This window comes from Triturus cristatus, chromosome 12, assembly GCF_964204655.1.
Source record: "Triturus cristatus chromosome 12, aTriCri1.1, whole genome shotgun sequence".
Classification (NCBI taxonomy): Eukaryota; Metazoa; Chordata; class Amphibia; order Caudata; family Salamandridae; genus Triturus; species Triturus cristatus.
The window spans coordinates 173,798,448-173,942,626 of record NC_140595.1 but is presented as its reverse complement, the minus strand read 5'-3'; the positions used below and the strand labels follow the sequence as shown (position 1 = coordinate 173,942,626).

Genomic DNA, 144,179 nt, shown 5'->3' with positions numbered 1-144,179 from the left:
GAGTTTCATTATTTAAGGAAAAACGGGGTTTGCAGGTAAAGCTTAGAGGTGCTGGAAATGCTCGTTACCTGATCTGCAGCGTGGGAGAATACCGATTGCTTCTTCGTGAACGCTAGCTTGGCAGTAGGTCGGGCGGATAAGCGACGTTGGCGGGATCGAACGTTCGTTTAAATGTGTAGGTTAAGCTAGTCTGATTGGTTGTGGCTGATTGTGCATATTACGTGGGTGATGTGTGGGAGGAGTGATGGTTGGTTTCATGATGAGTCGTGACGTTTGAACTGGATCATGGTTTAGTTAAAGGTATATGGACGGAAATTTGATGAGGTTACTGCTGCAGGCTACGGTGTGATACCCGAGCTGCCTTGGGATTGAAATATGTATATGTGTGTATTCGTGATGAATGATGACGTTTGGAGTGAATCGTGGTATGGTTAAAAGTGCCTGTGCGGAAATTCGATAGGTCTATTGCTGCAGGTTGAGGTTTGATTCCCGAGCAGTGGTCATTATCTGTATTTGTAATTATATTTGTAAATGTATGTGAATGGATATTAATGATTGGGGTTTCTGGTTTATATGGACAGGCATAGAGATGTGGTCTCATGTGTATAATGTACATTTGTTGTATATATTTTAGGGTGAAAAGTTATATGCAAGGAATGTAATCTTGTATGTAATAATGTCTGATGTCCGTACAATGTGTAGATATGTAAATTGGAAACAGAAGAAAATATATGTAGCCGTCTGTGTCAGAGAATAGGAGCAGTTGTGTGATCTGTGACATTGCGGATAGTTGAGCAGTTAATATGAGGGGGAGCTTGCATTTAATGTTGAACATCTGTATGACTTATGTGTTAATTAAATGATTGCATTTTCCCACGGTAAGTCACTGTTTAGACCATTGCGGAAGGTGTTAAGGGAAAAAATCCAAAACACTTCTCGTTTTTTTCGTATTGCATTACCTCCCTGAGTGTCAGGTGTTTTAATTTTTTCCAAGATACACCAACGCAGGTCATCTGGGTGATGTTCTGCTTGGATGAAATGTTTCACTAAGGGGGCTTGAAGTTTCTTAGTTTTAATAGCAGAACGGTGTTCTGATATTCTGATATGTATAGCTCTTGCAGTTTCACCTACATATCCCAGTTGGCAAGGGCACAGGATCAAACAGATGACGTTTAAGGTCTTGCAGTTCCACAGATTGGTTGCTTGGATTTTAAATCCATTGTGGGTTAGAGTTTCTCCAGGTATAATGGAGTCACAGGATTTACAGTTTGTACATCTTATTGTTCCTTTGATAGGGGCTTTACCATTGATGGTTTTTGGATAAAGGGTGGTTGGGAGTTAGGACTAGTGAATTTTGAATTGACCAGGATGTCTTTAAGATTTTTGTTTTTGCGGTAGGCATAGATAGGTTTTTCTATTTTTTTCTGACTATTAGTGGCACAGTTTAGGATATGCCAATTGGTATTGATAATATGTTTTATTTTAGTGTTCAAGGTTGAGTGTTTGGTGACACATACAAGTTGGTGATTCGTGTTTTGGATCTTAGGTCTTAATAAGTGATCTCTATCATAATATCTAGCTCGTTTGTATGATTCTCGAACGAGTCTATGGGGATATCCTCTCTCTAGGAATTTCTTTTTCATTTCCACTGCTTGTCTGTCAAAGTCAGTGAGATTGGAACAATTACGGCGGACTCTGAGGAATTGGGAGAAAGGAATGCTGTCTTTTTGATTTCTAGGATGAAAACTTTTGAAATGCAAAAGTGTGTTTCTCGCTGTGGGCTTAACATGTAGGTCCACTTCCAGGTGGCCGCAGTTATTTCTAATTAGGATATCAAGAAATTCCACCATGGTGGTATTGCTGTGTGCAGTGAATCGTAAGTTGGGATCTGTGAGGTTAAGCCATTGTAGATATTCAGATAGTGTATCTTCTCCCCCGGTCCCGATAAAGAAGATGTCATCAATGTATCTGGACCAGTGGGAGACAGACTCAAAAAACGGGGCAATTTCATTATGGATAAACTTATCCTCCCAGTGTGCCATGTAGATATTGGCTATTGAGGGCGCCACAGAAGCGCCCATACTAACGCCTTTAGTTTGGTGAAAGATATGGTCCCCAAAACTGAAAAAGTTTTCAGTCAGGATGATATGTAGGCATTCTAAAATGAATGGTTTTGAGTATGGAATTTCAAACTTATCAATGAACCACGACGTGGCTTCAATGGCTTCATTTTGGGGAATGTTGCTGTATAAAGACTCAATGTCTAGAGTTACTAGGACCTCATAGGTAGAATTAAATGGTTTATTTTCTATTTTGTTAATCATGTCTCTAGTATCTTGTATGTATGACGTGATTTTTGAGATGTAGGGTCTTATGATATTGTCTATGAATTTGTATAATGGTTCCGTGATGGTCCCAATGGTGGAAACTATGGGTCTATATGGTGGCCTGTCTGTACTTTTGTGAATCTTTGGGACACCGTAAATGCATGCTGTTTTTTGGGGGGAATAGTTAAGATAATCATATTCTTTGTTGGTAATGAAACCTTCATTAAGGGCAAATTTGGTAAGGCTGAGAATCCTTTTTTCTATTCTAGAGATGGGGTTGTTTCTGGTGCTACGATAAAAATGTTGGTTTTCTAGCATTGGGAGCATGTTCTGTTCATAGTCAACGGTGTTTAAAACTACAATGCCACCCCCTTTGTCACAACATTTAATTGTCAGGGTTTTGTCGTTAGCGATGTTCTTCATAGCCAGGAATTCCTCTCTGTTTAAGTTATAAAGGGGTTTGGGTATAAATTTGAGGGTTTGCTCTAATTGTTTTAGAACTATATTTTCAAATGTGGATACTTCAGATCCCACTTGATCTAGTGTGGGGGTAAAGGTGGAAGGTAAGGAGAGTGTATTATGTGTGGAGGTTTCATGGTCTGAATCTGGGTGGTCTTGGAAGAATTTCTTGAGTCTAATTTTTCGAAAAAAGGCGTGTATGTCCTGATATAATTCAAATTTATTTACAAAGGAATGAGGAACATAAGATGAACCTTTTGCTAGAAGGTTTGTGCTGGGAGTGTCAAGTGGGTGTGATGATAAATTGAAAATGGGTATTATGTTCCCTGTTTCCAGTATTGCCGGTTCCTTGTCTCTAGAAGATATTGGGGGTCTGGTTGGTAATGGGGTCCCTGGTAATTTCCTCTGAATTGAGGTTGTGGTTGGAACCTGACTCTTTGTCTTCCTCTGCGGGCTCCTCGGTGACCTAAAAAAGGCTGGTGTGAGTTTTTGTTGGAGTTAAAGGAATTATATGAATCACTGGGTTCCTGTTGGTGTGTACCGTTTTCACTATCTGAGTCAGATGTGTCTGAAAAGGTCATGACTTTTTGATGTCTGGCTGTTTGGTCATTGATGTATTGATTGTGTTTATAGAAGTCTTCCTGAAGATATGGATATGTTCTTTCTGGTGTACAGTATCTTTTATCTTTAAGTAGTTTATCAGATTTTCTTTTATTTAAGTATTCTGCGAAGGAGGCTAGTTCTTTGTTTGATTCTTCCAATTTTTTATGGCGTCTTCTACACTATTGTTTTTCTTAATTTGATCTTCTAGTTCATTTAATTCTATGTTGAGTACTGCTGCTAGCTCTTTCGCAGTTTCAATGATTAATATCATCAAATCCCTGGAGCATCTGTTGGCAATCATACTCCATTTATGTAAGAATTCTTTGTATTGGACGAAAAGTCCTGGGATATTGCGTACTCTTAAGCCTTGAGGTATAATACCGGCTTTTAGGTATTCTAACATAAATTCGCCATGCGCTTCCATCCTTTTTAATTTCTTTTTAAGATCTACTAGTTTATTAATGTCATCATTGGTATGGAGACTAGTTTTGGAACTGTTACCAAACGAACTACTGGTTCCTATGAGGGTAGCAAACTCCTCATCTGAAAACCCAAAACATTTAAGTTGGGCCATGATGTGAGAAGATAAAAGAAAATAGGGATGGGAAAGGAATTGTGGGAAGAGTGTGATAAGGTGGTGGGTACTGGACAGAGAAGAAAAGAACGAAAAGAGGGGGGAAGTGGAAGAAAGCAAGGGAATGGGTCAAAGTGGTTGGGGGAAAGTGAGATACACTGAGAAAAGGGGGGGTACAGACAAGATTTGATGTATTTTCAATGTACACAATTGTAACTGAACAGTCAGAAAGTCAATGTGTGACGAAATACAAACAGTCCCGCACAGACAGGCTGTGGGTAATTTTATGTGAATAACAGGGACCCCCTGAAAATAAGGAAATGAAATATAATTCCTAGGACAGGGTATAACACAATGCAATAGTAGCTTCCTAGGCAATTGACGTAATTACTAGGTTGATATTTAAGACGTGTCCAAATAGTATAGCCAAAACAGATTTTTTTAAAAAGAATTCACATTAGTGTTTATTGTTAATATGATTCTCACAGAATCAAAGACCAAATCAATAAAAAGAGCGATTCAACAGTGCATTTATACATAATATAGACATTCAGTGTAATAATATTCATCAAACAACAGTTAAAATTAAAACAGATCAGTGGCCATATGGTTATCTTCTACGCGCGTTTCGGCGAAAAGTACGCCTTCGTCAGGAAAAGCCACAATTCCTGTAAATTAAAAAATCAAGTATTTACATAGTTGATATTACATGAATGATTTTTTTAAAAAAACATCTTTAACATTAGATTTGGCTATAAACTCAACAGGACACAGTACATATAGTGAGAATCATTTGTTCTCACGCGAGGATGGAGAGAAGGATGACATTTACATATAAAATAATTATACATGTGAATGATAAATATCTATCTAATAGGTAATTATGAAAATGGTGGGGTATCTGATAATGAGTGAGGATAAAAGGGTAGCAGGGGGAAACAAGGAAAAAAGGGGGGGGGGGTTGGGGGGTTTTTGGAGAAAAGGAAAAGGGAAAAGGGGGGAAAAAGGAAAAAACTAAAGAAAAGAAAGGGGAAAAAGGAAATACAGTGAAAAAGAAAAGAGAAGAAAAAGAAAAAGAGGGAAGGAAGGAAAAGGATGTAGAAATAATTAAGTAACTTGGAATAAGGTTTCAGGTATCGACGCAGTGAATTGTTTGTGAAAAACAATAATCAGGATAAATGATCGAGATGGTAAACATTGCAGGGATAACAAACCAGTGCTTACTTCAAAAGGCAGTCTAGCGTGTGAATAGCAAATGAAGGAGTTGTCAGGAGATAGCATAAACAGCCTGTAATGACCAAGAAATAAGGGATAAGACAAATGGTGATAGTATTAGAGAGAGACTACTGCACTTAGAAAAAACCTTTCTGTACCTGATAGATGGTGCAGTGCTATTGGCAATATAATTTCATAGTAGCTGAAAAACGTTGCAGGGTAATGCTAGTGATGATCGTAAAACCTGTGAGGATAATAACATGCATTTATGTGGGTATAGATCAAGCCATGTGGCATCTCTGGCAGGTATGTATGAGTTTTCTTAATGTAAAATATAATGAGAATACCTGTTCTATTTTTTGGATGGCTTTTCAGGTATAGAGATCAATTGATTTGGACGGACTGGGTATTCATTCATAAGTTCAGGATATTTTCTTTATGCAGCAAGATTCTGGAGTAAAAAACTGCACCGTGTATCACTGGAATAAGTAAGTGTCTGCAAGGGTCAAACATAATTAATATCATGGCTGTTTCTCTATTTACCTTTTGCTGTGTTAAACGGATGAGCAGTGCGCTGATAGATGTTTGAAATGATACCGTGTGGATAACGGGCGTCTCGTTTTGAGAACAGATGTCCTGGAACAAATGAAACAAGGGATGAAGGAGGGGGGGGGGAAAAGAATAAAACTCGCTTCGAAGTAATGTGTGTGTAGCGATTATTTAATGAGTTAAATGGGTAGGTGTGGCTGGACTCAAGTTGGTATTGTTAGTTCCGGTATATTTATTATAATCTTTTGAAGGCAAGAAATATTTAGGTGTCAGCCACGAATGAGGGAATGAGAATAATATGAAACTACGGGGCAAATGTGAAGAACAGATCTGTTACATAAGTGAATTAAAGTTATATGCGAATGATTACAGAGTTTCATTATTTAAGGAAAAACGGGGTTTGCAGGTAAAGCTTAGAGGTGCTGGAAATGCTCGTTACCTGATCTGCAGCGTGGGAGAATACCGATTGCTTCTTCGTGAACGCTAGCTTGGCAGTAGGTCGGGCGGATAAGCGACGTTGGCGGGATCGAACGTTCGTTTAAATGTGTAGGTTAAGCTAGTCTGATTGGTTGTGGCTGATTGTGCATATTACGTGGGTGATGTGTGGGAGGAGTGATGGTTGGTTTCATGATGAGTCGTGACGTTTGAACTGGATCATGGTTTAGTTAAAGGTATATGGACGGAAATTTGATGAGGTTACTGCTGCAGGCTACGGTGTGATACCCGAGCTGCCTTGGGATTGAAATATGTATATGTGTGTATTCGTGATGAATGATGACGTTTGGAGTGAATCGTGGTATGGTTAAAAGTGCCTGTGCGGAAATTCGATAGGGCTATTGCTGCAGGTTGAGGTTTGATTCCCGAGCAGTGGTCATTATCTGTATTTGTAATTATATTTGTAAATGTATGTGAATGGATATTAATGATTGGGGTTTCTGGTTTATATGGACAGGCATAGAGATGTGGTCTCATGTGTATAATGTACATTTGTTGTATATATTTTAGGGTGAAAAGTTATATGCAAGGAATGTAATCTTGTATGTAATAATGTCTGATGTCCGTACAATGTGTAGATATCTAAATTGGAAACAGAAGAAAATATATGTAGCCGTCTGTGTCAGAGAATAGGAGCAGTTGTGTGATCTGTGACATTGGGGATAGTTGAGCAGTTAATATGAGGGGGAGCTTGCATTTAATGTTGAACATCTGTATGACTTATGTGTTAATTAAATGATTGCATTTTCCCACGGTAAGTCACTGTTTAGACCATTGCGGAAGGTGTTAAGGGAAAAAATCCAAAACACTTCTCGTTTTTTTCGTATTGCATTACCTCCCTGAGTGTCAGGTGTTTTAATTTTTTCCAAGATACACCAACGCAGGTCATCTGGGTGATGTTCTGCTTGGATGAAATGTTTCACTAAGGGGGCTTGAAGTTTCTTAGTTTTAATAGCAGAACGGTGTTCTGATATTCTGATATGTATAGCTCTTGCAGTTTCACCTACATATCCCAGTTGGCAAGGGCACAGGATCAAACAGATGACGTTTAAGGTCTTGCAGTTCCACAGATTGGTTGCTTGGATTTTAAATCCATTGTGGGTTAGAGTTTCTCCAGGTATAATGGAGTCACAGGATTTACAGTTTGTACATCTTATTGTTCCTTTGATAGGGGCTTTACCATTGATGGTTTTTTGGATAAAGGGTGGTTGGGAGTTAGGACTAGTGAATTTTGAATTGACCAGGATGTCTTTAAGATTTTTGTTTTTGCGGTAGGCATAGATAGGTTTTTCTATTTTTTTCTGACTATTAGTGGCACAGTTTAGGATATGCCAATTGGTATTGATAATATGTTTTATTTTAGTGTTCAAGGTTGAGTGTTTGGTGACACATACAAGTTGGTGATTCGTGTTTTGGATCTTAGGTCTTAATAAGTGATCTCTATCATAATATCTAGCTCGTTTGTATGATTCTCGAACGAGTCTATGGGGATATCCTCTCTCTAGGATGACTTTTAAGGTCTTGCAGTTCCACAGTTTGGTCGCTTGGATTTTAAATCCATTGTGGGTTAGAGTTTCTCCAGGTATAATGGAGTCACAGGATTTACAGTTACTAGGGGCTCATAAGGTACCATAGTATCCAATCACTAGTGCATCTAGTATGCACTCAAAGTTGTTTAGAGAAAACAGAGAGACTGGGGCCCTGATTAGCAGGGACCCAGCCAGACTATAGCCAGAAAACAGTGTTATCATCAGAAAAAAAGTGGGGGCAACATAAGTGCAGATCCTACTCTCCTACAATGTATGTTGCAGAGTTTCGTCCAGGGTAATCTAAAGTCCTAGGGAATGGATTCCTATACTTATACTAAGTTTAGGGGATGGACTCACTCTAAGGTCCCACCTATGGGTGGGTCTGGAAAGAGGGGTGGTTACACCCATTTCCTTTGTCCAGTTTCATGCCAGAGCAGGGGCAGGTAGCCCCTGCAACCGGTTTGAACTGGACTATGCAGAGGGACAGCAAATGTGCCCCCAGTGCAGGACTTCAAAGCACTAGAGAGTGCTCCCGCCCAGCCCCAATACACATCTGCCAGGAAATCTATTTTCCAGGCCTCCCCTGCTGGAGTTTCGGTCAGTAGCAGGAGGCCAGACCCGTGTCTGTGGCAGAGGCATCCATTTTGTGATGCCAGAGCTCAGGAAAGTACTACCGGGTTTGACCAGTGTGAACATGTCTCTCCCTCTAGAAGGGTGGAGTGCTACCCCCGCTGCCAGACCTGGCGGGGGGGGGGGGATAGTATTCCAAAGCGTTTGACACCAAACATGACATGTTTTGATGCAGCCATTCCAAAGTTAGCATTTACCGCGAGGTTATAATGCACTTAAGAGTATATGGTTATGGCTGTATCACAGAACAGCCATAAGGAAGTATTTCCGAAAGCTGCAGAGGGGCTCAGCTCATGCTTGGGCACCCTCTCACACAAAACCAAGCACTCTGCCTTCAGGATTGTCAAGGCCTGCCATAGGAGTGACTTATAGGTTTATATGTGTCTGTATATATATGTGGATATAGGTAGCCTATACCACTGTAAGGGGTGCAAGCACACCCTTACTCAGGCTGCAGTAGCAGACATGTGGTGCCATTTTGGAGTGCTTCCCAGGGGTGGCATAATACATGCTTCAGCCCCTGGTAGGCCTCTGAGGTACCTATGCCCTAGGTACATAGTATACCATATACTAGGGGCTTATAAGGCACTCCAGAATCCAATTAGTTATGTACCTAATGTACATGGAAACCATTTTAGAGAGGAAGCAGCTAGGCTGTGGTCCTGATTAGCAGGGCCACAGCCAGACTAAGGTCGAAAAACAGTGAAACACCAGCAAAATGTGGGGGTACCCATGTGAAGCAGATCCTACTCTCCTACACAACCCCCCCCCACAAATGCAGGGACATTAAACTAACCTTGACCAGTTGAGTCTTCATGTTCTAAGTGGAAATACCTAGAGAGCCCATCTGCATTGGCATGGTTACTCCCAGGTCTATGTTCCACTGTAAAGTCCATCCCCTGTAGGGAAATGGACCACCTAAGCAGTTTGGGGTTTTCACCCTTCATTTGTTTTAGCCATAAGAGGGGCTTATGGTCTGTCTGAACAAGGAAGTGAGTACCAAACAAGTAAGGCCTCAACTTCTTCAGAGCCCAAACCACAGCAAACACCTCCATCTCAATGGCTGACCAACGTTTCTCTCTAGGGGTCAGCCTTCTGCTTATGAAAGCTACTGGCTGATCCTGACCTTCCTCATTCAATTGTGACAGTACAGCCCCTACCCCCAATTCAGATGCATCTGTTTGAACAATGAACTTCTTGGAGTAGTCAGGACTCTGCAGAATGGGAGCAGTGCACATGGCCTGCTTCAGGTCATCAAATGCCTTTTGACAGCTAGCTGTCCACTGAACCTTGTTGGGCAGCTTCTTAGAAGTTAAGTCATTCAAGGGTGTCACTATTGATCCATACCCTTCGACAAATCTCCTATAGTACCCAGTCAGGTCTAAGAAGGCTCTCACCTGAGTCTGGGTAGTTGGAGCAACCCAGTCCATTTTGGTCTGGATTTTGATCTGCAATGGTTGAACCTGGCCTCCACCTACAAGGTGGCCCAGGTACACAACCTGAATCTGCCCTATCTGGTACTTAGTAGCCTTGATAGTTAGGCCTGCTTTTTGTAGGGCCTCCAAAACATTCCTCAGATGGACCAGGTGATCCTCCCATGTGGAGCTAAAGACAGCAATATCATCTAGATATGCTGCACTAAAGTCTTCCAGGCCTGTAAGGACTTGATTCACCAACCTTTGGAAAGTGGCAGGTGCATTCTTCAAACCAAAGGGCATAACCACACATTGATAGTGCCCACTAGGGGTAGAAAATGTTGTCTTTGGCTTTGCATCATCAGCCAGTCTGATCTGCCAGTAGCCAGCTGTCAGGTCAAATGTGCTTAGAAACTTGGCTGAGGCCAAAGTATCTATCAGCTCATCTGCCCTGGGGATGGAATGGGTCCTAGTGACTGCACTGAGACCCCTGTAGTCTACACAAAACCTCATCTCTCTTTTCACACCACTGGTGTGAGGTTTTGGTACCAGGACTACTGGGCTAGCCCAAGGTCTAACTGAGGGTTCAATCACACCCAGATCCAACATCTTTTGGACTTCTGTCCTTATACAGTCCCTGCCATGGTCAGGTTGCCTGTAGATCTTATTCTTCACAGGTAGACTGTCCCCAGTGTCTACTTCATGAGTGCACCAGGTGGCCTGACTTGGAGTCAGAGAAAACATATGTCTAAACTGGCTAAGAAGGTTTCTGCAGTCAGTTTGCTGCTGGGCAGTGAGGCTGCCTGCCAAGGCTACACCATCTACTGACCCATCATCAGGGTTCTGAGAAAGCAGGTCAGGGAGTGGGGTCACTCTCTGCCTCCTGTCCTTCATCAGTAGCCACGAGCAAGCCCATGTCTGCCCTGTCAACATATGGTTTTAGTCTGTTGACATGAAGTACCTTTTGGGGACTCCTAGGGGTTCCAAGGTCTACCAAGTTGGTAACCTCCCCTTTTTGTTCAACAATTGTATGGGGGCCACTCCATTTGTCCTGGAGGGCTTCTGGGGCCACAGGCTCCAACACCTACACCTTCTGTCCTGGCTGGTAAACAGTCAGTACAACCTTTCGGTCATGCCAGGCTTTTTGCAGTCCCTGACTAGCCTCAAGGTTTTTGTTTGCCTTTTTCATGTACTCAGCCATCCTGGAGCGGAGACCAAGTACATAGTCCACTATGTCTTGCTTTGGGGGCTTGAGAGGTAACTCCCATCCTTCCTTCACCAAACACAAAGGACCCCTAACAGGGTAACCAAACAAAAGTTCAAATGGGCTGTAACCAACCCCCTTTTGAGGCACCTCCCTGTATGTAAATAAAAGGCAGGGCAAGAGCAGGTCCCATTTTCGCCTAAGCTTCTCTGGGAGTCCTTTGATCATGCCCTTTAAGGTTTTTGTGAATCTCTCAACTAAATCATTGCATTGTGGGTGATAGGGTGTGGTGAACTTGTAGTTCACTCCACACTCCTTCAACATAGCAGTCAAGTAACTAGACATGACGTTTTCACGCCTGTCAGATACTACCTCCTTAGGAATGCCTACTCTTGAGAATACACTCAAGAGAGATCTTGCCACTACAGGTGCTGTAGTGGTCCTTAGGGGAATTGCCTCTGGGTACCTGGTGGAATGATCCACCACCACCAGTATAAATCTGTGCCCAAATGCTGTTTGGGGATCCATGGGACCAACAATGTCAATCCCTACCCTTTCAAATGGCACCCCCACCACAGGTAGTGGTATCAGGGGGGTCTTTGTAGTGCCACCGGCTTTGCCACTGGGTTGGCAGGTTACACAGGAGCGACACAAATCCTTTGTGTCTTCAGACATGTGGGGCCAGTGAAAGTGAGGAACAATTCTGTCCTAAGTCTTGTTCTGGCCCAGGTGTCCTGCTAGGGAAACATCATGGGCTAGTGTCAATAGGAAACCCCTAAACTTCAGAGGTATAACCAACCTCCTGGATGCACCAGGTTTGGGGTCTCTACTCTCTGAGTATAGGAGTCCATCATCCCAATACACTTTATTTTTTATTTTATTTATTTTTTATTTTGATTTTTAGTTTGATTTGCCAGTACAATAAAAAAGGGAAAAAATTACAATAAGCGTTACCAAATGGCACCCATCCCCCACCCCACAAAAGAAAGAGAAAACTTGCGTATGATTGCGAGAAAAGAAAAAGCACAGAAAACAGTAAACAAAGAAAAAACACATACATTATCCTGACTGTACAAGCCAAAGACTCATTTTTTCCCAAAGCTCTATTCCCTTCCTCCGTCCCCTTCTTCCTTTCTTTGCATATATAGCAATTTCTAAGTAGTATATGGCAATAAAGCGGGCTAACCATTGTGAGAATGATGGGGGCTCCGGATCTAGCCAGGAGGAGGCCACACAAAGCCTCCAGACAGCCATAGCAATAAAAATTAAGCCATCTCTTTTCAGCTGGGAGGACTCGGTCTGTGTTCCTAGCAAGATAATAGTAGGATTCAGAGCTATGGGCTGAGTGGTAACTTCCCTTAGGAATTCCTGTATTCTGTTTAAGGTGATGGAAAGTTTTAAACATGTAGCAAAGATATGAATAGAATTGACCCCATATTCCGCACATCTTGGACAAAGGATACCTTAGCCGGAGCCCCACTTAGCAATCTTGCTAGGGGTGAAATATAGAAAAAAAATAGTTTTAAAATGTTGCGACTGCAATTTAGCTGAAATTAGAATATTCTGTGAAAGAGAGAGTGAGTTAAAAAAAAGTAGTATTAGAAGTGTCAATTTTGCTGGACCATTTATCAGCTATATTCTGTAGGTCGTCGGGGGTCTGTTTATTTATTATGTTATATAATAGGCCAATTCGTGGCGAGACTGGCTTGCGTATGATGTTAAGAATGTCAATTTCCCTGAAGCCAGAAGGCCCGCCTGCCTTCCTAGACAAAAAATCAGATACACAGTAGTATTTAAAAGTATCTTCATATTTGAGTTTAAACCTAATCAGTAACTCCGAAAAAGGGACCATCCCTTCATAGGTAACAAGGTCTCCTAATTTCAGTATGCCAGCCTTATGCCAGTCTGAGAAGTAATCCCTACCGAATATGGCAGGTAAGTTAAGGTTGTTTAGTGTAGGAGTGTAAAAGTTAAATCTACCGAGCCCAAAAATTTTACGGATACTACGAAAGGTTTTAAAAGAATTTAGTTGTGTCTTAAACCTCACCCTTTTGTAGTATCCGTAGGTGGTCTCCCGAAGTAGGCAGCCCCAGGTCTGTTCTCCCAGCAATAGCTGAAAGGGCGTGGGGAGGCCCGTAGTCTGGAGGGGTGGAACCTCTTTTAGCAGTTCTGTGCTGTATTGTAAGACCGAGGCCCAATAATAGAGTGTGATGTTAGGAAAGGACCAACCCCCTCGCTCCTTTGGTAGACAAAGCTGCCTTAGTGCCCTCCTGGGTTGGGAGTAAGCCCAAATAAACTGTGTGAAAATTTGTTGAAATTTTAACAAGTTGGATTTACTGAACTCCAGGGGTATTGTACGGAAGAAATATAAGAGTTTGGGAAAGTATGTCATTTTTATGACATTACATCTGCCTACAAGGGTTAAATGCAAGTTGTTAATTTGTTTCAGGGCCTTTTTTGTATGTAGTGCCAAAGGGGCTAAATTGTCTGAGACAATTTCGTCTAAATTTGATGAAATGGAGACTCCCAGGTATTTAGCTTTAGGGACAACTCGAAAGTCAGTCCATAGAACTTGACTGTTTATTATTATTTGGCTTTTGTTTTGGTTCAGAGCGTAGCCAGAAAGCCTCCCAAATTTTAACGCCTCACTTTCAAGAGCCACTATGGTGTTTGAAGGGTCAGGTGAAATGATGGCCAGGTCGTCGGCATAAGCCATGATCTTAATACAGCTTCCTTGGAGGTTGGCTGGAAGGATCTCGTTGTTCCTCTCTATTTGTTTGATAAAGGGGTCAAGGTAAAGGGCAAACAGCAGTGGGGAGCATGGACAGCCTTGCCTGGTGCCTCGGGAGATCTTGAACTGTCCGGTTAATTGTCCATTAACCGAAACACAGGCTGTTGGATTAACATAGAGAGCTTGTACTGCCTGCGTGAGCTTAGGTCCAAATCCCATTCTCTTTAATACTGCCCACAGAAATTGCCGGGAGACCCGATCAAAGGCCTTCTCAGCATCCAAGAGTGTGAGAGACATCGGGTCTCCGGAAGCCTGTGCGGCGTCAAAGATAGTAATAGCCCTTCTGACGTGTTCGGTTGTCCCTTTTTTCGGAATAAACCCGTGCTGCCACTCTGAAACCAACGATTCAACCACAGAGGAGATTCTATTAGCTACTATTTTGTGGAAGATTTTTGAGTCACAGTTAATGAGCGTTATCGGTCGATATGAGCTCATTTCTATTGGAGATTTGTCCTTCTTTGGAAAGATAGCTATTCTGGCCATGGACCAGGATGCAGGTGGTGAAGTTCCATTAAATGTAGAAGTTATTACTTCTGTAAAGATTGACTTAATCTGTGGAGCAAAGGACTTATAAAATTCTACTGGAATGCCATCTGGCCCAGTGGCTTTCCCGTCGGGCAAGCTGTTAAGGGACTCCAAAATCTCATCCCATGTGGGAGTTGTATCTAATCTATTCATGTCTTCTAAGGGAAGAGATCTGAGGTTGACCTCGCTAAGGTATTTGGTGGTCTCAAGGGCGATTAGGTCACTAGGGCCACGGATCTCTTCAGTATAAAGCTTAGAGTAGAAATCCTGAAAGCCATTTCGAATATGGTCTGAGTTGTTAGTCTCAACCCCTGATGTTAATTTGATCGTGCGAATCTCGTTATAGGAGACCTGTTGCCTAGTCCTGACAGGCAGATGGTGTCCAATGTTGTCACTACACTCATAGTTTCTCTACCGGGTACTTGCCCATTTTGAGGCAACCTTTTCTGCAAAAATTGCCCCAATTTCGGCTCTGGCCAGCACTACCTCCTTCTGAGCTGTCTCAATGTTTTGTCCGGTCTGGATGTGGTGAGTCAGCTGAGTTTCAGGCACCCTGAGCTTTCCTTGTAAATTGTTTATCGCCGCTTTCTCTTTTTTGTTTTTACGTATTGAGAAACCCAGGGTTTCGCCCCTGACCCCAGCTTTTAATGCTTCCCAAACTATCGTAAGAGGGGCCGAGCCAGCATTAAATTCTAGAAATTCCTCTATCCACCCTTGCATATGTGTTTTATACAGCTGATCCTGGAGTAGAGCTTTTTCAAAGGTCCAAGTAGAAACCGCTTTGGCTTTCCCTAGGCCTGTGATATTGATGATAAGGGGATTATGATCGGACATAAAACGTGGGGCCAATTCAATAGTACAATTATTAATGATCGAGGATGAAAGAAAAAAATAATCTAGTCTGACAAGGGTGTGGTGCGAAGTGGAATAAAAAGTATACCCTGGCAAGGAGGGGTTTAAGCTTGCCCAACAATCTCTGAGACCATGTACCTGGGCTAGGTCAATCAATGCTTGATATACCTGTGGTTTCCTACCCTTGTATTTCCAGTGACTAACACTGTCCCAGTTGGAGGGTAGATGTAGGTTCAAATCGCCACAAAGAACAATAGGGGTGGGCCAGTGTGCCAGTTCCCCGGAGACCGAGTTTATAACTCCTGGATCATCTAAATTGCTCCCATAAATTGAGCACAGGGTAAAAGGGGGGTTATTTGCAACATGGCACTCAGTGATCACCCATCTGCCTAAGGGGTCAGCCTTGGCCCTGGGTGAGAAGATAGAGAGTTTTCTTTCGGCCAAAATACCCACCCCCTTGTTTTTTGAGCCCTGCGTAGTGGCCCCTAAGACTTGAAAGCCCATTGAATCTAGTAAGTGTCTCTGAGAACCCTCGATGTGAGTTTCCTGGATACAGTTAATGTCCCCCCCCAAAGAGCGAAGCCCCAGCGCAACATTCTGTCTTTTTGATCGGTCATTTAGCCCACAAATGTTAACAGAAACAATTCTTAGAGAATTTAGCTTAGCCATTTCTTAAAAAAGGAAAACAAAAAAAAAAAAGGCCAGCACATGATAATAGCCCTATAGGTTCCTGATGTTCCTGATGTCCTATCTTATGCCATGGCAAGTACATCTTGGGTATGCGTGTATGAATACAAAAGAAATTACAAAAACACATGGTGAATTTATCTGTGTAGAACTTTTCTCTTGCTGTGCCTTTCCCACCCCGCCCCCCGCCCCCCCCTTCTTTGAGCGATCAGGCAGTGCCTGAATGATGGCAGTCAGCTTGAGCTCTGGCTGCTGGCCACGCCGGACTGATATGATCTATGACTCTAGTCTTATAAGATCAGCCGCAAGCCCTATTCTCTTAGCTCTTAGCTATCTTCAATAGTGACGTAATAAAGTGAAGCGATATAGTAAAGAAAGAACCATATAGTGAAGAGTAAGGCGAAATAGCAGATTAGGGTAGCGGAAAGAAAAAAAGAACAAGAAGGAAATAATGCCAAGAACAACAACAAAAAAAAATAAGGAAATTGTTTTTTAAATCTAACTTCTTTCTTGAACCCTATTGAGCGAGTGTCATTTGTTCTTGCCTTTCAGTTCCTCCAAATACTCCCCTGCCTTGATCGCCGAGAAAAAAACCTTAGTGCACCCGTTTAGTATTACTTTGAGCCTTGAGGGGACCATGAGAAACACTTCTGCCCCCAGCTGTTGAAAAGGGGAGATTAATTGCCTCATACGCCATCTTCGTTCAACAGTCTGGTGACAAAAGTCTGGTTTGGCAAAAAATGTTACACCATTTGCTCCCTTCTTGGAATTAATGCGGGCCTGGTCATAAATCATCTGCCTAAGACGAAAATTTCCAAAGTAAACGAGGAACACTCTAGGCTACCCTCCTGACGTGTTGGCGCCGCTATGTTGTCGCTTTTGGTAGATGGGGAATCGGTGTGCCCTTTGTACTTCATAGTCCCAATCCCAGCCTGGTTGATCTGGAAAGGAGTCTTTTAATAGTTGGACTATAAAGCGCCGGGGGTCATCCCCCTCCTTCCCCTCCGGAATACCAAGGAGGCGGAGGTTGTTCCGGCGCTGACGATTTTCCTGGTCCTCCACCTTTGTCATCAAGTCCATCAAACAGGCGGTATTAGACGCTCCCTGTTCTTTGGTGGTCGCCACATCGGTTTCCAGGTGATCAATTCGTGTTTCTGCCATAGAAACCCGCTCGCTAATGTCTACACAGGTTTTGTTCAGACGCCTCAGCCCTCCCTGCAGTTTTTTGGCAGCATTCTTGGCGATACGATTGTCCGCCCGAACTTCTTCGTGGAACTCCTTAATGGAAGTCAAGATAGAAGCTAAAGAAGGTTCGGCCGTTTCATCATGTAGGCTCTTGGAACTGCCCCACTGAGTAGAATTTAGATCGTCTTCATCTAAAGGATATGATACTTGAGAGTCAGAGTAATCCCATTTTAGATGACTACGAAGCCTGTTTTTGCTGGTGGGCTTTTTCTGGCGCTGTACTGTGCCTGTGGTTTGGAGTGAGGTCTCACTGTCCTCTTCACTGGCTTCTCCAGAGACGTCTTCGTTAGAGGAATTTGGTGTGCTGTCTGATACAGAGTAGAAGTCTTCCCCCCCTGCTTCAGGAGTCCAGGGGGTCTGGGATCCAGGGGGTACCGACAGGTTTTGAATTACCTTGTAGACCCCTACTCCGAGGTCGGGATCAGAAATAAGCCGGGAGGCCTCCGGGTTGTTCTTGCTAAGTATGTTTCCGGGTTCCTCTGTCTTTTGAAAGGGCTGCAGCAGAGAGATTTTATTGTCTATGAGCAGTAGTGGCGGCGCTGGGACAGGGGAAAACCCATCCTGAATCCCTATGGGCTCCCTTGTTACAGTCAAATCGTTTTCAGGCAGAGTGAGTAGGGCAGCGGGGTCAGCTCCATTCCCTGTTTGGAGTGTCCCAACCTCTGCGTTATCTACTGGTAGGCGGGTGGCGAGGGAGGATAGAGGTTTCATACTGGGGTTTAAGATGTTTTTTTTAAGTCCTAAAAAGATTTTTGCAGGGGGGGGAGAGAGGTCTCAGCATTTTTATCTCGAGGGACAGCACCCCCCCCTGGCTTGCCCCCATGTTTTCCCTGCGGTTTCTTATCCCCACTGACCTCGTTTTTTAGTTTTGTGGCTCCCTCGGTAGCGGCGACTGTGGCATCTTTTGAAGCTTTTACATCTTTAGGGTCCGGTGTAAAAGCGGAAGTCTTTTGTTTGGAGCCTCTCCGAGCCCCACGTGTATTCATGGTAACCCTACTGGGTTTCAACGACCTCGCCTCGCAGGGATCTCTGTGAAGAGCAATCCAGGGGTCTTGGATGTCAGCCCTGGCAGCAGCTGCAGAGAGCGCCAGGGGAGAAGAGCACAAGGTCGAGTCTCCAGCAGTATATAGCGCAACAAGTGCTTTCCTCGCCAGCCTCTTACATTGGGTGAGAACAAGCCGATTACCCCTCGACCAGGAAGAAATCCCCAATATGAGTCTCCTTTCCAAGAGGAGCGGTTTTAATATAAATATTGCAGAGCCGAAAACGCCGAAAACGCCGAAAACGCAGCATTTTGGCATCTCGAGCGGCAGCGCAGGGCAGCTAGCCGAGCGTTACGCGTCCGGCGTGAGCAGCCGAGCAGCGCGAGCTCAGCTCCGTTCCATCTCGCTCCCCGCCGGCAAAAAAAAATCCCAGTACACTTTATGGGTGCCACTAGCATTCCCAGCAGCCTCATTAGAAGCTTGCTGTCTGAGGGGTTCAAGAGAGGGGCAGGTTTTCTGCTCCTGGCTCAGATCAGACCTGGAAGGGCCCCCTGTCCCCAAGAACTCAACCTGGTCGGGTTCAAGCTCCTCTGGGACAGTTCCTTCTGCAGGCTCAAGATCATCTCCCTGAGGAGACTGATCAGCATTCTGAGTCAGGTGGGAAGGCTCTGCCTTAACCCTACTGCTCCTCCTCTTGTGAGGCACCTGGTCCATTATTCCAGAATCCAGGGCCTGTCCAGTTTTAGACATTTTAGCCTGTGACCTGGTCACAGCAAAGACATGTGCAGGGATCCCTAACATTTCTGCATGTGTCCTGAGCTTCACTTCAGCCCAAGCTGAAGTCTCTAGATCTGTCAAGAATTCCTGTCATGCGAGGGAAGGAAAACACGCCCTTATGTAAACAGGAGAGCTGTTACATAACTCAAGGAAAACACGCCCTTATGTAAACAGGAGAGCTGTTACATAACTCAAGGAAAACACGCCCTTATGTAAACAGGAGAGCTGTTACATAACTCAAGGAAAACACGCCCTTATGTAAACAGGAGAGCTGTTACATAACTCAAGGAAAACACGCCCTATAAAGGGAGGAACCGGGAGGTACAACGCTGTCGGATATTGTGTTTACACCGACGTACCTGCTTAGTGAAGAGCAGTGTTCCGGAGTGGTGCTCCAGTAAGGCAAGAACGGAGGTAGGTCGAGTCGTTACTCCCTGGGCCGTGTCTTGCCCCATCGTCACCTGTGAAGGACCCGGAAGCTCTACCGGATAACCATTGAGCTTCGCTTTTTGACTCGGCTGAGTCAAAGCGCAGTGCGCTTTTGCTGGTTGGAGTCGTAACTCCCAGCCCGACCAGAGATACAGGGACTGCCAGCTGTAACGCACACCAGGAGGTGTTTGCCGCGTTACAGACTCGGAAGTCCACAGGATCGATCGAGCAGCTGCTCTCGGTTCAGTCTTCTTTGCTTGTGATTGGGGTATCGGTGACGCATCACCAGGAGGTGACTCCGCGTCCCGGTGCAGTCTGAGGAAGAGGTTGAGCGGCTGCTCCCTTCAGGTAGAGACCTCGGCTGGGTGTTTCCCTGACTCCTCGATTCTCCCCAACACTCTTCGTGCCCCTCGCAGCCTACCGATTGGCATTGTCGGCCATTTCATTTCTGCCCTCTGTTGGCATATGCTGGGATCGGCGTATATGCAGAGGACGGTTAGGACCATCCGTGCTGTGGGCTGGTAACGTACTTAGCCTGGAGGATTCCAGTGACTATAACCTTTGTTTATTCCTTGTATTATTTTTGCCTTCATTAAAATAACTAAACCTTCACAAGTGGTTGCGTTCTCATTATCGTGTCTGTTAAACGATCCTGAGACGTTCAGGGCGTTACAAGATCATTGTCAAGCAAGCACTGTACTGGTAGGTCTGCACTTACCACAACCTTCTTAAGGCCAGTTACACCTCCCCAGGAGAAGTTAACAACTGCCAGAGAATGGTCTGTTTTGACATTGCTAGCATTGGTCACTTGGTACATTTCACCAAGTATAATCTGCCCAGGATCCACAAGATCTTTTGTCACCATGGTGACACTTGCTCCTGTGTCCCTGAATGCCCAAGCTTCTACTCCATCTTTTAAGGGCTGCTGTCGGTATTTGCCCAGGTTACTGGGGCTCACAAAGGGGGACATATCCAAGCCCCCATCACTGACAAGCACAGCCTGAGTTGGAACTCTGACTAGGCCAGAGTCCATCTCAGAACCCAGGGTCAACTCTACTACACCCTTATTCTGTTTATTCCCACCACTAATCGTAACTGCACTAGGGGGAGCAGGTGCCTTAGGGGCATTGGTGTCGGCTGGACTATTTTCTGTGGCCTTGGTGCAGTCACTGGTCCAGTGAGTTTTCTGCTTACAGATTTTTCACCAAGGTTTCTTTTGGCCTTTACCCTTACTTGACTGTGACTCCCCATTAGAAGAATATTTTTGGGGCCCTTGAGAAGACTTCTGGTCTTTACCCTTGTCCCCACCCTGGTCAGAGTATTTGAAATCTTGCTTCTTCGGGTCACCATCTTGGTTCTGTACCTTCTGCCTCACCCTGGTTCTGACCCATTTGTCTGCCTTCTTTCCCAATTCTTGGGGAGAGGTCAGATCAGAGTCTATCAGGTACTGGTGCAACAGCTGATTTTGACAGTTGTTAAGAATCTGCTCCCTCATTATCAGATTGTACAATCCTTTGAAGTCACACACTTTACTGCCCAATAACCAACCTTCCAGAGCCTTAGCAGCACAGTCAATAAAGTCAACCCAGTCTTGATTTTGTGCTTTTTGGGTGTCTCTGAACTCTAACCTGTATTGTTCAGTGGTTAGGCCAAACCCATCTATTAGTGCACTTTTCAAGACTTTGTAATCATCAGCATCCTCTTCTCTTACAGTGAGGAGCTTATCTCTACCTTTGTCTGCAAAGGAGAGCCATAAGATTGCTGCCCACTGACCTTGAGGGACCTTCTGTACTTTACAGGCCCTCTCCAAGGCAGTTATCCACTTGTGGATGTCATCCCGACTCTGGTAGGGAGGGACAATCTTACTTAGGTTTCTATGGTCATAAGACCTCTCCCTATCTCTAGGGAAATTGCTGCCACCAAGGGACTCCAGTCCCTCCTTTTTACTAGCTCTATAGAGCTCGAGGGCTTCCCTATCTAAGGCCATCTGCTTCTTTCTGAGGTTGAACTTGTCTTGCTCATACTTCAGCAGTCTCTCTCTCCTCTCCTGTGAGGTTTCCCTCCCTCTGTGAGGAGAGACAGAGGTCCCTATAGAGGAGTTAGACTGGATAGATCCCCTATGTTCAACTCTACCTGGAGGGACAAAGGCAGGAGCATTGTTGTCATCCTCCTCATCCTCATCCAGGAGAACTGGGTTCACCAGAGTCTGGTCATTGTCAATAGTCTGGTCAGCATTAGAGGTAGGGTCAGGGGAATTATGACCCCCAGGCCCACCCTCACCTGCTGTCCCACCCACACTGTCTACCTCATCAGGCCCACTAGGCCCTGTGATATAATCCAGCTTACGTATCTTTATGAGATGCTGGGTGGATGGACTTTTGCCTGTCTTCAGCTTCCTAATGGAACATAAGGCCCTTAGCTGAGCAAAGGAGAGATCCTCATACTGATAGGGAAGGAGCTCACTGGTTCCTGGTAGGGACCCACTGGTTCCTGGCTGGTTAGACATTACTAATGTGGTGTGGTGTATTGCACTACCTACACTAGTGTTGCCTACTAAACTCTCTTGAGTTGTAGAAAGGGTGTGCTATCCCTTGACACACAACTCTAAGTTCAGTAGAACTTACTGTAGCTAAACTTGATATTATATGTACCTCAGGTACCTTTAGTGGTTTTCAGTTGATCAATTCAATTGAGATTATCTGGTAAAACAATAGCAAGCTGGAATCCCACACGCTGCACACCAATGTGAGAAGGTGGCCTGATATATGCTGTCCACTAGTTCTAGTAGGCACCTTGTATCAGTCCAAACAACCCCTTATGGTGATAGGTTAAAGACAACCTTTATTGAAAGCTATCCTAGTGGTAGCTATGGAGGGCAGCCTTCAGGCTAAGTCTTGAAGGAATGTAAAGCAGCTTGTTTTACCAGATTATTATCTCTTGAATGATCAAATGAAAGGACAACCACACCAAGTATATATTTAAAAAATATGTTTTTAGGTTAAAACACACCCCTCTAGTCTCTTTATGAGACTGGAGTTCGAAGTACTTAAGTTACAAGTGAGCAATCATCAGTAATAGCACAAATACATGTTTGGGCCCTAGGGGCGTACCAAACCATATACCAATAAAGTGGTATAAGAACCACGACTGAACTAGACACAAGGCCTAGAGCCTGTAGAATTGCTGGGACCCCAAGGAACCACCCAAGGTAGTGACACAGGGGACCCACGGGGACTGTGTGCAGTGTGTAAACACAACCGCAGGTTCCCGTTAGCTTCTATGGGCAATGTCGCGGTTGGAAATTTAAAGATTAGGGACACTTCTAATCGCGTCAGGACCAAACCCTTTTGGACTTAAGAAGTTCTAGGGCTAGCACCCACGGGAGCTCCGGAGTACTCGAGTTACCTCACCTAGGGAACCCGGGTGCATAGGTGTTTTTTGGTGTCGGGTCACGTCGTCGATTGCAATGGAAGCCTGCAAAGAACTGCTGCTGCCGTGAAGAGGAGAAGTGTCCGAAGAGATCCAAGCCTGGATCTAGGAAGGAAGGAACCTGAAAGCAGAGGGGACAGAGTCAGGGTCACTTGCTAGTGACCGAGGGCCGGATGGACCAATGCCCACAGATGTCGGGTGCTTCAGGTGAGTTGATGGGTGTCTTGACTCGTCAGCCACGAGGTCCAGAAGGCGTTGACAAAGTCCATGAGCCGGATTCAAGCTGTCCCACAAAGTCTGTTGAGTGCTGCGGTGTCGGCGACCAGAATGGACCCAACAAGCCTTGGCAACGGCAAGACACAGGAATTCAGAGAAAGGACTGCGGTGCAGACCAGCAAGGTCTGAGGGACTCACCCAGCAAGGGTAAGTCAGGGCGCATCTGGAGCAACGAGGAAAGCCCAAGCAGAAGAGGAGTTGCCTTCGTGGGGACCTGCTAGCCAACGGGCTAGTGATCACGAAGGAACCTCAAGCGGTTGCACTTGAAACTAGCCCACGGATCACTCACGGATCACTCGTGGAGTGGAGGCCAGCAAACTTCGGTGCAGGAGGTGCTCAAGGCTGGGGCTACTCAGAGCCCAAAGCACAATTTCGAGGAAGCCCAGGAAGATGCTGTTGCTGCAAAAGATCACGGTGTCCAGGGGTCACGGTTCCACATCACCGATGATAGCCACGGGCCTCAGCTTTGCTGTGGACTCAGGGTAGCCTCGGCGAAGTCTGGAAATCCACCTCTGGTTGTGCAAAGACTTCGGCGTCCGGCGGGAGCTTCAGCGATGCAGACCGGTCAGTTGCTTCTTTGGTGCCTGCCAAGCAGGGGAGTCACTCCTTGACTCCAAGGGAGATTTCTTCAGTCTTCTAGTCAGGATAGAACGTCGAAGGTCCAGGATGTACATTGCAGAGTTTTGTCCAGGGTAATCTAAACTCCTAGGGACTGGATTCCTATACTTATGCTAAGTTTAGGGGATGGACTAACTCTCAGGCCCCACCCATGGGTGGGTCTGGAAAGAGGGGTGGTTACACCCATTTCCTTTGTCCAGTTTCACGCCAGAGCAGGGGCAGGTAGCCCCTGCAACCGGTTTGAACTGGACTATGCACAGGGCCAGCAAATGTGCCCCCAGTGCAGGACTTCAAAGCACCAGAGAGTGGTCCCGCCCAGCTCCAATACACATCTGCCTGTCTGGGGAGGTGGTTACACCCTCCTTCGACAGGAAACCTATTGTCCAAGCCTCCCCTGCCGGAGTTTCGGTCAGCAGCAGGAGGCCAGACCCGTGTCTGTGACAGAGGCATCCATTTTGTGATGCCAGGGCTCAGGAAAGTCCTACCGTGTTTGACCAGTGTGAACATGTCTCTCCCTCTAGAAGGGTGGAATGCTACCCCGCCGCCAGAACTGGCGGGGGGTAGTATTCCAAAGCCATTCCAAAGTTAGCATTTACTGCTAGGTTATAATGCACTTAAGAGTATATGGTATGGCTGTATCACAGAACAGCCATAAGGAAGTATTTCCGAAAGCTGCAGAGGGGCTCAGCTCATGCTTGGGCACCCTCTCAGACAAAACCAAGCACTCTGCCTTCAGGATTGTAAAGGCCTGCCATAGGAGTGACTTATAGCTTTATATGTGTCTATATATGTATGTGGATAGAGGTAGCCTATACCACTGTAAGGGGTGCAAGCACACCCTTACTCAGGCTGCAGTAGCAGACCTGTGGTGCCATTTTGGAGTACTTCCTAGGGGTGGTATAATACATGCTTCAGCCCCTGGTAGGCCCCTGAGGTACCTATGCCCTAGGTACATAGTATACCATATACTAGGGGCTTATAAGGCACTCCAGAATCCAATTAGATATGTACCTAATGTACATGGAAACCATTTTAGAGAGGAAGCAGCTAGGCTGTGGTCCTGATTAGCAGGGCCTCAGCCAGACTAAGGTCGAAAAACAGTGAAACACCAGCAAAAAGTGGGGGTACCCATGTGAAGCAGATCCTGCTCTCCTACACAGAAAGTGAAACCTTTTCTTCCACAAGGTGACTTCATATCTGCTGTTCAAGCCCTCCTGCTCTTGCATCTGGATGACTGCCACGCCCTGCTTCATGACCTTCCAGACTCCAAGCTGGGACCCCTTAATGGCAGCTCGTCTCATTCAGGTGCCTGAAGAAATATGATCACATCACCTCCATCCTAATTACACACCATTTGCTCTTTGTGGTGGCCAGCACCATCTTCAAAACAAGCTGCACCATTTATAAAGCCATCATGAGCAGCACCCTTACTTATCCTGCAGACAAGATCAATGTAATTCTCGGCACCCCTGCAGCTAGGACAACATCAGACTGCAGACCAGTAGCGGCCAGTGGTGGGAGTGGGGCGGTGCGGCGGGGCGGGTGTGGAGCAGGGTGGGGGGTAGTAAACTATGAAATACGGCCCAACGGAGGTAAGTAAACAAATAAATAAACAAAACGAATTTCATTACACGTGCAACAAAATTCGTTTTATTTATTTATTTGTTTACTTACCTCCGTTGGGCCGTATTCCATAGTTTACTACCCCCCCACCCTGCTCCACCCCCGCCCCGCCCCACCCTACCCCACCGCCCCGCAGCACTCTCACCACCGGCCGCTACTGCTGCAGACTGAGAAGTGGAATAAAGAAACAAGGACATAGACTTTTCCCACCTATGCACACAGAATCTGGAACAACATCAATGTATCCATCTGGACCGCACCAACAGTGCTCCAATTTACGTAAGAGTGGATGATGTATATCTTTAAAGAACACTACATCACAATGTATTAACTGTTTACAGGCCAGCTACCTTTCTTATCACTTATTGACTTTATACTTGTGTTTTAGCCTGTACAATGCACCGCTGCCATTGGCTTGGTTTGCGCTATAGAAATACCACATACATACAAACACACAAAACATGCTTTGGGCTAATTTGACTTATGTTGCTTATTTCAAGGGATGTCATATTCGTCTTCTCTTGACATGTTTCAACGTTTTTAGTTCTCGCCTGGCGTAGGCTGCGCGCATGCGCAGTCTCGCTGGTGAGATTTAATGAGATGTGGTATTTTCTGTAAGGGGCATTAAGCCCCGCCCCTCTTGTCCATTGGCTGGCATCACCGTTTAAGCTAAACAATGGCCAGCCATTGGAAAAGAGGTGTCGGTGACGTATGTGCTTGGCTTTCTGAGCCGTCCCATTTGGACGGCTTCGCCTGCTTTATGTTCGTCGCAAAAGGTTTCTTATCTTTATGGGGCCAAACACATGGCCCCATAAAGACAAGAAACCTTTTGGCAGAAGCCGAGCAAATACGTCATGGGGAGCGCTTGTGCGATGTGAGCATGCACAGGGCCTTTCGGTCCTAGCGTCGCCTCTTGTTTTAACAATGTCCATAGCAGCCTCTCTGCGCGCTGATTCACTGCTCATATTTTGAGTGAACTTCTGTGTTGTACTCGCTGCTTGGCAACTGCCCCCTCGTCCTATCGCTGGTCAGTTACACTTGTTCTGCACACGCGCGCATACGGCTAACGGTCTGCGAGCCTCACCGCTCTGCGATCACCGGTCTCAGAGGGCTCGGCCAGCGATGGTGCTTCCACATTCAATAATCACCGGTCTCAGAGGGTTCGGCCAGCGATGGTGCTTCCACATTCAATAACCGCTCCACTGCACCCTACAGCGGATCACTCGCGGATGGGTGCTTCATGCGTGGTGGTGCCCCAACGATAAAAGACTGCTCCAAACTCCTTCATCAATTGTAAGGAAGAGAAAAGCACTGGCAGGGGCAGTTTGCCGGTGTTTATTCACAGCGCAACAAACACGTTTCAGATAACTTCTTCGTCAGCCTTGACACGGCACACAGCGAGACGTCATTTTAAATCCCATTTCATTATTGACAACAACATTGAGAAAGGACCAATTACATTTTACCACATTGCAGGCGCCATGTTGATGGTGTGTATGTGTTGCATTACCTCTGATGTTATTAGTTTACACATCATGTCTTAAACACATCTGCCTCTCATAGCATGACATATTTATACATTTCATGTTTAATTAAATTTGTCATGACTTATTTAGCCGTCTATCGGCAAGCGCGACTGTTATTACCCACGCTAAAATTATATTACAAGATCATGGCTTCATAATGATGTATGCCATATAGGCATGTATAGAGCAGAATGATTGCAAGGAACAACACACAATTTTCAAATAATGGCAGGCATTCAAAATTACTCGTTTGCAAATGCTCAGAGAAATTTATTTTCTTATCTAGCCGTGAATCGGCACGAGCCCGCCCAAGTTGAACAGTCCATCACAGTTTTGCCCCTACTGCGCGCTTGTTGCGCTGTAAATAAACACCGGCAAACTGGGATTTAAGCAGAAAGAAGGATCTCTGTCATTATCACCGAAGATCCGGTGTTCAGGTTCCTGTGTATGTCGTCTTGTGACTGTTGTTGTTTATGCAGTCCCTGCTGGGGTCTAACTGCGAATCCATGTGACAGTGACAACATATGCACACAAATATTCCACAGAGCCTTTCTATGGCACAAGCAAGGTTTTATTCTCACACCTAGTCAAGTTTTTACAGCAACATGAACAGTACAGCCACCTGAAATGTGTGTAATCAGTGCATTTTAGACCGAAACAACACATTTAAAAAGTAAAGGAGCATTGCAAAAGCCAATAGGTCTCACCTTTGTGAACTATTGGCTTTGCGAATGGTTGTTAGCCACGCTGCAAAGCACTTGTGACGCTGTGCCTTTGACGCAGCTGTCTGCTTAATTGTGTAGGTATGTTACCTATCCAGTTGGATCAGTAACTAAAACGAAAAGAAAACGCACAAAAGCATTTGTTTTCTAAAGCGTGTAGGCAGGGGAGAGTGGAAGCAACACGGGGATTGGGTGTGGGGAACGGCAAAGCAACACAAGGGAGAGAATGCGCAAGCAACAAAGGATGAAGATTCAAAAGCAACACATAAGGGTGGGAGCAAAAGCAACACCCTCCCGCCTGTGGGGGGAAGCAATGGGAATTAGCAAACAGGCAAATGCAAGAGGGAGGAGGGCAGGGAGAATCCGGCGGCAATAAGACCAACGCGGAATGCATGAATAGAGACGTATATGAGGGAGACGGTTCAAAAACACGCACACTCTAATGGAGCTCTGCACACAAAAGAAACAAGCATTTGCAATGCAATAGGTCTCACATTTACGCGAGTTTGAGCTATTGGCATTGCAAATGACAATGCCTTTTATTTATGTTTTAAAAACCAAAACATAAATAAAAGGCATTGTCATTTACAATGCCAATAGCTCAAACTCGTGTAAATGCGAGACCTATTGCATTGCAAATGCTTGTTTTGTTATGAAATGCACTAAAAGTGTCCTGTGCTCTTTTGTACCCTACAGTAGGCCAAAAGTAGTGCTTTTTATGACCCATATGTATGTTTCAAATGCGAAATTACCTATATGAAAACATAAATGTATTCATTTTTAGGTCTCGCCTAGCTATTGCGTAGCAATCGCAATGCGAGTCTCTAGTAAGGGGCTCCCAAAAGTGCTCCCAAGTGTGGATTGCATGGCGAGCACGCGCACAATCACGTGCATCGTGCCGCCATGCAATCCGTTTGGGGAAGCACTTCAACCCACTGGTGCATGCACGGTTACGCGCACAATGACGAGCAGAGGCGCCATATGGCTTTCCTCTCTTGTCATTATACGCGCACATCGCACACCACTCGCCAGCCAGCCTGCTTTCACTTTTGCGCCTCCCCCTCCCCCACAACAGAGCACGTCTCGCGGCCACGTGTCTTTTTGTTGCTTGTATACTATTCCTAAATGCTACCTACCTTTTCATGCATTTAATATGTAATTGTGGAGGAGATTGCACAAACGCGATTATGACTGCTCCTGAAATTATGTTTTGCGAACCCTGCGGTCACATTTTTTTAATTTCACTTCCTTTTCTTCAATTTCACTCCTTTATTAAATTGTCTTTCACATCGTGTGGTATCACATATTTTTGCTCCGATCAGTAATGTTGCTGAACAGAGCTTCTGCTTAGAATTAAATGTTTGTTGAATCTTCGTTCCGACGTGTATTATTTTAACTGAGCTGGTGTCACGTACCTTAGCTCCGATCAGCAACGAGAGAGTGATTACACGTCCATCACTGCTCCCCCTTTACCAGACTCCCCGTCCTTTAGGATCAAGAAAATGAAACTTTTAGGAATTTGGCATCTTGCATTACGCTAGTCCCAAACATGCAGTTGCACATGCACTCTCTGCAAGAGTGCCTTGCAAGATAGTGGCCTCATGGGACCGAATAGTGGGACAATCTAGTATTAGTGGAGTATAGTTTTCAGGATTTCAGAACTGCAACGGTGGAATAATAAAAACCTACTGGGCAAGTTATTTAAAGTGACCATCAACACAGATACCTCGCCCATTGGGTGAGGTGCTCACATGGCGAAGCTCACAATTCAGGGTCAGAGGTCTCTGCAGCAACATACTGGGACTAATGCCAGTTCAGCTACCATTGCGTGCCTATCGCACCCCTCGTAACAAGACTGTGTGCATTCACACAGACAACATGACCACCAAGTACTACTTACAACAAGCATTGGCATAGCCAATAGGTCTCGCTTTTGGGAGCTTATAAGTGTTTAGCCATGCAACAGGTGATGGAGCGCGAGCATTTTTTCCTTCATTAGTGGAATTTCTTTTTGTTTTTTTTATTGCAAAGGCAACAAAATCCTAAAAACAAAATGCTCCCAAATGCTCGCGCTCATTCGTAAACCACTGGGTACTGGAATTCCTATATTGGGTATTAAGGAAGGGGTGCAGTGCCACAGACTGTTAGTGGGACACGTAGTAGCAGCCTTTGGTACTGCGCCTTTTCCTTAAGACCTAATATTAAAATTCCATTACCCAGTGGCTTAGTGAACAAGGGCGAGCATTTGGTTATTGGGCTTTTGTAGCCTTTGCGATATGCCGCACTTTGTGTTTGAAGGTAAAATGCGTCGAGGCAGCGCCTGCCTTTGTTGTGTACTTATTTACTTTTTTTGCCATTCACAGGATGGAACGCTAACTTTAAACTTTTAATTCTAAAGTGCAATATACTGACAAGGTTACAAAAGCCTAAAAACAAATGCTTGCAACTGAAGTAAATAAATAAAAAAGAAAAGCGCCAGGCATCTGTTTTTTTTCTTCTATTTATTCATTTTTGTAGCAGTGCTCTTAAAGTAAATATGGTCCTGTCTGGCACCTTGCCATTATTTTAATTTATTGAATCATGAGGCTAATCATGAGGCTAAGTGGTGCATTTGTGGGAGAGGTGTCCATTCTGCAGCAGCAGGCAGGAGAGAGCTATTTAAGAAAATAGAGCTCACAGATTGTAATTGAAATATACCGAGTAACAACACATGTAACGGGGTGTCCTCATGGGAGGTCACAACAGGAGAACAAGCATTGACATAGCCAATAGGTCTCGCTTTTGGGACTTTATAAGTATTTAGTTATGCAGCACAATATCCTTGATGCAACAACATCACCTGTTGCATGGCTAAACACTTATAAGCTCCCAAAAGCGAGACCTATTGGCTATGCCAATGCTTGTTTTATATAAGTATAAAGAAATGACATTGACTGTAAAGTGAATATCGTCATTGTGATGCATAAGCGTCCTGTGATGGAGAAACAGTTGATTCACCTTGGAAATTAAAAATAGGTGCACACTACTGTTCCCTGCAGCACAAACCTGATGAGTGGGCTGATCGAGTGATATCCAGTCCGTGGACCTACATGTCTTGAAAATAGGGAATGCCCCATTAGTAAGGAGAAAGAGCTAAACTCCTTTTCTGAAGCTCGATGCTTAAATGTCTACATTGCAAAGCAAGGTCTGGCTTATTTGCATTGACAGAGAAGGGAAATACCCACTTTGAGGTCGTCAGGCGTAGCAAAATTTACTTATTTTGTATTAAAAACGCTGAGCAGAGTTGTATTTCACCTGTGACTCCCATTCGAACTGGACACTTTCCGCCCAAGCTTCTTCTATTTTTAATTTTAATTAATTTTCTAAATATTTTCAGAAAATTTATTTTGAAGTTGTAGGAAAGGATAATGATATTGGAAAGCATTATATATTCATTGAGCCCGGTTGACAAACTGTATTTTTTAGTAAGTAAAGCCCAGCAGTACACATGGCCAACCACTGGTACTTTGTCTACCAAAGATACATATTTCTAGACTTTTTTTGTACATTTACCTGTATTAAATTTTGATGTAAACAAATGTGTGTTCTCCAAGTCGTGAATACTGTCAAGAGTGATTCATCTCAAATATTGTGATTGGCTGAAAAACATTTTATTGCATTGATAATGGACATCCTCATGTCCATTAGCACACATTGTGCAAGCATCTAGGGCATTTTGAATTAGCCTCGCCTCTACTGAATATGCAAGTTAATTCTTTCTTCCTATGTAGATAAACTGAAACACTGAATTGAAGAGACTTGCACTCAGATCCAGGTTCATTCAAGTTACCCAAGTTACAAAAATGGTTTTACCCTATTGAAATTATTTATAACCAAGCCCTGGGGTAGATGCCAAGTATCCCAAGTATCCACAGTTTCAGATACCACATAGCCAGTGGTTTCCATTTAGCAATGAGAACTTGCAAAACATGGAGTTTTATAAGATAATGTAAAAGGAAAACTACAATTCCCAGCATGCAGATTGAGGTTTCATAAAATGCCCCTCCTTCTTCATGTCCTGTTTACGGGAATGCCTTCTTGGACCCAAGAGTCATAGAAAAAGATACATTCTGACCTCCATCCCAAACCCACCTCCAAGCCTAAGTGTATACAGCTATCCTACATAAATATACAAATCTGTAACTATTTTAGATAATGTACCGTTGCTGAAATTTTCCATTGTATACTCTCAAGACCAATTTACGTAAATTTCCTGAGGGAAATTTACTCACACTTTGTGCCAGGTTTGTGTCACAAAAAGGACAAACTCAGCACAAAGTGCTTTACTGTAATTTACTTTGCAAGGATTTGCATAAATAATCCAAAGTAGAGCTATGTGCTACTTTGTGCCATGGGGTACCTCCTGACACAAGGGCGTTCCCACCCATGGGTTGTGATGCAAATCTTTATCCACTAACATTTGTAGACAGGAATTTGTGCCCCAAAAATTATGCGTATAGTTGGAGCAAGTTTAAATTCTCCAAACTGATTCAACTTTGCATTTGTGAAGGGTGCCCTTCCAGTACAAAATCCATGCTGGACCGAAATCTCTTACTCATGCACTAAGGAAGAAGGATGCGTGTGTTGGCATATGCCAGTATAAAGTGCGCCAGCACAGGAAGTGGAAACAACAGCACCATATCTTCAGGGATATGGTGCTGATTTTTGCTCTCCCCTTCACGCAACAAACAGCAGCAACTTTGGTTGTTCCATTGCGTCAAAGAATAATAAATTTCCCCCTCTGTTACCTTTAACCATCACGCTTACTTTGCACAGCTTACCTGCTAGAGATTCTTCTCTCGCAAATAAATACAAATATACACTTATTTAATATTCAATTTAAGGGACTAATTAGCTTTCTGATCAATGGGGCATCATTCAGTTGTGTTCAATACAGTGATTGGTAGATTGTCGAGTGTCTCTCTACAGTCAAAACCAGGAACTGTTGGCGGCCATTTTCTGCCTCGGTAGAAGCGAGGCTGAAGAAGCAAGGGGAATAAGTGTGTAAAACAAATAAAGGGGGCAGAGTGGAAATACTCTGACCCTCTAGAGGTGCTTAGGGGGTCCCAGAAGGACCCCCTGGGGCCCCCTTTTTTTATTTTTTATTAAATGGCGAATGCGCGCAGGATGCGCGCATCTTATCGCGTTGGGTGCGCGGAACCACGGAATGTTTTTTTTTAAAAGACAAGAAATCATTGGTTGTATGACTACTTTCTACACTGAAAGGTAGGGTGTATATTTCTGTTTTTTAAAGGTATGATTCTTATTGGTTAACAAAAACAGATTGTAACGAACATTATATATGATTAGCTGATATGTTGAAAAGTGAAGCACACTTCCTCTCTTGTGTAGGAACATTGTGTGCTGAACTTCTGACCTGTGTGCTCAGTGCAGTGTTCCATGACCTGTTTCTATGGTAACAGGCAGAAGGCAGATTGGGGGAAGGGTTGAAATGTATTTCAGTTGGAAAGGGTTGAAATGTTTAACCAATAGAAATGTGTGTTTGCTTTTGAGTTTATGTGTGAAGGATTGTGATTTGATGTTTACATGTATATGTGTGGAAAATGAAAGGGAAACTTTTCCATTCTTTGTTTTTGCTGAGAGGTGCACAGTGCAGAGATACTGTAAAAGAAAATATGGTAAGTGACTGATATACTTCTTAATCTACAAAAGAACTTGAAAGATGAGTTATTTAATTGTGAGGGGATGTATGTAGACTATTTTGATTTTAATCAGACTAATGTATTTCTCCTGCTAAAGTGTAGGGAGTACTTTTTTTCTCTACAATCTTATTGACAGTGTGTGTGCATGTAGAAACCATTCTGTGATAAGCATTTGTGTTTTTCATGTGTTTGCAGACAGATAACTGTGCTGTTTTTATATTTTGGTAGAGTTAGAAACCAGTCATTGTTTATGAATTTGTGAAATGAGTTATGTTATGTTTCTATACTAAAATGTAGTACTACTTCTAGATGAAGAAATGTGTTTTGGTATAGTGCAAGGGATAGTGTTGTTTGTCTAGAATCACACAGTGAGTATGTGTGCATTTGGGAACCACTGTGAGAGAAGCATTTGGTAACATCGTGTATTTGCTGACAGATAACTGTTTTAACCTGTCATGTTGTGAAGTTTTAGTAGCATTAGAAGACAGTTATGGCTTATGCTTTGATTAAATTAGTCAGGCTTTGACAGAAAAGTGCAGTCCTGAAATATGTAGATTGTGTGCAGTTCCCTTACCACTTGCACTGTAGTGAATGCGTTTTGGTAAACTCCTAGGGATAGTGGTGCTTGTCTAGAATCAGACTGTGAGTTAGTGTGTATTTGGGATCACTGTGAGAGAAGCATTTGGTGACATCATGTATTTGCTGACAGATAACTTTTTAAAAACCTGTCATGTTGTGAAGTTTTAGTAGCATTAGAATCCAGTCTTTGCTTATGCGTTGATTAAATGAGTCATGCTTTGACACTGATGTGCTGTACTTAAATATGTAGATTGTGTGCAGTACCATTAACTCTTCTAGACTAGTGAATGAGTTTTGGTAAACTCCGAGGATAGTGTTGCTTGTCTAAAATCACACTGTGAGTCTGTGTGCATTTGGGTAAGGATTTTGAGAGAAGCACTTGGTAACATCGTGCATTTGCTGACAGATAACTGTTTTAAAACCGGTCATTTTGTCAAGTTTTAGTAGCATTAGAAGCCAGTCTTTGCTTATGCTTTGATTAAATGAGTCAGGCTTTGACACAAAAGTGCAGTCCTGAAATATGAAGATTGTGTGCAGTTCCCTTACCACTTCCACAGTAGTGAATGATTTTTGGTAAACTCCTAGGTATAGTGGTTGTTGTCTAGAATCACACTGTGAGTCTGTGTGCATTTGGGAACCACTGTGAGAGAAGCATTTGGTAACATCGTGTATTTTTTATCAGATAACTCTTTTAAAACCTGTCATGTTGTCAAGTTTTAGTAGCATTAGCAGCTAGTCTTTGCTTATGCATTGATAAAATGAGTCAGGGTTTGACACTAAGGTGCAGTACCATGTACTATTCTCTTCACTGTGGCAGAACTGAAAATTTAAAAGTTTTACCTAAGCACTGTCCTAGAAGTAGTCTGATTATTAAGTCAGTTTCTAAGTACCAAATAGACTGCTTCAAATGTCTCTGCAGTATGCATGTAGTGTTCTAACATACTATACACTTGTCTTTTACACCTTCAATTCCCTAGTCAGTATTCATACACTTCCAGGAAACACCCTGTCGCTCCCGTCGCAGTCCTCTAGTTACCCATTCAACACCATGTACCAATCCATTCACTGTGCCAAAACCCAAACACTTATAAATTCACCAAGACACTCTCTTTCCAGTACTCCAATGATTCAGTCACTGCCTAAGTATTCATGCACTGAGCCAGGCCTTAGCACATGGACTTCTTCAAACCCCTATCCACTATGCATGCAGTCCCCTAACCACCTACACACTTGCCTTTCACACCTTCAATTCCCCAGTCAGTATCCATACACTTCCAGCAAACACCCTGTCACTCCCCTTGCACTCCTCTAGTGACCTTATTAAGCATCATGTACTAATCCATTCACTGTGCGAAAACTCAAACACTTATAAATTCACCAAGATACTATCTTTGCAGTACTCTAATCATTCAGTCAGTGCCTAAGTATTCATGCACTGAGCCAGGCCTTAGCACATGGACTGCTTCAAACCCCTATCCACTATGCATGCAGTCTTCTAACCACCTAGACACTTGTCTTTCACACTTTCAATTTCCTAGTCAGTATCCATACAGTCCAGCAAACATTTTGTCACTGCCTTTGCACTCCTCTAGTGACCCATTCAGTACCAAGTACTAATCCATTCCCTGTGCGAAAAGCCTAGCACTTATAAATTCACCTAGGTACTCTCCTAGCTGTACTCTAATCATTCAGTCAGTACCCAAGTAGTCATGCAGTGAGCCAGGCCTTAGCACATGGACTGCTTTAAATGCCAATGCAGTATTGATGCAGTCCTCTAATCACCTACACAGTTGTGTTTCACACCTTCAATTCCCTAGTTAGTACTCATACTCTTCTAGCAAACACCCTGTCACTCACCCAGTGTGTCTCCTTATAGTACTGTAATCATTTAGTCAGTTAGCATGTAGAGTTTTAGTGAGGTAGGCTTTATGGCATGAACTGCTTCAAAGTATGCACTATGCATGTAGTGTGTTAACCATCGTCACACTTGTGGTTCAGGGCCATGGTTTCTTAGTCAGTATTTATATAAAATGTGTTTGTACAGTAATGGAATAGTATAATTTTGAAAGTTATTAATATACATTTATTTGTGATTCTTTTTTACAGATACAGAACAGGAGTGTTTCTCATCTGTTTGCACTCTTCTCGTGCAAGATTGTTTGGATGAAGGGTCCTTAGGTGATTCATCATACTTGCTGAGCCGCATGAGTATTTTTTGTTAGGATCCCCTCGTAACAGAACTCTTTTGAAAATCTTGTGCATGAGAAAGGTGGTATTGGTCTTTGTTTGCCCCTCGAGAAAAGTAGAAAATTTCCACATCACTGAAGGAAAACGTTGTGGGCGTGGTGCATCCTCCAAAAATTCTACTTTAGATTTGGTGAATATTTTATAGCGACATCATTTACAGTTTTTGTAAGTTAAAGTTAAAAAAAATTGTTAGCTGTGTGCATTTTATATTTCTGTGATTTGTATTTTGAAAATGGCATGTTGTTTTTTTTTTAACAATCTTTGAGATTGTGTTTTTTTTGCCCGCTGTTAAGTGATGAGTACGATTGAAATCACTATTTTTAGTGAAATTTAATATATTCTGAGAACAGCAAAAAAAGGCAAAAAAAATTACTTTGTGGAAATTATGCTGTGTTGTAAAAAAATTAATTATTACATGTTATAATTTTTTTTTCCTTTTCTTTCACAGATCCAAATTTTAAAATAAGCAATTTATATGAATTTATATTTGAATGAAAAACAGAAAAAAATGTATACCATTTTTTATTCCTATCACTGTGAAGGTAAGTTTAACTAAGTCTCAATATGCAGAATGAAGAGGCCTGCAAAAAGCTACAAAGTTGAAACACGTTTCTAAAAACACTCTGTTTATGTAGTTTTGAAATCTGACCATAATCAGATATCATGTGACCTGCAAAAAAAGAGATTTGAGGGGTTCATAATATTTCCCATTTTAGCTGTTGAAGGACCACAATCATTTCAATTCTTCTTCTTTGAACATCTTTGCAGACAAAACTCTGTGCTTACCTTCTATCATTCGCAAGGAAATTTAAAAACGGAAATATGCCACTTTTTGTAACATAGTTATTGTGCAAGATACTCTTTCATATTTACAAAGAGAAGAAAAGGCACTCTGTGCACTTTTTATACTCCATGTAAATATAACCTCATTATGCACACCACTTTGTGTTGAAAGGGTGTTCTATAAGTGTTGTTGTGCATGATTGCACTTAATACTCATAGAACAAGACACATGTCTAGATTTATCATAAATCATAAATCTCGATATGTGTGTGAATTGTGCACCATTCTAAAATTGGTGTAGGAAAGCACAACAAGGAGAATTGATTTAATTTCTCCACATTTTTATATCTTCAATGCATGCTGAAATGTTCAGCATACATTGAAGAAGAAAAATACATTTTCTCATTGTTTTTGTGCAGGAAGGTGTGTCTTCCTGCAGAAAAACAAACAGCACATGACACAGATATGCTTGCACTATGGTGCAAGGGTGCCTGTGTCACCACATGGCTGCAGTTTAAGCAGCCGTGCAGAGAGGAGCATAGATTTGCAACATATTTATGTACATATGTTGCATCCCTGTGCTTCGGAAGTACTACAGCACACTGCAGTTAAAGAGGTTACTGTGTGATGCTGCAGCACTTCCTCATAGTTCTGCACTTATACATTCACCATACGCTACTAATGCATTCATTCAATCAATTACATACTACACATACATTCATCTAAACTAACACTAACAAAGAAATGTAGCTCTTTTTTTAAACCAGGAAAGTTTGTTTTTACAAGAACTTTTTTCTTCTTCTTTCTTCTTTTATAATTTTTTGGGGGGTTTCTGAACAATTTTTAAATTTTGGGGGTTTTTCTGCAAAAAACAAACCAAAAAACAAAACAGGAGAAACCAAACAATGAACTTCAGGGAACAATAAAAAAAAAAGAAAAAAACCTAGCAAATGTGACTTTCTTGCCGGTGGCAGATCAGATCGTTCGACTGCTCACCATAGCACAAAGTCTTATTGCACTTAGTGCAAAGCACTTTTAAAAATTGAAATTGAGGACGGATGTCCAAGGTTTGGGCTGATGGATACACTCTTGATGTGCTCGGATGCGATGAGGTGGATGGCGCAGGAGCAGGAGTGTTTCTCATCTGTCGGCACTCTTCTTGTGCAAGATTGTTCGGATGAAGGGTCCTCATGTGCTTCATCATACTTGCCGTGCCGCAAGAGTATTTCTTGTTAGGTTCCCCTCTCAATAGGACTCTTTTGCAAATCTTGCACGTGACCAAGGTGGCATTGGTCTTATTCTGCCTCTCGGGAAAAGTAAAACATTTCCACACCACTGAAGAAAAACGTTTTTTGGGTGGTGCCTCCGGCAAAAATTCATCCTCAGAAGTATGAGGTGATGCAGGTGATGCCTGCTGCCCTGAAGCCATTTTTGGTTGAAAAAAGTTAGAGCTAAGTGTAAACTTAGTCTAAAAAATCTTCTTCTCTCCAAAGAGATGGTGCTCTAAAGAAGGTCAAAAAAGAATGATTGAAATGGGTGGGGTCTTTCAATAGTTAGAAGAGGAAGTGGAATGAACCAATCAAATCTCTTTTTTTGCAGGTCACATGGGATCCGCGCACCCTGCGCGTACGCAGCACGCACCCAGCGCGCATCCGCGAAATTGAATTAAAAAGAAATATAGGATTAGATGTAAAAATATATTACTTTTAAGACTAGTTTAGAGTTTGTCTTCAATTAATATTCACATGAAATAGATATATATATTTTTTTTAAATGTTAAATATTTCGTGGGATCCGCGCACCTACCGCGTCATAGACGCACATGACGCATCGCGGAAGCATGTAAACGTCGCGTTACGTCCATCGAACGTGTCGCGTATAGGCTGGGAGTCGCATACCTGTCGCATTGCCATCGCGCACTAAACACGTACCCAACTCGTACCATGCGCGGATGCAATCGCGTAGGGATCGAGAACGGTGCGCATAGGGTGCGCGGATCCAAAAACATTGAAAAAATATATAAATACAGTTTTGAACATATAGTTAAAAAAATATTTTGAAAAATATAAAAAAATATGTTTGAAAAACCCATTAAGTTCAAATAAATTTTTTTAATTTTTAAAAGAATTAATTGAAAAAATAAGTTTAAAAAATGGTGAAATAAAAAAGTATTTTAAAAAAAAAGATAATTAATGAAATTGACACACTGAATTTGAAAAATATAGAAATCCAATCAAAATCATTAAACATGATATCTACAGAGATAAGTTATAGATAGGAGTGACTGTAAGTATGAGTGACTGCACAGGTGAGTGAGTGGAGATGTATGTAGACCTAAGAGTCAATGAGTGGGTATGTAGGTATTGGTATTGGAGTATCTATGGTTTTCAAAATGGCTGTCTGAAATTTTGAGTCGGTGTATCAAAGGTTATATTAGGGTGTGAGAAGATGCACTAATTTATCACATGGATGACGTCACCAGTGATGTCATCAGTGATGTAATTTGAGATGTCATCAGTGATGTCATCAGTGATGTCACTGACCATGTCATGAGTGATGTAATATGTGACGTCATCAGCAGTGCATTGCGGGGGCGCGAGTTATAGTTAGCTGAACTAACTATAACGGGGCAATTTCTAGGGTTTTGTACGAGGGAAATGTCCAGCTAACTATAACGCCCCTGAAACCTATGTTTTTTTAGTGAATATAGATATATATATATATATATATATATCAGATGAAACTGTGGAACCGAGTGAGCCGGTGAGTGGTGGAACTGCAACACCCAGCAAACGACAATTGTGGGATCAACTGTGGAAGTCACTCAAACTTAAACAGAATAAGTGGTGAGAGGCTATGACCCTCCAAAAGTATGTAGATGTTGGAAGAATACCGAGGTGACTCAGGATCTTTAGCACCCCCACCTTTAATGACCCTGACCCGGATCTAATCAGCGACTGGGCAGCGAACAACCACAACTGTTCAACGATCATGTTAGGGTTGCTTGTCAAATATGCACGTAAAGAGTGCGAACGACTGGCAGAAGATGTTGACAACATCACTAAACAACTTAGGGTGATTTATGGACTGGAAGATTTCCAGACAGAGTTGGATAAAATCGATGGCAAGCTGGACAAGATCGAGGAGGAAATTAAAACTAAAAAACAATGCAAATTTCATTGGGACCTAGTCGACTACCGTAAAGGGCAAGTATTGACAATTGCCAAGAAATATGATCAGCTACGGAGCTCTGCAGCTACCTCCAGAGGCATTTCAAGTGACAGAAATACAACAAGACAATTAACTGACAATGGAAACCGCTCCACAAATAAGCTCCAAAGAGATGAAAGTGTGATAAGTGAGAGTGATATGTCCAGTGTATCCAAACAGAATGGGGCAAAAAAACGAATTTTAACGGAGTTCAGCTTAATGGCAAAAGTAAGGCTGACAGGCAAAAAACAGGGAGGATTTCGATGTCGCGGAAGAGGAGGCAGAAACGGCAGAAAAGAAAGTGTAACAGCGCTATGAGATCTATGAAGCCCAGTGGGAAGCCGTACAAGGGGCCAGCAAATAATGAAATAATGGAAAGAAAAACTGTCGTCAATCTATCCGAGCGAGAACTGAGCGATGTGGAGGTAGAGATTTTATCTTTGGGTTTGTCTTTCTGTCCCTCTAATGATTTTAACTATACACAGAGTCGCATTGATTTATTTAATTTCACTCGAAAGTTGCATATCAAGAAATGGCACGCCACTAAAATAACTGATGGGACAGACTCCACGAAAGAACGACCAAGCATTATCAGTATTGGGGATGTGAATTTAATGCATGCTATGAATGAATTAGCCGGGGAGGCGACTTCAAGTGATGACCCACTACTTAACCTAATGAATGATGATGTACGTTTAGACCTGAGTGCCCAAAGCGGGTTAAGACCCAAATCAGTTTTTCTCCCGCAAATTAAAAATGATGCCATTGATGTGTTCGAACAAGGGGTAACAAAGGAATTATTAGATCTATCAAAAAAGAAATGGCATGGTAGTAAAAATGTATTGATGGCACAAATTGAGGCGATTGAGAATCTAAAAAAAGACCGCTCGATCGTAATAAAGAAATCAGATAAAGGTGGAAATGTTGTGGTGTTACCTAGACAAATGTATATCCAGGAAGGAATGAAACAGCACTCTGATGGGGAGAAATATGCATTGAGTAGTAAAGCGGAGTATGACAGATCGATTAAGTTATATCAAATGCAATTATTGAAATGGAGAGATAAGGGGTTATTAGAGCTTGAAGAATATAATTTTTTGATTTGTATGTTTCCAAAACTCCCTGCTTTATATTTATTACCAAAAATCCACAAAAATAGCCAAAATCCCCCCTGGCAGACCTATTGTATCTTCCATGGGGAGTTGTATGGTGAATACATCCAGATACGTCGATTTTTTTCTCCAACCTGTGGTGCAGAATCTCCCGTTGTACGTGAAAGACACGGGAGATTTTCTGAGACGTTTGGATAACATTGAATGGAAGGAAAATTATGGTCTGTTATGCTTAGATGTAACAAGCTTTTACACATGTATACCTCATAACGCAGGCTTAGAAGCCTGCCGTCACTTCCTAAGAGATAGATCTGTGTCTTATTTTTTCCACACAAAGATGCTAGTGGAAATGATGTTGTGCCGCCTTACACAAAACTTTTTTACTTTCGACAACAGAATCTTCAAACAAACCCTCGGAACAACCATGGGGACCTGCTTTGCGCCTAGCTTTGGAGGTCTCTATTTAGGGTTTTGGGAGGAGTCTGCTGTCAGGAAGCATGACGCCTGGTCAAACAATGTGGTAACATATGCACGCTACATTGACAATATTTTCTGTATTTGGGACGGTAATGAGATTGAAGCTGGGGAGTTTGTCAATGCTCTTTACAGTAATCTGTTGAACTTGAAATTCACAAGTCAATTTTCTAGAGACACAATAGAATTCCTTGATTTAAAACTGACCGTTAAAAATGCTAAAGTAGAAAGTAAGCTGTTCCGTAAGGAAACTGCGGGGAATAGCCTCCGACACGCCCGCAGTTGCCATCCTAGCAACTTAATTCAAAGTATCCCCCTCGGAGAACTACTTCGTGCCAAACGAAACTGCAGCACCGAGTCCTATTTCAAACATTAGAAAGCGGTTATGATTAAGAGATTCTCACAGAGAGGTTACTCCCAGTCAACAATAAAGAAAGCAAGGTTAGATGTTGAGTCCAGACAGAGAGCCTCTTTGTTAATAGAAAAAGAAGAGCCAATGGAAATGTCAGAACAAAAATTCAGGTTCTTAACAACCTATCATAGACAGGCGAAACAAGTCAGGTAGGGACTTGAGAAATTCTGGCAGGTACTTAAGTCAGATAGAGATATAGCCAAAAGCGTTGAAACTTTCCGACAGATCACCTTCAGGAAAGCGAAATCTCTTAAAGATAGCCTCTGTGGAGCCTTGGAGTCACCAGTCCCGAAGATATTGGGAATACAAGGCTTTTACACCTGTTGAAACTGTAAAGCATGTAAATACAGTAAGAATTGCAAGGAATGTAGACTGTCCCCTGATTGCAAACCATTCAAAATCGTTACACATTTGACTTGCAACACTGACCATGTTGTATATGCACTCAGCTGCCCATGCAATAAAACATACATTGGCAGCACAATACACAATACACAAAGCAAAGAAACGTGTATTGGAGCACTTACCTGCGATAAAGAATGGAGACAATCAGTACCCTATGGCTAGACACTTCCAGACATATTATAACCAAAATGGCAACTTAAAGACATTCTGTGTCGTTGACACGATCACAATCAATGAAAGGGGAGGAAACCGTGTCTAAGATTTGAGACGTTTTGAGTCAAGCCATATAATACAATATCAAACACTGGTGCCGGGGCGCCACAACTGTGATGAGGAACTATCAGTCCATCTAGGTTAGGTCTTTCCCAACCCCCAGTAAAGATGTAGTTTCACATTAGCTCACCCCCACTTAGTTCTAGATGTGTCATGTAAATCATTGACCTTTTGTTTTAATTGTGACATTAACATAAGATAAGTGACTTGATTAATAATGGTTTCTTGAGGGAATTCCACTGCCATCTGCCTCGCATCTGCTAATGTATATATTTCACTCTGATTGTTAGGTGTTTATTGTTTATCACTTAGCATCAAGTGGGAGTTAATAATTGTTTTTGTGTTTTTTGCAGATCCACATGTAAATTGCTGTGTTTAAGAAGAAGGCAATGGAGCTAAATTATCGGAATTGGCATTAGACTTGTCTCAGTGAATTGACTTTGTTGACCCATTAGGGTTTATTCACAAACACTTCATTAGCCCACTAGGCCATTATTTTCTTTTTTTTTTCACCCCTGAACCTTGGCTAACTATTTACCCATGTACGAAAGCCCACAAAGGCACGACCACAAGTAGACTGTCAATTTTGATCCCCAGCGGGATAAGTGTTCCATTTGGCATTCATTGCTGGCAGTCATGGCGAGGGGAATAACATAATCGGTTTTCCCTGTAAAGACGGGTGGAGGTTTTCCGGTATTAAGATAACTCTTAATACATAATTAATTAAGTATGTTGCGTGACACTATCAAGCACTTCATTTATGTGCCTGTGATGTGAACCTTATAGTTTCATCCTTGCCGATCAGTATGGTGTGTGACCCTGCTCATTAACTATGAGCTTGGGATGTGAACAATAAAGTTTCATACCTTTCAATTGCTGGCCCACCACACGCTCCTTACATTCTTTTTTACCGCAATTCTAAATGGAAATGTATTAAATAATTTGGGATTATGACATGTAATCGGATCTGTTTTGAAACCTTTTTTCACTGAATTCTGATTTTGGAGTGAAGTATAACTCGTAATTTTATGTGAAAGTCTTTTCACTATGTTTAGTTGGTCACATGTTATGTTATTTAAACCACTAAAAAAACAGACACAGTTACTCGTGAACAAGGGGATCTCCCCGAAACGCATAGAGTGTGTCAAGCCTTTGAATAAAGAATCGCTTTTGCAAAGATTGGGCCACGGCGTGCTGTTTTGACGCCCTATTATTCAGCAGATGTTCATATATATCAGGCTTAAAGGCTTGAATCATAACCAACTGAGTCTCCTGCTGTAATGAGCATACGTCTGCCCATAAAGCAAAACTAGCAGTACAAGCACTCTTTTTCAGTGCGAGTACACAATTTGTGCCCAATCAAATGCTGCCATCAAAGCAGCCAACATGTGGATGGGGCTATAGCCCCTCTTCTAGTAGTGCTTTTGACAACTCTTTTTCTGTTGATCGCAAGCTTTGGAAACTGATGTTCTGTCAAGCCAGACCCAAAAGGATAGGCAGTGTGGTATTTCATACACAGGTGGCCATTCACCTTTGAGTCCTCTCCTGAGCAGAAAGGGCTGTGTGTGTGTGACTCAGCAGATTCGGATTTAGAAATGATGTTTAAAGTCTCCTTTGTCACTGCTAATGATGCCCTCATGAGGAGCTGCACAGTCGCATTGGTTTCCATCCTTTGAAAGTTCAAACAACTCAGATATGCTAACATGGAGCTGAAAGTAAAAAGCACACTAGACTAGATCTTGTGCATCTTACAAGTATGAAATCTACGATAAACTAAACCTGGGTGCAAATTCTGTGACGGAAGTGTAATCTTGTGTCATTTCTGCTGACACTTGTTATGCAAAATTCCTGAAATTACAATATTATACCAGGTTGCATAATAACGCACTATTCTTGGCAAAATGTCAGTGCTCTGCTCTTTTGCAAGGAGCACATCCACACACAAAAAGCTCCTTCAGTGTATGATTTCTGAGACTTAAAAATAGCTTCGCTTTTAGGTAATTTATATTTCCCAATATTGCTAACAGCCCTGGAGTTTACCCCAAAAAGGAAAGTTTCAAGAGAAAACAAACACTTCACAAATTAAAAGGTAATCAGCCCATGCCACAACTTTGGGCTTTGCCAGTGCTTGTTTCTAAAAGTATCTAATTCCCATCCGAAGGGTTCATGGAGGTTGCAGGAGAAAGTTAACACAAGGGTAAAGTAATATTACATATTGAAGGAAGTTCCTATTAAGGCAGGCTACCAGATGACTCATGGTCATCAGAGACTCCCTGTTCCAGGGATAGGCTTTCCTTTTACAGATCATTCATTTGAGGCGTCAGCCTAATCAGCTCAGTCGAAATGAACTAACACTACAACTTCCAGAATGAATTACAATGCTAAGTTATAGGCCAGAGCCGGAGCATGGCGTCCCTGCGAAATGAGCTCATCTGTTAATTCTGACGTTCAAGAATCGAGAAGGCACATTTCAAGGAAAATCAACATTAAAGAGCCAGTTTAAACAAGCCGTTAGGTCGCATTAAGGGTGTGGACTATGCATTGCATGAGGAATTCAAATATGTTGGATTTGCCAATGCTTGTTTTTTTATTAGGCAGCACAGTAGCGTGCATTTCAATTAAGGCTGAATCCAATTGAAAAGCGGTGTGATTTAAATATTTCCTTCAGCATGATGTAATACTTTGTCCGAGACATACGAAGACTTTGCGTCCGGATTACGTTACTTTTTGACACAGGCCTGAAGCCAGGTCTACTGGTGGGATTTACAACCCAAGGCAAATCGTGATTTCTGTTGGATTGTAACTCGGGGTCACGCAAGGCAGCACAAGCACTACCTTGCGTTAATTTGCGTCATGGGGGCATTCCATGGGTGGTGTAGGTGCGTACCGATGCAACCACCCATGGGTTTTGATGGAAATCTGCATAGAATTGTAGACGACGATTTGTGCCAAAATCCTGCGCATCCCCGAGGCTGGCGCAACGAGGCGATATGTTGTCGTTTCTTCACGTTTTTCATCTGTGCACTTGGTCTACATTCAGCAGCCCACCTGCAAACAGGGAAATGCTTTAAAGTATAGTTTTGCTACAGGCAGAGACCCCTTCCTGCCAAAAACCATGCTGGCTACAGTAGAGACACCCTTGCACTATGGCTCAAGAGTGCCTCCCCTGGAGCATGGCTGCCAAAAATGCACAAGCGCAGGAAAGAGCAGAACTGCTCAACTTCTTTTTTTTTTTGCAGATTTTATATAGCGCGAACTCGACCCGAAGGTATTGGAGCGCTTTACATGAGCACCGGTTACGTTACACATTCAGGCACGGGGAGATAATGGGGCATATTATCAAGAACGGCGTCAAAATTATCGCCGCTTTAGCGGCAGAAAACTGCCGCTAAAACGGCGATAATGGGCTTGATAATATGCTCTATGGAATTCCAATTGAAGCCCATGTTAGATGTCCTTCACATCTAACATGGGTTTCAATTAGAATTCCATAGAGCATATTATCAAGCCCATTATCGCCGTTTTAGCTGCAGTATTCTGCCGCTAAAGCGGCGATAATTTTAACGCCGTCCTTGATAATATGCCCCTAAGTGATTTGCCCAGAATCACAGTATGTGGACGTGACCCCGAGGCTCGAACCCTGGTTTCCAGCACCAAAGTCGGCAGTCTAGCCGACGGACAACATCTTCTCCCCTCTTCTTAGTAACTATGATGCAGTTCTGCTCTTGCACGCTCACGGAGCGCAGCAACTTTACTTGCTGTACACAGTGGCGGCTCCTCCGCTAAACACCGCCCACTGCTTTTGAGCAGTGTAAAAAAGAAAAAAGAAAAGGATACAAAACACGATGTTATTATCATTTTATTTTTCCCTGCTGAAGCAGTTTTGTGGGGCGGGGCTGCTCTGCTCACAGACCATTGGGAGGAGTGGTAAGTGCATGTCGGCGCACATGAAGATGGCCGGCCAAACAGTAATGCGCAGTTTGCATGTTCTCCGCTGGCAGCAATACACAGCCTTGTGGGGAACATGCACAGGCTCCCACTGCCTGTCTGAGCGACGAACAATTACGCTCAGACCAATCACAACGCTGCTGACAGCAGCAACATGATTGGCTTAGGGGAGCCTGTGTGCTTCCTGCTTCCGTCGCGGCCAGAAGAGACCCAGAGAGATGATGGAGGACCAGTGAACAGGTAAATGTCTTTTTTTTTTCCTTTCCCCCACCCCGCCACCCCCGATCCATTCCAGCCGCCACTGTGCATGCACACTTTGGAAATCTGGCCTAGAGGGTTTCAAACAATGACTGAAGGTAACAGATCAAAAGAAGCCAACCTATAAAGGAAGTTGACCCAAAGTTGCATAAAATAGGTACAGAATATAGTTTATTTGCTATGTGGGGAGCACGTGCGATACACAGCAACCTCAAAATAAGAGCCCATAAAAGTTAAAAATCCGCTTTCTTAAAACGCATTGTAAGGCGAATCGTCAAGCTCAAGTATTGGCGTCTACTGGTTGTCACGGGTCTATTTTCCTCACAGGTCCAAGAATGCACTGTAATTTGAAAATCCAGACGGGACACAGCCTCGCCTGCTTGGTGGCGTGGAAGGAGTGCGAGCCATTTAGCAACGTAACTGATTTCCAGATTCTCTGTCTGATATTCAAAACCACAACCAAGTGCCAAAGGAACTCCTTTATATTCTTAATTTTCCATCTAATCTGATCTCTACATAGTTGAGCAGGAGCCAATTAGCAACCAGACTGGCAGTGACTCAAAGAGCAAACTATGGGAGCTGATAAGAGGTAAAATTTAAGGAGTTTGCAGACTCCTATAAGTCATTCGAAGACTCTGGAAGCTGCTGTGATCAGAATCTGGTGTAAGTAGGGACGATGAGGTCTTTAATGTCTGTTGTTTTATGTCCTTATTGGTGTGATTTGTGCTTACCAGAGTGTGCGGTTAGATAACATCGCCTTGTGAACCTGTGGCTGTGTGTTCCATGTGTCTGCTCCATGTGCTATGCCATTGCTGGTGATTGCTGTCCAGAACTGTGGCTATGGGTGGCATAAATAAAGTTTGGGAGACCAGCCTTGTCAAGTTTCACAGGTCCATGTGTGATTTGCTGCTCTAGTTCAGGTTTTTTCTTTGAATTCTGGGACTTGTAGTCTTGTTTATTCAAGTTTGAAACAGAAGTGCAAGGCCCCGAATTCAAGGACAAAACTTGGATTTGCGCATGGACCTGGGAAACTAGACCGCTAAGGCCGAGACTCATCCTAATAACAATTTCACAGGAGTATTTCACATGCTCTTGACACACAACCCTTCGAGTTAGGGCCTGTTAGGTCCAGTACTGGTTAGAATACATGGCAACGCTTACCTGCATTTCAAGAGAGACCAGACAGATGAAGAATTAAACTTTACAAGGATACATTCCCCAGTGTCCGGAGAGAGATAGGGTATTCAGATAGCTCCATGCCATTGAGACACCACTTTTTCCATTTCTAGACTTTGTTTTTACACATCAGTGCATTCTGGAAGTTGTAGTCTTCGTTCCCTTTTTTGAGCCTTTCGAACTAATGTGCGTGATGGCAAAAATATGTAGAAGCAAAGTCCAGGAATACAAAGTAGTGTCCTGGTGACATGGAGCCATCTGGTCCGCATCATGAGACAGTCTGAGGATGAAGCATGTCACACTATGTGGGTGAGAGGTTATACTCCTGCAATGCAAACTCAGCTCCTCAACATCGACTATCACATGTACGCAGACGATACACAACTGTACCTAAAGGTCACTTCTCTGGAGGAGATCAGATCTCTCAATTTAACTCTACAAAAACACACAGATTTGGCTGGCTGAATACCACCTGAAACACCCTCAAGACTGAATTCCTCCTAATCGCTCCACCCAACCAAACAACCATCATAGAAGAATGGCTTAAACAATTAACAGCGCTCAACTGCCAAACTCAAATTATCGACTCAGCGAAATCGCTGGGATTAACACTTGACAGGAATCTAAACATGCAGAAACATATCAGTGCCGCAACAAAGGGAGCAAACATACAGATGAACATTATGAGAAAATGAAAACCCTTCCTTCCCGCAAATGACTTCAAATTGGCAGTACAAGCACTAGTAATCCCCAGACTAGACTACGGGAGTGCAAATCTCGGTGGACTTCCCAGATCTACAACGTCCCCTCTAAGAGCCTCCCTCAATTCAGAGGCCAGGCTCATCATGGGTTCTCAAAGAAACTGCCACATTTCCCCTGACCTTGGAGCTCTAAATTGGCTACTATTCGAAGCAAGAATTCAACAAAAAAATCACTTGCACGACTCACAAAGCCCTTCATCACAATACCCTGAGTTATCTGGCACAGAAACTGAAGCTATCATGTGGTAACAGATCCTCCAGAAGTCCCAGCAATCTTCTTCTGAAACCACAACGGGTTGCCAAAAAGAAAACATACAACTAAGCCTTCTCTGGAATCGCTCCAAGGATCTGGAATGCACTGCACCCAGAAACCAGACTGAATCCCTCTACTGCCCCTTTCAAGAAAGAAGTAAAGTCTCTACTCATGAGCAAACTCACATGAACAATGTATCTAACCCGCATAACGGATGTTTGTATAGCAGGACATCATTATGGCATACAGTGTTCTTTTGTTCAGCGTTCTTCCCTTGTAAAGCGCTCTGGTACTCGCAAGGGTCATGTTCGCGATATATAAAACCTTCAAAATAAAATAAAATAAATGTTGTACACTGTATATCGAATTTGGCTATTTGACCACATATTGAATAGAAAAAGACCTTTTAATGCATGTGTCCTCATGTAATGCAACTGGTGCTATGTAAAGCACTCTGATACCCGATTCAGGTCAAGTTTGCGTTATCTAAAACTCTGTGGAAAAAAAAAAAGAAACAGCCTGTCCCATCGAGACAAAGTGATTGGATGAATTCGGCAGGACTCGTAATGGTCTGTATAAAAGTCTCTCATTTTCTACAAGACGATTCCAGAGCTTTAATATTCTGACATATCTGGACACACTGTTATGTGAAAAGCAGTAAAAACAATACTGAACCTGAAAATTCTATATTATATTATGTAGCAACAGTAAATGAATTTGCTAGTAAATGTAGGAACTTGGAGTGCTGGATGAGATGTGTGAAATCCTACTCAAGCAGCAACCACAGTTCTTGTCATGGTGAAACATAAGCAAACCCCAAAGTAACCTGTGCTCAGCCCTCTGGTAGCTTGGCACTCAGCAGTCAGGGTTTACTTAAAGGCAATGTGTAAAGTATTAATGCAGTTCTTCAAACAGTAATAGAATGAAAACACAACACAAGAAAACCCCCACAACAATTTAGATAGAGTAACATTTAATAAATTATTTGACACCAAAACAACACTATTCCAATTAGTTATGCAGTTTTAAAGATGTAGGTAAAAATAGGGCTTATAAGTGCAAAGTGCCAACAGTGGTTAACTGGTTGCACTGGACTGTGACAAAAGCATAAGTTCGGGAAGACCGCAATGGAGCACTGGCTGGATACAGGGACCAAGTTAGCCTCGCTCAGAAATGTACCTTAAATCTTGGTCCGGAGCGTTGATCCATGCAGTGGCAGTTCCGAGAAGCGATGAAAGGTCTGCGTCAAAGATGCGTCCTGCAGCGGTGTTCCGATGAGCTGTGAGGGCCGTGATGCAGGCTTTCATCAAGGCTGCATCATCTTGCGTCGGTTCCTATGGGAGGCAGTGAGGTTCACTGCTTTGGTTCTGATGGGACCACAGCTGGGCTGTCAGAGCACCTTTAGCCTCACTTCCAAGGATACAGGACTGAAGGTGCTCTTCTTGAGGATTAGGACTCACAGAAGACAGAGTCCTGGTGCAGAGTTCAAAATTGTTGGATACTTTTCTGTCTATGGGGCTCTGCTTAGGAGGCCAGCCAACTAGCCCTTGGAGTCACTATGGTGGTCGTGGGTTCAAGATCTAGGTCCAGTTGTTCCCACTCAGGCAGCAGGACAGCAGGGCAGCAGAGCAGTCGTTCTTGCAGCAGAGCAGGACAGTAGTCCTTATTCTGAGTCTTCAATAAGTCCGGAAGTGTACTGAATAGTTGGGTCTGAGGGACATGTTTTTAAATACACTGCTCTCTGCCCTATGGGCTGTTTAGGGCCTAGCTAGGGGTGACTTATTTGTATTGAAAAGAAAAAGGTGTAAGGCTGGCAAAAGATTAATTTTGTGATCACCCTAGTGCACCAATTGGTTTCCAGAACACCGATTAGTGCACTAGGGTGGTAGACAGTGAGTAATGGAGATAAGCAGGCTCCGTCACGAGGCAGCACACATAATCAGATCACAGCTTCTGAGAAATAAGAGTACTAGGATTACTTGCGAGTGCAATATAGCACCTTGGTTCATAAAAGATCAATGTTGGCAGGTCGACACAGCACTTTAAAACTGCACTCACAGGCTGCAATGGCAGGCCTGAGATATGTTTAAAAGGCTACTTAAGTGAGTAGCACAATTAGTGCTTCAGGCCCACCAGTAGCATTTAATTTACAGGCCCTGGGTACATTTAGCACCACTTTACTAAGGTCTTACAGTAAATTAAATGTGCCAATTGGGTGTCAGAGAAGTTTGCGATGTTTAGAGGAGAGAGCACAAGCACTTTAGCACTGGTTAGTAGAGGTAAAGTGTACAGAGTCCTAAAAGCCAAAAGTGGGTTCAGAAAACAGGAGGAGGAAGGCAAAAGGTTGGGGAAAATCATGCCAAGTATGTCATGTCCAACATTAAAGAATTAGAATTTACAAGCAGTTAATGCAGTACAAGCTGAGATCTGAAGCCTTAACACTGGAGTCTGTACCATGATTTTTCTTTTTTCACAAATTAGGCACAGGGGCATAGCTCCAGGGGTTGTTTGGAGTGTTACACCTCCCTAAAAAATTTATTTTGTAGTAAATAGTTGGGTACAAGTGCTTTCAGGCGGGTAATGTGATTGTCTGTCGGATTTCACCTGGGATTTTTACATGTCCACACTGACAAAAACACACAAACTCTCTCTTGTCTATGTATGAAAGGCCTTAACAAATGTTGGCTAGTTTGAAAATATTGTGTTTTAAGTACACCTAACAATCCGCCCTCCTTTCTCTTTCCTCTGCCTCTGAAGCCCCCCTCATGTACGGCTTCTCATATATTGTGTTTTAACAAGATATACGGGTGTGATTGTTGGGAAATCTGAAGCTCTCACCCCACCCCCACTCATACTGACCAAGCTACACCCATGATTAGGCGTAATGTCTCCACTGCTGCGGGTATGTCAGTGAGTTGCTGAGTTGACTGGTAGAGCTACGGCAGTGTAGTTTGTCATTTCTTCGCTTCAGCAGTTTTCGCTAGGCAGGTTGATGGGAGAAAGAGGGAGGTGGACAATGTTAATGATCATTGAATATTTGTCACTGACGCCCCTTTATTCCGTGTCACTACATGATTTAAAGTCCTCGGTTGGAAGTTACCATTAATCACAACTGTTTAGTAGACATTTTACCGACCTGCTTGCAAGTCCAGAGTGGCATTCTACCCAGGGCCAGACTGGGAAGTGAAACCAGCCCTGGCAAACTGCTCGGCCGGCCCCAGGAGGGGGAGGTGCGGCCGAGCTGTTGGTTAGTGCCGGTTTCGGACAATTTTGTTATAGGGGGCTGATATTGCTGGCACCCGGTAACAAAAACGGCCCCCAAGGGGCCCAAACCCTGCCCCCACTCTGGCTGCCCACCGGGGAAACTCCTGGTGCCCGCTATGGCCAGTCCGGCCCTGATTCTACCAGTCTGGTATTTCCCGGGTATGCTTCAGGGTAGGGGGCTGATTTCAGAGCTAAATGGCTTTCATCACCCAACTGTGTGCACAGGGCCCCCATTATAGTCACCCCTCCTGCTGTGTGAGGCTGGTTTAAACATTTTTGCCTGGCATGAGTTTGTTTTGCATCCCAGCTCAATATGCAGCATTGGCATTTGACCTAGAGCTTGAAGTTTTCGTACATTTCTTAAACATTCAGCCATTGTTTTTTCGACTTTTTCTTCCATGTGTAGTTTTACACAAAATGAAAATAATGCTTTTTTTGTTTTGCTAATTTTACCAGCCCCATAATAAGACTGTTAGATTGATTGTAACGCGCACATTACCTAAACTCTCATATTTCCCAAGTTCACGCGAGAGTAACTCTTTCAGGCCAAGTTCATTCTTTGCGTTCTAGGGATAATAATGAAGATTGTATAACGAGACAAGCATTGATACAAGTCCCAAAATACAAATAAAACTCCTTGACTGTCTAATCCAAACTGTGATGGTACTCAGAGCCTTGAGACCTTTGTGTGGCATACACAGCTGCCCAGTCGTCCCACGTGCTGCACCTTCTGCCAGTCCTGGCCTTAGTCCAACCACTAGTAATAACAATGAGCAGGAGTCCAGGTCTTTGTCTTTTTTTTTATGTCTAGCTTAACAGCATGACTTATTGTCACCAGTTCTTTAAGCTATGCAGACTGCACTTTGCCTCTGTAAAGAGAACTATTTCTCTCTTCCCTCGTGCTGTCTGTTTAGTGCATCGTTCAACAACATGTAGAATGCTTGAATTGCAATGCATGAGGGCACGGCTTTAAGTGGGGTGAAAAACCTGGAGGGTCTTTCAAAGGGGCGTTGTCAATGTAATTAAGGGCGTGGCTTAAAAACACCTAAGCTAAAAATCTGTGCTTAGCATTGTGTGCCCCCCCCCCCCCGACTTGTATTTTGCTGTTTCTGTCATTGCGTCCAGATATATGATACAACAAGTAACATCATACCTACAACAAGGCAGGACTATTAGCTTTGTCAATGGTTGTTAGTTGCATAAGATAAATAAGCAGCAACTATGACTTGTATATAATATTGAAAAAGCTTCCACTTAAAGCCCTGGTGACACCACGACAGTGTTGCTGCTCCTGAGTTTCACAAAGAGAAGGGAAATCCAGAGAGACAATGACGCTCTTTAAAGGATTTCCCTTACCCTACAACGCTCACCTGTCATGACGTCATGACATAACTTCTCCACTAGTGAGAAGTGAGCAGTGTGAGCATATACAGATCAATGTGCCTACTGCCACTGCAGTCCGGGAAAAAACGGACCGCCAGGGCACAAAACAGAGCCCGATAGAGACCCGTTTCGAGGCCCCCTTTAAAAAACTGCCGGTGCTCAGCACCGGTGAAACCCAGCCCACTTAAAGCCCTGCATGAGCGACAATTTTACATCCGCAAAAAACTCGGAATAATCGTTCACTAAATCTTCTTGGTATCTCATGCCTACGTTGTATGCATAAAGCATGTTTGTGTTGTTTTTCACGTTAGCAGCCCTTTTAATGTGCTCATCAGGGCCCAAAATGGAAGGCAGTCCTGTCGGCTTTGCTCATTCTTGTTGCTCTCAGTGCCTCAACAGAAAATACCGAACCATAAGTGAATCTGCACAAAGGAGGAGGGAGCCCACTGACAGGCTTACCAGCACACAATTAGCCCAGATGCATTGTGGTAAATGCAGTGCATGATAACACTCACTTCAGTTGAAAGTCTTTAGTATTCTTCCTTGTTGGTGCAGCCACTGCTCTGTATCTCTAGACGTGTTTCAGGATTGTTGTCCTTCTTCAGTAGAGAGAAACAAGTGACATTTGGGGGATGCTGGCATTGCTAAATCTGTCATGGCCCAACACCAAATGGATGTTTGAAGCTGAACACCTAGGCCAAGAACCCTCTGGACTGCACACAAGAAACATATTTTAGTATTATTGCAACTTTTTGCTAGGGTGAAGCTTGAGCTTCTCAGGCACAGAGAGCTTAGGGACCGAGGTCTGAGGCACCCCTCTCTCACTTAAGGCATCACACTGAGACTGCACGTGTTCCTGTTCCAAAGATGTCATGGGCTTCCATTTCTGGATGGACTACACTTTATGGACCAGGCCAAAGATGAGTTCATACATGGTTAGTCCTTTTCGGTAGAGGCACAGAGAATGAACAAAGACTGTCGTGTTCGCTATCCGGATTACTTATCAGTGGTTCGGGTTGGTCAAGGTCTCCCTCCATCATTTTGGGAGAAACCCCAGAAAGCAGATGATGAATTTGGACGTGATATACTGGTGTGTCAGTGGGGTGCCTTTTTTCACTCTTCATGTCACAATGGAACCAAGTACACATTCCTGATCTTTCTTTTCAAACATTTTATTGAATCGACTGTGCTAGCCCAGTTGGGTTCAATCAAAGCGAACCGACACTACCAGGTCTAAGATGCATTTTATTTTAAAGTGTCAGAACTTCTTTCATGGCCTCCTCCTGACATGGAGCCCTGAGTGGCGACAAGAAAAAGGCATGAGCCGCCACTGAGTAAGATATCGAGAGCCAATAAAAAGAATCAGAGTTTCACAGTGAGTTAGGTGTGCCAGTCTACTTATTTAATCATTGTAACCCACTACCTACAAATCCCAGAAGTGCACATGCTGCAAAATGGAAACTCTTCTGAAAAGATGGTGTCTTGATGACATGAAGCTATGGGGCACACACAAACAAATGTTACTTTAGAATGTCTGCTTCTCAAAAGTGTTGACGTCTGCGGTGATGCCACCAACGGGGGCCCCACGGTGATATCTGCAGGGCCACTGGAGTTGTGCGACAGTGAAGGATCAACTTATGCAGCATGGTTGACTAAATTATGCAGCAAGCAAAGGCAAATTATGCAACATAAAGTGGCAGTTTTTTTGGCAGCATTACTACATTATGTTATCTTTCATTACAAATGTTAGTATTGTCTGGACAGAGGTTTCACCTTATTAGTAACAGTTTAACACTCAAACACAGCAGTAGGTAATTAAAAGTTGACCGGTCAACTTTTGCGAGGGGGCTTCTACTATGCAGCAACATGTGTCACTGTGTTTTACTAGCTTTTGATGGACTTGAACCAGAAAAAAAAATTCTTCTTAAAATCTGTGAAATATGCAGCGGATGATGTAGTATGTGGCAAATGTGGCATGTTCATAATTATGTGGAAAAACTATGTGGCTGCAAAATCACATAATTCCACAGGCCCTGACTATAGGGGCTTTGTGTAGCAGTGTTATGTCCGTACGTGATATACCCATAAGCTGTCTGCACTCTATTGCTGTGCCGGTATGGGGGCTGGTCTGACAAAATGTGCCAAGGCTGCTTTGAGTACCCACCCCGGCTCTGGTCATGCGATATGAATCGTTCCTAGACTAGTTACAGCTATTGAGGTTGGCATTGCTTAGGTTGCTTAAGTTGGCATTAATTCACCCTTTTTCATGACCCTCAAGGACGCTTGGCATTTACAGTAAATGATTTACTTGAGCTCAATGTTGTAAATATGTATTCTATACCTGTATTAACCTAGTTTTGTCACCTGAATGTATTTGTAACCTGTTAGTGTGTAAATCTCCTTATGTGACGCACTTCGTTCTATTGTAAAGCGCTCCGACACCTTTGGGTAAAGTCCGCGCCATATAAAACTGCATTGAATATATAAATAAATAAATACATTGATTAGGGATCATCGCTACGTAGCACAGAGGCGTCTTAAAGAAGCGAGTCTTGCCCTTTGCCTCTGTAACATGAGCGGGCTGCAGCGCCTCTTGCCAGGGGGTAGAGTTTGTTGCCGGTGCCTTGCCTTTACAAGGATGTTACTTCCTGTTTGCAGGCTGTCATAAAAAGGGCCTCCGGGATGCTCCACCTGCGGCGTCTGCTTCAGCCATTCAGCTCTGTCACAACACAAGGGCGGCCCTGCACGCGCTCCGCAGACACCATGAGCCAGGGTAAGTCACGGCGTCCTGTCAGAGCGGGGGGAGGCTGTGCGCGGCACTGCCAGCGGGTCTGCGCCCTGCAGTGTGCCAGGGAGTGTGTGCCAAGGTCTGTGTGTTCTGGTGTTCTTGTGCACAGAGTTACAGTAAAGGCGTCACATTAGAAAGTAGTGTGGAAGGGAACTTGCTGCTCAAGCTGCTTCTGTGATATCCACCAAGGTTAAAGACACTCTGTACTTGGAGTGCCAGGGTGTAGGCACGCGGCTCAGCTGGGTGCCAATGCATGGGCTCAGCAGTGCCAGTGTGTCATGAAGCCGTTATTGCGCCAGATGGCTCGGAACTAGGAGGGCTATGTAGAAGCTGGCGAGCCATCAAAAACTCGAGCCAGGTGGTGCCTGGCTCGGGCTCAGCTCGAGGTCCTCCAGGCTCCTCGAGCCCGCAACGAGCCGATCCTTGACGGGAGTTGATGTGCCAACATCTGCTGATTCTATATCATAGGGTTCCGGGCTCAAATCCTGACAAAACTACCTGTGCTGAAAAATGGACCGTGCTCTGTGTCTTTTGTGAAGCGCCGTTATGTCAAGATCCCGTTATGTAATACTGCCCAAAATAAAACACGGATTCTGCCTGTCACCCACACTCTAAACATCGCCCTCAAATAAACATTGAGAAAACATTACCCTTTGATGCCAGAACGAGACACCCGCCTAGTGATTAAATTGTAGAGTGTGAACCTGGAAAATCCGGTATGAATCCCAGATTGATCAAACTGTGTGATCGTAGGCAAATGCTTTATTTCCCCGAGCCTCCCTTCCGTTCATTATCAGATGAGACAGAACCTTCAAATACGCGAGTTTATGATAGTGCTGAACAAAAAAGGTCTTGTGTTTAATAACTTATAATGTCAGGGCCGGCTTTTGGGTGGTGCGAATGGTGCGGCTGCACTGGGCGCTGACTTGGAGGGGGGGGGGGGGGGGAGGACTGACCTCCAAGGGGCGCTGTGTTTAGCCGTGACTTGCATTTAAAAGCACCTGTTGCAGAGTTCCTTATGCACACACAGCTTTTAGACCGAAATTAATTTGTCAAGATAACTCTTGTGATTAATGTTCCTGCTAGAAGGAGAGATCAGAGTTATTTCTAGTGGCAGTTTTGAATCGCCATAAAGTAGCGCAGTGGGTTAATGTGCCTGCTGCAAAGAACTGATGTATTTTATGTGGATAGCAGATTAGATTAGTAAACCAGCCTTTACGAGTGCTTTAAAACAAAGGACATTCATGAGAGAGATGGCTATGGAGAGACGAGGGTCACTTTTGCGGGGTGGTAGTGAGGGAATCCGAGGAGGTGGTCTTGGGAGGGGGGAGCGCTGAAAAAGACTGTCGCACCTGGCGCCACCAGCGCTAAAGCCTGCCCTGTATAATGTTGCCCCTTCTCGGTGTTTGAAATTGAGAGATAGAAGTGCAGGTACTCAGTACCAGAATACCTGCTTGTTTCTAAGAAGTGCCGGTACTCTCCAATTCAAAGATTACCTGTCTTGAGAAGTGCCTCTACTCTCACTCTAAAAAAAAATGTGCCGGTACTCCGTACCGGACAGTACCGTACCATTTAAAGCACTGAAGTTAAGCAACATAGCATTGTTATTACGGCGGGGACAGTGTTTAAAAACACTCAGTTGTAATAAAGACTTTTCAAATAATCTGATTCAGCTGAGGTGGAATGCTCCTTACTGTTACAGAAATTCACGTTAGTGAATTTTGGAAACTCCTTATCATATTTTACATTATTTTCAAGACGCGGTTTCCGCACAGGCTCCTGGAGCCAGAGGTGACCCGCGGCTCGGCTCTCCCAGCTAATTTGTTGTCGCGCCCACCTATAGGGCTGATCCGTCTTAACTCGGCAGTGCGACAGGGCTCTTTGATCAGCGGGCAGCGTGTTTAGCAGTGTGCCAAATGGTCCGTGTTCAGCTGTGTGACAGGGGTCTGTGTTCCACACACCAGTGCTCCAAATGGTTGTGTTTCGCAATACGGCGGGTGTCTGTGTTCAGAAGTGTGCCATTGGGTCTGTGTTCAGCAGTGGAACGGAGGTCTGTGTTCAGCTGTGGTTTGTGTTCACCAGTGTCCATGTGGTATGTGTTCAGCAGTGCAAAGGAGACCTGTGTTCAGCAGTGCGCCGTTGGTCTGTGTTCAGCCGTGGTCTGTGTTCAGCTGTGCGCCAGATGGTCTATGTTCAGCAGTGCAACAGAGGTCTGTGTTCAGCAGTGTACCATATGGTCTGTGTTCCGCAGTGCGCGCTGGGTCTGTGTTCAGTCGTGGCCTGTGGTCAGCAGTGTGCCAGATGGTCTGTGCTCAGCAGTGCGCGCCGGGTCTGTGTTCAGCCGTGGTCTGTGTTCAGCAGTGCGCGCTGGGTCTGTGTTCTATCGGGGTCTGTGTACAGCTGTGCGCCAGATGGTCTGTGTTCAGCAGTGCGCGGTGGTCTGTGTTCAGCAGTGCGCGGTGGTCTGTGTTCAGCAGTGTGCCAAGTTGTAAGTGTTCTGCAGTTCCACTGGCGGTCTGTGTTCAGCAGATTGACTGGTCCGTGTTAACCACCGTGACTACCTTGGCCACGGTCTGTGTTCAGATGTGTGCCAGATGGTCTGTGTTCAGCAGTGCTTGGTGGGTCTGTGCTCAGCCGTTGTCCGTGTTCAGCAGTGTCTGGTCCGTGTTTACCACCGTGACTGGAGACATTGGCCGCAGTCTGTGTTCCGCAGCTCGAGGGTCTTTGCAGAGCCCGGCTACAGGGAACCGCCCCTCGGGGTGTCGGAAGCCAGTCGGGACAGTCCTTCCTCACCCAGTATGAAAAGGGGACTCGGAAGTCATGTATCCGGATATCCACTTCCGGGTCCTGCGAACGAGAAAACTGGAGCAATAAATAAAATAAAATAAACCCCCCCACTAGGCGTCATTTAATTAATGTAAAACTATTCTGAATATAGAGACACAAAAAAGTGAATGTTGAATATAAATGTGTACTTTTGTGTGCGAACAGACAGGGATGTGTGTCTCATGCAGGTGACCGGGCAGGGACCGAATGGGCAGAAATATGAACTCTCTCTTGCCAACGTGAGGAGCTCTAGAGTAAACCCGATCATTGTCAGGCGCCACCCGAGCTTCTTAGCTGGATGCGAGACTCTGTGCCGTCGTATTGTCAATGCATTTATATAGCTCTTACAGCACATAACGTGGCATTAAAGCGCTATATGTCGAGTAACGCACTGACGTGGTTAATCTCTAGTGGGTTTTGGTTAGAGCGTTTTATCTTCTGTTATCAAAAGAGAGAACTACACGCATTAGTGCTTGACATGAAAACCTAGATGTGCTAGCGCCCAGGCGCTATATTGGATTACTTGTTTCCGACAGAGAAGTGCCAGTGATCTCCCCTTAAAATTGTTGAACCTCTGCCTTTCAAAGCATGGCAGGCACTGGTACTCGGTGCCCGACAGTACCGGCCCTTTTAAAGCACTGAACTGGAAACCTGGGAGGGGGCAGCTGGGAGGGGAGGAGGGGCAGCTGGGGGGTGGGGAGGGGGGGGGTTGCTAGGATGTGCAAATGATTGGTGAGTTGAATAGATACAGAGGCGTGGCTTCTATTGGTACAGCAGCAATCCTCTGCTCATGACGTCACATATTACATCACTCATGACATGGTCAGTGGCATCACTCTTGACATCACTGATGACATCATCCTTGTGATAGAGTGGCGGTCGCGCGAGTTATAGTTATCTGAACTAACTATAACTGGGGAATTTCATTGGTTTTTTACGAGTGAAGTATCCACCTGTAACGCCCTGAACGTCTCAGGATCGTTTAACAGACACGATAATGAGGACACAACCACTTGTGAAGGGTTAGTTATTTTAATGAAGGCAAAACTAATACAAAGAATAAACAAAAGTTATAGTCACTGGAATCCTCCAGGCTAAGTACGTTACCAGCCCACAGCACGGATGGTCCTAACCGTCCTCTGCATATACGCCGATCCCGGCGTATGCCAACAGAGGGCAGAAATGAAATGGCCGACAATGCCAATCGGTAGGCTGTGAGGGGCACGAAGAGTGTTGGGGAGAATCGAGGAGTCAGGGAAACACCCAGCCGGGGTCTCTACCTGAAGGGAGCAGCCGCTCAACCTCTTCCTCAGACTGCACCGGGACGCGGAGTCACCTCCTGGTGATGCGTCACCGATACCCCACTCAAAAGCAAGAAGACTGAACCGAGAGCAGCCGCTCGATCGATCCTGTGGACTTCCGAGTCTGTAACGCGGCATTCACCTCCTGGTGTGCGTTACAGCTGGCAGTCCCTGTATCTCTGGTCGGGCTGGGAGTTACGACTCCAACCAGCAAAAGCGCCACTGCGCCTTGACTCTGCCGAGTCAAAAAAGCGAAGCTCAAAGGTTGACCGGTAGAGCTTCTGGGTCCTTCACAGGTGACGATGGGGCAAGACACGGCCCAGGGAGTAACGACTCGACCTACCTCCGTTCTTGCCTTACTGGAGCACCACTCCGGAACACTGCTCTTCACGAAGCAGGTACGTCGGTGTAAACACAATATCCAACAGCGTTGTACCTCCCGGTTCCTCCCTTTATAGGGCGTGTTTTCCTTGAGTTATGTAACAGCTCTCCTGTTTACATAAGGGCGTGTTTTCCTTGAGTTATGTAACAGTTCTCCTGTTTACATAACCTCTCAACCGCTAAGCATCCTGGGAGATGTAGTCAGTTTTCGCTGGTTACCGTTTTCCTCCCCTCGCATGACAGGAATACTTGACAGTACATCCTCCCTCTCAGCGGCTCCCCACGGGTCCAGCGCTGGCAGGAAAACGCTGATGGAACAAGGAGACCAAGCGCGGAGCATGAACCCCTTCAGCCGGTTCCCATGATTGCTCCTCCGGGCCATAGCCCTTCCACGCAACCAGGTACCACAGCCTCCCCCTGCGCCATTTGGACGCCCGTATGCCCGACACTTCATACTCCACCTCCGACTCCACGCATACCGGCCTAGGTGTCCCAGACGGCTTGGAGGGTGCTGGTTTGAGCAATGATACATGAAAGACAGGGTGTATCCGCAATGACTGGGGCAAGCACACCTTCACGTTCACGGGACCCATACACTTGGTAATTCGATAGGGGCCCATGTACTTGGGATGGAACACACCGTTCTTTCGAAACCTCATGTTTCTTGTGGATATCCAGACGTAGTCTCCAGTGCGGTACAGTGGCCCGGGCCTTCTCTTCCTGTCTGCCGCAGCCTTGTATCTTCTCTTGGCCTCTATTAGGACAGCCCTTGAGCGCATCAACGTGTCTTTTATGTGTGCCACCCTGTCCGCTGTGGCGGGAATCCTGTCCTCTCTGAACGGATGTAGAAATGGCAAGAACCTGGGATGGTGGCCATAGTTGCTATAGAACGGAGATGACTGTGTGGAGCTGTGAGTGGCGTTGTTATAGGCTATCTCTGCAACCCATAGCAAGTCGACCCATTCTTCCCTGCCCTGGTCCACAAAACAACGCAGATACTGTTTGAGCGTTTGGTTCAGGCGCTCGATTTGGCCGTCCGTTTGAGGGTGGTAGCTGGTGGACAGGGCGGTCTTAACATGCAGCGCAGTGCACCAAGTCTTCCAGAATTGCGCAGTAAACTGCGACCCCCGGTCCGACACGATCACCCCAGGTAATCCATGCAGTCGTACCACATTCTTTAGGAGTAGTGACGCCAATTCCCCGGCCGTAGGGACTCTCTTGCAGGGGATGAAGTGCCCCATTTTCGTCAAGTAATCCACCACCACCAGTATTGCCGTCATCCCCTGGTCTACCGGTAGGCCCACCACGAAGTCCAGTGATATGCTATCCCATGGTCTATCCGGGGTCGGAAGTGGATGTAAGAGCCCTTGGGTTCGGCCATGGTCGGCCTTCATGGTAGCACACGTAGGACACTCCTGTCCCCACCTCCTGACATCCACTCTCATGGTCGGCCACCAGAAATGCCGTCCCATGCTAGCCACCGTTTTTTCAAAGCCCAAATGACCTGCGCATGGAGAGTCATGGCACCAGATGAATGCTTGTTTCCTTAGCCTAGGCGTGGGTATCAATAGGCACCTGCCCTTCAAGGGTATCCCGTCCTTCAGCTGCCATTCTCTGTGACTGAGGAGCCACCTCCGCCATGCGAATGACCTGATCCCTCTCTTTATTCCCCTCAGGAAAGTATCCGGTTGGATAACCCCCAATACCATCCTCGGGGAAATGATGGAACGCTCGGTCGCAGGCAATGGTTCACTAACTGCAGATTGACGGGACAGGGCGTCCGCCTTCCGGTTCTCCGTCCCCGGCCGATATGTGATGCGGAAGTTGAACCCCGCAAAGAAGATCATCCACCGCAGCTGCCTGGGAGAAAGGTGTCTTGTGGCCGTCATGAACTGTAGGTTCCGATGGTCCGTGTACACCGAAACCACATGTCTTGCCCCCATCAACCAATGCCTCCATTCGGTGAAGGCATCCTTGATTGCGAGAAGCTCCTTCTCCGCAATATGGTAGTTGCGTTCGGCGTTGTTGAGTTTGCGGGACATGTACGCAACGGGATGAAGCACCCCTGTGTCGTGGTTGCGTTGGGACAAGATAGCCCCCAGCGCCACATCCGATGCGTCCGCTTCCACCACGTAGGGGAGATCCGGATCGGGGTGAGCCAACACCGGCGCCTTACCAAAGGCGCTTTTCAGGGCCTCAAAGGCTTTGTTCGCTTCAGGGGACCAGACAAACTCCTTGGACTTCCTCAGTAGCTGTGTGATTGGGGCCACCAATCCTGAAAATCCATCTATAAACCGCCTGTAAAAGTTGGCGAAGCCAATGAAACTTTGGACGTCCTTCACGCTTTGGGGCACCGGCCATTCTTTCACCGCCTTGATCTTTCGTTCTGCCATCTCCTGTCCCTCCGGACTCAGCATCACTCCGAGGAATTCCACGGATGTGACGTGGAAGTCACACTTGCTGAGTTTACAAAACAGCAGGTTTTCCCTCAGCTTTTGGAGCACAGCTTTGACGTGGTGTACGTGCTCCTCCACACTGGACGAATAGATGAGGATGTCGTCGATATATACGACCACGTAGATATCCAACTCCTCTCTGAATACCTCATTCAAAAAGTACTGAACGGCTGCCGGGGCGTTGCACAGACCGAACGGCATGACGAGGTACTCAAAAAGGCCGAACCTGGTCTTAAAGGCGGTCTTCCACTCGTCTCCGTCCCTCATGCGCACCAGATGATATGCCCCTTTCAAATCCAACTTGGTGTAGATACGAGCTTTCTTGACCTGTTCCAGAAGTACACTGATGAGAGGCAAGGGGTACCGATTTTTTTATGGTTATCGCATTCAATGCCCTAAAGTCCACAAAGGCTCTCAGCTCCCCATTAGCCTTCAGAATGAAGAAGAGCGGCGAGGCGGCCGGAGACTTGGACGGGCGGATGAATCCTAGCTTGAGGAGTTTATCCAGGTACCCCCGGAGATGCACGTTTTCAGGCTCCGTCAGGGCATACAGCCTGCCGCTGGGAACGCTGGCCCCTGGCACCAGGTCGATCTGGCAGTCAAACTGCCTATGTGGTGGTAGCACTTCCGCCTTCACCTCATCAAATACGTCCGCAAAACTGTGATAAGCATGGGGGAGAGCCACATCTTTTTCTGCCGCTGTAGCCACCGTCTGACTCCCGCTCTCATCTGCGTCAAGGGATTCCGTTCTTATTCCACAATGCAAGATGCAATACTGTGACGTCATTTCGATGCGATGTGTTGGCCAATCCACAGCAGGGTTGTGTTTCTGTAGCCACGGCAATACCAATATGACGCCATATTGGGGCGCTCGGATGATGTTAAAATCGATTTGTTCCAAATGGTTCCTCCCATATCTCATCGGAAGGACCCCCGTGTGTTGCCCGATGGGTCCCGTCACCAATCGCCTTCCGTCTACAGCATAGACATCTTCGGGTACAGCTTTGGGAAGAAGCACTAGCCCTAGCCTGCATGCCTCGTTGTGGTCCATAAACATGCCAGTGGCCCCTGAATCCACCATGGCCACAACGGGTATCCACTGGTCATGCACTCCCACGTGCACCGTGAGAAATAGGTGTCGTTGTCCTTTAGAGACCGAGTTGGAAAGTGAAGGGATGGATGAGTGACTCCGAGATGCCCCTTCTTTGGTCTGGGAGTCCTCTAGTTTTCCGCCGGTATGTCCACCACGGCTGTTACCGACCGGTTGGCCCGATAACGTGACGTCTTCGGTTTGGCAGGGCATTCACGTACGTAGTGGCCTTTTTTGCCACAATATAGGCACAATCCTTGTTTACGGCGTGACTCTTTCTCCGTGGCTGTGAGGCTCGCTCGTATTGCGCCGATGTCCATGGGTTCTCCCTTGGATGCGGTGGAAGTTTCAGGACTTCCCACCGTTACATAGGATGGAAAGGATTTTCCTTTTCTCCCATGATCCCCCTTTCTTTCACTTAGCCTATGTTCCAGCCGTAATACCAGGTTGATAAGGCCCTCACATGTCTTGGGTTGAGGGTCAATATGAGCCACGGCGTCCTTGAGCTCATCGCACAGCCCTTGATGGAAGAGCGCCGTCTGTTTAGCAACAGGCCACTTGGTTTCCGCAACCAGCCTTCGGAACGCGTTGAGATACTGCACCAGGTCGTTGGATCCCTGTCTCAACTCAAGCATTTCACGGTCCGCCGTGTACGAGTCAGCCCTTCTGTCGAACACCTTCAGGAATTCCTCGCGAAAAGCACCCCAATCGCATAAGATGGGGTCGTCCCTGCTCACCAGAGGTACGGCCCATTGTACCGCGTTTCCAGCCAAATAGGAAATAAGGAAAGCCACACGAGCCTGGCTTGTGGGGAACGCCTTTGGTTTGCACGATAAATGTAGCGCCACTTGTGTGAGGAATACCTGCACTGTGTTAGGATCCCCACTGTACCTCTCTGGTGTTGCCAAGGGGATGGCTACCGGCATTTCCACTACTACCGCAGGGGTCTGGTTCGTGAGGGAGGTGCTGGGCGTGAGCGGGTCCAATTGGATAGCATCCAGTCTGGCTTTTACATCGGCGGTTTCTTGCCTAGAGGCAGCCACTTCAGCTTGCACGGTCGCTAAAGCAGCCAGCACATCATCAAGTGTTGCCATGTCTGTTATCGACCGGGAGACAGTTAGTGTTATTAAGGTCGGATATTTTGTAACGCCCTGAACGTCTCAGGATCGTTTAACAGACACGATAATGAGGACGCAACCACTTGTGAAGGGTTAGTTATTTTAATGAAGGCAAAACTAATACAAAGAATAAACAAAAGTTATAGTCACTGGAATCCTCCAGGCTAAGTACGTTACCAGCCCACAGCACGGATGGTCCTAACCGTCCTCTGCATATACGCCGATCCCGGCGTATGCCAACAGAGGGCAGAAATGAAATGGCCGACAATGCCAATCGGTAGGCTGTGAGGGGCACGAAGAGTGTTGGGGAGAATCGAGGAGTCAGGGAAACACCCAGCCGGGGTCTCTACCTGAAGGGAGCAGCCGCTCAACCTCTTCCTCAGACTGCACCGGGACGCGGAGTCACCTCCTGGTGATGCGTCACCGATACCCCACTCAAAAGCAAGAAGACTGAACCGAGAGCAGCCGCTCGATCGATCCTGTGGACTTCCGAGTCTGTAACGCGGCATTCACCTCCTGGTGTGCGTTACAGCTGGCAGTCCCTGTATCTCTGGTCGGGCTGGGAGTTACGACTCCAACCAGCAAAAGCGCCACTGCGCCTTGACTCTGCCGAGTCAAAAAAGCGAAGCTCAAAGGTTGACCGGTAGAGCTTCCGGGTCCTTCAAGGGTGACGATGGGGCAAGACACGGCCCAGGGAGTAACGACTCGACCTACCTCCGTTCTTGCCTTACTGGAGCACCACTCCGGAACACTGCTCTTCACGAAGCAGGTACGTCGGTGTAAACACAATATCCGACAGCGTTGTACCTCCCGGTTCCTCCCTTTATAGGGCGTGTTTTCCTTGAGTTATGTAACAGCTCTCCTGTTTACATAAGGGCGTGTTTTCTTTGAGTTATGTAACAGCTCTCCTGTTTACATAAGGGCGTGTTTTCCTTGAGTTATGTAACAGTTCTCCTGTTTACATAACCTCTCAACCGCTAAGCATCCTGGGAGATGTAGTCAGTTTTCGCTGGTTACCGTTTTCCTCCCCTCGCATGACAGGAATTCTTGACACCACCTAACTATAACATGTGTGAAACCTATGGTTTTTTAAGTGATTTTGCAAGGTTTTTTAAATGCTAATTCCTAACTATAACGTGTGTGAAACCTATGGTTTTTTCAGTGAATTTGTACGTTTTTTTAAATGCTAAGTTATGTATGTATTTTTTTTTTTTTTTATGGTTTTTCACCGTGCGCGCACGGTGCGTGCACCCCCGCGATTTAAAAAAAAAACATTTAAATGTTTTTTTTCTGCCTTCGGGGTCCTTCAGGGACCCCCTGACAAAGGCTAGGGGGTCAGGAACTCTCTACCCTGCCCCCTTTTCACGTTCGCCACCTTCCTTTTCCACTCTCGCACTGAAAACAAACAAAATGGCGGCCGACACTTCCTGATTTCGACCGATTCGAACGTTGACTGACATGCAACAACCAATCAGAATTACGCTCGCGCACGTTAAGGTGCGCGCACGGTGCGCGCACGGTGCGCACACGGTGCGCGGCTATAGATATGTATGTGCTTTTAACTGCAATTTTCTCAGGAACTACTGAACAGATTGACTCCATATATGCAAAAGGCACATCCCTGACCTGAGGACTACCTCTCTGCCAAATTTCAAGTAATTCTGTTCAGCCGTTCTGTTCAGCCGTTCGGGCTGTACCTTCGACTAAAGGTCCTATGGGAAAATGCATGGGGAAAACGCGTTTTGGGACCCCCCTTTTTTCTCGGCCCCCGCTTGACGAATCCCCCCGAGACTTTCAGGGTAGGAGCTGAGCGGAGCGCCCCATTAGTTTTGAAAATTTCGCGAAGATTCGTCAACCGGCGCCAAAGTTATTCAAAATAGAATTTTGAGATTTCCTATGGAAACACGGTCCTAACTATAACTATCTACTGGCGACCGCCAGTAGATAATATATATTCCAACCAATTCCGACTTCATTAAAAATCGGACACCAACACAGGAGTATGCTTCTGCTATCCAGCTCAGGTTTATTATTCTTTTGCTTGACGCGTTTCGGCACGCCTGCCTTGTTCACATGGGTAGTCGCAAATATTCAAACATATTTAACCCCTTCGATGCGCATGACGGAGCGGTTCCGCCATGCGCGTCGGTTGCGCTGTGCGCATGACGGAACCGCTCCATCATGGCCCTGCCCGCGCACAGAACCTTCAGCACAGCGCGGAAATCCGCGCCGCGCTGAAGGGGTTAAACAGAGGCTCCAAGATCACATGATCACTTCCCTGCCGGACCCGCTCCCTGGAGCCGCACCATGGGCTCTCAAGCCGGGCGGGGACTTTGTCAGCTGTGGTGCGCTCCCAGCAGTAAAAGGCCTCACAGTTTCCACCGCCTTCAGTCCGGCTCAATATATATATATATATATATATATATATATATATATATATATGTCACCAGGAATCGCCTCATCGGTTACGCAGCTTCAATGCGCAGAGACGAACACGGACCCAAAGTAAGTGCTGGAAATTTTTTTATTCGGACAAAAAACTTTACACAGCCGCCATGACGCGTTTCGGCCTACTGGAGGCCTTGATCACATGACGCTGATGTCAGAAGCCTGACCTTTTAAAGTGCAAGTGCATACATAATTAATGACATCATGACAATGGACATAGAAAACAGCTTAGGAATATCGCTGTAAAGTGCATATAACTGTGCAAAATACGCAAACAACTGTACATTTGTTGATAAAAATAGTCCTCCTTATACATGTAAAATTCATAGTAATTCCTGGAGAAGACAGCGAACAGGAGTCATGTTTTGCAAGTAAAAATTGTTATTCCTATACTGTTAAAATTGTGCGAGGCAACGTGCAGGAGTGCCTAATAGTATAAACGCCGTTGTTAACAAATCATTTATATATAAATAAATAACTAAAAATATATATATATTTTTACATTTAAACTAAAAATTGAAGTGATTGAATTAACAAACACCTCATGTTGAAACCCAAAAAGGCAGAATATAGATTTGAATGTAAAAAGTTCAAAATTTACAATTTTTGGAAATTTAAACATTAATGCCATATATAAGTCACTCCACATATATATTATAGGTAGAAGGAGGAACTGGCTTCAAATGTATATTGCAATTAACTCATGCCAAATAGGGTTGTTCCAAATATCTGGTTAAATCCAGTGCCAGTATCCTGCATAATGCCCCAAGGTAAACCAAATCAATCACTAGGGTTACCTAGACATGATATTGTCCAATGTACTAAATGTCATGATTCAAAAAAACACACGTTGAAAATTCGTGAAAAATAATAAGTGAAAGAAGAGGCAAAAACATGTAAAAACAAACTATAAAACAGACAAAAAAACCTGTATCATTATCGGTTACATCATGATTCAAGATTCAGGAGAAACCTATGCCAAACAGCATAGTAAATAACCAACAGGAAATAACATGAAATAACCTTGCAAAATGAATGGAACTTAGAGCCAAGTGAAGAAATCCTCGCTAGAGTTTAATCCATTAGGGACCTTGGAGTATATATTCACCACAATTTTCCAAGATTTGGGGTCGCGCTCCATTGCAGATAAGTTTCCTCTTTATTTTAACAAAAGGCCTGCAGCTTCCCATTCCCGCGTGTCGTCCCTGGCCTTACGCGTTTCGAATATTTGTAATTCTCATCAGAGGCCCGTGCAGCGATCCTTTTACATCAGACTACATTGCCCCACTTGAGTTTTTGTAATGTTTGTTTGGTCTCAGGTGTGCCCAATAAGGAGTCATTTGTTGAGTACTCTGGGAAATGTAGTCCGTTCCATTAACATTTTTCAACCCTCCAGTAGGTGTTGATGCTGCACGCCGATATGGGACCAATTCATCGCCCTCCATTGGGCTTTAGAATGAGACTCTGCATGCCTGTGATAATGAATCTGCAATGCCCGTTCAAAAAACAAGGGGTTTGTTTTTGCAGGTCCGGCATTTATTTCCGGCGGTGCGTTATCCCACGCGGCCTGGAACTGCCGCTTATATATTCACCACAATTTTCCAAGATTTGGGGTCGCGCTCTATTGCAGATACGTTTCCACTTTATTTTAACAAAAGGCATGCAGCTTCCCATTCCTGCGTGTCGTCCCTGGCCTTACGCGTTTCGAATATTTGTAATTCTCATCAGAGGCCCGTGCAGCGATCCTTTTACATCAGACTACATTGCCCCACTTGAGTTTTTGTAATGTTTGTTTGGCCTCAGGTGTGCCCAATAAGGAGGCCCCTTCCAAATGGCGAGAGTCGCAAATGCTATTTTGCGAGTCAGTGATTTGCAAAATAGCATTTGTACATGCCATTACCCTTTTTTGTGGTCGCAAATGGGAGGATCTCCCGTTTGCTGCCGCAAAAAAAGGTCGTACATCCGTTCCAGCGATAGATGGAGAGGGGGTAGGTTACCACGTCCCGGGCGAAGGAGCACGATTTCTCCTTAGTGCCAATTCCACTACGCTGATGGGGCCCTTATCCCTACAAATTTAGGGTTGGGTTGAGGTTTCCAGAAAAGACAGGTAAACCTCTCAGCGCAAAGACGCTGGACTAACCTTACTATTGAGGTTCAACAGGTCTACAGTATCACACCTCACTGAAACCTGTCATTCTATTTCACTCACAAACACTTTCACTCACTATTTAATTATTTTTTTTAGGTCCTGACGAAGCGCATCTGGGATCCCTTAAGGACCCATTCGTAAGCGCGAAACATGTTGACCATTCACCAGTAGGCTCCCCACTCACATTCCTGAGAGCAGCAGTTACTTTCCAGGATCTGCCCTCTTTTAATATTTTTTTCATTAAGAGTAGCTCCAGGATAACCATTTTTAATCATTTGCCAGGTAGGGCAGTGAATAAAGGTCTGAAACTCTACCCAGCAATTTTTAAACCGCACCACCCATTTGTTTTCCATTAGGCCCACACACACCCATGCACAACTGCGGCGTCTCCAACCAAAAGATCTCCGCCAAAGAGCCCTCTTGCGGGGCCCGTGGGGGACTGCAGCGCCACCCCCACGAGGAGCAATGCCCTATGATGAAGCAAGACACCCGAAAGGGTGTGTGAGGGCACTATATACAAAAGGAGAAATTCCCCACACCACTTTGAGAGAACAAACACAACCATAAATCCTCAGGAACAGTTACCCTCTCGTAATATACTAGTTATTCTGAGGGAGCACGGGTACTGGACCTATTTTCTAACTACGCTCCCGGTCCCCCCTCTTTTGTGATATAACCAAAGTCTTTAATGCCATGGTACTCGCACTATCAAATCTAATGTAGTGAGCCAGATCTGCCAAATTCAAACCTATGCAGCCAGCACTAAACCCACTGAGCTCTCAGGTTAGCTCACAATTATGCACAAAAATGCATTACTTTACACTGCAGGATGCAGCGTTTCAGCTGTATCGTTTATCATAAAGCGCCAAAACTTGAATAGAGGTTGCATGAATATCCTGATGTACAGCACTCGGTGTGCCTGGTGTTAGGTGTTAGTGCTTGAATTAAGAGCGCTTTCACCTTCCATTTTGGCCACCAATATATGGCTACCTTCCTAGTTGAGTGACCACGCGCGGGAGTAGGCCCGAAGCACTAGGCACTGTTTGTTTTCTAAACAATGCGAATATTTACTTAAAAGTGTGAAGTAAGTGCTCCTGGAACTGTATTGACACAACCAGTTCCCTCTGACTCCTTTTCTGAGTATTTCTTTGGTGTTCATGATGGTGTTGCACCATCTTAGTAGGGAGCTTAACCTCTGTCATGGAGTGGCTGATCTTTGGCCTGCCCTCGTATGTGGGCCAAAAAAGTTCCATTCTCCGAAGTCTAAGGTTTACTCAGTGACAGATTTGGTTATGTTTAGGAGTATTCTTTGAGTTCTGGGATGGTTTCATTACAGAATAAAACTCAAATCCAGGGAATTAAATCCTGGCCCAGATCAGCTCCTCATGCGTGGCTTCTTAAGAATGTAAGTTTTGTTTTCTGAAGCTTGTAGGGCCATACATGTGGAATTTGAGAGTTTTGTATTCTGGGGCTTGCAGGGCCATACATGCCGAATTTGAGAGTTATGTATTCTGGGGCGTGCAGGGCCATACTTGTGGAATTTGAGAGTTTGGTATTCTGGGGCTTGCAGGGCCATACATGTGGAATTTGAGGGTTGTGTATTCTGGGGTGTACATGGCCATACATATGGGATTTGAAAGTACATGTGGAATTTGAGAGTTGTGTATTCTGGGGAGTGCAGGGCAATACATGTGGAATTTGAGAGTTGTATTTTCTGGGGCGTGCAGGGCCATACATGTGAAATTTGAGAGTTGTGTATTCTGGGGCATGCAGGGCCATACATGCAGGATTTGAGAGTTGTGTATTCTGGGGCTTGCAGGGCCATACATGCGGGATTTGAGAGTTGTGTATTCTGGGGCTTGCAGGGCCATACATGCGGGATTTGAGAGTTGTGTATTCTGGGGCTTGCAGGGCCATACTTGTGGAATTTGAGAGTTATGTATTCTGGGGCGTGCAGGGCCATACTTGTGGAATTTGAGAGTTGTGTATTCTGGGGCGTGCAGGGCCATACATGCGGGATTTGAGAGTTGTGTATTCTGGGGCTTGCAGGGCCATACATGTGGAATTTGAGAGTTATGTATTATAGGGTGTGCAGGGCCATACTTGTGGAATTTGAGAGTTTTGTATTCTGGGGCTTTCAGGGCCATACATGTGGAATTTGAGAGTTGTGTATTCTGGGGCTTGCAGGGCGGTACAAAAAGGGGTGGTGATGGACGGAGCATCAGAACCAATCAAACACTCACACCCAGTCAACAGATCTGGGTTTGATCCATCACCGTTCTTTAGCCCACTCTGCCACCCCAGTTCAGACATGGCCATATGCAAATCAGTCTGACCCTGTGCCTCATGGGAACAGTCCAGCCCGAACTGCCAAGCCATGCCTTCCCTGGACCGGAAACAAGCTGGGGCTTGCAGGGCCATACTTGCGGGATTTGAGAGTTGTGTATTCTGGGGCTTGCAGGGCCATACATGCGGGATTTGAGAGTTGTGTATTCTGGGGCTTGCAGGGCCATACAAGCGGGATTTGAGAGATGTGTATTCTGAGGCTTGTAGCCATACAGGTCATTGGGAAGCATCACAGGAAGTCCAAATGGTTGTTATGTACAATGCCAGAACTAGTTGAAGGCGATGACCAATGACATTGAGCCCGTGGCCAGCTAAACTCCTGTCCTCTGGGTTTCAGACCAGGTATCTGTGGTGTTAGTTTCTGTGCCGCCTTGGCTTGGCAACTGGAGCAGGTTTTAAGAGGCTGACAATACTCCATTTTCTTAGGAATGCCTTGCGTTACAAGAGCACCGTGACCGTGGCCCATATTACGAGTGACCTCTTAGTTCCGAAGGTCGTGTAACAGCAGCTGAAGCCACCGTCGGAATTCTATTTTTTTTCTACTTTCACACCGAGGTTCAGCTACTAAAAACTGTCTAAGTTTTCTCTTTGAAAGGCTTGGGAGAATGTGGATTTACCAGTGGAACTGGTCTAGAATTACTACTGTCTTCTCCACCTCCCTCCCAACTCCAACATGGTCGGACAGGGACAGAAGATAGGCACGGGCATCGAATAAAGTGGCCGCTATGAGCGAATTAGTAAGCTAAATAATGCTGGCCCATGTTTGCAAATTGGGCCAGTTTTGAACTTGGAAAGACGCGCTGTATAAGTGTTTTGCAAGGTATGAAGGATGCCTGGATTTGAGCTAGGCAATGTTTGTTTTAATATCAGGGAAATAAACAGTACAGACTAGCCCAGCAGAACATATAGTGGCCCACAAACAGCCAATAAATGGCCTACACACTGGCCGGTCAGACCAGCCCATCGGGCACTGCCTGAATGCCCGACAGGCCAGTCCTACCTCATTAGGTCTCGCCTGACCCAGCGCATGCGCTGGTCTGGTGAGACTTATTGAGAGGGCTCCAAAAAGTGCTACCAGGCCAGCCTAGAGCTACAGTGCATGAGCGTGGGCGCGCGTGCCGCGCTTTACCACGTTTACTTTCGGTTTCATGGCCGCTTTGATGTTTGATGTGATCGCGATCACTTTCACTTTCGCGGCCGCACGGCTGCTTTGGATAGCCAATAGGTCTCGCTTTTGGGAACTTATCAGTATTTCGTTATGCAACTGTTGCATGGCTAAACACTTATAAGGTCCCAAAGGCGAGACCTATTGGCTATGCCAATGCTTGTTTATGAGAGTGTCAGGGGGTCCAGCTCATAAGGGCGGGACATTCCACGACCCTAGTGTCAGGGCAGGCGCTAGGCATGGGCAGTGTGGGCTGCTGCCCAGGGCCCTACCTTTACAGTGCACAAATGGGGCCCGCATCAGTTGGTCACAGCCCACAGCAAGCGTTCTCACAAGCATTTCTGCCCACGCTGTGTGCGCCTCTTGTCCACCCCCCCCCCCCCAATCGATGCACTATTTAGCAGCCAGGTGTGGCTCAGCCTTGTACCTCCCACTTCAAAGGGCAAGGTAGATTGTCTGGGGAGGTGGGGGTGAAGATTAACACCCTGCACAGAAGGTCAGGGCGGGGTGGAGGAATCAGCAGCCACACTGTCAGTTGCTCACGAGGGTGCCTTAATTGTTGTCTTGGTCACCATCACTGTGAGGCCTAAGGGGGGCCCTCCCCTTGGCCTCACAGCACTACACCTGGGCATTGCAGGGGTATGAGTTTGGTTTACACTATATCAATACCACATACCTATACATATAATAACATTCTAGCCTGGAAGACATGTTAACACTGAAATAAAGATATATATATTTTGTAGAAACCTGGGCCAAGCTTTTTCACACAGAGGGAATAATATAATATATTTGCACTTAACATAGTTTAAAAATATTTCAACTTATGTTATCAGTTCAGTTATTTATGTTTCTGTTGATATTGCATCAGTAAAGTTGCTTCATGTAAAATAGATTCAACAACGCCATAGGATTAAGTCAATGTATAGTATTAATGTGATGTCACGCCCTATGCAAATTAGGGGAGCCTCTCCCATTCCCTTTCTGCACAGGGCCCCAAAAATCCTAGGACCGGCCCTGCCTAGTGTTACCCGTACCTCGGCATCAGGAAATGCGTAGGTGGCGAAAATGTAGATAGTTTTGTGGACCACTCATGAAAGCCCTTATGAAGAGGGGCCCTGAAAGTGGCTCGGATTTCCTGGTTTTACCAGCATCCGTGGTATCAATAACTCCAGGTGTGGGGCAAATCCAGCCCCTTTCAAGTTGGATTTGAAGCTCCCCTTAGAAATGAGGATTTATATGACGAATTGGAAATTCTACTCCCAATTTCACCCAGTAATTCCTCATTTATCCCTGGGTTTTCAACTACATTTCGGCTGCTTATAGACAGACGAGCCACCAATTTAGCAGGGACTGCAGAGGCCGAGCCGAGCCAGTGGTCTGGATTAACCTCTTCAGTGCCCATGACGAGATAGTCTCGTCATGGAGCACGGTCGCGCTGTGCCCATGACGAGACTATCTCGTCATGAACCCCACCCACTAATAAAACGCCCGGCACAGGAGGGGGAAAGGGCGTGGCACAGAAGGGGTTAACGGATGAAGCCCAAACTCGAGCCGAGCCCCCCATACATTAGTTAATAAATTACATTACACTCGTTCTGTACAATTATGATAGACTTTACAACCAAAAAAACAACCTTTGCGTCAACATTTGGAAGTGTGTCAATTTAGAATAATGTATTCATCTCTGCGTGAAGTGACAGTCGCTAGAAGCTATAGTTTCTAAACATGAACTTCAGAAAGCATATAAACCTCCCCAACCGACTCTTTTGAAGGCGATAAAATTCCAGAAACAAGAGTTAAATAATTGTCATTACAATGGACAAGGATTGTTAGATGGAGCAACTGTATAGTGAATAGGGCTGTTTACACCACAGTTTTTTGTCAGTGCACATCATGATCTGATGTACTTCATGGTGTCATCAGATGTGGTGAAGATGGAAAAGGAAGCACGGTAGAGTATAATAGTTACCTAGGATCACACAATTTGGTCAAGCCGTGAAGCCGGGATTGATCCAAGTTTCCTGGCTCCACACAGTGCAGTTTAGCCACTGGATGGGTATCTCCTTCCCTTTTTTCCGTATCGTTTATTTCTTGCAGGAGCTAAATCAATACACATGTAATCTAACATGATAAATCCAGCTGACTCCTGAAGTGTTTATAATAAAAAAAACGTTCAGTTCCAAGTTAAGGGAGGTCAGGGTACTCTTTTCTCAATTCTTATGCTGCTATTAAAGGCTTTGCCAGACTTATCTAAGAGACCGACTTCAAGAGCGGTTGAAGCTCAACAGCTCCAGAAAGGCACTTAGAAGTAGTATCAGAACAAAAGGGTCTCGGAGACCCCACAAGATGGAGTTTTTGAGCCTTTGACTTCTATACATACGTGGTGCTCCTGCCCTTATAGAATACCTCGCACGGCTCTGTGTTAACGCGCATGACCCGGACTGGAGAGAATTTTGAGAAGGTGGATTGTGTATAGAACCAGCTGCCCGCCATCTTGCTTTGGTTCAGCTGCCTCGTGCACCACACCGTATTCCATAGAGTTGGCAACTTCCAGAACATCAGCTCCTTTTTGCTATATTTATAACCTATGCCGTGTGGCATCCTATATCTTGTCTGTGTCCTGTTAGCTTTAAACAACACTCCATTCCATTCTACAGTGGATTAGCAAATTTAAACCAGGCTATATTAATAACAAGTCCATTGCATAATATATATTTTAATAACTCCTTTCTGTTTTTGGTATTTGGACAATTCTATGTGGATAAATTGCCAACTATACACCAAGCTATATAGAGAGTCCTATGCAACCGCCCTTCTGTTTCCTTCCTCTGTGTCTTACCCCATCCTTCCACCCACCTTCTCCATCCCTTCTACACCCATATCCTGCTCCCTGCCCCTTTGTCTCACCTCATCAGTCTGTCGATCTTCTACCATCTCTTTATCGCTTCCCCACCCACTTTTTGTTTTCCACTTTGTTCATCCTAACATTCTGTTCTCCACCCCCCTTCTTCGTCCTTCTCTATACAACTTCTCTTTCCTACTTCTTTCGTCCATCTGCCTTCTTTATCCCTCATGGACCTTCCTTCCGTTTCCTACCGGCATCCTTCATGTGCCCACCTTCTGGTTCCTGCACCTTCGTCCTACAGCATCCTTCATCCACCCTCCCTCTTAATCGTCCTCCTGTCCCCTGCTCTGTTTGTCCTATGGATCCTGTGCATCCTCTTGATCTCCTGACACCCAAGGGACTGGTCTTCCCGGTTTGCCACCCTGTACATTGGCCGTCCGGCAGAGTCTCCCAGTGGAGGGATCTGCTAGAAAGCCTCCCACCATTTCGGCCAGCTTCTGGTGGCCCTCTTGTAGATCCGCTGCTTGTTCTTCGTTCACGGTTTACTTTTTGTTTGAAGGGTGGATATCTTTGAATTACACAGACTAAGATCCAAGATAACATACATTATTGGGCACCAAGGGCCTTATTAAGAATTTAATGGATGTGGGACATCTGCTAAAAAGTGGTGGTTGTTCCATCCAACCTGTTTTAGGTGCATGAAACCCTTCACACACAAAGTTGGGTAGACCGGCCCTCTGCCGCTCTGTGACAGATGTGTCATATCAGCAGAACCCTAATCCAGGCTGTAAGGAAGTTAACATATGTTTCAGCCATAGTAGTAATGAGTGACCAGTTGCATTAAGGTGCCTGATTGAAAAGTTCTTTTTTAACTTGCTTTGTGCTCATTAATCAGGACACTGATTTACCAGAGTCTCTCTTACCCCAGCCGTGGGATAGCTGAACCATAACAGTACTGCGTCACCTGCCCCATGTGAGGCCTCATTGCCCTAACCCCAAACAAGCATTGACAAACCAATTATTTTATGTTTCGTGTAGTGAGAAGGTTTTTACCACGCTGCAGTATCACAAATAGTGCACGTCCCCTTTGGGCACGGTTCTCTGGCGCGGAAAGAATAGTTCTGGGCAGCGAAGGAGGACTCTGTGACAGGAAATGCCAGGAGCAGAGGTTTCCAACATGGCAGCCTCAAGAGAGGGAACGGTGCCACTCCGCTAGAGACTGTGCCTCTGTGCTGCATTTAGAGTTCTTTGTGTGTTTGGTGCCATGCGCGCTCCTTGGTCAGTAGGTCTTGCATCTTGTATCTCTCATGAAACAACTGTGCATTATGTATCTCAGCCTTGGTTGGGTCTGATCTTCCATTCGTGCTTTCTGTCCCTAGACACCTCCAAGTATTAGCGCGCGTTATAAATCTAACTTTCATTTCCTTGCTCGACTGCTACACTCTGCTACTGCAGCCCCTACCACTGGCCCTGGCCTATCCTCACTGATCCATGGGAGAATAAGTGCGGTGTGTGACCTTTCATCTCTGATAAACGCTAATTTTCTCCATCATTTTTGATTTGCGGATTTTACATTGAGGTGCCCCTTCCAAACCCAACTGGGGAGTTACCACATCCTGTATTGGCCTCTATAATGCTGTTGTTTGATCTATACGTCTCTTCTTTCCGATCATTTGTAAAGTGTCTGATATCCTCATGGGTCATTTTCGCGCTATATAAAATGTAAACAAAAGAAAAAACGCCATGCAGAGTACCTTCCTTTTGAACGATGACATCTCCCACGTGGTTGGGTGCTGCCGAGTGACCGAGCAGAGCACCGTATGCGCCAGACAGTGATATTGGTGATCACTCAATACCCACCATGCGAAGCAGCCAGCCTATAGGTTCGGATGCATTTATGCCACATGGAATCACTGTCCCGCGCTTACCCCAGTGGTCATCACACATAACATGGAAACACTTCCTACATAGGATCAAAACAAAAACAACATCCTTCCTACCACACACCCTAAGTGGTGTAGCGTGCTACTCATGTAGGCAAGTGCTTCAGCTCCCCACATGGGGGTAATAAGCGCTATATAAATGCTGTAACACAGTTTTAGGTGCCCCATTCAAAAATACAATTTGCCCTTTGGATGGATCCCTCCTCTACCGGCAAGGATATTAATGAGACTATTAGTTGCTAAGTAGCACCCTCTTATGGTGGAGTTGTAAGGCAGCATCCTAGCCGACCATCATAAATCTGTATGCTGCTGCTTGCATTCCTTCGGTGCTCTGAGCCTATACTCAAGGCTGACTAACAACTTAGGGGCTGTCTGACACTGACATCCTGTCACCCCTTCAGCTCCCTTTAAGCTCCCTCGGGTGGAAGAGAGCAGGGAATTTCATTTTTGATGTTTCGATCTGGCAGATACTTCACCCATGGTAGCCGCTTGGCAGCCGGCGTTTCGGCACCTTGAGCCTTGGCGCATGCCACTTCATCAGGGCGTATCCATACAGAAAATAGTGCACCTCAGTGGCAAGGTTCCAGGAACAATCTTTGCTTCAGTTAGTCCTTTTTTTTAGGTCTGGTGTTAGCCAAAACCTTCTGATGGCTTTACATGAATTCTTTGTATAATATATTTATTTATAGGGGTTTTACGCAGTCTTCTTCGTCCATTGGTGTTCTATTGTGCCATTCAATGGTATTGTGAGCCTCACAGATTTTGCAGATGAATTAGGAGTTGTCGCTGGACCTCATGGTATAGTGAGCTGCATCCAGCCAAAATGTTTATTAGGTGTATATAGGCCTATAGGCTCTGGTGCTATGCAGACAGATCATCATAGACCGCGCTTGCGGAATATCAGGGTAGTGCTGAGGGGTAAATAAGGGTGGCTCAGTGAACCAAGGTCAGTGAAGGAGACAGAGAAAGAAATTAAAGTATTCAACAAGCATTTGCAATGCAATAGGTCTCGCATTTACATTATTTTGAGCTATTGACATTGTAAATGCCAATTTTTTTTAAAAATAAATAAAAGGCATTCTCATTTACAATGCCAATAGCTTAAACTCTTGTTAGACCTATTGGCATTGTATTAGTTCGGTAAGTATAACATTAAAACAAATGGCATCCATATCAAACATGGCAAAACAGAGAAAATTATGTGGCATCACTCTTGCAAGACATTATCAATGAAAGGAGTTAAAAAGGTATTCTTCTCCAAGGGAGTGTTCTCGCTGGCGCTGCTGGCAGGCCCGGTGTTATGTGCCTGGCTGGGTGTGTTGTTATGTGCCCGGTCAGTCATTGTAGTTAACTCGCAAGGATCTATTACAGCACAGTAACAGCAAAGGCCTCATTGGAAATGCAAAGCCCTGTTTGGGGGCGGGAGGGGGGACCAAAAGTGTAAACAAAATGTGTACCAATACCCATAATCTGAGCATTCCCCAAGTGTTGTTGCCCCTCCCCCACCCAGCATCATGCAACTACTCATGTCTTCTGCTCCGACCCGACCCAGCCCTTCCCTCCCATTCCGAGCCCCCTCCATCCCCGACCTGCCCACGCTCCTCTGCTGTCCCGTCCCGATCGCCTGCTAAAGAAATAAAATAAAGGCGCGGCTCACCAAACTCTTTTTTTCAATATTTTATACTTTTAGTAAGCTGGTAGCATGTTGCCTGTGCCGCACTGCTTATTAAAATAATAAAATATTGAAAAAGTAGAGTTTGGTCGAGCCGCGCCTTTGTTTGGAGTGGGGTGAGGCGGGGTTTGCAGAGAGCCCAAAATGAGTTTGGTGAGCAGAGCTGTGTAAAAGAAAGGCGCGGTTTGTTAAATTTTATTTTTTCAATAGTTTATGATTTTAGTAAGCAGCGCAGCATGGTGTATGTGCCGCGTTGCTTATTAAAAACATAATGGTACTCCAATACTTGAAAAATGAAACAGAATTTTCAAACTCCAAGAGTCGGAAGGTCGACACAGCACAGTGGAGATGAGGCATGCAGGCAGGCAGGCAGGCAGCACTTACCGCTGGCGGGCGCACTAGGCTCTCCGGAGCAGCCTCGGGGCACGAATGGTTCGGGGCATACTCGCACACAAAACGTGCAGAACAAAAGTAAAGGCGGGCTAGCGAGTGATAAAACTCGGGGACGTGTTTATTCATGCTAGAGAATGGGGGTGTCGCAGGTTTCAATTCTGGCAAAGCCAACTTAGAGTTTTAGTCTCCTGGGGCAACTGTAACTGGCACCACGGAAGGGCACATATTTAACAGTTTTTACTCACAGCGCCACACAATGATACTTATACAAAATGGTGTCCCCGAAGGACACGTACAACACTGTGGGAGAGTAAGTGTCTAGTTACATGCCCCTGTAAGGAACAAAAGGCTGGGTCAGCTGGATTAAACGTTTAAACTTATGGGGACGGACAAACGCATACACACACCACTATAACCGGAGCGCAACCGACTGAGCTGCAAACAACTCAATACATTTGTCACACCCCCAGGAGTGCACACCGGCACCCCCCAGCAGAGCGGAGGCATGCATGCAGGCCCCAGCAGAGCAGAGGCATGCATGCAGGCTCCACACACCCCCAGAAGTGCACACTGCCACCCCCAGCAGAGCGGCGACAAGGCATGCATGCAGGCTCACACCCCAGCAGTGCACAGAGGTACATCACGCACTTCCCCCTCCCCCAGCAGAGTAGAGACCAGGCAGGCAGCACTCACTGCCGGCGGGCGCACTGGGCTCTCCAAAGCAGCCTCAGGGCACAAATGGTTCGGGGCACACTCGCACACAAACCGTGCAGAACAAAATGAAAGGCGCAGCCCGCCATATGCAAAGCTACTGCTCGGCATGCTGTGCTCCCTCAAGTTGCCATTGTGCAAATCAAAGAAAAACCAGCACAGAATCTTGCCAAATTGCATAACGGGAGCTTGTTAAAGTGCGGCCGCGAAAGTGAAAGTGATCAAACATCAAAGCGGCCGAGTGGCCGCGAAAGTGAAAGACAACGAGTGCTTTCAGGCTGCCAAATGGTGCGCGCGCCCGGAGCACATGCACTGTAGTTGGCGGCCTGAAAGCACTCGTTTGCACTTCCAAAAGTGCTTACTATAAGTCTCGCCAGAGCAGCGCTAAAGCGCTGTCTCAGGCGAGACCTAAAAAGGAAGGAGTAAAGCAAATAGAGTGAGCGGGAGATAGAAAGGAAAGAAAGAGGGTACATACTAAATATTAAGGAGGAAAGCGGGAAGGAAAGCAGGAAGAAATGGTGAAAGGAAAGATGGAGAAAGGAAGGGTGGAAGAAAGGGATGGTTAAAAAGAAATGAGGGAAGGGTTCACAGATTAAGGCTGAAGGGGTGGATGACTGGGTAAAATAATGGATATAGGTGGATGAATGGAGGGATGTTTAAGCAGAATGGCCATTGAATGAAGTGGTAGATGGAAGGATTAAAGAAAATGGTGGCTGGGTGGATGAAAGGATGGTGGATCAATGTGTGAACAGATGGTTGGGTAGATCATATAGTAAAAGTATCCACAGGGGTGTGAAAGGATGGCTGGATGGATGACTTGACAGGAGAAGAAGAGGGTTTGAATATATATATATATATATATATATATATATATATATATATATATATATATATTACCTACTGGCGGTCGCCAGTAGGTAGTTATAGTTAGGACCACGTTTCCATAGGAAAACCTCAACATTCTATTTTGAATAACTTTGGCGCCGGTCGACGAATCCTCGCGAATTTCTCAAAATAGGTGGGGCGCTACGCTCCGCTCCTACCCTGAAAGTCTCGGGGGGATTCGTCAAGCGGGGGCTGAGATAAAAGGGGGGTCCCAAAACGCGTTTTTCCCATGCATTTTTCCATAGGACCTTTAGAACGAGCTACAGCCCGAACGGCTGAACAGAATTACTAGAAATTTGGCAGAGAGGTAGTCCCTAGGTCAAGGAAGTGCCTTTTGTAGGTTTGGTGTAAATCTGTTCAGTAGATTCTGAGAAAATAGCCTTTAAATCAATATATATATCTGAGCCCGCTTACGGTACGCTTACCGTACGCTTACCGTAAGCGTACGGTGGCGTGCGCGAGCGCGATTCTGATTGGCTCTTAGATCTTAGTAAACATTCGAATCGGCCGAAACCAGGAAGCGGCGTCCGCCATTTTGTCTCTCGCACTGAATGTTGTTTATCAAACCTGATGGCCAAAAACATGTTACGGGGCTGTTTTGACAACTCCCTCCCACATAGTCATGTTGAGGGAGCCCCCAAACATCCCCCAAGAGCAAAAAAGGTTTTATTTTTTTTTCGGCAATTTCGCCGATTACGCTTACCGTACGCTTACCGTAAGCGTACGGTCAAAAATTTAAAAAAAAAAAAAAATCCACACTTTTTCCACCCCGTGTGCAAATGGTGGCCGCATGTCACCATTTGTGCATGGCTTATTAGAGCACAGAAATTCCCAAAAAAAATTCAACAGATTACCGATCACAAGGAAGCGCATAATATGTCCTCCATGTGCGCACGGTGCGCGAAGCGCATCGTGCGTACATGGCCCATCTAGCGTAACGTGGGCACGGCACTAACTGCGTAAAGTGGGTGCGCGGTGCGCGAAGCGCACCGCGTGCTCACTGTGCGCGCACGGTGCGCGAAGCGCACCGTGCGCGCACGGAACGAACTGCGTTAAGTGGGCGCGCACGCCACGAATGGCGTAAAGTAACTTAGCATTTAAAAAACCGTACAAATTCACTGAAAAAACCATAGGTTTCACACACGTTATAGTTAGGAATTAGCATTTAAAAAACCTTGCAAATTCACTGAAAAAACCATAGGTTTCACACATGTTATAGTTAGCGGAAATTTTACTGATAAAAAACCAATGAAATTGCCCCGTTATAGTTAGTGCTGGCAACTATAACTCACGCGACCGCAATCTTCTGCTGATGACATATGTGTCTTTATGAAAAAAAAATATTTGTAATATATGTATAGCTAAAAATGTATGGAAGAAGACATGGGCAAATAAGTGTCTAAATACAGTATTAGCATCAGCAGAGGATTGCGGTCGCGTGAGTTATAGTTGCCAGCACTAACTATAACGGGGCAATTTCATTGGTTTTTTATCAGTAAAATTTCCGCTAACTATAACATGTGTGAAACCTATGGTTTTTTCAGTGAATATATATATATATATATATACACACACACACAAGGGTGAACAAAACTATTCTAAGAAGGGTCAGACTTACTTGCTTCACCCGCTTGGCATAATTGGAGGGTTAGTTGAAAGTGAGTGTTGCTGTAATTACCCTGCTACCCCCTTGGTGTCATCCACTTTTTCTGCCATTCACTGAAGCACACAGCGAGGGTAAATGAGTCAGCCCACGTCAGTCATTGGCTGACTTTACTGTGAGTGTTGGCATACTGCCCTCTCACAAGGAACACAGCCGCACATTAAGGAGTTCCTTTAAATGCCATGGACTATTATGCAAAGTGTACTTTTAGCCAGTTTTTCTGTATCTGTGCTTCTTAGAATGACATAATAAGGATGTATTGCAAAACCATGACAAAATCAAAATGTACAAGGCCAAAAGGCTGGTAGCCAACCCCAGCCCTCGTGACTTTGCCAATGCTTGTTCCATGTAGTTTGGCAAGAGCCTGGCAGCTCCATAGATATTGCTCCGGGCTCTTTGTATGTTTGGTGTGCCCATTACACTAAAACACTTGTTAGCACAATATCAAAAGGACAGCTCTAGTGATAAACGCGTATCTAAATATTGCTGCGTTCTGGATTTTGCCCCTGGTAAAACTTGGTGCAAACCGTTCCGGTAAAAGTGATAGTGATAGACCCAGATTTCAGAGAGACTCGGAGTTTGCAAAGTTCCTTATAAGGGCAGAATAAGCAATAGTTACGTTATCTCCCATTCCATGGGCCAAAAGTAGTAAAGATGCAATAATTTGTACACCCGGTGATCTGTGTTCCAGATAAAAGGCGCGCAGGTCATCTCTGTATTTCTCACCTGTGCAGTCAGCACCAGGGATTGCTCAATGCTTGTTACGCGAGTGTGTCGGTCGGTGTACAGTGTACCCTATAATTAACCACATCCTGGTTCAGCTTGTTTCATGAGAACATGGTAACACGAATTCCTTGACAACCTCAAGCCCTGCAGTTTTGGTCGTTCTACTACCGTGGCATATTCACGCCATTAATAGTTACACTGCTCTGATAAGACTATACTCGCAGCAGTTTCTGTCATCTGACTAGTACTCTTGGCTATACAGATCTGTGCTGTGCCTATTTTGAGCCGGTGATTGCAGGTGTGGCCCACTGCACTTAGTTTTTTTTGCGGGGACCATCACTTATTTTTCTCCAACAGACTTTGATCCAGAGCAAGGGGGTAAACAAGCACACAAGTGGGAAAGAAGGAAGAAGGCAACGATAACAAGCATTTGCAATGCAATAGGTCTCGCATTTACGCGAGTTTGAGCTGTTGGCATTATAAATGACAATGCCTTTTACTTATGTTTTAAAAAACGAAAACAAACAAAAAAAGGCATTTTCATTTACAATGTTAATAGCTCAAACTAGCGTAAATGCAAGACCTGTTGCATTGCAAATGCTTGTTTTCTTTACACTGTATGCCCCTTTAATGAGCAAAATACTGTTTAATTTTAGGGGACCAATTAAGTCATTCAGCAATTCACACAAGGGGTACCTCACCCCTGCCCTCCTCCAGAGAGTGTACACCGAATAGAAATTTAAATACAAAACGATCTTCCCTAGAACTGCACCCCTGGTTAAACAAATTAACACATTTTCATATTTTATCACAGAATACAGATAATCAAAAATGCTACAGTATACAGATACCTGCTTTCAGTGAACATATTCATTCTTGGCTGGAAAAAAAACCATTTTTCAAGCCTTTCTAAACTAAGCCATGGGATAAAAATGCAACACGTTACGTGTATCTTATTGTTCCCCAGTGCCATCTTGGAGTACTTGTGACATTTACAAAGCAGGTGTTCTTTGGCCACCTACTTTTAACCACTGATGTTTCTAATATTTATATAAAACTTGGTAATGCATAAAATCACCAAATTTAGTAAATTCCATTCTTTGTTACTTTAGACTTCGACAGAAACCAACAAAGCACCAAAAAGGTTAAAAAAAATTACAATAGTGGGACATTACAATTAATATAAATTAGAAATCATAAACTTTCTAGCGATCTGTCTGCGTGGTTTTTTCCTACTCACACCCTGATATAGAAATTAAGCTGCATGTACAGAGTTAGCCAAACTGAATGTCATTTTTTTGTGTACAAATTCTTTGAGTTTCTTACTCATTTTGTCTTCAAAACACCGCTGTTTACTCACTTTCTTATTTACATCTACGTATACATTTAACAACATTAGGTATAATAAACAAGACTGAGGCGCAAAAGTGAAAGCAGGCTGGCAGGCGAGTGGTGTGCGATGTGCGCGCACCATGACGAGAGAGGAAAGCCATATGGCGCCTCTGCTCGTCATTGTGCGCGTAACCGCACGCCCGTCGCCAGTGCACGCGCCAGTGGGCTGAAGCGCTTCCCCAAAAGTGGATTGCATGGCGGCACGATGCACGTGATTGTGCGCGTGCTCGCCATGCAATCCACTTTTGGGAGCACTTTTGGGAGCCCCTTACTAGAGTCTCGCATAGCGATTGTTACGCAATAGCTAGGCGAGACCTAAAAAGGAGGGATGAGAAAGAACCTGAAAGAGATAGGTCGAGACCGAGGAGTGTCTGGTGGTGGATTAAAGAGGCGTGAGGTGGAATGATGGTTACGCAGCCAATTTGTTCGGCCCCACAAGCCTCTGGCCCCCACCACTCTTACAAACTAAGCACTGGATCTGTGGAATCTGACAGCCTAGCTTAGTGGGGTCAGTGGCTGCTGCTAAGCCTTGTGTGCAATCCGAAGGTCACTTATTTAGGAAGTGAGGGCGGCGCAACAACCCTCGTCCTTTCCATATCGAATAAGGGAAGCAGCCGAAAACTGTGGCTACAGTTTTCGCAAAATATTCGTTTTTTAAATGAAAGCCCATGTCAGGGACAGCCAGAGCCCAGATGTTCCAATAAGCTCTATTGAAGTGTAAAGTTAATGAGTCGTTGCTACCAGAAGACCCACATGTGGCTGGAGCCAAAACGAATCCTTAACCCGATAGACTATTCAAACTGCCTGCCACCTACCTGATTCCTGCCGTTTGTAAACCTGCTAAAGCATGCGGGTCATGTTGACTCTGCCACCGTTGCCGCAAGCTGAATCCCAGATAACTTGGAGAACCGGGACCCTGGGACTACATCCCCCAGCAGCACTAGCGCCGCGCACGCCGTCACTCGTGCCAGGAAGCGCTTAAGAGGGGGCAAGGGCTCCCGCAGCGCGGTAGGTGTGTGGGCAAAGCCCGGGCAAAGGGCATAGGGTGACCAACCGTCCGTAAATTTCACGGACATTCCGTAATTTCGGCCGTCTGTCCGTTGTCCGTGAAGGAGTCTTTAACGGATGCCATTTGTCCGTAATTTTAACCGTGCACCGGTCGCACCACCCTAAAGCCGGTACAGCTTCCACCCACCTCCCTGCTTGACTCCGATGCTGTTGAGGTCGGGTGTAACAGACTCCGAAGCAGTACCAAAGCTCAGATAACCAGCAGCATTGGAGAGGCACAGCGGGATGGCAACCCTCACACCTTCAGCCCTTGATGAGCTGTTAAGAGGTGCTTGAAGGTGACTGAGAGGGAGGGGCTGCAGCTTCAGGCGCAGGGGCATCTATTCAGATGCAAACAGCCCTGCATGCGTCCTGTCTCTGCAATTTAGAGGAGCCTCACACATTCCCTTTCTACCCAGAGCTCCAAAAATCGTAGAACCGGCCCTGATTACACCTAGGCAGCACGTGGTTCTCTTCACAGAGCTTAATTACTGTTACTAAATTGTAAGCAAACCTCGGTTCTTCAAACATGCAGTCTATAATGTAATAAAATAAAGAAATGGCACAATCGCACCCACGCTGATTAACAAAGTATGGAGGACAATCAGTTAAATCAATTCTCTTGGAGTATCTCCTTTAAGTATTGTACATCACAGTGGGGGATGGTAAAACTAACATTTTAGAAAGAGAGCCTGTCTTCTCGTTGTCTTGTCCAGGAGGGGGTGAGGAGCCCTACCCCACCCTGAAAGAGACCAAGATGATACTAGAATATTGCATGCCCACCCCTGTGCCCACCGTGGTTGATCCTGTTCCCCCTCCTGTGATGGCTCTTGCCCCCCCAGTGATGGCTCCTGCCCTCCCCCCAGTGATGGCTCCTGTCCCCCCATGTGGTGGCTCCTGTCCCCCCCCCCGTGATGGCTCCTGTCCCCCCATGTGGTGGCTCCTGTCCCCCCCTGTGGTGGATCCTGTCTCCGCCCTGGTAGGCTTCTGTCCCAGTCCTGGAATGGCTTCTGCAGCGAGGGTGAAGTTCTTGATGGGCCTCTTCTCAAAAAGGCTCAGCTCAAAATTAATATGAAAAGGTGAGCGAGTGAGTAAGTGAAGGGATGGGTGGATGGCTGGATGAATTAGTGAAAGGGTGAATGGATGGATGGATGAAAGATTGAATAGATTGATAATGAGAGAGGATGGATGGATTGATGATTGAGTGGAAGGATGGATGAGAGAAAAGGGAAATAGTTGGATGTATGGGTGGAAGGGTAGCTGGATGGGTAAAAGGGTGGATGGATGAGTGAAAGGATGGATGAGTGAAAAGGCGGATGATGAGTGAGTGGGTGGATGAGTGAAATGATGGATGGATTGATGAATTGATAAGTGCAAGGGTGAATGGATGGACGGATGAGTGAAAGGGTGGATGTAAGGATGGATGAGTGAGTGAAAGGGAGGGTAGGTGGACAAAAGGATGAATAGATGTGTGAAGGAGTGAAAGGATAAATGGATGAGAGAAAGGATGGATGAGTGATAGGGTCAATGGATGGATTCATGAGTGGATGGATGGATGGGTGGGTGGATGGATGGAAGGGAAAATGATTAAGTGAAAGGGTCGATGGAGAGCGAAAGGGAGGATGGATGGATGACTGAAAGGGTGGATGGGTGGAAGGATGAGTGACTGGATGGATGGATGAGTAAGTGAAAGGATGGCTGGATGGGTAAATGGCTGGATGGATGACTGAATGGATGGATGGGTAGAAGAGTGGATGGATGAGTGTACAGATGATATGGTGAAAGGATGGATGGATAATGGATGGATGAAGGGATGGATGAGTGAAATGATAGATGGAAGGATACATGATGGATAGGTTTGCAAATGGTTGAACATGTTTGGATATGGCTGGGCTTACTTATATACTATTGATGTGTCTGTAAAACTTACCTATTGTCCTGAAGTTTTGTCCTGAATTTTGACCTCCTGTCCTGAATTTTGACCCTTTGTCCTGAATTTTTATACTCACCGTCCTGAATTTGCACCAATGCCAGTTGGTCACCCTACAAGGGCAGGCCCATCTGTGCCCGCCAGAGGCCGAGCTGGGCCACGTTATTGTCACCTGTTGATCCAGTGGACTCCTAATGGACCCTTGTTTGGACTGTAACAGCAAGGTATAAGGACAAAACATTGTTATTGTAAGAATTGTGAACATTGGTACATGGCTCAGAAAACAATGAGTAAACACAAGTCACTAACAGGACACGGGGTTGTGGGGACTCTGGATGCCTTCTTATTAAGGGCTGAGTCTGCTCTTATTCATGAAATCGCTCTTACTGAGTGCAGACTGTCTCTAGAACCACAACGCCCCTCAACGAACCTCAGCTCGCAATGCCCGGCCCTGTAGAGTACATTAATTCCCAACTTATTTCATCACCGTCGAACGAGCGTCTTAATTTGGTACTTGAGTCAGAGTCTATTGACACCCCTAAGGCAAGTGATAATTCTACTAGGCAAAAGGTAATAACTAGAGGTCAAAAAGTTAAAATTAGACAGGGGAGCAGCCCTGCAACATTGTCCAAGAAAAGAAAGGGAAAGGGTCTTAATAGGCACACTCACCCCCTCCCTAAGAGAGGCAGTAAAACTAAAACTGCAGAGGTGGAGGAGATTAGTCTGGAAACTAATATGGGTCACAAAGATTTCACCCCAATAATTTTAACTCCGCCTCAGGCTATTGATAATGGGGAGTTTTGGACAAATTGCAGCCCGCATGGAGAGGGCAGAGTGGCATGACTGGTTTGGGCGGCCACAGGGGGACGATCAAACAGTCTTTGCGCACTCTGGAGTGGGCAGGCACACCACTCCTCCCCTGCCCTGCTATCGGAGCAGCCCCGCCCTCCTGCAACCAAACATAAAATGGTAATAACGGAAAGTTATTACCATTTTATGTTTCTGCTTCTCGCGCTGTGAATGGGGCGACTCTCCTACGCCCTAGTGGAGGAGCCACCCCTAATGGTGACACTCTTTGACAGGGCGGATTGGCCTATAGGGTGATCTGGCAGTGCCCAAAGGGCTGGTCTCACAGATCAAGGCACGGGTTAGTTGGTTTTGGTTGTTTATGGGCCAGTTTTATCTTTTAGTTGGCCTGTCTTTATTTTTTTTTTGCAAAAACATTTTTTATTGCATTACTCAAACACAATTGACATCCACAATGTTCATCTGGCCAGTGGCCGCCATCCGCTTATAAAATCACATCCAAATACAATCTGGGCCACTTCCACCCACCAATGCGCCGTCCCCAAACCCTCCCCTGAAATAATACAGCCCCCCCCCCCCACCCACATGTCAGTGTGCCGGGACGACTACTACCAGGATAACCTCTCTCAGAAGGAGCCGTATTAAGAGCCATGAGCCGCCCCCCCCCCACCACAGACAGGCCCCAGGCAAAGAGGAAAAGGAGAGCCCCCGGCCCCCATGAGCCGATCAGCTAGCCTCCCCCACCCCTAAGTACCTGCCTGTTGCTCCAGTGCCGCAGGGCCTCCCTCCCCCGCCGTTCCCCATCCCTGGAGATCAACCACTAGTGCTTCCCACGCCCGAGCCATGTCCAGAGCCTTGTCATCGTTTCTCCAAAGCGCAAGCTGCAGCCTGAACGTGCCCTCGCTACCCGCCCACTTGGTAAATGTCGCTCTCCACCTCGCGACGCTGGGACCCGTCCTCGACTTCCAGTGGAGCGTAATTTCTCGCTTGGCCACCACCAGCCCCAGGTCGCAAAACTTGCTAGTGATTTTCGTGCGCGGCGTGTGTGGAAACCAAAGCAGCAAACAGACTCCCATCTCCACCCGCAACTCCCGCCCTGTCACTTGGGCCAGGCATCCGACGACCTCCTCCCAGTAGCCACTTAAAACATCGCAGGACCAAAACATGTGTTTAAAGTCAGCCCCCTCCTCTCCACAACGAAGGCACTGCGGCATGGGGCCCCCAAAATACTGAAACAATTTAGCCGGCGTCAGGTATGCCCTATGCAGGGTGAAATACTGCACCAGCTGAAACCGGGCGTTACGCGTGCTCTTCCAGGCCCGTCTCTGAAGTGCAGGCCATGTCAGTTCCGGGATAGGTTTTCCGATATCGGCTTCCCACTTATCCTTCAGCGCAGTCAAAGGAGCTAGATGTTCCGTGGCCATTCTCTGATAGAGGCAAGTAATGGCCTTGACTGTGCCCGCCGCCATGACCACATACTGACAGCCGGCCGCCGTCCGCGGTTCCGAGAGCCCCACTCCCCAGTGCTTCTGCAGCGCCGCCACCAAGGCCGCGTGGAGGAGATAGTCGCCCCTCGGAATCCCGAAGGAGTCCAGCAGCTCCTGGAATGGCCGAAGCTCTCCATTTAGGTACAGGTCTCCCACCATCTGTATCCCTAGATCTTCCCAGCGGGCCAGCCCCGACCAGTCCCCGCCGTGGGGGAGGGCCGTGCACATACCCAAGGGGATCTCCGGAGCGTAAGGGCGAGCAGCGCCGGCCCTCCGCAGGCTCCGGTTCCAACACAGCCGGAGCGTTCGCTCTTCGAGCGTTAGTTGTGACAGCTCGAGTCGCTGTTGGAAAACGATAAAGGAAAGCACGTGTCGCGGGATCATTCTACCCTGCGGACCCTCGGGGCCTCTAAATTCCCGTGCCACTGCCTGCGTGAGCCATTGTAGCTGGGCAGCCAAATAGTACCACTCGAAATCAGGTACCGCAAGCCCCCCCTCGGCTCTGGGCCGGCGCAGCGTGGTCAGCGCCACCCGCCGTCTGCCCGCCCCCCAGATAAAGCCCGTAACCATGGCCGTAAGTTTGCGGAAGAGTGACACCGGCACCCAGACAGGGAGTGTGCGGAAAAAATACAACAGGCGTGGGAGCGCCACCATCTTCAGCAGCGCCACCCGCCCGGCCACCGAGAGCGGGAGAGTGCTCCAGAATCCCACACTGCCCGCCAGGCCCGCGATCGCCCTCCCCACATTCCCCTCCAACAGGTCGCGCTGGGTGCGATAAATGCGCACTCCCAAATACGGCAGACAACTATCCGCACAGCGGATCGCCCCCAGGGAGGGGGGAATTCGCTCCCACTGAGTAATGGGGTAGACGCAAGTCTTGTCCCAATTGACCCTTAGGCCCGAGCGGCGCCCAAAATCCTCCAGTAGCACCCTAGCGCCTTGAAGGGCCCCCTCCGCGTCAGCCAGGAAAAGCAATAAATCGTCCACGTAGAGGGAAATATAATGGGTCTCCCCCCGCAGGAGCAGCCCAGCATACGCGCGTCCCATTCGGGCATGGGCCGCAAGCGGCTCGATTGCCAGGGCAAACAGCAGCGGCGATAGCGAGCAGCCCTTGTTGGCCTGTCTTTATTGTTGGTTTCTCTGATATCACTGCAAATATTGCCAGGTCAAGCACAAACGCATACAGTCGCTCATACCTTGCAGAACACTTGCATACCTTGTCTTTATAGCATTAAAACTGCCCTGATTTGTAAATGTGGGCCACTTTTTAAACCATCTGATTCTGTAATGGGGCCACCTTTGATTTGGTGCCCGCACCTATTTTCTGTCCCAGTCTGACCCTGCTCTGTTATTCTGAGAAACTGACTCAGTGAGCTATATTATGTTTATTTCGTAATGCAATGGAATCAGTATAACCTGGAGGATTCCTCTGTTCATGAAGAGGCCTGGCGAAATTTAAATTACGTTGGCGTAATTAATGTTTTTCAGGAATTTCACATGAAGCTTGTTACGCAAAATGACGCAACTAGGCGTCCATATGCTCCGTTCACAAACATTTACAGCGAATGGGGTGATTCGTGGATGGAAGATTTACTGTGAACGCACAGGAACGACAGCACACGATTGGCTGTTCATGGCAGTCGTGTTTAAATTCATCCTCCTGCAAAAATTGACACAAGGATGCATTTCTTTATTAAAAAAATTACGCAAATCGAAGAAATATAATTTTTCATAATTACGCGTAATTTTGTCATAATTTCGTGTATTTACGTGAAAGCAAATTTCTCACACCTCTATTCACGAAGAGGTAAGATGTTACCTGAGAGATACCTCTGTTTCACTAAAGATTGTGAGAATTGTATGTGTGTGAGTTGTGTAGTATCGAAGCTTTGTACTGTAAGACCCGAGCATACTAGTTCTTTGCAAATGTAGAGATAGATCAAATGTGGGCTCTTCACCATGTCGTTCCTTGGAAATCAGAAATGTCCCCTTTAAAGAACACCTCCCTGTGCTTGTGGCCAAATTGGTTGGACCGCTTTTGGGGGTCCAAGGTCATTAATATATTCTGATTCCAAAGTATCATTGCCCTTGGGGCGAATGGGGGCCCCTGAAGTGTACCCACCACCCCTTGAACAGCAGATGCCTGGCCTGTGTTATGCCCCTGATGCACATTTTTAATTTGACCGAACAACCCTGGCCTCTAGCCATCTTTCTCAGTCTGGTATACGCAGCATGTTCTCGAGAAGGTCTCTGGTTCTATGCGGTACCTCTGGAAACGTATCTGGTTACTTCTAGACCTGCAGTATTTCTTCACTGTTTGGTCTGTTTCTATGGTGATTGCCTCCTTCTTTGGAATCTCGGAGGAGGACATGTTGGGTGTGGTTCAGCTCCTCTTCCTGTGCTCATGGCCCCAAGCTTATCCAGGGTGTGCTCGCTGTCTCAGCCGGTTTGGTCAGGTGTGGTGTGTATGTTCCGCAGTGAACTTGGCGTGATCTGGTGTGAGTACAAGGTTATTCCTGTTTTGGTTCAGGAGTGATGATTGATAATGTAGGTAATTGAATGTTAACAGCTTTCTTTTTTACCCTACAGCATTTTTAGTTGTGCTACTTCCCTCCTTTTGGCTTTCAATAAGTGTTTTTGTTTGCAACTCCATTGAGTTCTTGGTTTGTTTCACTGCTGTTAAACCCCAATGACACATTTGCTTATGTGTAGGTTGTGCTGCAAACATGGTTCTTGGCATCATTTATATTGTTCTTTGTGCGATTTAAGAGTCAGTGGGAGTTTTAAGTGCAGTTAAGTGTCATTTCGTATATGCTTGATTTGTGTAATCAATCCAGGTGAAGTTCATCAGTGCTTAATTTGATCAGGTGGTGACCACGGGCACTCATTTTTGGGGCCGTAACGGATGACAAAATAAACACACAAAAAATAAAGTAACTTACCTGCCCCTCACCGATCAACACGTTGTCGCTCTTCTCCTTTCTGCTGTGTATGTGCTGAGGCTCCCAGACTCCCCACAGCCAATCCCAGCTCCTCTCTCATGCTGGCCAGCATGAGCGAAGTGCTGGGATTGCCATGAGCAAGCTTGTTTTCAACTCCAAAGGGGACTGGGAGTCTACGCCTGTTCTCTCTACCTGCCAATGCAGCTCGGGTTGGGGGATATGTCTATGCGCATGACGGTTTGGCCATCCTAAGACGGCTGGTCAAACTGCCATGCGCACTGACAGCAGTGCTGCTCACCACTCCCCTTCTGTGCCTGGCATGGCATAGCCATGCCCCCAAAGACTCGGCTCCGTCCAGTGGAAAAATAAAATGATAATAATACTGTTTTTTAATCATTTTATTTCTCCTTCCTCTCAGCTGGCCAGCAGGGGGCGCAACGCTCCTCTACCATAGCAGAAGACCGCCATGGAAGATCGACTTGTAAACAGTCACAAAGGGAGGAAGTCGGGACCAGCCAGAGTGACATAAAGTGGCAGGGACAAGAGGCACAAGGGGATTTAAGAATAGCAGTCTTGGTATTTCACGCACAGACATTTAATTGCCCCAGCCTTCTGAGCAGAGCTTTGGGTAGCGGCACACTCTCATTTACAAACTAAGCACTGGGTGGCAGTCTTGGAAATCTTGAGTTGTGTTCTTTTTGCGGAGTTTTATATAGCGCAAACTTGACCTGAAGGTAACGGGTATCCGAGCGTTTTACACGATACGTATGAAAGGTTTTGGCAGTGCATTTTAGGTAATAGCATTTTTTGCGATCACCCAAAATTGCAACTACAAATAGGGAATCGCAAATTGCGATTCTCTAAGCACGCGTACCAAGCATTTTCTAAACGCAAACTGTGCATGTAGGAAATGCTGTTACCATCAACTCCAAGTCAATGGTAACCATGGGTAATTTTTTAAAATGCACGAAAAATGCATTTTTCAAAATGCCATAAGGCATGCTTGCGCTTTACATGTGCACATTTTTTGGGGGGTGCTTCAGGGGGGCTTTAGGCCCGCGGGCACCCTTGGTTTTGTATTACCTAATTAGCGATTGGCAATTAGGTAATCGCAAATTAGGTAATGCAAAACCAGTCTCACCTATGGACCTTTAGGCCTATAGAAATAATGGAGTAGTATTACCTAATAGGATTACCTAATTGCGATTGTGACTCTGTAGGAATTGCTATTGGGTAATTGCTTTTTTCTTACATCTTATTTTGCATTCCCTAAATAGCGATTACCTGAAATTGCCTATTTAGGGAATACAAAATGGAGCTTTTATACATGTGGCCCTTAGTCTGCAAAAACCATTTGCACACCACCTGTCCACAATCTTCTAGCCCGACAGTTTCCCCATCTATTGTACTCCCAGCGGTCCAGAAGCAAACATACGCATTTCATTATCTGAAATGCTACTTTTGTGTATTAACTTCTTTTCCTTGGCAGAGGTGAATTTTTCAATTACACCACGTCCCATAATTAGGTAGCTATTTGTGGCAAAATTATATTACAGGAATAGCCCGAACATAGGCAGCTGTAATTAGTGGCACTTGTGCTTTTTGTGCTATGTGTGTATATATACATATATATACATATATATCTTTTATTTTTTTCGGTGAAAAATGCACCACTGTTTCAAAATTGATTGAACTAAAGCACTAAAAGATCGATTTCCATTGTGCAATTTTTTTTGCATAATTTCCCCAGGATGTTTCATAATTACACCAAAGCAAATTTACCACACCATCTTATTTCATAAAAAAAATAATATATATATATATATTATCTACTGGCGGTCGCCAGTAGATAGTTATAGTTAGGATTTTTTTTTTCCATAGGAAACCTCAACATTCTATTTTGAATAACTTTGGCGCCAGGTTGACGAATCCTCGCGAAATTTTCAAAACAAATGGGGCGCTCCGTTCAGCTCCTACCCTGAAAGTCTCGGGGTGATTCGTCAAGCGGGGGCCGAGAAAAAAGGGGGGTCCCAAAACGCGTTTTCCCCATGCATTTTTCCATAGGACCTTTAGTCGAAGGTACAGCCCGAACAGCTGAACAGAATTACTTGAAATTTGGCAGAGAGGTAGTCCTCAGGTCAGGGAAGTGCCTTTTGCAGGTCTGGTGTAAATCTGTTCAATATTTCCTGAGAAAATAGCATTTAAAAGCATATAAATATCTATAAGTGCGCACCGTGCGCGCACCCTAACGTGCGCGAGCGTAATTCTGATTGGTTGTTAGATGTCAGTAAACATTCGAATCGGTCGAAATCAGGAAGTGTCGGCCGCCATTTTGTCTCTCGCAGTCTGAGGCAGTGGAAAACAAAGGTGGAGAACGTGAAAAGGGGGCAGGGTGGACCGTTCCTGACCTCCTAGCCTTTGTCAGGGGGTCACAGAAGGACCCCCAAGGGTGAAAAAAACATTTTTTTCAAAAAAATCGCTGGGTGCGCGCACCGTGCGCGCACGGTAAAAAAAAACCTTAGGGAAAAAAAACATATAAGAACCTGAAAAGGGGGCAGGGTAGAGAGTTTCTGACCCCCTAGCCTTTGTCAGGGGGTCCCTGAAGGACCCCGAAGGGTGAGAAAAAACATTTTAATTTTTTACCAAAAAAACGCGAGGTGCGCACACAGTGCGCGCACGGTTAAAATCCCATAAAAAAAAAATACATACATAAATTAGCATTTAAAAAACCTTTGAAATTCACTGAAAAAAACATAGGTTTCACACACGTTACAGTTAGGAATTAGCATTTAAAAAACCTTGCAAATTCACTTAAAAAACCATAGGTTTCACACATGTTATAGTTAGCTGGACATTTCACTCATAAAAAACCAATGAAATTGCCCCGTTATAGTTAGTGCAGTCAACTATAACTCACGCGACCGCAATCCACTGCTGATGACGTCAGATATTACATCACTGATGACATATGTGTCTTTCTGTAAAATAAATATTTGTAATATATGTATAGCTAAAGATTAATGGAAGAATAAATGGGTAAATAAGTGTCTAAATACAGTGATGTAATATCTGACGTCATCAGCAGTGGATTGCGGTCGCCTGAGTTATAGTTGACTGCACTAACTATAACAGGGCAATTTCATTGGTTTTTTACGAGTGAAATGTCCAGCTAACTATAACATGTGTGAAACCTCTGGTTTTTTAAGTGAATTTGCAAGGTTTTTAAAATGCTAATTCCTAACTATAACGTGTGTGAAACCTATGGTTTTTTCAGTGAATATATATATATATATATACACACACATATATATTATTTATCAACTGTGCTGGAAGATATTTAGTGCATTCAAAATGGTGAATCCTGTGCTTTGAAAACTAGCTATTGTTGAACAAGTTGGTACTGAATTAGGTGGGTGGAGGTGCAGAAATGACTGACTCACTCAAAAGCATTGTAAGGGTGTCACGGTTGCTATAATGAAAGCAAGGAAAATACCCTTCTCCATTCCCCAGTTCGGTAGTATAATGCAGAACTAACCAGTGTGCACCGGGCCCTCACGCCCCCCAGCATCTGCTCCTGTAATGATAGCTGTGACCTGGCCTGAAGCTGCTTGAAGCGGACACTGCATACTTTGGGCTCGATCACACTCGTGGCGGGGGATCCACCCTTGTGGCAGGACATCTGCAATGAGAAACTGCAATGCGGAGGTCCCGCATACAATTGCGGGCCCCCTTCCATTTCAGCGGAGCTTCCACCGCGAGCGCAAAGGCCCTTTGTGAATTGGGCCCTTTGTGTTAACCGAGTGAAACAGGCTGAGCGTCCGCGCGTACGGCTACAAATGAAGCTACATTTTGGAGCCTAGGGCAAAGTAAGGAACAGTAGTCCAGGGGTCAGAATTTTCTATCCTGCGACTGTTTAGAAAACAAATACTTTTAAGCACATTAATAAAGGATATGTACTGATTATGTTTTTTTTTTTCTTCCCCCTCCCTCTGCTCTTTTTCTTCCCATTTCCAAACAGTTTACTTCCCACCATGTTTGTTTTTTTCACCTTCAGGGTGGACCTTCTTTAGTAGCGATAGACTTCAAATATGCTTGCGCTTGAGATTCCGAGGTGAAATATTTAGCCTGACTCTTATAAATCACCTTGAGTTTAGCAGGATTCAGGAGGAATACCTGCGCACCCTTAGCTTGAAATGGCTGAAATAACTGTCGAAATTGCCATCTTAAGGTCACAGTAGCTGAACAGTAGTCCGGCCTAACAAAAAAGTCACATCCAGAGCCCTTGCGTCGCTTGTCAAGGCGAGCCAAATCGTATAATGCTTCTCTCAAAACAAAGTTATTTACGCAAATTAGTATCGCTCGTGGAAAAACTTTCGAACCTGTCGAGGGATTTGATTCCCCACGGGTCTTACGCAATACAAATGGTTATCTATGCGCCCTGGTGATCTCCTTCAGTGAAAGTCTCAATGATGAACTTTCGGGCATCTTTCCCTTCTTTCATCTCTGGAATTCCAAGGACGCGCAGGTTATTGCGCCGTGCGCGGTTTTCCAGATCCGTCATCTTCCATTCAATATCCTCTCGAGTGGCCTGTAGAGTCTCTATCGCGGTTTGCTGCTTAGTAAGTATATCTTCGGTGCTCGATATTCGTTCCTCTGTATCTGTCACCCGCTTGGTAAGTTCGGTTACGGACTTAACCATCCGCCGCATAGTGTTCTGTAGTTTCCGAACTGCACCCTGAGTACGGCTACTTTCAGCCTTAGTCTCAGCCCGATGGGCCATGATGCTCTTATATATTAAGTCCAGAGTTACTCCTTTAGCACCTTGATCTGGATCCTGTGATTGGGACTCCTCTCCCCCCGGTTCCCAAATAGGTTGTGTAAGAGGAGTCTTCTCCTGTGGAGCCCCTTCGGTTTCAGGATTTCGCCGGACTGTGTCTTGTAGATCCCCTAGTCCCCTCATCTGTATGGGTGAGTGTGTCATATCAGCATATTCCTCCATCAGATCTTCATCATCTGTGAGGGCCACCTCATCACCCCACTCACCTCATCTTCCGATACCGCAGATAAATCTGGCATTGAGTAGAATTTGCCGTCAGACAGTGCAGAATCAGTGTCTCCCAAGTCCACTGTGGCGATGCATTGCTCATTCGAGACACCTTCTCCTTCTCCTTTCCTAATGCTGCACTCGGGAGGGGCCGAGCCGCTAGAGTCAGCCCCATCACCACCTGTCGCGCCTTCAATGGATCTTGAGATTATAACAGCGCCTTTTTTTTTCATAAAGATTGCATGTAACATAGGTGCCTTTGCAGCGTCCAAGTTCCCAGGCATTGCAGGCATTATAGGAATAATATGTGTGTTATTACTAACAGTCTGTGCACCATTATCGCTATTGCCGCTGGTCAGGCCAGCCCCAACTCCATTCGACGCTGTGACCTTCAAATCAGTTAATTTGGAGGAGAGAGCCGTGCTCCCAGATACACTAACGTTGCTGCTAATACTGTTGCTCATAGTAACATTGTTGCTGGCGCTGGTCGCATTATTAGTACTAGTATTATTCACATTCAGAGCAGCAGCTTTTCGTGTGCCTCTGCCTTTCGGCGCCATACCTGCTTTCTTAGCGTTTATTGAAAATTATTCACTTTTGGCATAGGAGAGAAAATCCTTCTCACGTTTCTCTGGGAGCTCCGGATTCTTCTCAACCTCTTAGCCTCTCAGCCAGACATTAAAGTTTACTATGGGGAACCTCACCATAGTTTGTAGCACTGTAACACTGTAGCGCTGTGACAGAAGAAAAGATCTCACATCCGGTGAGACAGAAGCGCAGTTGCAGCAGCTACAATGTAATCATTCCTATCTTATATATGCTCGTTTTCAACGTCTTCAAGCAAAGCATTCACCTCCTCTGCTTAGCTCTCGCTCTCGCTGTGGCTCCAGCTCCAGCTCCAACTGTCTGTACTCCGTTATTAAATTGAGGCTATACCCGCCTCACTCTCCGCCTCCGCCTTCGCCTTCAGGGGCCGAATTCGCTGCGGCCGGCTGCCGCTTTGGCGTCTTCGGCATCTTCGGCGTCTTTTACCCGCCCTCACCCAAGCCTCGGTCACGGCGGGGTTAGAGCACAGCGAGAGCCCTCAGAGTGGGCTAGAGAACAGGCGGCACTATTCCCCCAACAGCGGTCAGCCACAGCTCCCTCGAATGCGGCAGTCCTGGCATCTCTTTTCCGCTGAGGTACGGAGCTGCTCACTCAAACGGCCGTGCGGCCGCCATCTTGCTCACCCCCCAAAACATAATCAGTTAATTAAAATACTATCTCATTTTGAGACGTATAGGGTGCACTATCTATCAGAGGTGAACTAAATAACGGAGGGAGGAGTTGGAGTACCAATAGGACTTCTACGGCTTCCTAATGCTGTTTGAATATCTGTGGTCTGTTTCTTTTCTGTCTTTCTGTATTGGATATTTTTCTCTTTTTCTTTTTTTTTTTTCTCTTCTTACCAAGGCAGAAAAACTGGTCTGACTAAGAGAGCGATATTATCTAAAAGTGTGAGGTTGACTATGTAATTAATAGTATTTAAGGTACAAAGGGATAAAGTGCCGCTCTATGAGATGCTCTTGTTGCAGGGCAGATAATATGCTTAGTAATGTGTTTAAGTAAAAACAGACTACAGATAAATGTAAGGAGAGGGCAACAACCTGGCAGATCCTCTGTTGAGGTGGATCTCGCACACTCGCATCACTAAGGACTATGTCCTTTTGCTCACAAGGGGTGGCTGAATTAGGGAGGGGGAGGGAGGAAGGGAGGGAGACCTCAGTTCGGGGCCAGAGGGTGGGTCAGAGTGGGATGGTTAAAAAGGGGAAAACAGGGACCACGGGTATAACTTTTATTGATTGTATGAAAATAATGCAGGACAGGGGGCAGAGTGTTTCTATTTTTTTTAGAGCCAGAGCAGATGGCAGCTAGAAAGCTAAGAATAGGTACTCTAAATGTGAGAGGCTTGAATGCTCTAAATAAAAGGCAACGCGTTGCTCAGGAATTGCAATGGCTTAACTGTGATATTATTGCATTGCAGGAGACACATCTTGCATGGTCTAAACGAAAGTACTTAAGCGATCTGGGGTATAGTGTGCTGGTGTGCACTAAGCAGTCTATTACAACGCGGGGGGTCGCTATATTAGCTAAGAGAAATCTAATTGAAGGCGGACGAGTCTTAGAGGATAATGCTGGAAGGTGGGCAATTACGGAATGTAAAGTAGGAAATTTTAAATGCACTGTCTGCTCCATCTATGGATCTAATTTTGATAAGGCAGCAGTCTTGGAATATCTGAATGTTGAATTGGCAACCTGGGCCGCTCCTGTAATTCTTTGTGGTGATTTGAATATTAATCTCCACTCTGGAACATTAGGTAGTGATCAATATAGTTATGTAGGTAGGAAACCACAGGTATACAGGGCGTTAAGCTCATTGGTGAAAGCACATGGGCTAACTGATGTCTGGGCCTATCTTAGGAAGACCGAGCCCGGTTATACTTTTTTTCTCGGCTCCTCACCAAAAATTATTCCGCCTAGATCACTTCTTAGTTACACATAAATTGCTTCACGACGCACAAATACAGGTCTATCCCCGAGCGACGTCTGATCACGGGCCAGTAGTGCTGTCCATCCGGGCTTTATTTCCACCCTGCAAACCCAGTGATTTCTCTTTTGATCGCAAGTTGTTGCTGGACGTTAAATTTCAAGAAAATATGAGTGAGTGGATTCGTGAGTTTTTTAATTCAAATAGGGGAAGCGCAGGAGTTGGGATAGTCTGGGATACGTTTAAAGCAGCTTTTAGGGGGGAGGTGTTCAGCTATGGATTGTACGCTCAAAAACAGATGCGAAAAAAGTTACAGGAGCTTTATCAGGATCTAGGCAAGGTTGAGGAGCTGCTGATTCAAGACATTGCTCATAACAGGGATACCTATAATACATCAGCCGCGGTGACGCGATCTAAGGCCAAGGTTAACAACTATTGGAGTAAGGAAGCAGCAAAGACTTTTGAGGTTAAGAGACAGGTGCTGTATGAATATGGGGAGGCAAGTGGGAGGTGTCTAGCCCAGAGAATGAGGAACAGGGAAACTGCTCAACGAATTAAAAGTATGAAAAACGAGGCTGGGCAATATGAAGAAACCGAGAGTGGAATCTTAGAAGTCTTTAGAAGTTTTTACGCTTGTTTATATGCAGTAGAAGAATATGACAGTAATAGAGCTCTATCCTTTCTTGGGCAAAATCTCGGGCCAAAATTGGATCAAGGACTGGCAGACATATTGGAGGCCCCTATAGAGATGTTTGAACTAGAAGCGGCTCTTAAAGCATTACCAGCAGGTAAGGCTTCGGGTCCTGATAAGCTCCCGCTCGAAGTATATAAATTTTTTTTCAAGCTTTAAAACGGGATATGTTAGCTACATTCCGAAAGGCTCAGCAAGGGGAGTACCCTATAACATGGGGCGAAGCGAGTATAGCAGTGTTTAGAAAAAAGGAAAAACTGGCGGATTTACCAGGCTCATATCGGCCTATTTCATTATTAAATACAGATGGGAAAGTATATTCTAAGATCTTAGCTACCAGATTATCAGAAGTGATAACTCCTCTGGTCTCTATTTATCAGCATGGGTTTATCCCAAAGCGCGGCACAACCGATCATGTTAACCGGGTGATTACTTTAATTGATCACGCAAATGTGTCGGGGAACCCACTGAGCCTTATATTACTGGATGCAGAGAAGGCCTTCGATCAAGTATCGTGGGCCTTCTTATGGGACTTGATGAAACTACAGGGATTCGGGCCAAATTTTATCAAATCAATACAGGTGCTCTATCAACAACCTAGTGCACGGATTAATGTAATGGGTCTTCAATCCGCAGTGGTATCAATACAACGAGGGACTAGGCAGGGATGTCCATGTTCCCCACTGCTGTTCGCTCTGTATATAGATCCCTTTTTAAAAATGATTGAGCGGAGCAGTAGGGTACCTTCAGTCAGGATACAATCACAGCAGTACCGTGTATTGGCATACGCTGATGATGTCGCTGTGCTCTCACCAAGACCGTCTATGGCTATGCCCGAAATTGAAAATCTTGCAAAGATATACGGATCAGTATCGGGATACAAATTAAATACCGCTAAGACGCAAATACTTTGTATGAATATCAAGTCTTATGTTGATCCTCGAGTCCTAGATGAGGTTACTTATCTGGGAGTACAGATTTGTGCTGGAGCTTCGACTACGGTAGAGGTTAATTGGCAGAAGCTGATAAATGGGGTCCGTAAACAGCTGGATCAGTTAGAATGTTTACATTTGACACTGGTTGGCAGATGCAACATCTTGAAAATGATGGTACTGCCTAAGGTGCTGTATCTTTATAGATGTTTACCATTAGAGATTACTTGTGCACATATCTCACAGCTGCAAGCAATATGTATGAGGTTTATGTGGTCTCAGGGGAAAGAGCGACGGGCTAAGAAATATATTATGCTGCCTAGGGCAGTGGGTGGTTGGGCAGTCCCTGATTTCCTTTTGTACTATTATGTATGTATGTTGCAGCGAATGAATGTTTTATTAACTGGTCAGGGACCTGTGGAGCCAGCACTGCAACCTTCTATATATTCTCTGCTTTTAGGGTCTGACGCTAGCAACCGTCTCTTTATTGACATAGACTGGAACTACTATAAGCGCACTAGGTTTAAGGTGATAGCCGCCGCATATAAGGTTTGGAAGGTAATAAGGAAGCAATATAATATTCGAAATGTGTCTATTTATACCCCCTTAATTGCACCGGTACTGCATCCCAATATATGCTGGGATCACATAGTAGTTAAATGGCGTTTAAGAGGTTTAATAACAGTGGGAGATGTATATACATCAGACGGGTTAAAATCTTTCTCCCAACTGAAGAAACAATATCTGTTACCCACTTCGCACTTTTTTAAGTATCTGCAGTTGCGTGAGTATTTTGTTAAATTAAATATCGTGAATGTGTCTAATCCTCTTATTGAGGCAAATAAAAAGTGCTCTTGTATAGGAGTATTATATAATATAATTATCGAGACAATGTCCAACGACTTGGAATCTCATCGTACGAGATGGGAAGAAAGACTGGGGTGCTCTGAAATACCGTTGGAGCTCTCGATTGAATTGGCTAGCCGTTTATTTATGTCTGCCAATCTTAAGGCACAACATTACAAGACTTTGTTTTATCTTTATCGCACGCCCGATAAAATTGCAAAGTGGGGAGGAGATCCAGATGGAAAGTGTTTTAGATGTAATACTCTACACGCTGATGTAGTACATATTTTTGCCACCTGTGCTAAACTATCAGAATTGCTCAGACATATAAACAGGTTCTTGTCTGAGATTCTCGGTGTCTCTATAGAATTGTCAATTAGTGAGATTCTACTGGGTATAGATGTAGGTGGAGCACGCACAGACCCTAGAAAGGAAGTTAGGTATTTGATATTTATGGCAGCAGCAGTGCTTAGGATGTGCATTGCCTCAATGTGGTTACAAACTGATGCCCCCCCATTTGAGATGTGGAGAACTCATTTCTTGTTCACGTACAATATGGAATATAACCTATATACTGTTAAGGGGAGGCGGAAAATGGCATTGGGCCAGTTAATCTGGGGCGCTGTTCGTGCTTATATGGACAAGTAGGATGGTCTTGAGTTATCTGGTGTACCTATTAATTATCTGTTCTTCTCTTTTTTGTATTGAACGATAAAATGGATTTTTTTTTTTTTGTATCAGTTGTATCAGCCGTCACACAGCCTGAAATCTGCCGAATATTATTGTAATGTAAATTTTGTGAATCGATCCTGCATTGTATAACTAATTGAATGGTGGGTTATGTTTCTTTCTTGTTTGTACCTGTGATCTCTATTCAATAAAGAAATTTAAAAAAAAATAAAAATAAAGGATATGTACATAAAAGCAAGATGGAAACTTTTAAACTCTGTTAATGTGAACAAATTTGAAGTTGATGGCTTGGCTTGACTCCTAAGAGCAACAGGATGGGGAGAGGATGTAGCCTAACGGCTTGGGCGGTCGATTTCTAATCTGGGGAACCGGGTTCCAGTCTCGGCAATGACGCTCAACATCCTGTGATTCTGGGCAAATCACTTAATCTCCCCGTGCCTACAAAAAATTGATGTGTTCTTGTGTAAAGCAACTGGTGCTCATGTAAAGCGCGCTGATACCGAATGCCTTCGGGGGCAAGTTGGCGCTATATAAAATTACGAGAAAAAAAAAACAGCAAATGGTATGTAGTATGGATGAATGATGGTCTGAATGGAAGCACTGGTATGGAAACCTCACCTGCCACCCATTGGCCAAAATCATGGACAGTATTGAAAGCTGGCAGGGCCTTGGGCGTGTATGGATTGCTTAATGTTTAAAAAATGAAGTGCAAAACCCGTGGCATTTCAGATATCCACTGTAGCTGGCACTATTCGCTTGCCTCAGTAGGTTTCAGTCCTAGTTTTATCATTTGCAAGCTACATTAAATAACTAAATTTTAAACTAACTAACTAAGAAACTCTGGTTAAAGTAAAGAAAGCCAAACCGTGCCACCATGTGGTGGATTCTAATAAATGGATGCTGGTGCTTACAAATGAGCATCTTTGCCAAGCACCGGCAAACAACAGCACAGATTAAGCATTGCTTGTATTGTAGTAATTTTTTTTTTTTGCTGGGAGAGAGAGGAAAGATACAGGTCAGGTGAAGGCAAGAGAAGATAGCAGAAGGATTAGGAGCTGAGAAGTTAGGGAAAGGGTTTAGCAGCAGAGACAGCCTGGTTCTGATGCAGGCAGGCTGGAGATGCACGCAGTCAAGATGCCTGCTTGAGGACTAGGAGTTTATGATGTAGCCTGTGAGAAGTGTTTGGTTTAACGAGGGGGAGGAAGGCTAGACCGTTAAAATGAGAGTAATGTTTCCTGGAGAGAGGGTAGATTTAGAGTTCATTTGTTATTACACCTTTAGGGGACTGTAGACTACACAGTTTAGCCAAGGATGCTTGCTTCCGAATAAAGCAGCTTTTTCCACAAAAAACCCGGAGTGTCATCCTCCCTTAAGGAGCTCCAGGTACCAATCACATCCCAATGTTACTACCCAAGGGTCATCGATGCAAAATCTTTGTGTGTTCACATGTTTGGGAAGTCCACCTGTTTTGTAATCAGGAAATTGTGTACAGATTTTAATTTTTTTTTGTAACTGTTTCCCAAAAAGTAAAAGTTATTTCATATGAAGATCTGAAGAAAGTGACTGGGAAAGTTCCGATTTTCGACGTGAGATCGCCGGAGGAGGTCTCCAATGGGAAAATCCCCAGCTCTGTTAATATTCCAGGTAAAGAGACACACTGTTTTTTGTTTCTTGGTGATCATGTTCGCTAGATCAGGTCTCTGCGCACAATGGCATGCATTTTAATTTCAGACACTCCATGAAAATAGAGAAGGGACTGGAGCTGGGGTCTAATTGCCCATTTTTATCTCATACCTGTTCATTGCTCAGCGTTCATAAAAACGTGTGAAGAAACTGCCCTGAGATCTAGTGTTGCACAGTTGGGTTCTGTACGCTCCTTGTAGGAATACATGTCTTCTACTGCACTCCCATCACGTCTAAGCACTGTAAATAACAGTTTTTACTCAATCCAAATATGCAGACCTCGAAATTGAAGAAGTTTAAAGGTGGCCCTGGCGGGTTTGAATTTTTCTTTTAGAAATCTCTACAGGTGTCAGTGGCGAGCGTTGAAGTCACTCGGTCATCCACCTGGGGTGTGAAGGAAGTTGGAAAGGGGTAGTTCAGTCCCCCTGTTCAAAAGATGCCATTTGCAGGGCTCCTCATAACAGACCCCTGAGCATCCTTGAAACTCCACACCTGCAGTGTGCCCCTCGCACATTGCACACCCCCACACAATGTTCATCCCCCCACGTAAACTGTACACCCACACATATCATACACCTTACTTTTTACAGACAATGGATTCTCTTTACAAAGGTATTTCTGTTCATAATTACACACTTACAGCCCAAATACATTTTTACACCAACCTAGAAATCTTGGTGGGTGTCAATGCATTTACTACTGTAAATTATCTGGCTACCAGTGGTGAGAAACCTACAGTAGAAAATCAGACGGGATTATGTGAGTGGGTGTTACAGGGCATGGTTTGTTAGGAAGTATGAGAACGCCATCAACCTCTACAATTGCTGGCATTCCCAAACTTTCCTCTTCCAACATGGAAATCAACGGTTGGCAATAGCTGGAGTAATTCCCCTACAGGATGAGAAAGGGAACAGATCGCCCTGAGTTTTTCCTATTTGCGCAGCAGTCTCCATTTGGAGTCAGATGTTTATGTTCCATAGCGCGGGTACTCGCACACTTTTTCCCAGGAGCCAAAAAGGTTTGGTCTGTGGTGTGACCGAAGGCCGCACTGATGCCAGGTGTTTGGGGCGGGTGGTGGAGGTGGCGGGGGGGGGGGGGGGGGGGGGGGAGTGTAGAGTTAGTGAACTTTTTAGGTCTCGCCTGGCTATCGCGTAAGCGATGGCTCAGCGAGACTTACGTAGGGGCTTCAGAAAATGCTCCCAAAGGCTTCCCAGGTGGATCGGGTGGTGGTTACGTGCACAACCACGCGCATTCCATTTGCCACCAGCTACTTCCTGCGCGTGTGCCGCCTCTCGCATTCAGAGAGATTTAGTAAGGGGCACAAGACCTTAGGAATGCGGTTTATGGCCAGTGCATGTGAGGTATTCAAGCGCGAAGCTGGCATCTGGCATCGGTCTTGAAAGCAGCAGACTGCTTTCGCCAGCGCGCGCTCGCCCTCACTTCCTGCATCCCCTCTTACAACAATTAACTTTCGTTATAACTCACACCCCATATGCTCGTTCCCTCCCACCCTTCCTTTGATGTCCGCTTTTCTTGTTGTTTACAAACCACGCTACACACTGCTGCACGCCACACACTGCTGCACGCCGCACACTGCTGCACGCCTCACACTACCGCACGCCACACACTGCTGCGCACACTGCTGCACACCGCACACTGCTGCACGCCTCACCCTGCTACACAAAACACTGCTGCACGCCTCACACTGCTGCACGCCTGACACTGATGCACGCCTGACACTGATGCACGCCTGACACTGATGCACGCCACACACTGATGCACGCCTGACACTGATGCACGCCACAGACTGCTGCACGCCGCACACTGCTGCACGCCGCACACTGCTGCACGCCGCACACTGCTGCACGCCGCACACTGCTGCACGCCTCACACTGCTGCACGCTTCACACTGCTGCACGCCGCACACTGCTGCACGCCGCACACTGGTGCACGCCGCACACTGCTGCACGCCACACACTGCTGCACGCCACACACTGCTGCACGCCACACACTGCTGCATGCCGCTGCACGCCACACACTGCTGCACGCCGCACACTGCTGCACGCCACACACTGCTGCACGCCACACACTGCTGCACGCCGCACACTGCTGCACGCCGCACACTGCTGCACGCCGCACAATGCTGCACGCCACACACTGCTGCACGCCACACAATGCTGCACGCCGCACACTGCTGCACGCCGCACACTGCTGCACGCCGCACACTGCTGCACGCCGCACACTGCTGCACGCCGCACACTGCTGCACGCCGCTGCACGCCACACACTGCTGCACGCCACACACTGCTGCATGCCACACACTGCTGCACGCCTCACACTGCTGCACGCCTCACACTGCTGCACACCTCACACTGCTGCACACTGCTGCACGCCGCACACTGCTGCACGCCGCACACTGCTGCACGCCGCACACTGCTGCACGCCGCACACTGCTGCACGCCACACACTGCTGCACACCACACACTGCTGCACGCCTCACACTGCTGCATGCCTCACACTGCTGCACGCCTCACACTGCTGCACGCCGCACACTGCTGCACGCCACACACTGCTGCATGCTGCTGCACGCCACACACTGCTGCACGCCGCACACTGCTGCACGCCGCACACTGCTGCACACCGCACACTGCTGCACGCCGCACACTGCTACACGAAACACTGCTGCACGCCACACACTGCTGCACGCCACACACTGCTGCACGCCACACACTGCTGCACGCCGCACACTGCTGCACGCCGCACACTGCTGCACGCCGCACACTGCTGCACGCCACACACTGCTGCATGCCGCACAATGCTGCATGCCACACACTGCTGCATGCCACACACTGCTGCACGCTGCACACTGCTGCACGCTGCACACTGCTGCACGCCGCACACTGCTGCACGCCACTGCACGCCACACAGTGCTGCATGCCTCACACTGCTACATGAAACACTGCTGCTTTCCACACACTGCTGCACGCCGCACACTGCTGCACACCGCACACTGCTGCACGCCGCACACTGCTGCACGCCTCACACTGCTGCACGCCACACACTGCTGCACGCCACACACTGCTGCACGCCACACACTGCTGCACGACGCACACTGCTGCACTCCACACACTGCTTTTATGCGAGTTTATGCTACTGACATTGTAAATGACAATGCCTTTTATTTGTTTTAAAACCAAAACATAAATAAAAGGCATTGTAAGTTTACAATGCCAATAGCTCAAACTCTTATAAATGCGAGACCTATTGCATTGCAAATGCTTGCTACATCTAGTGGCTGAACTGCACAATGTGAAACCAGAAAACCCGGATCAATCCCGCCTTCCCCCATTGACCAAATTTGTGTGATTGTAGCCAATTGTTGCATTACACTCTCCCATTCTTTTTCAAGATTATCACTGTAGGAACCTGGGGTCACCAGGCCCTAAGGGCGGTAACGTGGCGCGAGCCGGTCAGGCAACCAGAGGGCTATGTGTTAAGCAACCATACACCACACGCTTCTCATGGACTAGAGTCACACACAATAAGGGACGCCACACCGTTTAAATTATGCAAATACTTCAAGTTTATCCAATTATAGCTGGTCAGTTGCAGTTCAGGAAATAACAAGGTAATACATGAATCATAATACCATCGTAACATTACATTCGACACTCTGGGTGATATCTATGCAGTGCCTAACCTCGTTCATGTACCCACGCCCGCTGGTTAAATGCAGGAGAGTCTAGCGCTGTGCGCGCTTATGTAAAGTCTGTCCCTGAACAGGCCGTCTAACACAGCGTAATACTTGTAAGGGGGAACATTGGGTTCATCAACATGGCGCCTGTCGAACTGAGCGCTCCTCGTGACCACTGGCCCCTAGTACTGTGAAGCAAGGCATATAAAACACAGCGCTACGCGCAATCAGTTGCATGTGGAAACGTTTACGTAGAACAGTTATCACAACACGTTACTCGTAATCAGTTGCATATCATTACCTTCGAGCAGAGCATATAACACAGTGCGCTACTCGCGTTCCTGGGCATGTAATTACTTTCGAGCAGAGCATATAACACAGTGCGCTACTCGCATTCCTTGGCATGTAATTTACTTTCGAGCAGAGCATATAACACAGTGCGCTACTCGCATTCCTTGGCATGTAATTTACTTTCGAGCAGAGCATATAACACAGTGCGCTACTCGCATTCCTTGGCATGTAATTTACTTTCGAGCAGAGCATATAACACAGTGCGCTACTCGCATTCCTTGGCATGTAATTTACTTTCGAGCAGAGCATATAACACAGTGCGCTACTCGCAGTCCCGGTCTCTCCGGCTGGGGAAGCAGGGTCGGTGGCGTGAAGCGCCACACAAGGGTAATGTCAGTCAGTTCTTTGGGCGGCTTCCCGTGGGGAGGGTGACCGGACTTGAGGAGCGGGTCCCTATGCTCCGGTGCAGGTCACAGAGCACCGCGCTCAGTATTACAGAAGGGGGGGACACGGACAGGATCCCTCGGCGGGGTCTCTCCGTCGCGCAGGCAGGGGAGGGGACTCCCACGGAGGGGACAACCCGGGCCAAGTGCGGTGTGGTTTCCAGACCAGCAGGGGGCGCACCAGGGGGGATCTCGGCCTCCGGGCTTACCTCCGTCTCGGCGTCAGCAGGCGTCCGTCCTCACGACGTTGGGGGAACTCGGCCCCGACCTTGCGCACCTCCTCACACGGCTGCGACGGCAGCGACGGGGCCCCGGACTTCACCTGGGCCTCGCGACACAGCAGGGCACTCCTCCAGGCCGCGGCGGTGAGCGCGCTGGCTTCGTCGTCGCAGGGGGGGGCTCAAATTAAGGATGGGGGTAAAGTGCTCAGCGGAGCACGCTGCCGGGGGTCCCAGACCAGGGCAGGGAGCGCGGGGGTCACAGCGCTAGTACCTGGTCGATCCCCGGTGACTTGGCAATCGGCTTAGTAATTTGTTCAATAGGGTAGCTTGGACACGCAGTCTCAGCTCTGGCATTCAAGGCTTACAGCTCGCTCTTGTCATGCAGTCTCAGTTCTTAAAGTTAGGTTTCAGTTCTCAGTTGACAGATGAAGTCTTTTGGCGCAGATGTATCTGGCGCCCTTAAGGGGTTCTGTTACAGGGGTAGGGATGGAGAGGGCGACTAGGTCCTTCCTAGTCAGGTTGGCAGAGAGTCTCTGGGTCCTCCTACTACTGGGCAAGATCAGTGGGATTCACAGGGCACTTCACTCACTTAAGAGGCAGTACCTAAATCCTGTCACTCTCAGAGGCATAAGTCCCTGGCTAGGCCCTACCGCCTACACTCCTGGTGGATTCTTCCAGCTCTGCTTCACCCCAATGGCCAACTCACCACAAAAGTTTCCCTCCCACTCTTAAGTAGCCCTAGGTCAGGTGACCTCTAGCCAAGGCGGCAAAAGTAAAACCCCACCTCCCTTCTAGAAGGTTCCAGCATATTCCAGGAACTTCCCCACTCTACCTATGGGACAAAAAGGCGGGCTGGTGTCGCAACATTGTTGTGGGTCCCAGCCAGCTCCTGGCAGCTAGGGTGCTACTATGAAAAACGACCACCCTGCAGTAGCAGGGGTCTGTGGCAGCCATCTTGGGCGAAGTAAGCACCTGCACCTTAACACTACAAAAACGAAAAAAATCAGGGAAAAAGGGCCAAGTCCAACATAACCCCCTTCCAGCCGAAAGCCAGGGTAGACCGATCAATGCCTTGATGGTCTTCCCTGCTTGGGGCGAGAAAAGGTGGACGCAGGCCCGCAACGGCAGGAGCACCCGCAGGTTCTCCGCCGCTCTGGAACCCAATGGTTCCCTAACAAACCTCCCTGGACCAACGAAACCACCCCACTGGGGCTCCCTAGCTAGTTGTGGCCAGGACCGGCCCCTGGGCCATCCAGATGTCTCTGGCCCGGGTGATCTCGCGGAGTGGGGGGCAGTAGCCCCAGGCCTGTAGTGCCTGTTGACCACTCCGGTCCTCCTCCTTGCAGTCCTAAACTGCCTCTGGTCCTTCCTCCTGGGGTCCACACCCTTAGGCTGACCAGCCTTCAGGGGCGAGGCTCTCCTCCCCCTAACTCTCCTTCTGGGGTTCCTCACCCTACCCTGCGAGGCACCCTCAGACCACCACTGTCTCCTCAGTACAGGGCCTTGACCCTTCAACTGATTCCTCAACCTAGGGTCTAAACCCTTAGGCTGAGCCGGTGCCCGAGGCGAGACCTTCCTCCCTCTGCATCCCCTTCCAGATTTCAGCACCCTCCTAACGGGAAAAGTACCCCTGGAAGTCAATTTCGGGGGGACCCTGTTAGCAGAGGCCCCACCCGCCAGGTCAGGCAACCCCTGAGCCTGGCATCCCAGCACAGGATCTAAACCCTGAAACTGGGCCAACCCCAGAACCTCAGGCGCGCTGGTTACAGTCGCCCTGGGTCCTCCTGACACTAGGGGCTCCCCTGCACTGGATGGCACATCGGGACAGCCTAGGCTCCCAACCTGGGGCTCCCTTGCGGAACTCTCCAGGCCCTGAGACTGCGGTTGGGGCACCTCGGGACACCTCCCCGTCTCACGCCTTCCTATAGATAGGTCGTGAGGCCCTACAACCCTCTCTCCCTGGGACCTAGCTGGGCTATCTGCCACTTCTCCCACCTCGCTGGGTTGGGAGATCCCTGCACCACCCCCTTCAGGTTCACACCCCAATGCCTCCTCAGACACCCTAGTGATGTCATCCTGGGGTAAATAAAATTCTAGCTCCTGTGGAGCTTCCGGTATGCTGCCACCAGTGTCCTCACTGGACACACTCATCTGGAGGGCACGCAGCTCCAACTCCTTCATCCGAAGCTCGTGCGCCATCCTCCTCTCCTCCATTGCCCATTTCTTATTCTCTCTTTCCTGTTCCAGTTTGGCTAGTTCCCATCTTAATTGCCTCTCTTCCCTTCTGTCCTCATACTCCTTTGGAGACGTGCTCTTACTAGACCCTGTCCTACTACTGGCCCCAGAACGTCTCCCTGGGGGCACATTTTCAGACTCCTCTATGTTTACGATGTCTAGGACTTCTTGGGCGCTCTCCTCTTGAGGTGCATCTGGCGCCCCCTGTCCCTCATCCCCTCTCCCTTCTGGGTGGGCTTCTACCCATGCCCTAATGGCGGTACGGAGTTCCGGCGCTTTGGCCCTCCGCATCCCAGGCACCCCCAACTCCTGCGCGAACTCCCTCAGTTGCTTCACTGTGTACCCCTCGAGGTCAGCTAACCGGGATTCCATTCTGGCAGGTGGGGACCTAGACTCTAAGGAGAAAATTCCTAGGGTTTAGGCAACAGTTAGTGGCTAACCAGGTTTCTTGCACTCTCTACCTGGACAGTGGAACTAATGATCCAGCAACAATGGTTTCTGAGCTGTGGAACAAAAAATGTAGGATAGGCGTTTAATTGTGGCACCCTTCGCCTCACGGAAGGATGCTGTATGGTCACAAGTCCCAAGGATCCCACCGCTGGCCAACAATGTAGGAACCTGGGGTCACCAGGCCCTAAGGGCGGTAACGTGGCGCGAGCCGGTCGGGCAACCAGAGGGCTATGTGTTAAGCAACCATACACCACACGCTTCTCATGGACTAGAGTCACACACAATAAGGGACGCCACACCGTTTAAATTATGCAAATACTTCAAGTTTATCCAAGTATAGCTGGTCAGTTGCAGTTCAGGAAATAACAAGGTAATACATGAAACATAATTCCATCGTAACATTACATTCGACACTCTGGGTGATATCTATGCAGTGCCTAACCTCGTTCATGTACCCACGCCCGCTGGTTAAATGCAGGAGAGTCTAGCGCTGTGCGCGCTTATGTAAAGTCTGTCCCTGAACAGGCCGTCTAACACAGCGTAATACTTGTAAGGGGGAACATTGGGTTCATCAACATGGCGCCTGTCGAACTGAGCGCTCCTCGTGACCACTGGCCCCTAGTACTGTGAAGCAAGGCATATAAAACACAGCGCTACGCGCAATCAGTTGCATGTGGAAATGTTTACGTAGAACAGTTATCACAACACGTTACTCGTAATCAGTTGCATATCATTACCTTCGAGCAGAGCATATAACACAGTGCGCTACTCGCGTTCCTGGGCATGTAATTACTTTCGAGCAGGGCATATAACACAGTGCGCTACTCGCGTTCCTGGGCATGTAATTACTTTCGAGCAGAGCATATAACACAGTGCGCTACTCGCATTCCTTGGCATGTAATTTACTTTCGAGCAGAGCATATAACACAGTGCGCTACTCGCATTCCTTGGCATGTAATTTACTTTCGAGCAGAGCATATAACACAGTGCGCTACTCGCATTCCTTGGCATGTAATTTACTTTCGAGCAGAGCATATAACACAGTGCGCTACTCGCAGTCCCGGTCTCTCCGGCTGGGGAAGCAGGGTCGGTGGCGTGAAGCGCCACACGAGGGTAATGTCAGTCAGTTCTTTGGGCGGCTTCCCGTGGGGAGGGTGCCCGGACTTGAGGAGCGGGTCCCTATGCTCCGGTGCAGGTCACAGAGCACCGCGCTCAGTATTACAGAAGGGGGGGACACGGACAGGATCCCTCGGCGGGGTCTCTCCGTCGCGCAGGCAGGGGAGGGGACTCCCACGGAGGGGACAACCCGGGCCAAGTGCGGTGTGGTTTCCAGACCAGCAGGGGGCGCACCAGGGGGGATCTCGGCCTCCGGGCTTACCTCCGTCTCGGCGTCAGCAGGCGTCCGTCCTCATGACGTTGGGGGAACTCGGCCCCGACCATGCGCACCTCCTCACACGGCTGCGACGGGGCCCCGGACTTCACCTGGGCCTCGCGACACAGCAGGGCACTCCTCCAGGCCTCCAGGCCGCGGCGGTGAGCGCGCTGGCTTCGTCGTCGCAGGGGGGGGGGGGCTCAAATTAAGGATAGGGGTAAAGTGCTCAGCGGAGCACGCTGCCGGGGGTCCCAGACCAGGGCAGGGAGCGCGGGGGTCACAGCGCTAGTACCTGGTCGATCCCCGGTGACTTGGCAATCGGCTTAGTATTTTGTTCAATAGGGTAGCTTGGACACGCAGTCTCAGCTCTGGCATTCAAGGCTTACAGCTCGCTCTTGTCATGCAGTCTCAGTTCTTAAAGTTAGGTTTCAGTTCTCAGTTGACAGATGAAGTCTTTTGGCGCAGATGTATCTGGCGCCCTTAAGGGGTTCTGTTACAGGGGTAGGGATGGAGAGGGCGACTAGGTCCTTCCTAGTCAGGTTGGCAGAGAGTCTCTGGGTCCTCCTACTACTGGGCAAGATCAGTGGGATTCACAGGGCACCTCACTCACTTAAGAGGCAGTACCTAAATCCTGTCACTCTCAGAGGCATAAGTCCCTGGCTAGGCCCTACCGCCTACACTCCTGGTGGATTCTTCCAGCTCTGCTTCACCCCAATGGCCAACTCACCACAAAAGTTTCCCTCCCACTCTTAAGTAGCCCTAGGTCAGGTGACCTCTAGCCAAGGCGGCAAAAGTAAAACCCCACCTCCCTTCTAGAAGGTTCCAGCATATTCCAGGAGCTTCCCCACTCTACCTATGGGACAAAAAGGCGGGCTGGTGTCGCAACATTGTTGTGGGTCCCAGCCAGCTCCTGGCAGCTAGGGTGCTACTATGAAAAACGACCACCCTGCAGTAGCAGGGGTCTGTGGCAGCCATCTTGGGCGAAGTAATCAGGCTGCACCTTAACACTACAAAAACGAAAAAAATCAGGGAAAAAGGGCCAAGTCCAACAATCACTTATAAGAGGACCTCGAAATGCATGACTTCAGGATGTGCACTGTTCAAAACCTTCTCCTGGGTTTGATTTGATAAACTATGATGTTGTTCATGTATAATAAATTGCAACCCAGGCCAACCAAAGTGTGCGCATAACAACCAACTTGCCTCTTAGTTCACTATTGACATTGTTGTCCAGGTGGGCTGGGGTGGAATTAATGTTCCTAAATTCATGTTTAAAAACTATCATATTAAAAAAACACTTCCCAATGCACTGATCTAATCTGATGTACTAAGGGGAAATGGTTTAGCATCTAAACGAAATACACTTTTTTTACAATTTTGAAGAGACTCAATCATATTTTTACATGTTTGCTGCAAGAACTCTTTGGAAATGACGCTGCTCCCAAAGTTCATCAGTGCAGGACACTCTAGTTACTTCCTGTCTTTCACTTCAATTATCCGTTAAATAAATGCTTGCCTATTTGTTTGTCTTTTTAATGTTCATGCTGAGTCGAGTAAACAGCAGCCCAGTGCTGCTGTTGACCAGGAGGCCACATGTAAAGGTCAGGAGGGTCGCATTCAGCTACAGGGAGGTACTTTGAGTATCACTGTCCTATAGAATAGCTGGAATCTAAGCCCACACAAGTCACATAACATTCCCAGTATAATGCCTGGAAGCCTTTGCTTGATTGACATTTCCTGGCACAGTAATAGAAATGCTGGTGAATCCCTTCCCCCAGAAAGAAAGAACAATTGTCACTTCATACTGGAACAGTCTCATGTGGTCTCTGGAATGGAGGCAGTGCTTAATTTGAGCTGGTGGTTTCCGGTGCTCGTCACTTAATTGTCAGCACCGGTTATAGTGTCAGTCCACCACATGGCAGCGCTGTCTGTTTAATTTTGAGATTAGCATAACAACGGGGTTTATTAAGTCGCATCACATTGAAAATGAATATTACCTGCCTCTCACGCCATTATTATAGCTTTGTGTGGTCTGAAAAGGTCTGAATTGTCACACTTGTAGGAGTGCGATGGTTAGGTGTTCTGTTGGTACTGTCATTGGCAGCATAACAGAGGAATTGTGTGCTGCAATTTGCTGTGGGCTTCCTTTAAAGTATTTTGTTTAACATAAATTAAGCACTGGTGAGGAGATAACCGTTTTTGCCGGTTTTCATTGATTCCAAGCACTTTTTCGACCCATATTTACTACCTGCTCTTAGCAGATTGTAAATCAGATTGGAGGGGGTCGGTCAGGGCATGGCAGAACGTTCTCTCTCACTGCTGGCTGGAGCTGCAGTTGTTTTATTGGGTGAGTAAAATAAAGGGTGCGTTTCTGCAGCCAATCAAAACTGGTTTGGTATCCAGCACTCAGGAATCCTGCGTACGATACACTGGGCCACTTGGCATTGGCCGGGACAGTATTACCCTGGGGGATATCACTATGGACAACTCTTTTATGTAGTTGGAGGTTATTCTGACCCAACGTAGATGGTTGAATTTTAGAATTGTGTGGTTGAATTGGGTTCTTCTTAAGAGTTTTTCCATGTCGCTTGCTAGTTCTGTTCTGCACCAGCCGCTCCTTGGTGTCTCTGAGTTCTAGGTCACCCGTACATGGTTGTAGTCTAGTGTGCACTTCTAAATAAAACCCTCATGCCCAATTCACAACACCAGAGGGAGGCTAGCGCACAATGCGCCCTGTAGGATTAACAATTTTCTCTCAGCAATGGGTGCTGCCGGGACCCACTTATGGCAGAATGTGTTCTGTGTACAATGATGGCCTACCATGCTCTTAGGCACCCGGTTTCTATATTTCATTTCCTGGAAGACACCGCCCTTTTCTGACACAAATGTGACCAAATAAGCATTGATCGTAGGAAGATATGTAGGTGGGTCTTGTGGTCCAGGTAAACAACTGTCTTGTTTGCTCTCTCCCTTAGTCGATGAGATCGACCAAGCTCTGAAAATGAACCCCGAAGAATTCAAGAAAAAATATGCTGTGAACAAACCGACGCCGGGGGACAACATCATCGTGCACTGTCAGATGGGCCGAAGGGGTGCACGGGCTGCTGAGATTGCCATGGCTCAGGGATATGAAAAGTAGGGACACCTTCTGTGGTTGACCACCTTCCTCTGCAATTTGTACAGATCCTCTCCATTTCCCCAGTGCACATTTGAGCATGGCAGCGGCGCGGTAGCTGTTTAGGGTCAGCTGCCGGCTACAAGATGCCCAGATCCTATTGACAATGCCCATTCACAAAGATTATGCACGTGCATGCATCTGTGTATTGGATCTGCAATCCTAGAAGTCTAAAGGCATACCACATCTGATTTCGGCATACAATAAAAGGCAGGTTGTAGGCCTCGCTTAGCCTTAGTCCAAGGAAGCCTAGCATCATATGACATGGTCCTTTAAATATGGCTACTTGTAGGATTTTTTGTGGATGGTCATAATTTTCTTATTTCTTAGCTTCAAACATTCATTTTAGCTATTATCGGTCCTGCAATTGGAAAAGAAACTTTCCATGGTTTACATTTTTACTGTCTAATTTACTTTACTAATGTCCATCCAACAGGAGATTCCTAGATGCAAATGTTTGCAGTTAGTTTTCTGTGTCCCCTTCACTGTGCATGGGGAAAACCACCTTCCTTGACACTCTACCCATCTGTACTCCTTTATTTCGCTTTCTCCTTCGAGGCTGTCTCTTTTAACTTTAAAGCTTATTGCTTTTATGTTTTTTGTCCGTTACTCTCAGCTGGACCCAAAGGCGATTGATCTACCTATTAGAGTGAAGAGTTTCTAAATAAGATCAAAGTCTTATAATCGCTGGACACGCGAGGGAAGGAGGACACTAGTTTATTGTTTTGTTATAGTGCAAATGTACCAGCCAGAAATCATGTGGAATGCTTTAAACTGTTCTGTGAATACAAACACAGCAACAAATATCAAACCGTTCTGGCACTTCCAGAATAGAAAAACAATACTCAGAGTGAAATATCAAAAGAGGCAGAACATGCAGAGAAATCCCAGCTTCTAACTGGGACCTGGAATTGTCTGATTCTTCAGTGATAGGAAGGAAAAGATGGGAATTCTTTTCTCACAAGCAATGGTTAAGCCAATAGGTCTGGGTATAATGTGCTAGCACATAAAAGTGAGCAGCAGTTGCCAGAGAGCGCTACAGATATAAAGCAGTCTCTCACGCAGTTTGATACAAGCACTGGAGTGAGGTGGAACGATACAGCCAAACAGCCAATAGTATTACGTGAGAGATTGATGCTCCACTGGGTGGATCCAAGAAGTAATTGACTAGGTCTCATACCAGTGGCTAAAAGAAAGTGGTCGAAGAAAGCTGATGTTTGAAAGGGCGAACCCAAAGCCCACTTTTTATTGTTAGAAATAGGTCTGTTTGACAGCTGCGCAGTCAAAACTCAGGCTAAAATAGTGGTGTTCGCAACAGCGGGCAGGTAACACATCTCAAAGGGCTGTAGGTGGCTAAGCGAAATACCACCCAACCACAACCATGTAGCACCGTGAAGGCTAGCCATTATGGGGGACACACGGATTACTGCGGAGTGGTTTTGGCCGCCCAGTCAGCAGACCACTAGAGCATGAACAGGTAATGGGAATCTGCTAGAAGAAAGAAAAAAAATGCAGCCGCGGAGAAGGAAATACCATGACCACATTTTGACCAGCTTCTGATATGCACCTGAAAACTAAAAAAGGGATCTTACAATAAACATCTAAATAATAAAGATTTCAGAAAGAATGGGAGTAACGCGGAATGGTTACGAGAAGAAAGCCGTGATTGAATTAAAAGTAAATAAGGTGAAGACTGTTGAATAATTCATAAGAAAATGCATGCCATTCAGTCTTTATGGGTGGAAGAGTTTGGAGCCACAGACCTACATATTCGATTTTGGCATTGCATCCAAAAAACATTCTTGTAGCCATACCAGAACTTTTGACATCCAGTTTTGACTTGTCCTCCCCATTTCTTTATTATTTATTGGAGCGTCACCTTCAGTTCTTTATTTTTACATCTACTTTCTCTTACTCCTGATGTAGTCTCTCCCTCTGTCTTTCTCTCTACTAGATATGTATCTCCTAGGCCTTCCTCACAGGTCTCTCTATCCATCACCATGTCTAAAACTCTTTCCTGAATCACTGTGTGTAGCAGCTAACTTGTCGTCTTTTAAAAAATGTTTCGAACTTTATTTTCCGCCTTTGCTTCTCACTTAAATTTTTTTGAAACATCTTCAATTTTGATTTCTACTGACAATATCAAATTTAGTATTCAAAGTTTTAATCAGTCGCTCTTTGTGTACGATGTGTAATTACAGGGTCCAGAACTATGCCGGTGGCTACAAAGAATGGTCGGAAAAGGGTGGAAAATGATGAACTTCTCCTGGTCACCAGCTAAGGAAAGTGCTGCTGTCCCACTTGGTAATCTGGCCACACCTAAACGTTGTACTGGCGATGGGATGTGCAGGAACTCCGCCTGGTGAATTCTTTTAATTCATGGACAGCTTGGAAATGAAGATGAACAGTAATGTTTTTGTGTGTATTTTCTTTTAAACCCTCTTGGTTTTAATTTGTGAACTTACTATTATTTAAATAAAACTATGTAATTTGTAAATTGTGTACCTTTATTTGACCCTATTGGACAGCTCCTGCCTCAGTGCTTCTGAAATTTTGCACAGCAGCAGCTAAAACGAACCTTAAATAGGTATGCCGGAGTATGTTTAATATTTAGTAGAGAAATGAATGAGCCATCTCTCCTTTCACTCATTCCAAACCTCATCTTACTACTATGATCTCCCAATAAACACATTCTTGACTCTTTCCTTTTCTATCCCTCCATTATCCTTTTCAATCCAACTAATAGTCTTGCATGTCCACCGCTCAGATGAAACCATATTTCCCTATACTAATCCTTTTTGGGTTCCAGAGTAGCGTTCTACTCATCAAAGTGCTTCAACACCTCATCAGGGGTAGTAAGCGCTATATAATTACAGTTATCAACTCAGGAAGGTTTGAACTAATGCTAGAGGTAGGTGTCACACCATAATCCACAATTTGTCAGCCACATACTGTTACTCATTCTACAATATATCGGCTGTGTAGCCTTGCCCAATCTACAATATGTCGGCAGTCTACTGTTGCACGACCGGAAATATGACAGCAATGTACTTTTTCCTCATTCTACATTGTCCGCAATGTACGGTTAGGTCAGCAATGTACTGTTGCTCAATCTACAAAATGTCAGCGATGTACTGTGTTGCTTAATCTACAATATGTCAGCAGTGTAATGTAGCTCAGTCTACAATATGTCCTCAGTGTACTGTAGCTCAGTCTACAATATGTCCTCAGTGTACTGTAGCTGAGCCTACAATATGTCCTCAGTGTACCCAGCCGCGGTCCGTGCAGGTAACAGCGGTGGGGTGGTGGGGCCGGATGAGGGTAGATTTCATGGTACGGTGCCGGTGGAAAATTAATTATTTATTTAATTGATCGTAAGCATCGCCCCTCAAAATCCCCCCTCACCCGGCCCCACCACTGTTACCTGCACGGACCGTGGCTGAGTGTGCCGTAGGAGAGTCTACAATATGGCCGCAGTGCACTCCTGTTGGCCATTATCTGTGGAGCAACATTTCAGTCTGTGAACACAATATTGCCTGGATTTCCAAAACTACACATTTGCCATTGTTCCAAATGTGAGACTTAGACATATATGGTTGCCTCAAAGCCTCGGCTAGTTCAAGTTCTCATTATTCACCTTTTATTTGTAAAGATATTGAGAGAGGTATATTTACACTCACAGTAAAATTTTAGCGAATACATTTCTTGAACACATCCCTCCTGGCTTTACTTCTTTTAGCAGTGCAGGCTTGGCTACATTGAATACTGTAAACTATCTTCTGACTTGTGTCTGCTGGCACCATTACCTGCCCGACACCCAAAACGAGTGGGAAGATCTGTACAGGAGGGTACGAGTGTACTGTACAAAGAGTTCTGTGTTTGAAAAAAACAAAAAACCTTGTTGAATTTTTTTTTGTCATTAAAAACAAACATAAAACAACACAACTGAAATCCCTCTGCCCATGACGTAAGAACCACCTTCTTCATTGACTAAAGTTACAGATCGCACTCAGTGTGTTGGCCTGTAGTAAAATACAGGTTCACATATGCCTGGAAGACCCTCGAAGAACTTCAACCCTCCCCCATGCCACACTGCCTCCACCTTCAATCAAGGAAGTTGTAAGTATACTCCAAGAATCAATGTTGGGAAGCCCCAGCCTCCGTTTTGAGAATGTGTGAACTAAAGCGGTGTAATGGGGTAATAACTGGAAGGAGGTGGGAATGGAGGAAAAACTTTGGTGGATGGCAAGAAGTGGGTGGTCATTGAAAGTGGGCAACAGGGGCTGCCGCCACGGTGGTGGAGGAGCCTTTAAGGACTGTGGCAGGAGGTCCGGATAACAGATCAAATCTGGCGGTCTGGGGCTATGGATGGACTGGATGTCCCACCAATACAACCCTTCGAGGTCTCGCTCCTAAAGCGTAGACATCTTAAAACTAGGACCCTATATAATTTCTCCAGTGACTCGAGAAATCCAGGTAGGGTCAGGTAATTTGCATCGGTGGTAGGAGATGGGAAGTATATTTGGATCCTGCACCTTGAGCCCCTTCAACGGAACCTAAGATCGAAAGCACGTTTGTAATCCTAGGCTTAGACAGCTTCTCAGTCTCATTCAAGCGCTGATGATCTCAAATGCTGACATTTAAACCTTAAAACAGCCGGTGGATAAATAGCTTTTCTTTTCTGACTCCTGTGATTGTGTCATCTGCTGAATTGTTTTCCATGGTTTCGTGTGTCTGCATTGGCAATTGGCAGGTAATGCAAGCGTCTAATTACCAATCGTTCTCTCTGTGCAGGGTGGGCAATGTTTTTGCCTGCTTCTGTGTTTTGGTGGCTTGGTCATAGGTTTGCTGCTTTGATTGCGCAAGACGCTGCAAAAGTGGCCAACCACTCCAAGCGCACCACGGACCTCCTTCAATTTCCCACAAATGTCTACCATCAATACAACGAAGTGGAGGCTGAATTTGTTGGTTTTATTGTGTGTATCAGGGGATGTCCAACTTCCTGACAAAGATGCTGTTTGAATGTAGCGATCGACACGGATGCTAGCATAGATGTTATCCTCCTGCATCTTCCGAATGGAAGAAAGATACTTGCATCAGATTTTTCATCCCATTTCACCGGATCATGTCCCATGAAATTTCCTAAGCAACCCTATCTCAGTGTGTTTTGACTGTCGACTGTCCTATCATTTTTATTTCGTTACAGTTCATATTTTAGTGCCATCTTGTATGGTCTAGGATTTGTACAACACTGGTCTAGGAGGAGGCACATGCCCAACAAACTTAACAATTGTACTGGCTTCTTCTATGAACTTCTGCAGATACGTTTTGTAAAAAAATGGTGGGTAAAAGTGGTAGGATCTGAATATTTGAGATTATGAAATGAGTGATAGGTCTTATTGATTACCATATCTATTGCTGAGTGTAACCTGATGGGCAAATATTATAATGCCAACTGTAGCCTGTTTTTCCAATACTATTCTGCTTTATCAACAAACACTAGCAAAGACAAAAGGTCTGCTAACATCTTTCAAATGTGAGATCTAAAGGCTTTTTCATGTCCTTGTTTTTTCTTAATGAAGGTGCTTCTTCATTAATCGGTGATTTTGTATGTGTGTTGTGTTAATTGGCGAGTGGCTGAAAGTGAGTGTGAATCAAAGGTTGGGTGCATGAATGACTAGATGAATGTATGAATGTGTAAAGGAGTAGATGCTTGGATGGATGAATTGGGAAGGAAGTACATGGCCAAATGAATGGATGACCTAGACAACAAGTACATGGGACTCTTTGTAAAGGTAATGGGAGTACCTGCAGCCATTTTTGGTGGCAGGAGTGTACTCTCTCCTACCTCTCCTCATCCGTCCCTAATCCTTTTACTCAATAACCCATCTATCCATATTTCCAGTCACAAGTCACCTGTCTATCCATCCATCATCTCATTCACCCACTGACCCATCCACACACCGACACTCGTCAATCAATGAAAAGCTTGCATAGATCTAAAAAGGCCAGATCAATTGGCTTTGTGAATGTTTGTTCCATGAGCTGCCTGTACAAGAATACAAAAATGAAAAGAGTAGAATTGTAAGCTTCTACGGAGAAATCACCTTCCCGCACCAGTTGGAAAATTCCAACAGAGCCAGACTAGAACGGGAAACATCGTTTACAATGCATGTGATACATTGCATGCCATTACAAGATCGCGTTGTTACATCGCAAACCATTACAATGCAAGTCGTTACAACGACTTGCTATAGGGGGCAGAAGGTGTTGTATTTAAAATGCAACACCTTCCCTATCGCATGCGTTGGAACGTGGCCTATTTGACGAGAATTTGTCATTCTATACAGATGAATCTTTCATGAGGATATAACCTAATACTGAGATGCATTCTGGAATGAACAAAATGTGCCAGGGAGCCAACCACACTGCCCTACCTAGGTGCATGTGCTACTTCGATTGGGCCAGGTATACCTCGCAAAGACCTGTGTGTGTGTGTGGGGAACGCTGATGCCATGTCTGAAGCTCACTCTCCCACGATGAACTAGAAACACCTGAAGTTCAAGAGAAAAGCTTGGTTTGACGTTAGCTGTGAGTGCCTGCAGACGAAAAGAATGCTAGGGAGAATCAGGCACAGCTACGGTCTTCAACAGAAAAAAGTCATGATGAGGACTAGTGGTGGCTGCCTAACCCTAAGAGGAGGCCCCTCCTATGCCAAGAGCCCTGATATATCAGGCCAACACCTGGTTGCCACAAAGCACTCTCACCACACCGAGAGGAAGCCCATCTCTGATGTTTGACTTGTGAGGCGGAGACCCGCAGTCGCCTTTGGCAAGGACAGGATAAATACTGAAAAACAAAGGAAGCCCACCTTGCCAATCCCACAGTAAATAGCTCATGCACCAGCATGAAACCCTGAACTGGAGCTGGCAACGTTATCCGCAAACAACACTAAAGTGTCAAAGCCCACAGACTGTGGTGAGGAGGCAAAAATAACATTTTCTCGCAAGTACAACAAGGTCTGTAGAAGGAACTTTGTGTCAACAGAGATCTGTAAAATATTGCCATTTGGATGGTTGTCAGAGCTGTCGGGTTCAGGTACCTTCATGAGGTGGGCTTGAAGATTTTCAGATACACCAGAGTCTGTTTCAGTAGAATCATGAGTAGTGTGGGTGCCTCTCTTTGTGTGTTGTTTAGTTGGTGAATTTTACCAACTTGCGTCCACGCTGTCAAAAGGACATGCTCATTACCCGGCTTGACACATTTATAGGAAGGAATAGACAGTAGGGTCCACAGTGTCCCTTTAAATCACACTAGCTGTGGGTGTTCCTGTGAGGAGATTATTGTTTTTGGAAAAGTTCAGTGCTGCTTTGCAAGGTTCAGCTACATGGATCTTGCACTGGATGTTTGTGCCTTGTGACTGATGCATCCTGATGGAGGTTGTGATCCTTTGAAGTGATGGTTAGGACTGCTGGTGCTGTGTGAAACTAACTTTATGGAATATCTGTGCAATGTTGTACGTGTACTAAGTGTCTAATGTAGCCTGTGTGATGTCTGTCAAATAGTAGTATTTACTTTTCTTTACAGACTTCAGGTACCAGTCGCAGCCATACAGCTCTGTTCTTCCAAGGACGGTGCAGCGAAGTGAGACTGTATATTGTCATGGGTTCTCCTATGAGCTCCGTGTCACCAAACTACATGTAATGTCTTCGCTCTGTGTGTGCGCGCATGTGTTGGGCTGCACAGGGTTCGGTCTAATGTATTATGTTGAGCATTTGTTTACTATCACTAGTAATGGAGTTATGTTATGATTGAAGTCATAACCACCTAAGTGGTAAGTTGGGTGCATATTAAGCGTTCTGTCTTATGTTTCCTGTTGGATGCAGCATACAAATTAATATATACCTGTACATCGCATGCGTTTACAATGCATGCGATTCCAATGCGGTCGTTACAACGACCGCGTTGTTACATCGCAGTACCATTTCAACGCAAGTCGTTACAACGACTTGCTGTAGGGGGCGCTGGATGTTGGAATAGTATAATTTACTATTTCAACTCCAGTGTGTGCAACAGTAGGGAATGTGTTGGAATAGAAAATTATACTATTCCTTAGCTTAAAGCGCCCCCTACAGCAAGTCGGTGTAACGACTTGCATTGTAATGGAACTGCAATGTAACAACACGGTCGTTGTAACGACTGCGTTGTAATTGCATGCGTTGCTACGCATGCAATGTAATGGCTGCTTCCCGGTATAAATGTGAAGCTGTCCTGCCACACTCCTCTCCTTAACTGGGTAGGAGTCACAGTCAGACCTGCGGCTGTCCTACCTCTGTTCAGTTACTCATGGCAGCTAGTTTGAAAGTGATGTGCTTAGTTAACAAGTGACAACTTCAGTCAGTCCTGCCGCTTTCTGTTGCAACAGCTCAGTTTTCTGCCTCGTCGAGCAGCACTATATTCCTTGCTGCTAAGATCAGGGTCTTGTGAACTGGCTCTTTTCGTTAGTTGTCCTTCAACACCTGCCCCCATCGTAGAGTCCTTCTTCGACCTATAGAGTCTGTTGACTCCTAATACTGTGTTCACCAATTCATAACGCAGCAGGGAGGTGATGTCTCTAATGATGGAGATCTAGATGCCTATATTAGGATCAACACCAATATCTGCCCAGCGGCATACATCCTCATGCCGATCAGATCATCACTAGAGGAGAAAGATGCTATGGTCCTGTCTTCAAGGAAAGGTCTAACAGCTGAAGCTCCTGCAAGAAACTGATAAACATTCAATGTGAAACGCAACCCAAATGTCTAACGCTGCATCGAATTTAAAGAGTGAGGAGGTCCGCAAGGCCCCGAGGCAAGCATTGAATGTAGGGCGATGCTTGCAGTAGCTGCTATTCCATCTAAGGAGTGCATAGTGGGCCCAAGGATACTGGTGGAGGGGCAAAAAGCCTAAGAAAGGTCAGAGGACCATATGGTGAAGAGAAGACAAGAGGAAGCCCCCCGCCCCCCCAGGCTGCCACTGCAAAACGAATGAGCACGCAGCCAAGCTTCCTCCAGGACAGACTCACTGCAGCACCGTCAGACCACATATAAGGATCAGGAGCCAATAGGGCCTTAATCTATTCTAACACTCATCTGACCCCACCTTAGCACCTCCATTAAGATCCACAAGGTCCTCCATCTTCCTCACGCTGAAGCCCTCCTAACCAGTGGCTAGACCCCCCCAACTCTGAAGCCAATGGGCATTTCTCTGCCCCTACCTCTCACTACTTATCTGCTCCTCAATTCGCCCTGACTGTGCATCGACTATCTGCTTGGACTGATGAGAGACCATTCTGGACACAATCCCACCTAAGGGGAGACCATTTTAGACAGAAGTCCACCTAAGGGGAGACCATTCTGGACAGACGTCCACCTAGGGGGAGACCATTCTAGACCGAATCCCGCTTAAGGGAAGACCATTCTGGACAGAAGCCCACCTAAGGGGAGACCATTCTGGACAGACGTCCACCTAGGGGGAGACCATTCTAGACCGAAGACCGCATAAGGGAAGACCATTCTGGACAGAAGCCCACCTAAGGGGAGACCATTCTGGACAGACGTCCACCTAGGGGGAGACCATTCTAGACCGAAGCCCGCTTAAGGGAAGACCATTCTGGCCAGAAGCCCACCTAAGGGGAGACCATTCTGGACAGACGTCCTCCTAGGGGGAGACCATTCTAGACCGAAGACCGCATAAGGGAAGACCATTCTGGACAGAAGCCTACCTAAGGGGAGACCATTCTGGACGGACGTCCACCTAGGGGGAGACCATTCTAGACCGAAGCCCGCTTAAGGGAAGACCATTCTGGCCAGAAGCCCACCTAAGGGGAGACCATTCTGGACAGATGTCCACCTAAGGGAGACCATTCTGGACAGAAGTCCACCCAAGGGGAGACCATTCTGGACAGCAGCCCACCTAAAGGGAGACCATTTTGGACAGACGTCCACCTAGGGGGAGAGCATTCTAGACCGAAGCCCGCTTAAGGGAAGACCATTCTGGCCAGAAGCCCACCTAAGGAGAGACTATTCTAGACAGAAGTCCACCTAAGGGGACATCATTCTGGACAGAAGCCCACCTAAGGGGAGACCATTCTGTACAGAAGTCCACCTAAGGGGAGACCATTCTGGACAGGAAGAAGGGAGGGCTGATTGGCGCAAGCAACAACATAGAAGAAGGAGGGTTAGGTATCAACATGGGTGGTTGCAAGAAACAACACAGAGGGATGGACTGTGGGTGGGGAAAGCAACAACACAGAGGGAGGGACGGCAGGGAAGAAGCCACAACTTGGAGAGGGGGAAGCAACACAAGTGAGGTAGAGAGTGTGGTAGGGGTGAGCAAGGAGAAGTACGCATGAGAGCCAGCTGGAAAAGACACACTCTTATAAACCCGAAACACAAAGAAAAAGAAGCAAATAAAAAAATGAGCAGTGGAAGGGCACAAGTAATGTGTCCATACTCCAGGGAGGGACAATCACATGAAGAGAAATGTAGTCTACTGCAGCTGACTAATAAGAAGTGGCCAAATAAGAGTGACGATGAAAGCAACCAATAGTAATCAATGGGTGGCATCTAAACCCACTGTTATAAAGCAATAGATATTGCATGTGACAGAACATGCTCTCTTAGAAGAGGCTCAAAAATGTCAGGATGACTGAAGGTGGCACACATGACATGATGTCACTTATTAACTGAGCACATCACTTTCAACCTTCTTACCTTAAGCATCCCTGCTCTCAGCTTTTTTTTTCTATGGAGAGTTGGTTCGAGCAAAAATGTCTCATGACAATGTAAACTCAGGAGAGAAATCTAAAAAATATATTTTCATGAACTGGTGGAGAAAATGGATACCTCACAATTAAAGCCACAATTATGGGTACGGGGCCGCAGTCAACAATTATGCAACAGGTGCAGTGGCACAGGGGCCCAAAGGACCTCGTTTATTTTATTTTACAAGTTGTCAAGCAGTAGAACCTGTTGTTTTTGCAAGAATTGTGTGTGCTACATCAAGAAAAGCACATAACTTGCCCATGCCTTTTAGTTATGAGTAAGTGTATGTTGTGCAGAGGAGTGTAAATTGTATCGGCGTTGTTGCTGCCTGTGTGTATCTGTGCATCCTAACTGGGTACAGGGCCGAAGCCACATTAAAGCAATTTATTGGATTAGTTTAGGTCACCGTCACAGGCGGCACATGAGTTAGGCAGGTTGCCAGGGTAGATGAGGAGGAGCTCACAAAAGACAAATATATCAGTTTTTCTGTTGCTTTGAAAATGCCACCATGTGAGTTTGTACAGAGCTCTGTCTGATACTATTTTAGGCACAGTCGAGACAATCTAAAAACTCCATAAAATGAATAAATGAAATAGATGGTGGAGTGCACGTGCTCTTTCTGTGTGATCATCACAGCGACAGACCATAGACATTGTCAGCTCTCTATTTTGTAGGCGACGCCTAAAACAATCTTTCCCATAATAACAGGATAGTCTTTGGTAATGAAATAAAGACAAGTGTACAGTATAATACTAATCAATTAAAGAGAGGTAGCAAAATTAAGAGTCACCATTACCTTCGTCAGCCACCAGATGGCAGCATACAGCAAAGTACTGCTGCCAGCAGGCTTATCCGCACATCATTGGCGTCAGTGGACGAAATTATGATTCCATGTTGGGGTTTGTAAAGGCAATTTTTGTAATTATTTTATTTTCCATTTCTTGTATACCGCATGGCTGCCTAGACACGGCGGCCCCAGCGCTTGAACAGAAATCATGAGCAGCGCAAAGATGCATTAAAATTGTATAAACAAAAAGGTTTTTAATTGCTTTCTAAAGCTGAAGAGTTAGTCTTTGGCCCTAAAATGGATGAGTAGTGAGTTCCAAAGCTTGGAAACCTGGGGCCGCGTTACACATGCGGCGCACTTTCCTTCATTGCGCCCGGCGCAATGAAGGAAAGTGCGCTGCCTTATGGGGATTGTGCTGCCCTCAGTGCAGCCGCAAACTTGTGCTGCCCTGGGGGCAGCGCATTCACGTGAAATATGGAGTGCTGCTTTACTGCCGCTCCGTGTTTTCACAGAGCAGGGGGCAATCCGCCTGCATTTTTAAAGGGGAATAGAGATCGCCTTGCAGGCGGGTGCAGTCAGTGACTGCAACCACCTGCAAGTGGTTGTATAGAGGTCCATGGGACCCCCCTTTAACTCCTGCAGAGGGCTGCTCTTAGGGGGTACACTCTTGAGGGCTTCTTTGCCTCTGCGCCTGCATATGTAATACGGCTCGGGCACAGACGCAAAGGGATTCCCTCATTTGCATGGGGCACTCCCCCATGCAAATGAGGGACCCCCTGCTGATGACGCTGGCGGTGCGCCAGCGCTATCGGTATTACAGAAGAGGCAGCATAAGCATCTGCGGCCCCATTCTGTCATACCAAAGTGCCACAGGGCGTGCAAAGCGAGCGCAAACGCCTGTTGCACCCCTGGGGCACTTTATGCAATACGGCCCCTGATAATCAAAAGATCGCCATCCGCTTCTGGCCCTCTTACTCCTGGGTAAGGTCAGAAGAGACTGATTTTTTTAAAATCTCAAGTCATGGGCAACACTGTATGGGACAATAAGGTGACTCAGGTTATGTGAACCCTCAGCATACTTTATCTTGTGTGCAGTGGAAATAACTTTAAAATCAATTATTTTCTTGACTGGCAGCCAATGAAGGATATCCAAGGCAGGGAGTGCAGACTGACATTTGGGGAGGCTTGACAAAACGCTGGCTGCAGCATTATGTATAGTCTGCAGTCTCCTTAAGAGATAAGCAGGGCTGCCTAGGCAGAGTGAGAGGCCATAGTCCAGGCGTGAAAGAATAAAACATTGCACAGCTATTCTAAGAGTTGCCGTGGGGGCTTTTAAAGCGTCTTGCTCAAGGCTCTTAACAGGCCAAAGCAGGTTCCAGCCACTTTTTTGGCCTGGGAGGCCATGGCGGGATCCTTATCTAGAAGAACTCCCAGGCTCTTGACTTCCAGTGACGGAAACGGGCCGTCCCCTAGGCATGCAGGCCAATAAGGTGGTCCCAGAGAGAAGGATTGTTTCCGACCACCATGACCTCTTGTCGCATTCAGTTTGAGGCAACTAGAGACCATTCGCTTGTAACTCACTCAAGGCAACTAGAAAGGTTCACCATGGTTTGAGTCATATTAGGTGCCAAGGAGACGGCAATCTGAGTGTTGTCAGCGTATGACATCATGGTGAAACTGAATAAACAAATAACATCAGCTAAAGGCTGTACATATATGTTAAAAAGAGTGGGGCTCAGACAAGATCCCCAAGGCACACCCCTTCAGTGCCCGCCCCTTTCCCCGCCCTGTGCCGGCCGTTGTATTAGCGGGCGGGGTCTATGACGAGCTGGACTCGTCATGGGCACAGCGCCACCGCGGCCCATGACGAGTCCAGCTCGTCATGGGCACTGAAGGGGTTAAGCTGATGCAAAGCCGATACCAAGAGCCTAACCTGACCTGAAAACTTTGGCTCTCATGGAATGAAGTCAGCCATTTTGATTCTTTCCCCATTGTACCCAGAATCTCCAGCCTGTGTTGAAGGATGGCATGGGAGACAAGTGTCAAAAGCTGTGCTCAAATCCAAAAGAATGAGGGCAGCTGATCCTCCTTGGTCGAGGGTTTTCTTACAATCTTTTGTAGCCAGCAACAGAGCTGTCTCCGTGCTGAAGCCAGTCTGAGTCTGATGCTGAAGATTATGGGTCTCCAGATATTTGCTCAGATAACTGTTGACCACTTTCTCTAAGATCTTACTAATACCAGCGAGGAGGGATATTGGTCTATAGTTTTCTATCTTGACTGGGTCTAGGGAGGGCTTTTTTTTACAGTGGACTATTGATCGCATGTTTCCATGAGTCTGGCATTTGCCCACTGTCCAGTGATATGTCATACATGCTGTAAGAGCTGGAAGTAAGGTAGCTTTACTATTCATCGTGATGTCAATAGGCACCAGGTCAAGGAGACAGCCAGACTTAACTGTTTTTGTGGATTCTCCAACAGTATTACAACAAAGTTGGAGGAAGGCTAGGAGAACTGGGAGCTTTTCCTATCAGGTGACCTCTTGTTCTTGTTACAATATGGAATTGAAACCCCTGCCAAAGTGCCATATATGGGTCTAACCTTACTAAGGAAGAAGTTGGCCAGCTCATTACAGTGTCGCTTGGAAGGGAAAGGGCCTGCTCCTACGACTTTCAGTTTGAAGAAGTAATTCACAATTGTATTCATTTCCTTCAAGGCTTGGGGGGACTGAGAAATCCTTTAAGCAAAGTCTGCCAGCCCAGCTTTCCAAAGGGCGCGTTGATAATGTTTCAACGCCTTTTTATAAGTGGCCTTCCTCTCTTCCTCATAATGTACTCTCCGTTTCCTCTCTTCTCTCTAACAGACCTTTTTCAGCTCCCTGATTTCTGGGGTAAACCAAGTGATGCTGGGAGCAGTTCTAATGGATTTTTGGAGTCTACGTGGGATGAGGGTTTCTGAAGATGACTCCATCCATTCTCCAAATGCCCGATAAATAATATCTTTGTTCCCAAACGGGCTCCAAGGGTAGGCTTGCAGCGCCTCTGACCATAGTGTAACTTCCAGTTTGGACCATGGTCTGGTCAGTCTGGTAGAGGGGGAGCTAGGTATAGATAGCCCAAGTCTCTTAATGAAAAACTTGATCATCAGTTGACTTGTTCGGAGTACGGGTTGCAGCTCATTCTCCACCAAGTTGGTCAGGTTTGTAAAAACAGGGCCCAATAGGTGGCCTTTAATGTGCGTGGAACGTGTGAGTAACTGCACAAACTGTATCACTGCTGGATTGTGTATAAGATTCGTCACTTGTACGCACCCGTTATCATCCAAATGGATATTAAGATCCCCCAGCAAAGTAAACTTAGCTAATTTAAGGCTGTAGGAAGGAAGCTACTATTTCCAGAATACGTCGCACAAATTTTGTAGAAGTGTCAGGGGGCCGATATATGAGAAGGCCTGAAACAGTAAAGGAATGTGAAAGTGTAATGGAAAATAGCAGATTTTCACACCCTACAATATTTAACGGTGAGTTCCTGCATTCATACTCCTTTTTAGGTCTTGCGCCTAGCGTTGCAGTGCGCAACACTGCTTGCGCAGGGCGAGACCTCTTGTACGGGGTTTAGAAAGCTACCCACACGCTTGTGTGTGTGTTTTGCTTTCCCCGTCTGGCATTGGCTTGCGCGTGTATTTTTTTTTTAAACGGCACGCGATTGGGCAAAGGTGGGACAATGTCCCGCCTTTGAAACGCCCATTGCCGACGGTGGCCAGCACACGCAGCAGCGTGCTTTCGCCTTGCTGTCGCTGCTACGCTCCCTCCCCCAACTCCTCTGACGTGCGCGCGCACCACTAGATGTTGACAATAGCGATCGCGACGCGATCGCTTTCAGTGCCGCTTGTTTTCTTTACTTTTGGTATAATCGCGGCACCCGCGCTTTACTTTTGATGTTATAAGTAAAGCGCGAGTGCCGTGATTATACCAAAAGTAAAGAAATAGAAAAAAACATCTATTTCTTTACTTTTGCTATAATCGCGGCACCCGCTCTTTAAACATTAAAAGTAAAGCGCGGGTGCCGCGATTATGCCAAAAGTAAAGAAATAGAAATAAACATCTATTTCTTTACTTTTGGTATAATTGCGGCACCCGCGCTTTGTAAAGCGCGGGTGCCGCGATTATACCAAAAGTAAAGAAATAGATTTTTTTTTCTATTTCTTTACTTTTGGTATAATTGCGGCACCCGCGCTTTACTTTTAATGTTATAAGTAAAGCGGGGTGCCGCGATTATACCAAAAGTAAAGAAATAGAAAAAAACATCTATTTCTTTACTTTTGGTATAATCGCGGCGCCCGCGCTTTACTTTTAACATTAAAACCAAAGCGTCGGTGCCGCGATGCTTGTTGTTAAAGGCATTCACTTTTGGGAGTCTTTCGTGATGGTCATTAGTCTTCTGACATGTATGATAACGACAAGGTAAACCCTTAGTGGGGAACCTGGGAAGATGGTAGAATGGCGTTCTGCTAGTACATTTTTGTGATAATCTTGCCATCGCAGCTGATAATCCCATCCGTTCTGTCATATTGGGCTTTAAAAAAACTGTGAAGGGCACTTATTGAGTAAGATGGCTGTGTCTTTGGGACCGGTGATTAGAAAATGTGAAGTGTAGCTTAATCATTGGACTCGGAAAACCACAGCCTTTTTTGCTGAAAGAAGTCTTGATTGAATCTGGACCAGTTCAGACATGCTGGGAGGCTTATTTACCTTCTACCCCCTCTACCTCTCTACACATGCTCTCAGAAAACCCTCCATTGTAAAAAGTTGTTTCTCAGGTTAGCCTTCTTTCATCTCTGACTTTTACATGTGACTGCCAGTCTTGTAAATCTTGAGCTGAACAAGTGGAATGTTACCTAAGACTAGCAAAAAAGCCTCTTTATCTCAAACCAAGCGCCCCACCCGTATCGGCATCAGAAATATTACTCCCATTATGAAAACGTCCACAGCATGTCCAGTGCCTCACACTGATGAGCACCTAAAAGGGCAAAACATGACTGTGATTGTCAAACCTCTCTGAGCTAAATCTACGGATAGCAACGCCTTGTCTTAACATCAATTTAAGAATGAAAAACGCTTTAAAACTCATCTCTTCTGATTTTTATTGAACTCAGGGGCATATTATCAAGAAACGGCGTTAAAATTATCACCGCTTTAGCGGCAGATAACTGCAACTAAAGCGGCGATAATGGGCTTGATAATATGCCGCAGAGAATTCCAATAGAAGTCCATGTTCTGGTGTCAACATGGGCTTCTATGGGAATTCTCTGCGGCATATAATCAAGCTCATTATCGCTGCTTTAGCGGCAGTTTTCTGCCGCTAAAGCAGCGATAATTTTAACGCTGTGCTTGATAATATGCCCCTCAATGTTCTCCCCAGGCAGTTAACGGGTGTACAAATCGTTGCTTCGATTCTGTGAGGCGCCTCTGAAGCTCATTGATACCTGCGCTCTATTCTAGACTTGTTCATGTAGTTGAATGCTTCGCTATACATTTAATGCAGCGTTATGAATATGAATTGCATGTAAGTGGCCCTAATACTTAGTGATGCAGGAACGCTACACAAGTCTGAATAATAGATCAATAATAAAAGCGCTCAGGGCGCTATACTGACCTAGAACTTGCCATTACACTCTGCGGATCAGTGTGAATGGCTCCTGCCATGTTCTGCTTTCATGCGCAGAAGATATATTTAAACAGACGAGGGGTTAAGCCACGTAGGTGGATAAAAACTCATTAAAAAGCCTTAAGGTTAGAGGCCCCTTCTTCCTTCTGTAAAATGATTGTAACGTGAAATCTGCGAGACAGTAAGCAGTGAATTCTATAGGAAGCAAATTGGGATTCTGGCAACATAAAATGTCTCCTTTGCACTCTGGTACCAAATGTGCAATCGTTAGGAGACTTTTTTTTAACTAACATGTTAAAACGGGCCACATTCGTCTTCACTTTCGCGGTACAGTGCGTGCACGCTCTGCCCAGGAGCACACAGTTCCATCAAACAGTATATTGGCATTTGAGCCGAAGCATTGCTCCTCCTTGACAACAACAAATGCACGAGCTGTCTTAGATATATTTGGCTTTAAATATTAAAATGTGTTACTCACCTGGTTGCAAGACTCAGCCGGTCAGACGACTTCAGCGTGCATGTGTTTGTCCTTCCTGTAAACTCAGTGGTCAGATGCACTTTTCACTCCATCCCCTGGCGGGAAGCAAGCGGACTGTGTCCATAATTAATGAAAACAAGCATTGGCATAGCCAATAGGTCTCGCCTTTGGGACCTTATAAGTGTTGAGCCATGCAACAGTTGATGTTGTTGCACCAAGGATATTGTGCTGCATAACTAAATACTTAGAAGGTCCCAAAAGCGAGACCTATTGGCTATGCCAATGCTTGTTGATAATGATAGCAACCCCGCCCCCTTTCTTGCCAGTACGATCGTTCCTTGCGATCGCTCATTCAGGGGGAGGGGGAGTGATATATCCGGGCCACTATCCTCATTCAGCCAGGTTTCAGTGAGGAACAAAGCTGCAGGCTGTTGTTTCTGTAGCAGGGTAAACAATTCTGCATCATGCTTAGCTGAAGATCTACAATTAAAGAGAGGCATCAGCCAGGGGGGCAATGGGCTGCTTTGTGCCCCCCCTGCACCAGATGGCAGTTGGAATAAAATGGCTCGCTGCTGTCGGGGTCCTTCAGTGTTAACATCATGTGTAATAAACCTGACACTACATGTTGGACATTTACTAGGCAGACCAGCAGAGTCCATCGATAGCAGGTAACGACAACTGTTTCGATGGTATCGTTGTGCACTGTCACAGGCGCACTTAGGTACAAACAGATAAAGCCATCAATCGGGTCTGAAGTTTGCCTGGTTCTAGCGAAGCTTTAGGCCCCCATTTGAACGTAAATGAGGCGAGTTTTCACAGTAGGTGGTGGGGCCTCGTGCCGGGGCAAATTGGCCTATAGGGCAGTGTGGCATGACCCGAAGGGTTCTTTTGATTGGTCAGTGTGTGCCATGTTTTGGCTGTTTGTGGGCCTGTTTTATGCTCCTGGGGGCTGGTTTCTACTGTTAATTTCCCAGATATCACCACAAAGATTGTCTGCTGCAAACATAAATGCATGCAGTTTCCCATACCCTTCAAATTGCTATGCAGCGTGCCTTTATAAGTTCAAAACTGCCCTGATTTTCAAATGTGGGCCACCTTTTTTTAGTTGTCTGATTCACATATGGGGTTCACTTCAGTGGTTAATTTGTAAAAAAAAAGAAAAAGCATTTGCAATGTAATCAGTATCGCGTTTATGAAAATTGGAGCTCTTGCCATTGAAAATGACAATGTTTTTTATTTTTAATTTTTTTTATGCAGAGGAGTGATGATATTTGCATAGTGCTATTACCATTTGTATGACCAGGAAGCGCTGGAGAACCAGAAAATGGGAAATACGTCATGAGGGTGGGGAGAAATTAGTAACATGCTGGCTGAAAAATAAAGTAACAACATCCTGGAAAAAGCAAAGAGAAATCAAGATTAAGTCAAGCATGTGAAATGTAAGCAGGAACAACATGGTTAAATATTGGTGAATGGGCAAGAAAATTACTAACATGTTAGAAGAATCAACTGTCTGTAGGTCGCCCTGTACGTATTGTAGAGATAGTGACTGCGGCTAACTGGAACAATCCCAAAACTGTTACAAAAGCTAACAAGCCTTCGCCCACATTAGCAATGGAGAAGTTCACTAACGGAGTGAACCAAAAAAAAACACTTTAGTAAAGTCTGGAAGTCCATTCTGGACTGCAGTGATAAAATGGACAGTACCTTGCTTTGCCCAACAAGGCTGAAAGCATTAGGTATGTTTTACTGCATATGTGGGTGATCTTCTAAAGTCAAAATTGTGGTTAAAAGAAGGAAGGATGGCTTTTGGGTTGAGGGAATAGGATGGAAGAATGATAGGTCTGATTAGAGAAGGAATAGGGGCAGGGCCGGACTGGCCGTAGCGGGCATGGGCGTTTCCCCAGTTGGCCGCCAGGGTGCGGGCCAGTTTTGGGCCCTTGGGGGCTGTTTTTGTTACTGGGGTCGGCAATATCGGCCCCCTGTAACAAAATTGTCTGAAACAGGCCCTAACAAACTGCTCGGCTGCACCCCCCCACCCCTCCCCCCAGGGGAGCCCAGCCAAGCAGTTTGCCAGGGCCGGTTTTTGTTCCCAGTCTGGCCATAAATGAAGGGGGCTCAAGGTGTGTTAGTTGTTTGAAGTTTAAGGAAAGGAGCAAGTTAACAGAATCATAGTCAATGATAGATTCTTCAAAAAAATCTATGCAGTACGTCTCAATTTTAAAAAAAAGCTCGAAACAAAGTTGCAGCTTGCCCGTTTTTTTATTTCCATTCCAAAAACTATAAACAATGGCTTTTTGGACTGTCTTCACAATGGCCCATCCTGCAACAGACAGCTTAATTCCAGAGTCAGCAATACTACTCAAACAAAAAGATTTTGGGGGGAAATTGAAAAACCCAAATAATGACCACAGATCACCCACCAATTTGTGTGGCCCTTGAGAAACACGCACAATTCTTTGCCAGTATGTTGAAGGTGGCACCCCCCCCCCCCCAGCCCCAAAGTTCTGTGATCTACTTCCTTACACAGACACGCCCTTTCCTGACTTTGTACTCCAATACACACCCTTTGCAAGGAACTAAAAACAACAAAACACGATTCAGAACTTCCTGAAAACTAAATATACTACCAACTGCTTTTAAGCTGAGCTGAGAGGACTGCGTTGCACGGACATCAAAGGCATTCTTTCACATAGGCAAGCACTGTGTGACCAGCACAGAAAGGGAAAATGTTAGGTGAAGAGCCAGAGTATTAATGGTAGTTGTCTTGGGATGGCCACACCAAACCAGTAAACTAAATATAAAAAATAAAATGCATGGGGCACATAAAAATGAAGCTAGAAACATGGTACCATTTTACATCTTTGAGGAAATTACAGTTCTCTCAGAGTGGCCCCTCAGAGGGAGGTAGGTATATTGAGGAGTAGGGAGCTTTTTAAGTATATTCTGTTTGGTGGTAGCAATGGTGTTTTCCACGGTCTATTTCAGAATTGGTTGCAGAGCATATTCCCCACGCAGGTTGTATTCAGTAAGTCCAACAGGGACATTTTTAGATATATCTTTCTTAACTTATACAGTGGCACCAGTGGCAGCCAGCACAGATCTGGGGTGGCGGGGCAAAAAGAAACATTCACTTACCTCCTTACCGCTCTGTCCCACATTCTCTTTCCTCTGCTGAACAGGAAGCCACCAGGGTCCCATAAGCCAATCCCCTGAGCCACAATGCCTTAGCGGAGGAGCTGCCACTAGCTGGCATGCAAATCTAGCAGGTTGCACATTCACGCATATAAACAGGTCACCTTTGATTTTTTCGTTTTCCTCCATTTTCTAACTAGATGCACAAAGGCTTTTATCATGGTCATGCATGAAGGAGCTCACGTCTGTAGCTAGAGTATCTATGAAAGTGCGCGTCACCTGTGGTTATAGTATCCTCTCACAGAGGCAATTTTCGCAAGGCTACTCTTGAGTCCGCTTGCTGAACATTAATTTTTGAGTAACATTTGGTTATAGAAACATACAAAGTTGAAAACGTTTAAGAATTGAGATGTGTTTGTTGTGAAAAATCCCAATTTGCCGCATTATTGTGTTTGTTTACAGAGGCCCCTGAAGAAGAGATTGCATCCCGAAATGCATTGGCACACCGCTCTTGAAAATAACGCAAGAAACGTATTGGTGTTATAGTTTTAAATGTATAAAAGAAATATCATTGGAATTAATAGGACTGGTCTCTGTATTAGAATAGGGACAATGAACAACTTTTGTTAAACACGACAAAAAAAGATTACTAAAGTAACAATTAATACAAGGCATATAGAATGCTAAATGTTTTTGAGATTGTATTACGTTGAATGATTAATTCTTTAAGCAGTGCTCACTGAGTCTGAGATACCAGCGCTCCTTCGCTATTCTACTAATTATGGTTCACATATGTTAGGCAGCATATGTATCAGTGAAAGTGATCACGATCAAACATCAAAGCAGCCGTGCGGCCGCTAAAGTGAAAGTAATCGGGGTAAAGCGCGGCGCGCGCGCCCGCGCACATGCACTGTAGCTCTAGGCTGGCCTGGTAGCACTTTTTGGAGCCCTCTCAATAAGTCTCGCCAGACCAGCGCATGCGCTGGGTCAGGCGAGACCTAACAAGGGTAATATGATGGTTGAAAAAAACCTGCAACATTTACTGTTCTAATGTGCACCAAGGGTGCAATACCACAGCCTGTCAATAGGCGTCCCTCGGGACCTCTTTTGGCCACATAAGGTACTGCACCCTGTAATCTTGAATTTAACACATCCCCAATAACTTTCTGGCGCCGTGCTGAAAAACCAAGCACCATGCCCATTTTGAGAAAAGTTTTACACAGTGCATTCAAAGCGCATATCTATTAATGATTAGGAGTGCCCTCAACTGGCAAAATGTAAAGAACAAAAATGCCTATTAAAAACAGATGCACAATAGAATGGAAGCGCATTGGTATCGTGGTTCCAACATGAGCGCCCAAGCATGTGAACAGGAGCCCTTCCATGCCACCATGAGAAGTGACCAGGTGAATCAGCAATAAAAGAGGGGCAATGCACCAAAAAGCTGTATGAATCACGTTGGGATGGAAGACCAGGAGGAAGCAAGAACACATTGGATGGCCACACAGAATGATCAATTAGTGATGTTTCCGGGGCAGGAACCAAGCACCTAAAGGAGGACTAGTGACAAGCAATGCACCAATCAAAAGTCAGGATTTCTGAATGGCACAACAAAGAACCAATGGTAATCGATAGGCACGCTTTAGGCTGATATTCTGGATACAATATGCCTCTCAGAACAGCACAAGCACTGCCCAGGCTCGACCTAAAAAGGTGAATGCCAGGGTCACAGGAATGTCTCAGTAGACCACTGCAGCTTGCACCACTCGTTGCCCCTGCCAGGGCTACCAAATGCCATTACCAACACACCTACTAATCATCAAACTCCTTCAAGTGCAACCATTGGGACTGTTCCTGGCCACCAAAAGCTGTAAAGATAGCCTGGACATGCTGATATTATTATTTTTTTAAGTATACGTTGAATTGCTAAACACTTTGATGTGATAAGCTCATATTTATTTATTTATTTATTTGATAAGTTTTATACAGTACTGCAAGACCCGGGGGTAGCAGAGCGCTTTACATGAGCATTAAGATTCCAGTCGGTACAGTAGATTCAGCGGGATCCAAAAAATATACAGACATTACACATTGAAAACACTTCTTAAATAAGCAAATAGGCTAACAGTTATGGCCCTGAGTAGAACGAGAATGTCACGGCAGACGGTTAGCTCAGAAACATTAAAAAAGGCAAGGGAGCTAAAGAAGGGTCGTTTACCCGGGACAAGGAGATACACACCGCCAGTGGGTTCTCATAAGCGTTGGTGTTGGGAAATAAGTGCCGGTGACGAGCACTGCTCAAATTAAGCACTTGGCCACTTTTATGTTATTTGACTGGGTCCATTTCCTCTTCCAGTCTGAACCGGCGCATGGTTTCAGCTGCCAATAGTGTAACATGGGGAACTAGGTTCAATTACTCGCCTTGTCTCAGCAGCCTATCAGTGGCGTAGCTAGAGCTTGTGGCGCCCGGGGCTATCCCTCAGATTGCCGCCCCGGTGGGGGGGGCGGAGGGGGGGGGGAAGAAAGGACAGCACGCACTTGAAAGAGGTCCGAGAGACACGTAGTATCGCCGCTAATAGTTACCTCGATCATGCAAGTTACATGCACATACATGACACAGTCCAAGGCTACACAGTTGAATGCACCAGTGACCGGCAGTACAAAGGAGGACACACAGACTGCATGATCTATCTGGGGACTCAGAAAAACCACATGCGACATCTATCAGAAAGCTGCGTGAACGATTACCTGGTAATCACCTCAGCACAATGTAAACATGCACATACATGACACTGTTCGGGGATCCGTCATTTACAGCTGACAATAAATGTCCAAACATCATGGCCCCCCCCCATTAAAGCAGTGGGGACGTGCACAAACGTGATGTGCTCTGAGGACCCAGAGCCAACTTAACAGTGTCGAAGCCTGTAATTCGTTATCTTTCAAAAACAGCAAATTAATTATTCACAGGGAATGACTCACTGTGTGCCCTTAGAACTAAACTCAGCACAAAGGGGTCAGTCAGCTCCACAACCTTGCCAACACAGACCAGATACAAAGCCCGCTCTGGTGGCCCAATGGCAACAACCAGGGATCACGCCCTGTCATTACTTCTAAGCAGCAGCAACCAACTCCCTGGGACCCAAAGCCAGCTTGTAATAGTGCATCTCTCCTTCAGAGCAGCCTCAGCACACACATGGTGCACAGCCTACCCAGGGGGCCCAAAGCTAAAATACAGGGAGTGGAGACACATTGTCATCACAATCCTTAAACACAGCTGTAGGGGCCATGGGAATATGTTCAACCCTATCCAGGGACTCCGTGAATAATCAGAAGAAACAAGAAACATTACATTTTTCTGCAATTTTGTTTTCACATTACTTTCATGGTAACCAAGTGTTAAAAGTCCGCAAGAACAGTAGAATCATAATAACGTGTCTAGTATGGAACGCCAAGGCTGTGTAACACACGTCCCTGTAACACACGTCTTCAGCTGCCTCCCAGACCCGAATGTAGGCATGGCAGAACCAAGGTCTGGAGAAAAATAACCACTTAAAAGAAGTCCGGATATGAAGTAAGTTATGTGTGCTTTTACGCATGTGTGTTTCAAAATGTCCACGGCTCAATCATTGGACAGTGGTAGCTTGCTACTACTGGTATCGCTCTACTCACAGACATCCGGGAATAAAGCCCTTCATCAGATCCCTTACGCATTTCAAAAGGTTCATAACCTTAGTGGACACAGACCTGGATGCGCCTAGACAACTGCTGACTAACTGGAGCAATCACACTGGCAACCTGCAATCACAACTGGAGCTCTCGTAACCTAGACCCTGGTGCCCTGGGATCAGAGAATACCAGGTTCTTCTCTTGTATCTTGTATCTCAATCTTTTGTGTTCCTTTCCTCTCACAAGCCAAAATGCTTAAGGTAAATAGCTCACACAACATTCAACTCTCTCTAGAACTCTAGGCTCTACAGATGAATGCATTATTTAGGAAGAGAGAGATGAAAGGCTTGCCTGTGCTCGCAGGTAAATGTATCAATGAGAGAATGGAAGCAGAGAGGTCAGTTTATCCCTGCTGTTTCCTGAGGAGAATTACAAGAAGACATCAACATAAGGGCAGGGTACAGACTGACATTTACCCAGAGACAGGTGCAATAGCCCACATGTCTAACTGGCGCTAACAGCACAGACACCACTTGCTCAGATGAAGACTTATTCCACACTCAGCGCTTATAGTACAAGTATCACTCATATGTCACAGATAGCAAAAGTACTACTTACGTGCCACAGTGACCACAGCTATCATCACATGTCAAAGGCAGCTGATTAGTACCATTCATCTGATCATTGCCTTGCTCTTCTGGTTAATTTCTTACTCAGTACAAACAGCAAATCTATCCTTTAAGGTTTTTGTCAGCAGAGCTACTCTCACCAGACAACAGAGCATTCCCAAACAAGTTACAGGGAGCAAAACTATGCCTTAATACCAGCTGAGCTATCCCTGGATAGGTGATTGTCCTTCTGACAATCTGTCCGCACGGTGTCTAAGCAACTAGGGAACAGGGAACCAGTGAACAAGAGGGGTTCGGGAACTAATGCTTTCAGGATGGCGTTTGGAGAAAGAGAGACTCTCATACTTTAGTGGGACAGGTAAAACAAAGGAACCGGGAGACGCAATACTTGGAGACAGACAGACCTCAATATTGAGCGGCTTTAGGCTGGGAAACATCAGGCAGAGTAGAAATGGAAGGCTAGAACAAGACAACAGAGAC

The 144,179-nt window shown here is 45.7% G+C and overlaps 1 protein-coding gene across 1 annotated transcript; it reads left to right on the top strand.

Annotated features, from left to right (window-relative positions):
• The first annotated feature begins 47,512 nt into the window (after nt 1–47,512).
• Nucleotides 47,513–121,027, top strand: TSTD1 (thiosulfate sulfurtransferase like domain containing 1). The gene is made up of 5 exons (XM_085637679.1): nt 47,513–47,549; nt 56,382–56,496; nt 106,495–106,611; nt 118,331–118,490; nt 120,732–121,027. The coding sequence occupies exons 2-5, from the start codon at nt 56,406–56,408 to the stop codon at nt 120,784–120,786; spliced, it is 423 nt and encodes a 140-aa protein (XP_085493805.1). The 5' UTR covers nt 47,513–47,549; nt 56,382–56,405; the 3' UTR covers nt 120,787–121,027.
• The last annotated feature ends 23,152 nt before the right edge of the window (nt 121,028–144,179 follow it).

Coding starts and splice junctions, on each gene's coding strand:
- TSTD1 (XM_085637679.1), top strand. CDS start 56,406: ATGCTCCACCTGCGGCGTCTGCTTCAGCCATTCAGCTCTGTCACAACA. Junction 56,497..106,494: donor CGCAGACACCATGAGCCAGG/GTAAGTCACGGC, acceptor TTTCCCAAAAAG/TAAAAGTTATTTCATATGAA. Junction 106,612..118,330: donor CAGCTCTGTTAATATTCCAG/GTAAAGAGACAC, acceptor TCTCTCCCTTAG/TCGATGAGATCGACCAAGCT.